The following is a 127071-nucleotide window of genomic DNA, read 5'->3' as shown; positions in this document are numbered from 1 at the left end:
CCCCGAAAAGGCCTAGCTGTCCTGAACCATTATCTATGATTTATACATTATGGATATTTAGTGTGTTATTCGTCTCAACTGCCATGTATACAGATACCAAAGATTTTGATGAGATTTTGCTTCTCCACAGACCCAAAACTAAAGACTATTTTGTCGTAGTTTCACAATTCTCATGCTTTTGTCAAACATTTATCAAAATAACAATTCTTCTGTATTCTCTTTTGTACAGACTTCTTGAAAATTAAGTAATGCAGATGTTTTCATCTTACGCTCTCAAGAGATAAAGATCTGTAAGGGTCCATTTGGTTACCACCTCTCCGTTATTTAGCCGGGGACCACCTGGAACCCCCTAAGGACCTCTGGTGGTCCCCGGAGTGGACCAATGGTTGAAAACCACTAGTCTAGTGGATAAGATGTTGGACTTTCACACGGGAGACCCGAGTTCGACCCGAGTTCGACTTTTTATCCGTCTACGTAAAAGCAGCAATTTTCTGATGTTATTATTTTATGTTTTGGGACACTTTTGTCGTGCACTGACCAATGTTGATGATGATCGCACACAAAAATACAACAGAGAAGATATAAAATGTACAAAATGGTCTCTCTGTGTTATGCTGTTGTTCAGATGTTACATAACGGTTATACGGTTTATTTGGTGAAGAGGAAAAAAAAGGAATAATAATATAATAATATATATATGAAGGTTATTTGGTTATTACTATCACAGACATGTTGTAATTTGTGGATGAAGACAAATAGGCTCTAGTCTATGCACATGTACGCCAATTTGAAAATAACTTTGTGCTTCCTGGCCCCTTCCATACTTCCTTCACAGGTGTTACCTTAGACTAGAGTATATATTAATAGAGACGGCACCGGGAGGAAACCCTGAGGCGAAATGGACATAGTGGTCGAATTTGGCATTGCAGCTCGAGCCAGCGCTGGTCCGTTGACTATCATTCCGCACGTTCATGTTATTGGGCTCATGACACGTGAACGCTATGTTTCATACGTGAACGCGTGAAAATGGCGCAATGATAGTCAACGGCACAGAGCGTTCACGATTTGGCCCAATCCATCCCAGAATGCACTCTGTTCCTACCCGGACGGAGGAGTGAAATCACCTCATGCGCTTTTGAGCAACTTAATGCAAGTGGATGGGAGGACAAATCTGGTGCCGTCTCTATTAATATATACTCTAATTGTGTTACGCATGCTACTAATGAATAGGCCATGTTCAGCCATATAGCCACTTGACCAAATGTGATGACCTCATCATATTTGTGATGACCTCATCACATTTGCGATGACGGCTGTGGACGTTTTTAGCCCAAGGAGTGATTTTCGTGCAAAACGAATGCTTGCAATTGATTCAGAATCATGAATAAACCCCTAGGTTGACATGTCACATGATACTTAAAGCACAATCTAAATTGTACCCCAATGGTACCCCAACGTTCAACCCCTGAATTTACACCATGATCCAAAATTAATATAATAATCAATTTTGAATATTATTAATATGTTATTTGTTATTAAGATCACAAAAAACCTTGAACGATTGTACTATTGACTGCATGGCCTAGAAGGCTCTGTTCCATTTAGTGTCCATGTGGTGCTCAAACTTTTTTAAATTTAATTTCATGGACCAACCATAACTCTCAGAGTTACACACCCGTACAGGGCCATTTGGAACCAGTGTTGTTTTCGTCGACTAATACTAAGACGAAAAATGTTCGCCGACTACCTTTTTTGACTGACAAAGATTAAATGGAAACTACATGAAAATTAAGCTATGAGGACTAGACTAAAATGTTAGGAAGGGACTAGTGGACAAGAGATCCAGTAATAAATAAAAGACAAGTCATTTTACACTTGGTTTCATGTTGAAAATTGCCGATCTACAAGCTCACAATCAGTCATTACGGCGGCATCAAGGCCCAGCAAAACACATTTTAGTCGACTAAATCAACTGTAGATTTCGTAACACTAAAACATTCCGGGTGACTAAAATGTTTCATTCCAAAGACTATGACTAAACTAAAATAAAATAATTGCTGCCAAAAACAACACTGTTATTATACTTATTATGGGCCAAAACCGCTGTGACAACCGTAGCCAATGTGTGTTCCTTAAAGCACAGGGTTTAGTTTTAAAAAAATGACAATAATTATGATATATAAATATTTATATAAATATATATATAGTGTGATGGTGCAGATATGCAAAAGATTGTAATGTTTTATATTAACCTTCATAAAATATTCAAAGTGAGTTTTTACTTTTCTAATAAAGTGGCACATGAAAAGCACAATATGCATTGTCTGCTTTATTGATAGCTATTCATTTTTTATTTATTTTTCCATTATCTTATCTTGAGCCAAGGCCAGTTTGGAGATATAGAGCGCCGAAGTCCTGACGTCACTCGCTCATCCCCTGGTTCTGCCTGGTTCACGGATGGCATTTCTCTATGGAGAATAACATCAGAAATCTTAAATCTTTTTTTTTTTTTTTTAAGATATTTTTTTGCGGCTTACGCCTTTTTATTGATTTTTTAAGGGATAGAAAGTAGGCTGACAGGAAACGGGAGAGAGATGGGGGGATGACATGCGGTAAAGGCCGTGTCGGGTCCGGGAGTCGAACCCGCGGCACACCGCGACTGGATTACCAGTCCGGTGCCCAGACCGTTACGGCCTGGGCCAGAAATCTTAAATCTTAAAATCCTTTCATAGCATTGTGGTCCAAAAATAATGGGAGCCCCCATGGGATTTTAAAGCAAGATCGATCTCCCTCTCTCTCTCTGGCCGATAGTCATTGTTCTCCTGTGGACAGGGCTTCTTTGGGACTGGAACTATAATATATTTTTTCCAGATTTCTGGCACAGTATAGGTGTCAGCCATTCATCAGCCAACACTCCATTCATCAGCCAACACTCCATTCATCAGCCAACACTCCATTCATCAGCCAACACTCCATTCATCAGCCAACACCATTCATCAGCCAACACTCCATTCATCAGCCAACACTCCATTCATCAGCCAACACTCCATTCATCAGCCAACACTCCATTCATCAGCCAACACTCCATTCATCAGCCAACACTCCATTCATCAGCCAACACCATTCATCAGCCAACACTCCATTCATCAGCCAACACTCCATTCATCAGCCAACACTCCATTCATCAGCCAACACTCCATTAATCAGCCAACACTCCATTCATCAGCCAACACTCCATTCATCAGTCAACACTCCATTCATCAGCCAACACTCCATTAATCAGCCAACACTCCATTCATCAGCCAACACTCCATTCATCAGCCAACACTCCATTCATCAGCCAACACTCCCCACTCACAGGTAGTACCCCTCCCCCCAGAGAGGACGTATAGGGCCTTAGTCCTACTCCTCCCAGCCCAAATCACACCTTGGAAAGCATGAGTGTCTATTTCAAACAAAGTGTTTTTTGAGGTGTCAAAATGTGTTGTTCCAGGAACCCTATCAGAAGGAAAGATTTGAGTTAAAAACGTTCGCTGTGAAAGAATATATATTTTAGAATATAGATTTGTGCCCCATTTTCACAATTTACAAAAAGAATATCAGACCTACAAGCTCCTATGAGCTTGTAGATCTGATATTTCTCAATAGCTAGTATAACATAATTGATTAAAACACCAAAGGGGTTCCTGCCCAGAATGGGTTAACATGGAAAAGGAATAATCTGAATTCTACGCACTTTTGACAGCCACTTTCTGCATTTAAAGCGCAAATAACATGCATTTTAAAACGGATTTTAATATTTAATATCATATTGTTTATGTCCATCAAAGTTATTTCTAATGGTACAATGGTGGACATTGTAAACAAAGTGGAAATGTAAATTTGAAACTGAAGACTGAAGAAGGAGGAAATATACAAAGTAGGGTGACATTGATGACATCACGATGAGACCAAAATCAGTTGAGCTGTTCCTGAGAGCAATTTCCATTAAAGCACCAATATGATATGAAAGCCTGATTGTTCAAAATTGGTTATTTGTGGGGAGAGAAAACACATATGGGAGCCCCAAAAACACAAAATAAATTGAAAAAGTTGAATTTTATGTTATAGGTCCTTTAAATGAGGGCATATATGCCGTTCATGCAATGCAACGTTTGGATTTGATGTGGTCAAAGTCACCACAGTGATGTTAGGTGTAAATAAGGTGGCCAAATGCCCAGTGTACTGCACACACAGTCAAACATTGGAGTGGCGTGCACTGCTTATACATGGCTTTAAGCAACTAGTCGACTATTCAACTAGTCGACTATTAAATCCACTAGTCGACCTTGTTGGTATATATATAGTTGACTAGTTTTTGTAGGCATCAAGATCATCTAGATTATAGTTATAGTCAACAAAATACACAGTTTTTAAATGTACAACTATTATTATTATAACGTTTTGTTTTTTATTTTTATCTTTACATAATAGGTATAGGCCTAAGGGCAACTACTCAACTAGTAAAATCACATCCGTGTGAACTGAGTGGTGCAACTCCCCTCTCCCCCCCCCCCCTCCCCCCCCCCCCCCCCTTCTCTCTCTCTCTCTCTCTCTCTCTCTCTCTCTCATTAGCAGGCAACAGTGCAGCACTATCTCTCTGTCTCTGTTTCTGGCACAACAGCGCCACTTTTGCCCCTACTGGTACTCATAGTAACATAGTCACACACATAGTCACATACTGTAGGTTAACACGGACATTGCTGTTCTTTGGAGTGGTTGAACCACTCAAAAATCACTAGAAGTGAAATCCCTAGCACTGCTCATATAGACTCCTCTCTCACACACATGTCTGTACTTGTCCACAAGTCAGGTGTTGGTTGATCAAACATGATTTCACCACCACTCTGCTCTAGTTCACTGTTAGTCACTGTTAATGTGGTGAGAGTGAAATGGACGGTATAGTACTTTTTGATTTTGGGGAAAACTATGCAGCTAATATAAAACAAAGTGAATTGCCTGTCCTGCAAACTGTCTACTATTATAGCTCCATAAAGCACTCATGCTTACTGCAGTGCAATGCCCTAGTCCTTTTAAATAGGAGTGTTTTCATAGTGATCTGTAGGCTCACAAAATAAACAGTGCAAGTGGTTGGTGAACTACATTCAATTATTAGGCTACTCTATTGTATATCTTTTTATTTAAGGTTCCCTGATTAATTGTACCACTGGTAGTTTATTGCTCTCCATGGGATTTTAAAGCAAGATCAATCTCTCTCTCTCTCTCTCTCTCTCTCTCTCTCTCTCTCTCTCTCTCGCACGCACGCACGTACGTACGTACGCACACACACACACACACACACACACACGCACGCAGCCGTAAGACATCTTCTCTTATGGGGGTCTCTGGCATATATTTTTCAAATCGGGGTCTGCAGGCTCATATAGTGTCAATTTATAGTGTCAATGAAACATTTTGTGAACCACTGTACAAAATACTATTAATTAAAATAGGCGTAATGTTGGCTGTAGCCATGGTGGTGAAGTGAAGTGGAGTGTGTTTTTCACTCACTTCTGTTCTGCACAGTGAAAACCAAGCCACAGTAGCGTTCAAATCACTGTTGCCAGACCTTGTGAGAGAAACAAGGTCTGGCATATATATATAATATAATATATATATATATATATATATATATATATATATATATATATATATATATATATATATATATAATAATATTTTTTTTATATATAGATGTGTATATTTGTAAGTGTCTCTAAATGTTCTGATGAATTGAAAATGGTGGACCCTGTAATAAACTTTATCAGAGTGTCGTCCACAGTACCAGTAAGTACACAGTAAGTTACCTACCTATACTCCTATAGGTTCCATCCTGGAGGCTGATCTTTCCGGTGATAAAATGGCCACCAACGTAATCAAAAAAAGTCAACCAAAGAACAAGATTCCTTTACAGGATCTCCTCACTGGTCAACAAAAATACCTGAAGACCAGGAGCCCTCGTACAAGGTTTCTTCAACTATGCATGCACCTTTTGGTATACCACAGCACCTCAAAGGCCCCTAAAAAAAGGGACATCCCAAAACAAACTGGTCAGGCTACTACTTGGCCTCACTCCCCGAACCCACCTCACACAGCATCTTGCAATGGGTCTGGTCCACAAGATTCGCTACAGAACCAAGATACCCTGTCTAAATACTTCATTAATGGCAACGAAGTTCACACCCACAGCACCAGAGGGAGTTCAACAAACCATGTGCAACCCCGATTCGGCACAAACAAGGGACTAAATAAAATTTGCTCATATGCCACCAAAATGTGGAGCGACCTACCAACAGGCATTAAGACATGCAAATCCCTTGACCCCTTCAAGTCGGGTGGTCCCCGGAAGTACAGGAACGCACCCAGGGTGCCGGCCCGGTTCCAGCCTCCAAAACGGTAGAGAAATGACAGTTATATGTGGGGGTCCCCGGAACATCCAGACCCCCAGGAACGTGCCCAGGGGGCCGGGCCAGTTCCAGCAAGCCGCGCCGCGTCCAGAACGGTAGATAAATGACAGAGTACGTGCGGGGGTCCCTCTGTACCCTCTACTGTAGCCACCCACCCACACACACACACACACACACACACACACACACACACACACACACACACACACACACACACACACACACACACACACACACACACACACACACACACACACACACACACACATAGCTCCGTAAGGGAGTGGTTGCTGGACTCTGTGATAGAACCAATTTCCCTCTATGGTTGCGAGATCAGGGGGCCATTAGCAAACCATGATCTTGAAAAATGGGATAAACACCAAACCGAGACCCTACACACAGAACTCTGCAAATCCATTCTCCGTACCCAGCGAAAAACACCAAATAATGCATGCAGGGCAGAATTAGGACGATACCCACTCATAATCAAAATAAAAAAGAGAGCACTTAAGTTCTACAACCACCTAAAAGAAAGTGACCTAGATGCACTCCATAACAAGGCATTCACACACAGTGAAACTCTAGAGAGATGCCCCCTCAGCCACCTTGTCCTGGAACTCCAGGCACAAACACAAACAGAGCCACGAGATAGAAAACCCATTGGACTAAACCAAATTATAAAACAGCAAAAGGAAAACTATCTGACACTTTGGAAAGAAGCAACACAAAAGCAGAGTAAACTAGAAAAAGTGCCCTTCTGGGCACAGGTCTCCACCAGGATAAGTATAAGCATTTCTTCCTCAGCCTAGTGGGAATATGCGTGCACAGTTTCATCGCAATCGGACGCTGCGTTGAGGAGTTGTGGCGATTTGTACAAAGCGGGCTACTCCTGAAAACTGTAGGAGCCAATCGTGGCCAATCAGGATGGAATATGAGAAATCAAACAAACCTGTCTTGATCACATGACTATGGAGATGATGTGTACCGATTTGCGTGAAATTTGGATAAAATCTGAAGGAGTAATAATAGAAAATGTGTTTTACATATGTCGGCCTCCTGGTGGCGCTATAAAGAGCAGATGTGAAAAATTCCAGGCAAAGGTTTTTCCTTGGCCTCTAGGGAGTTGGCATACAAAGTTATCCACAGATCCGTGCAGTTAGAGGTAAAAACACTTTTCGGCCAGTTATAGCGCCACCTTGAGGCTGAGTTGAAATTGTTCATGTGGCATTTCGTCCTCGGCCTAGTGGGAATGTGGGTGCACAATTTCACGGAAATCACGCGATGTGTTCATGATTTGCAGCATTTTGTTTGAAACTGAGCACTCCTGTGAACTTTGGAAGCCAATCTTAACCAATCAGGATGGAGTCTGAGAAATCTGAAAGACCGGTTTCGTTGAATGGCTCTAGAGAGACTGTGTACCAATTTGCGTGATGTTAACAGGCCGTTCTGGAAATTTTGGGGCAGAGGTTCATCGTTGGCATCCAGGGAGTGTGTGTGCAAAATGTGGCATCGACCAGGTTAACGGTGGCCGAGATTAGCTGCTCACGGACACACAGACGGACACACGGACGGACGGACGGACGGACGGACGGACGGACGGACGGACGGAGTGCAAAACATACTCTCCCCCCATGCCTTCGGCCTGGAGGAGACAACTAGAATGCTATCTGGCCCTAAACAGAGAATACACAGTGGCAGAATACCTGAGCACCGTGACCGACCCAAAACAAAGAAAAATCTTAACTAGGTACAGTCTACAGACTCAGTGAGCACAGTCTCGCAATCGAGAAAGGCCGTCATAGGCAGACCTGTATCCCGAGAGAAGACTATGCACCCACTGCACACAAAATGAAGTGGAAACCGAGCTACACTTCCTAAACCATCTGTCCATTGTACCAAGACATCAGAGACACATACTTCCCACAGATTACAACCACACACAGAGATTTTGAAAACATGACCAATGACAAAAAACTCCCATATCTGCTGGGCGAGGTACAACAATGTGCAAACACAGCAGCAAGATTTGTGAGTTGCTGTGATAGGAGAAGGATATCAAATGGAACACAACCACCCTAAAGATTAATCAATAATATTCCTGCACTATACCTGCATTGAGTGACCTTGGTACATAGAATTTGATCTATTGAAGATTCTGACCTTCAAATGTACATCATTTTTGTTTTGATTGTATTGCTGTATTGTTGTATTGTTCTTTCTGCTTTGGCAATGTAAACGTATGTTTTCTCATGCCAATAAAGCCCTTTGAATTGAATTGAATTGAATTGGTTGCAAAGCATATGTCTGCTTTGCTCATAACACTCAGACATGGCAACCGTGGCCCCAGCCACTTTTGGATTTCGCCCTATGCTGGAGGCGGGGAGGGGGGGAGTGGGGGACGGAGGGGTGCGCGGCTGGAGGCTCGTCAAGAGACAAACAGAACAAACACCGGCCGGTAAAAAAGAAAAAATAGACGGACACACCCCCCTTTATGCCCCCCTCCCCTCCTCCTCCCTGCCGGGGGGTGGGTGAAGCCGGGTTGTGTGACAGCTGCCGCCGTCCAATCAGGACTCCTTCTCAGCGTGGCCGCGTGCCAGAGTGGAATGTTTACGTAGCGAACCGACCAATGGGAGTGAATTGGAGGAGGGGCGTGGGGGTGTGACTCGTTTTTTATTTTTTGTATAATTTTTTTGGAAGAAGGAAAGAGGAAAAACAATCTTTTTTTTTCTCCTCCTCCTCCACCGTGGTGTGTTTGTGTCAGTTAGAGTAGAGAGCGGGGTGAAGCAGGAGGCTGTAGCCGAGGATATGGTGTCTGGAGGCGGCCTGGGACTGTCGCTGTGTCGGTGTCATGGTGCTGCTGGCGGAGCCGCGAACACAAACAACAAACTTTTATTATCTGTCTTTTTAGAATAGAGTAGAAACGGACTGACTGAGGCTTCGAGCGATGCTGACGAGACGAGACGTTTGTTTGTTTGTTGGGAAACATTTTTTTAAAACACCACATTTTCATCGAGACAATCCCCTTTTTTCATGCCTTTCTTTTTCTTTTAAAAATGTATTCTTCTAATTCCAGCACTAATTTGCACTAAAGTCTATCGAAAGCTGGTTCTCTTTCTTTAGTCTGCACTTGTTGTGTTGTTTTTCCTCCTTTTAAAATATCTTTATTTTGGGGAGGGGTTCAGTTTCTTGTTGTTTTGCTGGGTTTTTTTTTTTTTTGGGGGGGGGGGGGGTTCCTGAATGAACTAAAAAACATCCAAACCTTCCCAACAAACCCCGAAGACTAAAGAGAAAACAATTCCACTTCCAAGAGGATCTATACTTTAACTTCGGACAGCATGAATAAGTCCTCCTCGGTGGGGATCATCCGGATCCACCACCACGGCCTCCATCATGGTTCTGGTTCTTCTCCGTCCTCCTCCGGCTCTGGTGGTTCTAGTGGTGGTTCCTCCACATCCCCGCCGACCCGCGCCGATCTGTTCTGCCGGGCGGAGTGCTCCACGCTGCGGCCGCACGACACCGGTAGCACCGCTGGTGGTGGAGGTTCTGCAGGAGGAGGAGGTGTCATACAGGCGAATGGAGCCTCGGCAGGAGGTCGATCATCGGTCTCGGTTCTGTACGCGGAAGGTGGAGGAGGAGGAGGAGGAGGAGGAGGAGGAGGAGAAGGTACCGGTAGACGAGGAGGAGGAGGCGAGGAGAGCCTTTTCAAAGGGAAAGAACTGAGTTTTGGAGGAGGAGGAGAGATACTATTGCACGACATGGAGAACGTAAGTGCTATTATTGTTGTTGTAACTTGTTGTTATTGTTGTTTATTACAGTGGTTCCCAAACTTTTTCATGTCAAGGACCCCCAAATGGACATTAATTTTACGGCTCTAGCAGAAAGAAAAGTCCTACAGGGTCCATTTAATGGCATTCTATCTCTGGTTGGGACCCCCAATTTATATTGTAAAAATCAATGTTTATTTAACTCTGAGAGTGTACAAATGGAACACTCCCATTTGTACACTCTCAGAGTTACAGCCCCCATAAGGGTCCATTTGGTTCCATTTGTACACTTTCAGAGTTACAGACCCATAAGGGTCCATTGGTTCACTCCGAGTTACAGACCCATAAGGGTCCATTTGGATCCATTTGTACACTCTCAGAGTTACAGCCCCCATAAGGGTCCATTTGGTCCAACTCTCATTTAGCTGGGGACCCCCTGGAACTCCTCAAGGACACCTGGGGCCCGGCCCTGGACCCCACTTTGGGAACCACTGGTTTATTATTTTCCCTCTGTGCCAACCAAGAAAAAAAGTGCCACAACAATACAATTTCAATTCCAATTCAAATGAGCTTTATTGCCATGAGAAAACATACGTTTACATTGCCAAAGCGATTGTCAACATCGGCATTGTGTAAACAAGAGCTATACATAATAGGGTAGAAAGCTTTTGAAACTGTAGCACCAATCTGTTGCAGTCACTTTGGGACAAACGGCAGGAAAAGGCCTCAGATTTAAAAAGTGTTTAAAAGCTAGCAGCTCACACACACACACACACACACACACACACACACACACACACACACACACACACACACACACACACACACACACACACACACAAGCGTGTGCGCCACGCCCCCGAGCGTTTATGATGGACCTGTCATCGCTGGAATAATAATAACTAATCATGACAATAATAAAGACAAGCCTTTACTGTCTGTCTGTCTGTCTGTCTGTCTGTCTGTCTGTCTCAAATACGTGCTACTGTCTGACTGTCGACCTAATCAACGTTTCACGTTCAAAAGGCTCTTGTTTTGCGTGATATTATAAAAACTCAACCTCCGTTCCTTCACACTGCTCTCTCTCTCTCTGCCTCTGAGCAGCTCGTGAGTTCTGCAGGTCAAGAGGCTCTTTTAACGGTGACTCACTCCTATTGTGTTGAAAGTTGATTATCAGAGGGGGGGGGGGGGGGGGGGGGGGTCCCCCATAGAGAGCAGAGCAGTGTTGTTTTTGGCCAGCAGTTTTAGTCATAGTTTTCCTTTTAGTTTTAGTCACATTGATTTTAGTCACCGGGAATGTCTTAGTGCTAATCTAGTTTTAGTCGACTAAATATCCTAAGACTTTAGTCGACTAAATCTGCAAATCTGCAAGCTCACCGTTGTGCGCTTGTAGATCGGCTATTTTTAGCATGCAACCCTAAGTGTAAAATGATTTATACTGGATCTCTTGTCCACTAGTCCCTTCCTAACATTTTAGTCTAGTTTTTAATTTGTTGAGGAAATTGTCAGTATATTTAGTGTTAGTTTTAGTCGTCATAACTTAGTTTTAGTTTCCATTTAGTTTTCCTCAGTGAAAAAAGGTAGTCGACGGAACATTTTTTGTCATAGTATTAGTCGACGAAACCAACACTGATAGAGGGCAGAGACTAGGAGGAGAGTCCCAGAGCCATAGAGTTATACAGAGTTAGAGAGCAGAGACTAGGAGGAGAGTCCCAGAGCCATAGAGTTATACAGAGTTAGAGAGCAGAGACTAGGAGGAGAGTCCCAGAGCCATAGAGTTATACAGAGTTAGAGAGCAGAGACTAGGAGGAGAGTCCCAGAGCCATAGAGTTATACAGAGTTAGAGAGCAGAGACTAGGAGGAGAGTCCCAGAGCCATAGAGTTATACAGAGTTAGAGAGCAGAGACTAGGAGGAGAGTCCCAGAGCCATAGAGTTATACAGAGTTAGAGAGCAGAGACTAGGAGGAGAGTCCCAGAGCCATAGAGTTATACAGAGTTAGAGAGCAGAGACTAGGAGGAGAGTCCCAGAGCCATAGAGTTATACAGAGTTAGAGAGCAGAGACTAGGAGGAGAGTCCCAGAGCCATAGAGTTATACAGAGTTAGAGAGCAGAGACTAGGAGGAGAGTCCCAGAGCCATAGAGTTATACAGAGTTAGAGAGCAGAGACTAGGAGGAGAGTCCCAGAGCCATAGAGTTATACAGAGTTGCGCCATTGAGCAGTCAGAACACTGAGCGCTCGAGCGCTGCTGTTCATGCAGCCTGGAGTGGAGAGTGACAAGCTGGAGTTTGTAATGCATTGTTTTCAACAACGAGGGCGGCGCAAATATCTGCAATTTCAGGCATGTGTGCAACTGTATTAAAGTATTGCACAGTGACAACTAAAGTCTCTTTAATGTTTATTCTTTACTAAAAAAAAACTAAATAACAGGGCTTTAAAGGACAACTTTAGTTTTTTTCATCCAAGGTTCATGTTTTAGTTTGTTATTAGATAAAGTAAAAGATGAGTGTTAATCTTTTTTCATTTGCTGCTTCTTTCGTTTTAGGGATTTTAGCTGTTTTTGACAGGGGGGTGGGGGCATTTGAGCATGGGGCTAAATATGCATTTTTTAACACAATTTTATGGTGATTTATTTTTTTATGGTTTACTATAGACCGATTCCGTAGCGGGTCTCATGGTCGCAGCCTACGTATTTCCTGTAGGCGGACTCGACGTAGCTGCGGGGGTAAAACCCAAACCAGGCGCACCTCTTCCACTACAGTGAACGGCAGAGTGACTGATGTTAGTTTGCCTCAAACTTTACTCTTTTACCTGCTTTTTTACTAACACTAACATTACAAAGATGCCCAGAACATCGAGATGAACCTGTGTAGTTTATGGCTGCTCCAACAGTAGTGGCAACATAAAAAATAAATAAAAACGGAATGTCTAATATTCACCGCGTTGGCGGGGACCAGAGCCATTGAGTAATGGTTGAGACGAAGCAGTGAAAGATACATAACGCCAGTCTTACCCAATACCAAATATTTCTGTTTTATTAACACAAGGCTGCTGTACTTTATACCTCATACTTTAAATGCTTAGTATGATGTATAAAATACAGCAGCCTTGTGTTCATAAAACAGAAAGATTGGGTATTGGGTAAGACTGAAATTATGTATCTTTCAGGACCCTTCACTGCTTTGTCTCAACCATTACTCAATGGCTCTGGTCTCAGCCACCACGGTGGATATTTTGACATTCCATTTTTTTTTTTTTATGTTGCCACTACTGTTGGAGCAGCCATAAACTACACAGGTTCATCTCGATGTTCTGGGCATCTTTGTAATGTTAGTGTTAGTAAAAAAGCAGGTAAAGGAGTAAAGTTTGAGGCAAACTAACATCAGTCACTCTGCCGTTCACTGTAGTGGAAGAGGTGCGCCTGTTTGGGTTTTACTCCCGCAGCTATGTCGAGTCCGCCTACAGGAAATACGTAGGCTGCGACCATGAGACCCGCTACGGAATCGGTCTATAGTCCTAATAAACGCCAGGAAATTACATCTGGCCACAGAAGATCACAGGATCTACTGAATGTGAAGGTAGCCTACTGGGGGAAGGCTTATACTGTGTGTATAGGCTCAATATGTCAGTTTGTCACATTCAATAGATCCCGTGATCTTTTGTGGCCAGATGTAATTTCCTGGCGTTTATTAGGACTATAGTAAACCATAAAAAAATAATTAGCCCCATGCTCGAATGCCCCCGCCCCCCTGTCAAAAACTGCTAAAATCCCTAAAACGAAAGAAAGCAGCAAATGAAAGAAAATGAACACTCACCTTTTAGGTAAGTGTAATAACAACCTAAAACATGAACCTTGGTTGAAAAAAACTAAAGTTGTCCTTTAAGTGGTTAAATGCTGCTAATAGCCTGACATCAGTGTTTTGTGGGCGGAGCCATAGCTGAATGGATTTTCAGAGCATTGGTTCCCAACCCTTTTTATATTGATGTTACCACCTCAGAAAATATTCGGCCACCATAATAACTATTGTTCAAATACAGGAGCGTATACCTGTCCTATTTGTTCAATTCCTATAAGCCAATAATGCTGCTGCTCTGACAAAACTCTTGTCTAATCTGCTGTGTCAGCACAGCTGATGATATTTCTAATGTGATTAATCTGTTCTCAAATCTTCTATTAACGGCTAGGTGTGTCATCATGCCTCTGTCTGTGTGTTAGGCTGCACAACAGTGACACTTGGTGGTGACAATATGCTACTTCCGTGCTCGGACCATAGACTGTAAAAAATATGGACAAAGCGTTCCCCGGGTCTAACATGAACGTAAAATGAAGCCTGTAATAATATGCTAATTCCTGATGTAAGTCGCCATCTTTGGTACCAGCTGGCCATTGGCTGGCTCCGTTTTGTATACCAGCTGGTCATTGGCTGCCCAGACAACGAGGCGGGACTTCCCCCCTTCTTCTCCGTTGGTTTTTATTTTGACTCGAGTGGGAGGGGAATCCCGATCATAGACTGTAATGGTAGCCACGCCCCTCAGAACATACCCGATGTTTTTTTTTCTTTATGGTCATTTTTTTAATTAATGGGACCATAATTTTCCAAAAAGAATATTATGACATTAGAAATGAGACTTTAAACTAGTGACTGGAAGAAGAAAGTATTCATGACCATGTTTATTAAGGTAATACAGTCTAGGTGAAGTTGGGCCAAAATACATGGGCCTCTATGGAGCTATGGGGCTTTTTGGGTCCGGTCCAGCGCCACAACAGGCCATTATATGAACTACCGATTTCAAATGAGGCTTCACGAAATATCTGGCTGACTGCCCCCCTGGCTCGGACACAGGGACACACAAACATAGCTGTCTATAGGAGTGGTTGCACCACTCAAACATTTCTGCCAAAAACAACACTGAGTACCATCCAATGTGTCCAAGTATCCCTGACAGCCGCCGTCCAAAATTTGAGAGGACCTGCGATTTTTATTTGTATTCTTTCTATTTATTTGGAGATTTCTATTTCATTAACACAAAAAATGCTGGAAACGTATCCATACGCTTTATTAATATCGAACGCCGTACGCGCGAAGCGTATCTATACGTTTTATACGTTTTTTTATTGCTTACTGTACATCAACGTCCTATGCTCCAGGACACCGAAGAAACTAACAGCGATCCTCTCCAGGAAGCTCCAATATGTGATCCGGGAGTAAAAAGCCCCTCCCTCCTGAAAAGAGGTCTGTCTGTGGCGAAGACGCTCCCTCCTCCAATGCCTCCATTACACGTATGGGTCTGCACGGCAACGGCATAGACCAACGCAGATGTCAGGGCATCTAAAATGGAGTTACCCATACTCTAGTAGTAGTCTAGTGTCTGTGAATACACTCGATTCCCCCTCCCCTCCTGTTTCTACATGGTTTCTCCCGAGGAATCTTTGTGGGGGGAGTCTCTTCTGCCCGGATCGCATTGCAGTTTGAGTTCCCCCCCCACTGGCCCCAGGCCACACTGCGCCTTGCAATCGCCTTGCACCGCTCTCTCATTCTCGGAAAAAGATATAACGCAGTCGTGTCGATTTGCCCTCTGCCAGTATATAAACCAAGAATAATCTTCAACGATCGCCATTTCATAACGTTTTCAACACGCACACGGCACACGCCATGATCAACTAACTGCCTGGCTACGTCTTCAGTCTTCACCAGCCATCGCTATCCGTTGTGTGCATCGCCATCGCGTCTTCACTTTGTTTGTTTGGGCAAAGAAGCACGATCAGCGATGGAAAAGAGCTTTATATCCACGGCAGATAAGTAATGACGTATTATCGAAGGACCGCCATGATCAACTTACTGCCTACGTCTTCGTCAGCCAATGCAGCCATCATCGCTATCCGTTGTGTGATTGTGGATGTAGGCTATATCCACGGTATCGAGAGAGACGCCCGGCTGTGATATAGGTCTTATCACTGCAATTATAATGAATAAAAAGGCTACAATCACACAACGGATAGCGATGGCTGCATTGGCTGGTGACAACGTAGCCTCGGTCCCAGGCAGTTAGTTGATCATGGCGGTCCCTCGATAATACGTCATTACTTATCTGCCGTGGATAAAACTCTTTTCCATCGCTGATCTCTACTATACGTGCTTCTTTGCCCAAACAAAGTGAAGATGCGATAGCGTTGTCCAACAAAGCGGTCAGTTATTTGATCATCTCTCTCTCCTGTGCTTCTTTCCTCAAACATGTCCAGACATGTCAACCTCAACCACTAAACTCACCGATCCAGTAACGCATCTCACCGTTATACTATCGTTCTGAAGGCAGATATAAAAATAAACATAAATAAATTATTGTCATATACATACTACACACTGAATGAAAGCCCTAATTGTCTACTTTTAGGAGGAAAACAAATACATAATATTGATCCCATGTACAGTTTGTCAGTAGGCTATTGAATGCAGTTGTTCAGGTCCAACTATTATTCACAAAATAAGGCCTATAGCGACATGTACATATTATATACCGTATGAAACAGAAGACCCTCTGCTTTCATAAGAAAAAAACTAATACTGTAATAATAATAAAAATCACACCCCTGTGAAGTGAGCATTTCCTCATGAAGTTATCATAGCGAGTTATAAAGGTTTAAAGTCACAGAGATTGCAATGTTGCGCAACATTGCACTGCTCACTTCACAGGGGTGTGATTTTCATTATTATTACAGTAGAAGTATTTTTCTTATGAAAGCAGAGAGTCTTCTGTTTCATACGGTATATAGTATGTACATGTCGCTATAGGCCTTATTTTGTGAATAATAGTTCTTCTGGTCCATGCATTTTCTGAAATCCTCTCTGGTGGGCGCAAGCTGCATTCAATAGCCAATTACTGACAAACTATATTTGTATATATTTGTATATTTGTTTTCCTCCTAAAAGTAGACATTCAGGGCTTTCATTCAGTGTGTAGTATGTATATGATAATAATTTATTTATGTTCATTTTTATATCTGTCTGTCAATGTCTGTCAACTTCAACCTTCCATATCTCTGCTGTTTTTTCAAAAGAGCAGCGTGCTGCGAAAAGCAGGTGTTAGAAAAAGGTCAATATCTCCAGAATGGAAGATGGTAGAATCATAATTATTTTTTTAATTGAAGTGGACTAGTTTGGCTTCCTTTTGATTTATGCGGTGTGATTCTCGCTATAAGAGGCCCCTCGCTGTGGGCCCCGAAAAAGTTCAGAAGTCCCAATGTTAATCGCTCAGCACCACCAAGCCTGAGCAAATAGAAAACTCTAGCAATCAATGTGTTAAGGTCCACATAATGAGAGGTCTGCTCTGCCGGAAATATCACGAAAAAAAAAGAGTTATGGCTATTTTTGTATACCCCACCATAGAGCACCGAAGTCTGACGTCACTTTCAGTAGAGGGCGCCAGTACACAGGTTCATGTATTTTCTAGGCTGCATTGAAATCTGCATAGGGGGATTTTAGATCGCTTCATATAAGAACTGTGTTTGAAAAATAAACCGATCATCTCGGCCTTTCTGTCAGGGGGGTGGCTGTGTGTCGTTAATGACGCTTATTTTCTTACTTACTATTTCCACCTTCAGTCGATGCTTCATATCCATATGAGTGAAAAGGCCGGGATGATCGGTTTATTTTTCAAACGCAGTTCTTATATGAAGAGATCTAAAATCCCCCGATTTCAAAGCAAATAAAAAATACATGAACATGGGTACTGACGCCCTCTACCGACAGTGACGTCAGGACTTCGGTGCTCTATAGACAACCAATATAAGGCAACATTTCCTCATACTTTAAGTAACGTGTGACATGTCAAACTAGGGGTTTTTCATGATTCTGAATCCATTCCAAGCATTAGTTTCGCACGGAATACACTCCTTGGCCTAAAATCCACTTGCCCAAATGTGCTGACGGCTAAAGCCGTTTTTAGACCAAGGAGTGTTTTTCGTGCAAAACAAATGCTTGGAATGGATTCAGAATCATGAAAACCCCCCAGTAAAATCACACCTGTGTGAACTGAGCGGTGCAACTATACATTTATTGTTGTAGTTACTGTACTGTACTGTGCTCTGTACTGTATTGTAGTGTACATCACATTCCACATTCCACTCACAGTTAACAGTCTTTGTATTGAGTTGTGCTTAAAATGTACTGTAATTCTGCAAACTGTTATAAATATTTAAATCAATCAAACATACATACACGTACACATACATACGGACACACGTAGCGTAATGTGTAAAGTGTAATGGAGCGGACGCACCGCTCAAAAAAACACACAAGGAGTGGAGAACAAATTATTATCGATTTCTGAATCCATCTTCAACCGCTTATCCGTAGTCGGGTCCCCCGGGGGTAATCATGAATGACGATGTATTCTTCTTTCAAACCCCGCCTCCTACTCCTCCCTCTCACTCTCGTACCAATCACAGACTGGCGGTGGCCCTGTCGGTCAGGAGGACCAGCGAGACAGAGGGGTCCTGAAGAGGGCCAGTCCCACGCACTGCTTGTCCAAAACGACGACGACAACAACAACTAGCAACGGCGGTCCCACCACACACTGCCTGACCACAACAACCGCCTCCGACGGCGACGCCCTTAGCAACGGCGGCAACGCCATGCACTTGGACTTCAGGAAGCCTTCAGGGAAACAACGGACCGCCGAGCCGCTAGCCAATGGCTTCCACCACCACCACCACCTCCACCAGGGGCCGTCGTCACCTCAGCCCGCCCCGCCCGCCCGTGAGGAGAGGCAGCTGTCCCACCCGTCCTGCCACATCCCAGTCCCCAGGCACAGGTATGGACACGCCCACTGACCCCTGTGACCTTTTAACTCACCCACTGACCCCTATGACCATTTAACTCACCCACTGCCTACGTCGTCATTTCACATCTTTTGCTGGCGCTCGTCACAGAGATCGTCTTTTGAATTATTTTGAATTTAAAAAAATATATATTTAACACTTCAGTCAGCGGGCTTATGATGTCGACGGGAATGGATTTTTTATTTATTTTTTAATCCATTTCAAGGTATTAAAGTGATTTCACTAAATTCAAATATATATTTTTTGTTTTCCCTAAAAAGTGTGCTGACCATACAAGGAGTTCATCAACAAACCTTAGGTTTCGTTTTTGGTAGTGATCCACCGAATATTTTTCCCCAGAAAATATTCGGCATACAATGGCAAAAAAATCGGTTTCGGCCCGAATAGGCAGAAAATATATCACAGAATAGTGTATGCAATTAATGCATTCAAAAGAGCTGAATGAATGTTTTATGGACCCATAATAGTGATTATTATTTAAGTTAAGTTTTGCCATAACCATTTATTTTGCCATAAATTTGGCCATGACAGCAATGGTAGGAAAAAAGATATATAATATTAATCATATTCGGTTTTCGGCCAAATGTTTCCTATATTCAGTATTCGGTTTCGGCCAAGAATTTCCCTTTCGGTGCATCCCTAGTTTTTGGCTAGGTGGCCCAGCCTTCATCCAAAGGATAGAGAGGGGCCTTCCGCCAATCATGGTCGAGCGGGGGCGGGCCTTGGTGTGCGTGCTGTTGTCTTGTCGCGTGTCCCCCTCCCTCACTGTAGAGCGTGTACATGTGCACATCTTGTTACCGAGGCGGACCAGGGGGAGGGGGGGGTTCCAAATCACTAAAACAAACTTGATTTGCGGCTCATCACTAAAGCGCTTAGGCGCTTAGGTGAATTTAATAACATTCCGCCGCGGGACATGTAAATGTTACATAGCCCGATTTTACACTTCCTGTCTTCCAGTTCCTCTTCCTGCTCTTTGACTCTGTTCTATAATGCTTTCCATGATGGCTTCTGTTCCTCTTGTTGTTCCATGATGGCTTCTGTTCCTCCTTGTTGTTCTGTAACGCTCTCCATGATGGCTTCTGTTCCTCCTTGTTGTTCCATGATGGCTTCTGTTCCTCCTTGTTGTTCCATGATGGCTTCTGTTCCTCTTGTTGTTCCATGATGGCTTCTGTTCCTCTTGTTGTTCCATGATGGCTTCTGTTCCTCCTTGTTGTTCCATGATGGCTTCTGTTCCTCCTTGTTGTTCCATGATGGCTTCTGTTCCTCCTTGTTGTTCCATGATGGCTTATGTTCCTCTTGTTGTTCCATGATGGCTTCTGTTCCTCTTGTTGTTCCATGATGGCTTCTGTTCCTCCTTGTTGTTCCATGATGGCTTCTGTTCCTCTTGTTGTTCTGTAACGCACTCCATGATGGCTTCTGTTCCTCTTGTTGTTCTGTAACACTCTCCATGATGGCTTCTGTTCCTCTTGTTGTTCTGTAACACTCTCCATGGTGGCTTCTGTTCCTCTTGTTGTTCTGTAACGCTCTCCATGGTGGCTTCTGTTCCTCTTGTTGTTCTGTAACGCTCTCCATGATGGCTTCTGTTCCTCTTGTTGTTCTGTAATGCTCTCCATGGTGGCTTCTGTTCCTCTTGTTGTTCCATGGTGGCTTCTGTTCCTCCTTGTTCTGCTGTTTTTGTTTTGGCCAGAGATCACAGCTGCTGGGCTTTAACTGAGATTGTGCTATAGTTCTCCAGTACAACAGTGTGTGATTGATAGAGTGCTATAGTTCTGCAGTACAACAGTGTGTGTGACCAATAGAGTGCTATGGTTCTGCAGTACAACGGTGTGTGTAACCGATAGAGTGCTATAGTTCTGCAGTACAACAGTGTGTGGCCGATAGAGTGCTATAGTTCTGCAGTACAACAGTGTGTGACCGATAGAGTGCTATAGTTCTGCAGTACAACAGTGTGTGTAACCGATAGAGTGCTATATTTCTGCAGTACAATGGTGTGTGGCCGATAGAATGCTATAGTTCTGCAGTACAACGGTGTGTGGCCGATAGAGTGCTATAGTTCTGCAGTACAACGGTGTGTGGCCGAGGAACAACGGGGGGGCCCTGGAACAACATGATTTCAGATGGGGGAGGGGGGGGGGGCCCTGGAACAACATAATTTCAAATGGGGGAGGGGGGGGGTGTCTGCGGCCAAATACAGATGATTCTGGGGGTCCTTGACATGAAAAAGGTTGAGCACCAGTGCACCACTGACAGGCCCCTTTTCCACCAGTTGGTTCCCAATGTGAACCGGTTCAGTTCTTTTTGGTTTTTAGTCCATGAGCCAGAGCTCCAAAATTGGAACGTTAATTATGAATTGAGTAGGCAAAACCATACCTATATTAGATTGTTATCACCATGAAACTTCCCCAATTGAGTACTTACATGAAGGCAATGATTTATTATATTACAAATTTTACATTTTTAAATATGCAAATGAGGCATTATGTAGGAAAATATGCAAAATAATCAAAAATATGAAAAAGGTACTACTGTGGAAGGGTTATCATGCATTAATTTACTTGTATTGATCCTATAAACAATTTAATATAGGGTATAGTTTGCCCACCCATTTTGGAGCTCTGGCTCATGGACTAAAAACCAAAAAGAACTGAACCGGTTCCCATTGGGAACCAACTGGTGGAAAAGGGGTCACATAGAGACATAGGTTTTTTTTTTTGAAAACTTTTAGGATTTAGAAGACATCTTTTAAGAATCGTCCTGTCTAAATGGGTTTTGCTGGTTGACTTAAATCCCCCCCCTTCCCCCCCCTGTCCGCCATAACCCTCTCAATAAATGAGCCCTGGCCGGGCGGGCGATCGTCGGACCAGACCCCAAGCCAGACTTTACTTTCAGAACCGACTTAACCCATTTAGACCTGAGATCAGATTATACAAAATTAAAATGTGTTGTTCCAGGGACCCCCCCCCCCCCCCCTCAGAAGAAAGATTTGAGTTAAAAACGTTCGCTCTGAAAGAATATATATTCAAAGATTTGCGCCACATTATCACGATTTTTCCAAAAATAGCATGAGTGCCGCGCTATGAACTTATAGATCTGCTATTTTTCAATAGCTAAAATATAATAATGCTTTAAAACACCAAAGGGGGTTCCCGTCCAAAATGGGGTTGTGAAGTTTTTATTCACCTTTCCAGTCCAGTCCAGATTATGGTACAGTGCGGCCTCGACAAAGACAATGACGAAAAACAAGATTTGGCCAAAATAACAGATGTACAAACATAAACACACTTGAAGACAACACTACTGAACAACACCTAAAACAACGAGAAGCTGTAACAGGCCATACCCTTACTTTCCAAAGGGCCCTGGCAGCTCTCACTTAGGCTGTTAGCTGTGTGTCAACCAAGGTCAAACTAACACATCACCTGCAGGCTCCCTTTTATAGGAGTGAGACATACCAAACCACATCACAGCAATTGGCAATTCAATTAACTCACCATAAGCAAACAAAGTCCATTCATACACAAACTATATAGTTTCATTTAAATACCCCTCCTCCTCTGCAGCACTTGGCACCTTCCCAATCAACAGGAATGCTACTGCAGAGGGGAGAGGTGACTCACAATCACTTCAAATCAATAAATACATTGAAAACTATTAATAGTATACTTCAGCAATGCATTTCAGTTACAGTATCAATAAATAGAACATACACTTTACAACTTGACCCTCCACTTCCAAGCCTGCTAATTGATAATTAATTGGAAGCAGGTGTAGTAAAGTTAATGCAATGTCCCCATCATTGTCTGTGTATAGGGCACGGGCTGCCCCGTGACAGGGTTAATGTCCATTCCTGAGGAATGCTGGGATCCAACTTTCGGGTCCACTCCTCCCCGGATTTAAGGCGACGGAAATAGTGTCGGACACAGGCAGGCATTTTTTAGCCTCCAAAACCTAAACAAGCGTTGATTATTATTTTTTTGGATAGGAAATGGAATGCCCCTTCAGCTACAGACCATGCAGCGGTTTCGGTTGGGGCATGAGTTTGTGCGTGTGTGTGTGTGTGTGTGGTGTGGCGGGGGGTGGGGGTGGGGGGGGGGGGGTGGAGGGGTGGAGGGGGGCGTGGCCAAGTGACCACATGTTTGGTGTTCTGTCCCGAGAATGGTTTCTTGAAATATGCCTGAGCCAACCAGAAAGCCCGGAATAGAGCCAGGGTTGAGCCAATCTGGATTGTTTATTTGTATTGCCTGTTTATGAAAATTCAATGTATTTTTGAGGTTGGTTGCATTTACACACTGAAGCACACACACACGCACACGCACAAACAGTAAGCGAGTGCCCAGAGGCGAGGCCAGCTCTCTCTCTCTCTGCTGAGTGATTATGTATAGCCATAGACCTATTTCCAGTTGTCTCTATCAAAATAAAACGGGTATGTCAGAAAGGTAAAAAAAGAAAGTGGGTGAAATTTGTTTTGGTGCATAGTTCCTATCGTGTAAGAAAGGGAAGAAGAGGAGGTGGTGGTTGGGGGATCAAGGGCGGGATCAAGGAAGGAACGAAGAGAGTTTGAGCGAGTACAAATAAACGGTTTCAGGCAATTTAGAAGCTACGTCAAAATGCTGCTGTTCAAATCCACACTGACCAGGAGCTCTCAGTGGTGTCGAGAACCGCTGGACTGGCTGATGTATCGGTGTGTGTGTGTGTGTGTGTGTGTGTGTGTGACGAGCACGCATGCATGCACGCACGCACGCACAGGCTCTCTCTTGGAACATGAGCCGGGTCTGTCTTTTGTTTGCTGCTCTTGTTCTGTGGTTCCCTGTTGTTGTTTCCATGAGAGAGAGAGAGAGAGAGAGAGACTGCCATTGTTGCGTATCAACTTTGAGTCAAACAATGCACGCACACACGCACCACAAGTGGAAAAACAAAGAACGCAAAAAAAGTGTGTGTGTGGGATGGTCTTTGGTACACACACACACACACACACACACACACACACACACACACAGTAAGCGAGTGCCCAGAGGCGAGGCCTGCTCTCTCTCTCTCTCTCTCTCTCTCTCTCTCTCTCTCTCTCTCTCTCTCTCTCTCTCTCTGCTGAGTGATTATGTAACATCGTACATAGAGTTGAGGAGAGGAGATAGGCGGTGCCTCGGCCCTCGGTAATGCTACTTGCGATATAGAGCGAGCGGGGGAGAGTGAGTGAGAGAGAGCGTGGTTGAGGCATTATTGCGTCTGGTTGGTTATACATTAACAAACGGCCTGCTGCTCTACAAGAACAGGTCAGGTTCTCTGTGTGCTATCCGGAAGAACTCGCCAGTTTACCAAGTCTTAGTGCATTTTAGTTCACGTTCATTTAAATTGAATTGCAGAGAGAGTGTGTGAGAGAGAGAGAGAGAGAGAGGGAGAGGGGGAGAGGGGGAGAGTGAGTTTAGAGTTAGTTGTTTAGAGTTAACACCAGAGAAAGTAGGAATGGTAAAAGTTTAAACACCAAAGTACCGAAACAATGTAATTCATTAGTAAACGATATCCTGAAATGGTAGGTACTTATCATTGGTATTCACATAGGCTCAACATTTTTATCATAAAAATAATCTGGGATTTGGTGCCCAGTCTGCCCACCTTTTTGTTTTTTTCCACCCAGTGTCATTTATCTAATGTAATCCTGGGCGCTTAGACTTCCTCTGCCAACCTGGTGGGAGCAACGGACTGACCTCATGCTCCCTTCTATGCATGAGGAGTCCAAGCTGCTTCCTTTCCCCTCCATACCCTATAGGGGACATGTGAGGGTTCTCATTCTCAACGTCTCACGTTTCACTAGCCAAGGTGAAAGGTCGTCTGTGACAGACAGTAGCCCAGGTGAAAGGTTGTCGACTGTGACACAGTAATGCAGTTGAAAACGATATGTTAATGACCTTTAGAAGATTTAGAACTCTTTCCTGGGGTCTTTATGTGTGTAATATGTGGTTTTAGATATTTTAGATTTAGCTATTAGCATGATGTCACGGACACTGGGCTCATTTCATTCCTGGACTACATGTTGCCTCACTAAGTTTTAACTATTGCAAAATGCTCCCTATTTTAACCTCTGCTACTCTGCTATAACACAGCTGGAGTTGCTGCTTCACTCCACTTCCTGTACGGGTCACGTGACTGACGTGAGTCTCATGTGCTCGGTCATGTATGACGGCAGGCAGGGGAGCGTCTTACTCTTACAGGGAACACGCATGACTGGACAGGCTTTTAACACACTGACTGAGATCTTTGTTTGTGTGTATGCACAAACCATGTCCAACCCAGATTCGGCACAAACAAGGGACTAAATAATTTCCGCTCCTATGCCACCAAAATGTGCTATGCCCTACCAACAGTCATTAAGACATGCGAATCCCTTAACTCCTTCAAAACCGCTCTCAAAGGGCACCTACGGGTGGCTGCAATTCGAAACTGGCCCCCGTAAAATCTGAATCTCCCCCAACCACCCACCCACCCCCTTTTCCCCGGGCCCTCACTGTATATGTATATGTTTCCCTTTTTACCTCCACTATGATGATTTCCTGCTCTGTTCTTTGGCTATATAGAAGTGTCTATTTGTACGTCTCTAAATGTTTTGATGAATTGAACAAGGTGGGCCCTCTTGTAAACAAGTGTAATGCTTTATTGGGTCGTCCACTCAGTCAACAGTCTTTGTATTTAGTTGTGCTTGAAATGTACCGGAATTCTGCTGTTAACTGAACTGTTAATAAATATTTCAATCTGTATATATGTTGTATGTTGTCAATCTGCTGTATGTTTCTGAACCCCCTCGAAAACGAGATGATACATCTCAAGGGGATATCCTTTTCTCAATAAATGTTCATATATAATCAATCAATCAATCAATCAAACAAGCATAGTAGAATACGAGAAATAGACAAGAGAAACGGTGTGGTTTAAAAACAAGGATTTGGGGAGTTGTTTAGGATTACAGCTGTGAAAAACGATTCCGGCTTGGGGGACATATATAGTTTTTAATGTTTAGGGGTGATCACACTACATCAGGGTTGCCCACACCTTTTTGACTTGAGAGCTACTTTCAAAACGACCAGCTCAACAAGATCTACCGGTACCCCCCCCCCCCCCCCCCCCCCCCCCCCCAAAAAAAAAAATATCATCCCATTGCTGAAAATCGTTTAAAAATGTACTTGAGGGGGCTTTTATACATAAGACAAACGCACATGGAATGGGAAATAGAGGGGTAAAAATGGAAATAGTAGTTTTTTTGGTATTTGACTTTGTATTGCTGCCCAGCCGGTCCGCTGGGCAGCTGTCCTCCTCCCCTCAGGCCTTGTAACCGGATTGTAAACTTTTTATCTGTGTTCTGGCTGTGTACTCACATCCTCCGCTGCACCCGCCCACCCGCCCGTGCTGTGCTGCCCCCTGCAGCACACAGCCGGTACAACGGAACGGTTGCATAACTTAAACGTTGCATAACGACGTTCGCTCATGTTTGCCGTCGCCAGACAGACAGACCGCTTGCTTTGTGTCGCTTTTTTACACACTGACCTTTTAAGATTAGCTCACCCACCCCTCTCTCTGTCTGTGTCTCTCTGTCTCTCTCTCTCTGTCTGTCTCTCTCTCTCTCTCTGACACTAGGCCAGTCCCCCCCCCCCTCCTCTCTCTCTCTCGCCCCAGGCCAGCCCTCTGCTGCCTGCTCAAATCGGCTTTTGTCCGCCTTGCTGCTGACACTAGGCCAGTTCCCTTCTCTCTCTCTCTCTCTCTCTCTCTCTCTCTCCCTCTCTCTCTCTCTCAGCAGGAAGTCCTGGCTATCATTCATATTAATCCCTGTGTGTCACGCCAAAACCCTTCCCCACCACCACAGTCTCGATTTCGACAGTGCATTCTGATGTCGTGTTAGCTGTGGTGTTTTTTTGCGGCTTACGCCTTTTATTGGTTTCTTGAAAGGACAGACAGTAGGCTGACAGGAAACGGGAGAGAGATGGGGGAAGACATGCAGTAAAGGCTGTGTCGGGCTCGGGAGTCGAACCCGCGGTACACTGCGACTGGATTACCAGTCGGGTGCCCAGACGGTTACGCCACCGCCTGGGCCAGCTATGGTGTTTTGAATACAAATTAATTTGGGATGCATAGTCACATTTGAGTTAACTGAAATGTTTTAGTTTTAAGTCGTCTTAAATCTACAGTGGATTCTGTCGACTAAAACGTAGTCGTAGGCCTATGTTGGCGGACCTTGATGGTGTCGTAATGCCTCATTTTACACATGGTTGCATGCTGAAAATGGCAGATCTAATGGCTAATAGTCGTGAGCTTGTATCTGCTATTTTCAGAGCGCAACCAAACATTAACCCATTCTGGGACAGGAACCCCTTTTTGGTGTTTTAAGCATTATGTTGTACTTTAGCTGTTGAAAAATAGAAGATCTACGAGCTTGTAGGTCTGCTATTTTTGAAAAATCGTGAAAATGTGGTCAAAATGTGTGAATATACAGCATATATATATAACAACATATTTTAAGATGGGGCTCGGTGGGCCAATTACATATAGTTTTAGGGGTCCTTGACATGAAAATGTTTGAGAACCACTGACATAGAAACATGAGGTTTTTCAGAAAACTGTCAGGATTTAGAAGAATTGCCCTCATTGTCTAAATGGGGTTAAATGTCTTTCAGTTCTACTGGATCTCTAGTGGACCAGATCAACACGGCTCCGCTGTCAGCCCCTCCTCTCTGGTCCCGCTCCCAGATGTTAATATTGATCATGTTTCTCATATTATTCTGTAAACATCTCTGTCATCCAGATGTGTGTGTGTGTGTGTGTGTGTGTGTGTGTGTGTGTGTGTGTGTGTGTGTGTGTGTGTGTGTGTGTGTGTGTGTGTGTGTGTGTGTGTGTGTGTGTGTGTGTGTGTGTGTGTGTGTGTGTGTGTGTGTGTGTGTGTGTGTGTGTGTGTGTGTGTGTGTGTGTGTGTGTGTGTGTGCGCGCGTGTGTGTGTGTGCGCATGTGAGCCACATTTCATGCTCAAAAGATCCACAAGATAAAGTTTCAAAGTTTCAAAAAGCGATCAAGACTCGGCTGGCCTCCACCACTAATGCTAGCCAATCGCGTGTGTGCGTGTGTCCGTGCGTGCGGGTGTCTGTGCATGCTTGTGCGCGTGCGTGTGTGCGTCCTCATAACATCTTCAGAGATACTTTATGCCTACAGTAAACTAAGCCATGGTAGTTCTAATGTGCTGGTCCACTGAACTGATAATGCATTATTTATGAGTAGCTCTCATGATACTGACTCACAAACCTTGTTCTAGATTCTTATGCATGATTATAAACTATATAACTAGTTTTATAATGCCTGTGACGACCTTATATGAACTTATATAGCGTTTACAGCGGATAGAGGATAGGGCAAGCATATAATATGAGAGTCAGGGTGGCCAAGGCCAAAGCAACAAACAAAACCAACCCTACCTGGAAAGCTTGAACTACACCAACAATACATTACAATATATAAACTCCCTGACTAAACAAATACAACGGGCCAAAAAAGGGGGAATAAAAATAAATGGCAGTTCCCTTCCCAATATACACTTCCCTTTTATGAAAGACTACCCAGGAGAACTATTATAGCTTACTGTGGTCTGTAGCCTAAACTTTAAACACTTAGTAAATAAAGTTACGGCTTGACTACAAAATAAGATAGCCTACTGTGGTCTGTACTTTAAACACTTAGTAACTAAAGATATCTTAAGTAGGCTACTTAGCAGATATGGCACACAGCCTAGTACAGACACTACACTAACTACAAACAGGGATCAGCACAGGTGACGGATGGCAAAAAGACTGACGAGGAGCTTTTCTGCTGGCTGATTGAGAAATGAGGCCCAGGTGTCTCCAGGCACCAGGCCACTCCCCCCATGTCCACTCCACCCTCCAATCACCATGTATGGCACTGAAACACACCCTCCAATCACCATGTATGGCTCTGAAACACCCTCCAATCGCCATGTATGGCACTGAAACACACCCTCCAATCACCATGTATGGCACTGAAACACACCCTCCAATCGCCATGTATGGCACTGAAACACACCCTCCAATCACCATGTATGGCTCTGAAACACCCTCCAATCGCCATGTATGGCACTGAAACGCACCCTCCAAGCACCATGTATGGCTCTGAAACACCCTCCAATCACCATAAATATGGCTCTGAAACACCCTCCAATCACCATACATGGGTCTGAAACACCCTCCAATCACCATACATGGCTCTGAAACACCCTCCAATCGCCATATATGGCTCTGAAACACCCTCCAATCACCATATATGTCTCTGAAACACCCTCCAATCACCATATATGGCTCTGAAACACCCTCCAATCACCATATATGGCTCTGAAACACCCTCCAATCACCATATATGGCTCTGAACCACAGGGGCTGCCATCATGCAGCTTCCAGCTTTTCACCAGAGGAGAAAAACTGCATTTAAAAAAAGAAAAAATCCAAAATCAGTTAATAGCACAGGCAGACTCTTCGCATAATATTATAGCATGTATAGAGATTTCCCGATACTGTATTGGTATCGGAAACAGTATCGGTATATGGGCCCTTATTTGGTCATATCGGGTGATATCGGTATCGGCGAATATACCAGTCTAACCACCGATCCGATACAGGGGTAAGGAAGGGGTTGACACTATGGCAGGTAAATATAATGCTGGGGCATGTGGAGTTTGCTTTGGAGTTGCCCAAACTGCAACTGCACATTTGAGTGAGGAGTCTACTACAAACACAACACAAGTTATATAGCTAGATGGCTATAAACACAACACAAGATATATAGCTAGATAGCTATAAACACAACACGATATATATATATATATATATAGATAGATAGCTATAAACACAACACGAGATAGATAGCTATAAACTCAACACGAGATATATAGCTATAAACACAACACTAGATATATAGCTAGATAGCTATAAACACAACACAATATATATAGCTAGATAGCTATAAACACAACACGAGATATATAGCTATAAACACAACACAAGTTATATAGCTAGATGGCTATAAACACAACACGATATAGATATAGCTAGATAGCTATAAACACAACACAAGATATATAGCTATAAACACAACACAATATATATAGCTAGATAGCTATAAACACAACACGAGATATATAGCTATAAACACAACACTAGATATATACCTAGATGGCTATAAACACAACACGAGATATATATATATATATATATATATATATATATATATACAGTATATAGCTAGATAGCTATAAACACAACACGAGATATATAGCTATGGCTATAAACACAACATGATATATATATATATATATATATATATATATATATATATAGCTAGATGGCTATAAACACAACAGGACATATAGCTAGATGGCTAAACACAACACGAGATATATAGCTATAAACACAACACAAGTTATATAGCTAGATGGCTATAAACACAACACGATATAGATATAGCTAGATAGCTATAAACACAACACGAGATATATAGCTATAAACACAACACAATATATATAGCTAGATAGCTATAAACACAACACGAGATATATAGCTATAAACACAACACGATATATATATATATATACAGTATATAGCTAGATAGCTATAAACACAACACGATATATATAGCTAGATGGCTATAAACACAACACGAGATATATAGCTAGATGGCTAAACACAACACGATATATATAGCTAGATGGCTATAAACACAACACAAGATATATAGCGATAGCTATAAACACAACATGATATATATATATATATATATATAGCTAGATGGCTATAAACACAACAGGAGATATATATATAGCTATAAACACAACAGGAGATATATAGCTAGATAGCTATAAACACAACACGAGATATATAGCTAGATAGCTATGAACACAACACGAGTTACTGTATATAGCTGACAGCTATAGACACTACAGGAGAGCTAGATAGCTAAAAACACAACAGGAGGTCACTGGTATCGGGACATCCCAAATAGCATTTCTGACTCTCAAGGTGGCTCACATTAGCATATAGATGCACGCATGCACGCACACACACGCGCGCACATGCACACTAGGCGCACATGCACACACACGCTGGCACCTTGTCTGGTCAGGTTGTAAAGCAGGCTAGTGGGTCAGTGCAGGTCACAGCTGTAAACCCAGGCTGTGTTTACCCACCAGGACAGACAGACGGGCCTGGACAGGAGTCTAACAGCGCACACACACACACACACACACACACACACACAGAGACGCACACACAGACACAGACACACACAGACGCACGCACACACAGACGCACACACAGTATTTCCAATTTCCTTTTACTTCACTACAATTATTTGAAAACTTTAGTTACTAGTTACTTTGGAGATTTTAATTTTGATTAGAAAACATACATTAACCACTTCAACCCTATACATTTCGGCCATTTGAAAATAGCCGAGCTTGTAGATCTGCTATTTTCAATCGATTTGGATGCAGAATGGTACTTTTGTACTTTCACTCAAGTACATTTTCAATTCCCTACTTTTACTTTACTACAAAGTACTTCTAAATTGCAGTATTGGTACTTTAAGTAAAACAATTGAGTAATTTTTTTCACATGGTCCTAAATGGGTTAAGTTCTGTGTCATCATCCTTCCTCACAAAGACTCTCCATGCTGGTCGGTGTGGATGATTCCAGTGAACTCTTGATGACCTCGCAGTCAGATGCTTCCCTTATAGTTCCTGCTAACCTTCCTTCGCTGTGGGCGTCGAGCTAATCTCACTCCTTCTCTCTCTGGCGTAGAATCGCCACAGGGTGTGTGTGTGTGTGTGTGTGTGTGCGCGAGCGTGTGCGTGTGTGCGCACGACTGTACTCTACACACACGTGCACACGCACACATAGAGCTCTGTGTGTGCACGACTGTGTCCTGAGTTTACAGAAAGTTGCAGCATAATTACCCCACTTTGAGAAGCACTGCTCTGCGCTGCCTACTGTGTCAACAACTTTGCATCCCTCTGTTCGATAAGTCTCATGGAAATACTATGCAAATGGTCCTGCGGTGGCGTGTTGGCACAAAACACACAGCAGCTCAATAGCTGTATGTATGTATGTATGTATGTATGTATGTATGTATGTATGTATGTATGTATGTATGTATTGTATGTATGTATGTATGTATGTATGTATGTATTTGGTTAGAATGGGTAGGGTTTAAAAAAAGGCAAGAGTTTGCTCTGGTGCACTGGCCTAAAAGTGGGTCCTTAAAAACTGCTAAAACTTCTGAAATGTATTTATGTAGGTATGTATGTGTGTATGTATTTTAAAAGGGGGGGCTTTTTGGTAAAAATCCCTGCCCGCAATACCTTCATATATTTAAAATGAGGCCAAAATAGGGTTACCAGTGAAGGGCCAACTGCCTATTCACTGGGGACTATGCAAGGCAGAGGCGTCCACCCCCCTGAGTCCAAGTTTAAGCTAGACCGCATACCTATGTATGTATGTATGTATGTATGTATGTATGTATGTATGTATTTTATGCCCTTTTTAATGTTTAACTTTCATTATTGAAACATGATAAAACCCAGGGCTGTTTTGATAAACAAACTAAGAGAGAGTGCACTTGTAGCCAGCCCATAGAGCCCCATTGTGAACCCGGACATTTACCGAGTACCCTAAAGTTTATTTATGTTAAAATGTTGATTATGGGTCCCCAGCATTTAGAAACTAATGTTGAGTATGGGTCCCCAGCATTTAGAAACTAATGTTGAGTATGGGTCCCCAGCATTTAGAAACTAATGTTGAGTATGGGTCCCCAGCATTTAGAAACTAATGTTGAGTATGGGTCCGCATGTAAAAACTGCCGGATGCTACCTTGCATATGTTGAGCAATTTTCATAATTGCCGTCATCACAATTGTGATGATGTCAGCACATTTGTCAGCACAAGTGGCTGGCGTATTTAGTCCAATAAGTGTTTTTGTTTTTTTGCAAAACGAATGCTTGGAATGGATTCAGCATCATGAAAAATTGAAAACAAAAAATAGCAAATCTACAAGATCAAAACACGGGGCACAATGCTTTTGATGTTTTCGTGCGATGCTGCAGAGCAGTGTTGTAAATTTAGATTTTAGTTTTAGTCATAGTCTCTTCAATAGTTTTAATTTGGTTTCAGTCAAATTTTAGTCACCTGGAATGTTTTAGAGTTAGTCTAGTTTTTGTCTAGATTTTTGACTAAATATCATACGATTTTAGTAGACTAATCTACAGTTGATTTAGTCGACTAAAATGTATTTTGGCGGGCCTCGATGCCGTCGTAGTGTTTTTACACTTTCTGAAAATAGCCGATCTACAAGCGTCACAGTGCGACACGCTGTGATCTTGTAGATCTGCCATTTTCAGCATGCAACCAAGTGTAAAATGACTGGATCTCTTGTCCACTTTTAGTCTGGTCTTTATTTGTTGACGAAATTGTCGATATAGTCTTAGTTTTAGTCACCATAGCTTAGTTTTCATTTAGTTTCCATGTAGTCTTCGTCAGTGAAAAAAGACAGTCGATAGACTACTTCGGTGATCGGGCCGATATTCAGTCCGAACGACTTGTTCGGTGATCGGGCCGATATTCAGTCCGAACGACTTGTTCGGTGATCGGGCCGATATTTAGTCCGAACGACTTGTTCGGTGATCGGGCCGATATAAAGAGATTTCAACCTTGTAAAAATAAAAATAAAATAAAGCACAAGATCGGTATATCGGGAGCCGATCATGAGAAAAACAATCGGTGATCGGGATCCCCTCCCCCCAAAAAATAAATAATTAATAATAATAATAATAACCTGATCGGAGCTCCATCTCTGAAACGGGTATACTACAGTATAGTACAGTAGCACAGTATAGTACAGTTACAGTAGTACAGGGAGAAGGAATAAGTCACCAATTCAACAACACCGGACAGAACCAATTGCACTTCGCCCACACCAGGGTTTTCCATGTGTTATTTATGGGCTATTAACGGGTACAATTAGACATTGCATAAACACACGCACGCACGCACGCACACACGCGCACACACACACGCACACACACATGCCCAGAGCTGCTACCATGTCAATACCCGTCAGTGACAAAAGGTGCTTTTAGTGGTGCATTAAACACTTGGGGTTTATAGTCTTTAGTGGAGCATAGTGAGTCATCTGGCACTGTGCCGACACTTAGCCATACTGTCCTAGTTTGTCCTCACCGTGCCTGGTTTACTATACAGTATACTGTCTGTCTGTCTGTCTGTCACCAGTGTTGTTTTGGCAGCAAATTTAGTTTTTGGTTAAGTCATTATAGTTTTCATTTCGTTTTTTTAGTCAGATTTTGGTGGGCCTTGATGCCGTCGTAATGGCTGTTCTTTACACATGCTGAAAATAGCAGATCGTTGTGAGCTTGTAGATCTGCTAGTATTTTCAGCATGTCATTACGAAGGCATTGTCGGTATATTTAGTTTTAGTCATCATAGCGTAGTTTTTATTTATTTTCCATTTGATTTCGTCTTAGTTTTGGTCGGCGAAATCAACACTGTCTGTCACTGTGCATATACATAGCATATCATCATTATCACCTTTATTTATACTTGGAAATACAGTTGAGGGCAAGCCCTCATTTTCAACGTAGCCGAGGTTACAATACACAAAATACAGTAAAAAAAGTACATCAACACAACATTATGAATCAGGATAAATTACAAAGGAACTTTATACAAAACAACCATCAGTAAAATAAATCAATTGAAGCAGGAGCAATCACGGTGAAAAATGTTCTGGAGCATTCCTTTGAACTGACCGAAGGATGGCAGGGAGCTCAGTTTTAAGGAGTTTTGGAGTTCATTCCACGAGGTTGGGGCATTGACAGAAAAAGCTGTCTTGCCCAACTGAGCTTTAAGAAATCACTAGAGCGGGTCTGATAGGTGCTATTGTTCAGTTCCATCATGGAACAAATATAGTCAGGGAGCATCCCAGCAATGGCTTTATATAATAATAGGTGCCAATATGAACCGCCAACTGTCTGAGTCAGCCTGTCAGGATAGTCCTCCTCCCCCACTCCCACGTACCTCTGTACACCCATCCTCCACCCATCGAGGGTGGATGGATGGGTGTGTGTGTGTGTGTGTGTGGGGGGGGGGGGGGTGGAGGTGGAGGGGTGGTCCCAGGGGAGACATTTTACGGACGGTTATGTTGAAGGTCATAGTCAGACAAACAGGTCCCGCCCACGGCCTGTCCGCTCGCTCTGTCTGTCTGTCTGTCTGTCTGTCTGTCTAGGTTAGACTCTAACCTAATTGCCCCCCCCCCCCCCCTCTCTCTCTATATATATATATAGAGATAGCCGATGGCGTTGAGATTGTAGATCTGCTATTTCTGGCCAATGTTCACCCCGGAAAATAAGGTTAAAGTATGTTTTTTTTACATGTACTCCACACCTTCAGTTATACGAGATAATAAACAGCGTACAGTTTGGGGGAAAAGCTGAAAAGAATGTGAGCCATCGTAGACCCACACATGACAACAGTGGTGGAGGTTCATGCACTATACAAGCTCATAGTGCGGCATGAGCAAGGGTTCCTGCTTCATATCTCTCTCTCTCTCTCTCTCTCTCTCTCTCTCTCTCTCTCTCTCTCTCTCTCTCTGAGTCTGTGCTAAGGGGTCCCTGCTTCATCTCTCTCTCACCCCCCAGCCCAACGGTAAGGGGTTAATGCTACGGCACTGACACAGGGCCAAGGTCAAAGGTCACCGCTGGATGAATGGGAGTCATGGGAGGGGAGGGAGGGAGGGGGGGGGGTCAGAGCAGGACATGAGCAGCAAGGCATCTGGCATGTTGCTGCTCGGAGCCTCCTGGCCGAGATCACAGTGGTCTGGGCGTTGGGATGGGCTGCGCTATAGCACAGAGGAAACTTAACAAGCACACCAGTGCACCACTGTATGATGGACGGTGGTTCCCAAAGTGGGGTCCGGGGACCCCCTCAGGGGTCCTTCAGGGAGTTCCACGGGGTCCCCAGCTAAATGGACCAGACGGACCCTAACAGTTGATTTTACGATATAATTTGGGGGTCCCAGAGATAGCAATGCCATTAAATCACAGCTAGAGCCGTAAAAATCTTCTCTTATGGGGGTCCACATTGTGAATATGGTATCTAGTTCACACTACACCAGTATCCATCCAACCACCCATCCATCCATCCAAAACGTTCGCTCTGACAGAATATATATTCAAAGATTTGCTCCACATTTTCACGATTTTTCAAAAATAGCAGACCTACAAGTTCATAGCACGGCACGCTATGAGCTTGTAGATCTGCTATTTTTTCAACAGCTAAAGCATAACATAATGCTTAAAACACCAAAAGGCGTTCCCGCCCAGAATGGGTTTTAAATTATGATCAGTGATTAGTTTCTCTCGGGTTTCGCCCGGGTTTGAAATATGTGTGTCTGTGTGTGCTGTGTGCGTGTGCCTGTGCGTGTGCATGCTCTTATCATCCCCTAATGACATACATCATCTGCCGTTGGTCGCTCCAGAGGAGATGAGGCAGAGTTTCATAACCGAGGAGGTGTGTGTGTGTGTGTGTGTGTGTGTGTGTGTGTGTGTGTGTGTGTGTGTGTGTGTGTGTGTGTGTGTGTGTGTGTGTGTGTGTGTGTGTGTGTGTGTGTGTGTGTGTGTGTGTGTGTGTGTGTGTGTGTGTGTGTGTGTGTGTGTGTGAGTGAATTCCCTGTACTTGTTTGGTCTGTGTGGAGCTGGTTAACGTCAAGCCCTGGTATACTGTAATACTATAGATATTACAAGTTATTTAGAGATTATTTCAGAGTATTTGAATTGGCCCAAACCCCAGTTATGGAATCAGATATTTATATAATATAAAAAAGGTCTCGTTGAACAGGAGTATAATACCAGACTGTGTGTGTGTGTGTGTGTGTGTGTGTGTGTGTGTGTGTGTGTGTCGGAATAGGGCCTTGAGATTTTGTTTATATTACTGGTAGCACACTGGCACTCTACCAGAGAGAGAGAGAGAGCAGCAGTGTTGTGCAACCCCAGTAGCAGTGTGTGCGTGCGTGCGCGCAAATTAGCAAAATGCTTTTTAGCTAGCTCACCCACACTAATAGATCTTACATAAGGTCTCCCTTATGCCACCGACCCCCATCTGAAAATATATTGTTCCAGGGATAACCCCCCCCCCCCTCCCAGAAGCAAAGATGTTAGTTAAAAATGTTCGCTCTGAAAGAATATATATTCAAAGATTTGCACCACAAAAAAATAGCAGATCCACAAGCTTGTATGAGCTTGAGCTTGAGCTTGAGCTTGTAGATCCTCCTTGTGGATAGGGGGAGGGCTGTCTTACTGAGACAACATGTAGTCCAGGAAGTAAGTGAGCCCAGTGTCCCATGACATCAGAGACACTGGGCTCACTGCTAAAATCTAAAATATCTAAAACCACATATTACACACATAAAGACCCCCAGGAAAGTGTTCTAAATCTTCTAAACGTCATTGACATATATTATTTTGAAAAAAGGGTGTAGTGTCTCTTTTAATGGTAAATGGTAAATGGTGCATTTATATAGCACCTTTATCCAAGGCGCTTTACATACATTGTGCATTACATTCACCCATTCATACACCGATTGCGGCGGAAGCCATGCAAGGTACCAACCAGCACATCGGGAGCAATTTGGGGTTCAGTGTCTTGCCCAAGGACACTTCGACATGTAGACAGGAGGAGCCGGGATTCGAACCGCCGACCCATGGATCATTGGACGACCTGCTCTACCTCCTGAGCCACAGTCGCCCTGCGGATCCACTGATCCAGTTTGACAAGCTGATACATTTTTGACTTCCATTGGACTCCACCCCCTGTGGGCGGAGCTACGGCGACTATGTATGTCTGTCGTTGAGAAGACGACATCAACAGCTGCTGGATGTGTAGCATAACATAACTAACTGTTTTTGTTTTGTTTTTTTACCCAGAAAGTGGACGGAGCGATTCGTTTTTTGTAAACGGGTGCCGTTTGGCGCAGAGATTTCCAAAAAGAAAGAAACTAATAAAGTTCTGTTAACACAATCGGTGCCGGAAGTGCTTCAAAATAGTAGCTCTGGGTGGCCGGGGTTGTCTGAGCGCTTTTACTCTGAAAGCCATGACCCGGAAACAATCTGTTAATGAAAAATCAGACCCGTCTGAAGTAAGTGGTACTGTACTGTACTGTACTGTACTGTACTGTACTGTACTGTACTGTACTGTACTGTACTGTACTGTACTGTACTGTACTGTACTGTACTGTACTGTACTGTACTGTACTGTACTTACTGTACTGTACTGTACAAGCCCTGGCCTGTGTGTGTCTGTGTGTCAGGCTGTGCAACAGTGACACTTGGTGGACTGGTGACACTATACACAGGGACACAGGGACACAGAGACACACACAGCTGTCTATAGGAGTGGTTGCACCACTCAAAAAATCCCTGTGTACGTTTTGATGAACCCTGATTTTGCTGTGAAAATGGATGGATGGATGGATGAGTGAGTGAGTGAGTGAATGTTTATTTTGAACATTTTTTTTTTTTTAACATTAATGCAATAATAATGCATTAAAAACATTTACCAAAATGTTAAAACACATATTGCACAATTGTTGGAAAAGGAAGTAGGAACGAAGCCTGAGTTTATCTGGTCTTATTCTTAACCATTTAAAAGGACAACTTTTTTTTTTTTTTCAACCGATGGTTCATGTTTAAGGTTGTTGTTAGAGAAAGTATAAGATGAGATAATTTGCTGCTTTCTTTCGTTTTAGCGATTAGCTATTTTTGACAGGGGGGCGGGGGGAATCGAACATGGGGCTAAATAAGATTTTATAGCGTTTATTTATTTATTATTTACTATAGTCCTCTACCCCATAACATTACATCTGGCCACAAAATAAAACAGGATCTATTGAATGTCAAAGAGGTGACCAACTGACATATTGAGCCTACAACACACAGTAAGTACCCCCCTTCACATTCAGTAGATCCTGTGATCTTGTGTGGCCAGATGTAATTTCCTGGGGTCTAATAGGACTATAGTAAATAATATAAATGAATCACCGTGATATTCTGTAAAAAATAAATACATATTTAGCCCCATGTTCGAATGCCCCCGCCCCCCTGTCAAAAATAGCTAAAATATCTAAAACGAAAGAAAGCAGCAAATGAAAAAAATTAAATAAAATAACACTGATCTTTTACTTTCTCTAATAACAACCTAGAACATGAACCTTGGTTGAAAAAAAAAAAAAACTAAAGTTGTACTTTAAAGCAACACCCATGCTATTGTCATGCCCCCCATATCCTCCCCCTCCCCTCAGTCTCAAGGACTCGGTCATGTTTTAAATCCTGCTCAAATCCAACAGAAGTGACCCCCCCCCCCATCCAGTCATGTATAATGTGATGTTCCTGGTCTTGTGCTGAATAGACTATTAAGTGTGTGTCCATGGAAAAGGTCACGTCTCTCTCCTCCTCCTCTCTCTATCTGTTGGGCTGCAACGTCCCTCTCTCTCTTCCTGTTTCCCTCCCCCCGCGCTCGGGCTCTCTCTCTCTGTCTCTGTCTCTGTCTCTGTCTCTGTCTCTCTCTCTCTCTCTCTCTCATAACGTTGTTTAACAACGTTCACCCAAAAATGACCGTACATCATACTCTCTTCTAATTGAACAATATTCCTATAGAGATACAGGTAGGCAAACCACACTCGCAACTCCACACAATTGCACCTTTCTAGTTGTGTGTGAGTGTTTTAATTTGATTAGATTATATACGATAACATTTTAGAACCATAATGGTCTCATCGGTACCCAGCGCCTTAGTGTACGGTACATCCTCCGCCCTCCGGTATAGGACAGTTGTATAAAATGGGGATGCACGCACAGAGCTGACACACCAAAGGTCCGTCATGTGGAAATCACCCGTCGCTCCCGACATGGGTTGGTCCGACATGTGTTGGTCCTACATGTGTTGGTCCTACATGTGTTGGTCCTACATGTGTTGGTCCTACATGTGTTGGTCCTACATGTGTTGGTCCTACATGTGTTGGTCCGACATGTGTTGGTCCTACATGTGTTGGTCCTACATGTGTTGGTCTGACATGTGTTGGTCTGACATGTGTTGGTCCTACATGTGTTGGTCCTACATGTGTTGGTCCTACATGTGTTGGTCCTACATGTGTTGGTCCTACATTTGTTGGTCCGACATGTGTTGGTCCTACATGTGTTGGTCTGACATGTGTTGGTCCTACATGTGTTGGTCTGACATGTGTTGATCCTACATGTGTTGGTCTGACATGTGTTGGTCTGACATGTGTTGGTCTGACATGTGTTGGTCTGACATGTGTTGGTCCTACATGTGTTGGTCTGACATGTGTTGGTCTGACATGTGTTGATCCTACATGTGTTGGTCTGACATGTGTTGGTCTGACATGTGTTGGTCTGACATGTGTTGGTCCTACATGTGTTGGTCTGACATGTGTTGGTCCTACATGTGTTGAGCCGGAATGCGTTGTGTCGTGCTTGCAGTTAGGGTTATGGTTTTGTGGGGTAGGTTTCTGTTTTAAGGACTTAAGTGTTTTGTACCATACTATTGTATGAGTACAGAACAAAGAATGTTTGCTTTCGCCATCTTTGTTGAAGAAGAGTCTGTCTAGGTTAGGGTTCTGTGGGGTAGGGTTAGGGTCTAGGTTAGGGTTTTGTGGGGTAGGGTGTCGGTCAGCCGACAGTCGGACCAACAGTAATATCTCGGAACTAAAACGTTTGTTTCAAAGGGTCCAAAACGTGGTTTGAGTATTATTTATCTCTGGCTTTTTTCCGCCGAAGCAACACATTTCACAAGATGTTCAGGACAGATTCTTCTCCTCCTCCTCCTCAGAGGAATGTCCGCGCCGTGTTGTTGACGTTGGCTGCTTCACAGACATTGGACGACCAACAGCCTGTTAGGTTGGCAGAAGTGTTGATTTCGACGACTAAAACTAAGACGAAAAATGTTCGTCGACTACCTTTTTCCACTGACGAAAACTAAATGGAAACTAAATGAAAACTAAGCTATGAAGACTAAAACTGAGACTAAATGTATTGACAATTTCGTCATCAGATAAAAACTAGACTAAAATGTTAGGAAGGGACTAGTGGACAAGAGATCCAGTATAAGTCATTTTACACTGGTTGCATGCTGAAAATGGTGCGCTGTGAGCTTGTAGATCTGCTATTTTCAGCAAACTTAAAATCAGTCATTACCAAAACACATTTCAGTCGACTAAATCAACTGTAGATGAAGTCGACTAAAACTAGACCAACGACATTCCAGGTGACTAAAATGTGACTAAAACTAAATGAAAGCTATTCAAGAAACTGACTAAAACTAAAATCTAAATTTTTCTGCCAAAAACAACACTGGTTGGCAGCTTCACAGCCATGGACGACCAACAGCCCGTCAGGTTTGATAACAAAACCTCTGTTCTCTTCCTGATCTGCTCAGAGCTTCATGTCCTCCCCCCCAAGGACCCCCAAATTGACCCCCCATTTGAAAAAGTTATGCCAGGGACCCCCCATAAGAGATTATTTTTTCAGCTGTAGCAGTGATTCTCAACCCGTTTAATGTCAAGGACCCCCGGTTTGACATGCATTAGTCTACGGACCCCCCATTTAATGGCATTTCTATCTCTGGGACCCCCAATTTATATTGTAAAATCAATGTTAATTTAACTCTGAGAGTGTACAAAATGGAACCAAATGGACCCTAACGGGTCTATTTGGTTCCATTTGTACACTCAGAGTTACAGACCCATAAGGGTCCATTTGGTTCCAAACTATAATTTAGCTGGGGGACCCCCTAGAACTCCCTCATGGACCCCTGGGGGTCCCTGGACCCCACTTTGGGAACCACTACATTATCATTTGCCCGCGGACCTGAACATATTTTGTGCCATCGACCCCGATAAAAGGATTGGTGTTGTGAAAATGTTTGAGTTTGGAGGGGCTATGTCCAGCTTTTGGTGTGTGTGTGTGTGTGTGTGTGTGTGTGTGTGTGTGTGTGTGTGTGTGTGTGTAAACACAAACTTTGTCCTGACACAAACATTAAATGCCATTGCCTGACAATTTTAAGTGTTCGTGTAAACACAAACATTGCGTAACACAAACATTGAAGACGGAAGTGGGCACGCAACTTGTGAGGGGCATAGGGGGTTAAAGTGGTTAAACAAATGTTGATACTTCACTACAATCACACATCCACACACCGATGGCAGAGGAAACCATGCAAGGCACCACCTTCACATCGGGAGCAATTAGGGGTTCAGAGTCTTGCTCACTTCATCACTAACTCTGGGGGGATCCCACAGGGATTGAACCGGCCCGTCCGGCCACTCTACCCCCTGAGCCCTGCTTTTATGCACTCTGTCTGCACTGTGTGGGACCTTCAACGCATGTCCAAAATGCAACAAAAGAAAATACATCCCAGGAGGCGCGCGCATGTCTGCGCAGTCGGTAGTCTGCACGCACGCACGCACGCACACACACACACACACACACACACACACACACACACACACACCAAGCCAAAGTGTTGCGTAACCTGTCCATCATAATTCATTGGTCTCCGTTAATGACAGGCAGTGAAATTCAGTCCAGGCTGAGAAGAGAACCACCCCACTAGGAGGGCTGGAAAGTAACTAAGTACATTTTAGTACTGTAGGCTACTTAAGTACAATTTTGGGGTATCTGTACTTTACTCGAGTATTTCCATTTTCCAGTACTTTTACTTCTACTCCACTACTATCCACTATCCAAATATTATACTTTTACTCCTCTACATTTTGTTACTTAAAAACTGTAGCTACGTGTGTGTGTGTGTGTGCGTGTGTGCGTGTGTGCGTGCGTGCGTGCGTGCGTGCGTGCTGTTTTATTTATTAGGAGTGTCTCGCATATTCCGGTTCAACTGTTCTACAGTGGAATTGCTACAGTTGTGTGCGCTTTTGTGTGTGTGTGCGCGCACGCACGTGCGTGCATGTGTGTCCTAGGCCCAATCCTTTTCTGTCTGTAATCTGTATATGACCCCATTAGGGGGTCATCTTCAGAAAGTATGCCATAAATATCCACTGCTATGCAGACGACACTCAAATGTACATCCCTATTGCAGCAAATGATCCTCAAGGTTTAACTCGAGGTTAAGAATTGGATGAACATCAACTTCCTGCTCCTAAATGCTGCTAGTCTGGTCCAGCCAAACATACCGATCTGTTCAACAACACAACTATAAAACCTTGATGGAAAATGTAGGAGTCGCTTTTTATACCCCCGCATTAAAACCATCACAAAATCCGCCTTCTTCAAATCTGTGCAACCTAGCTATAGAATCCGTCCAAATCACTTCCCGATGCCCGAAACCCTGGTCCACGCTTTCATCACCTGCACCACTCATTTCACATGGGTGTGATTTTTTTTTAGAGTGAGAGAGAATGGTTTTGACTTGTGTCGCCTAAGAGAGAGAGAGAGAGAGAGAGAGAGAGAGAGAGAGAAAAGGAATCAAACCCTTGATGCATTAGAGCCTATGGGCTGTATTTTGCGTGTCTTAAGTACCAGGTCTTATTCCCTAACTTGAGTAAACTAAAGACCTGGAGGCGTGATCAATGCCATTTGGTTATTCTGAGTGGCCAAAGAGCATTGACCACGCACGCCTCCAGGTCTTTAGTTTACTCAAGTTAGGGAATAAGACCTGGTACTTAAGACACGCAAAATACAGCCCTATGTGCGGTATGTGCCTTGAGTGCTATAGGCCCAAAGGAGGCCTGTAGTTAATTTGTAGGCCATTAGTTTGCTGCATCTGTTGGCTTCGCAGGAGGCAGTAGACATGAGTCATGACCTAAAGTCAGCTTGTGTGGTACCTGGCCTTACTACAGTCATGACCTGAAGACAGCTTGTGTAGTAGGTGGCCTTACTACAGTCATGACCTGAAGTCAGCTTGTGTAGTAGGTGGCCTTACTACAGTCATGACCTGAAGTCAGCTTGTGTAGTAGGTGGCCTTACTACAGTCATGACCTGAAGACAGCTTGTGTAGTAGGTGGCCTTACTACAGTCATGACCTGAAGACAGCTTGTGTGGTAGGTGGCCTTACTACAGTCATGACCTGAAGACAGCTTGTGTGGTACCTGGCCTTACTACAGTCATGACTTGAAGTCAGCTTGTGTAGTAGGTGGCCTTACTACAGTCATGACCTGAAGACAGCTTGTGTGGTAGGTGGCCTTACTACAGTCATGACCTGAAGTCAGCTTGTGTAGTAGGTGGCCTTACTACAGTCATGACCTGAAGACAGCTTGTGTGGTACCTGGCCTTACTACAGTCATGCAAATGACAGAAGTGGAATTTATACTTTTACCTAATTACAATAACCTACTACTTCTACCTCTCTCTCTCGCTTTCTCTCTCTCTCTCTCTCACTCTCCGTCTTTCTCTCTCCCTCCCTCCCTGTCTCTGTCTCTCTATCATAGCCATCTATTTCTCATGTGTAATTATGGGGTTTTGTGTGTGTGTGTGTGTGTGGGTTCTGGTCCAAACCGGTTCTGGGCGGATTGGATTCCGGAGCAGATGGCAGGACACGAAACCATCAGAGCCTTTTCAACCGCTTCACTATGAGAGACACACACACACACACACACACACACACACACACACACACACACACACACACACACACACACACACACACACACACACACACACACACACACACACACACACACACACACAAACCACCGGGCCAGGGCCAAAAACCTCAAGAAACCTATGGTGGGCTTCAAGGCCCTACATTGTCTATTGTAACACACAAGAGAGTGAGAGAGAAAGAGAGAGAGAGAGAGAATGTTGTATGTCTAGGTGTTATTTCAACAACTCTATAACAAATTTTACTACTTTTTGTTCCACTATTTTCAGTCTTGGAGTGCCAGTGCAGTGCACACAGCATACACTTACAGTATAGTCAGAAGATATTAATTCAATCTGGGAATACATTTCTTACCAAGAATGTTCTTCACCGATGTGTTTGTAAAGGTGTCTACTAACATATCTGTAGTCACCAAACTAATGCTTGGAATGGATTCAGAATCATTAAAATACCCTAGTTTGACACGTCACATGCTACTTAAAGTACAATGACATTTAGAACATTTTGCCTTATAATGTTTGTTGCTGATGCCCCAACTTTCAGTTTAGTAGACACCTTTACAAACACATTGGTGAAAGAACATTCTTGGTCAGAGATGTAGTCCCAGATTTGACATTATTCTGACAATATTCTCTGACTAACTAGGCCATTGGTTCTCAACCTTTTTTATAAGTACTACCTCACCTTTAATGTAAAACAAATATATATACATTGCATGGATGCACCTGGGACATATCCTCAGTGATGTATCCCAAGGTCATCTGGGTTTCGGGTCTCCCAAGATCATACCCCTCACTCAGGTGACCCAGCCGGGGTGATCAAGTCCCGACTTATGTCCCATGCAGTAGCTACTAGCTACCCTCGATCAGTCCCATTAGGGAAAAACCAGGGCCACACAATCTGTTCCTCCTGAACTACTCTGCCGGGACTGGGAGGTACCATTCTGGCACGTGGAAGGACTAGGCTCTGTGGGTTGACTCCTGTCCGGGCCCCTCCTATGTCTCACCAGGTCCACTCCTGCTCTCACCAGGTCCAGCCCCTGTGCGTTGCACCAGAGTCCCAGCACCAGGCACTTTATTCAGGAATGGTGGATTCCAAAGCCGCAATGGTTCCGCAGGCTCCACCTTGTCCTTGGTGGTGCCGCAGGCTCCGCTTGAGGCTTGAATGGCCCTCCTAAAGGCCTGACCGTGGGTTGGTTGGGCTTCATGGTTTCGGGTCTCCCAACATCATACCCCTCACTCAGGTGACCCAGCCCGACTTACGTCCACGTGTGATTAAGCCGTTCTCTAAATCTTCTATTAACGCCGTGCGTACATGCGTACGTGCGTGCATGCGAGCGTTTGAGCGAGCGATCAGTTCAGCTGTTTGATCCATATGTTTCATCACTACTTCAGTCCGGTGTTTATCAAGGATTACAGTTCTCGGTCAGCTGATCTCCCAGTCATGTGGATTATGTGGACTCCACTGAACACAGCATGATGTCTTCTATGGAAGCAGCCAAAATAGACCACGCCACAGCCTTGTTGTTGATCTGCTATTTTTGGTTATTATTTTAAGGTTAGAGTAGTAGTGATGAAAGATGGAGCTCTAGATTGATGAAAGATGGAGATCTAGACACCTATATGGGATCTCAAATGTGAGCCAGAATGGTGTCCAGTTAATTTGAGTTACTCTTGTTCTTTTGCTATACAAGACAGATACTTTAAGAGAGGTTTATACCCATTCTGGTGTTTGAAGCATTAGCTAGATTGAAAAATAGCAGATCTACAAGCTCGAGCTTGTCTGCTATTTTAGAAAAATCGTGAAAATGTGGCGCATATCTTTTAATACATATTATCTCACAGCAAACGTTTTTAACTCAAATCTTTGCTTCTGGTTAGGGTCCTTGGAACAACATATTTTCAGATGGGGGTCGGCGGCCTATTACATATATTTTTGGGGTCCTTGACATGAAATATTGAGCACCACTGATATAGAAACATGAGGTTTTTCAGAAAACTGTCAGAATTTAGAAGACATTTTGTCATTTCAGGTCAGGTCTAAATGGGTTAAGATTAGAGTAGATTCAGACACCAGAATGGTGTCCAGTTCATTTTAGTTACTCTTGTGTTTTTGCTATACAAGAGAGATACTTTAAGGTTTAAGTCGAGCGCTTTGATGTTGTCCGTTTAAAGCCACAGTAGTTATGGCTCCATGGTGACACAATTTTAACGTAGTAATGTTTAGCAACTACATATGTGACCAGATTTGACTGAGAGCCTGCCATCATGCAAATTCCAGCTTTTCACCAGAGGAGAAAAACTTTTTTTCTTTCTTTTTTAGTTAAGAACACGTGCAGGCAGACTCTTCACATAGAGCATGTCTGAAATAATTGTCAGGGCTGAAATCGTCACATGAAATAAATGCTTAAACATGCAGCTAGGTGTAATGTTAGAGACCACAGAAGTGAACCTTTCAAGCCTGTTTTCTCAACTCACTGTTTCTCTGCAAGACATTATACTCTATAAGCCATAATCTCCCAAACTGGTGGGTCAAACTGAACAACCAATATGTCAATTTGAAGCTATGATTCCCTGCTTTCACATGACATGAAAGAAACGAAAAATTAAAAATAAAATCCAATGGCAGTCCCTCAGTCAAATTTGGCCACATATAATAAATATTTGTTTGTGGGGGAAAAAAAGAGAAAGGTGTGAGAATCATGATCTCATCCTCCGGAGGAAAATGGACATTCACGTTTCAGCAAGAATGGTGCAGCACTAGATTAGAGCGTTTGAAGTGGTCAGACTAGCAATGTGTTCAGAAGCATCTTCCATAAAATCTTAGTAGTCTGGAATGTTTCAAGTCTGTGGAGTCTACACACATGCATGCACGCGCGCATCACGCATGCACGCACAACTTATACGTTCTCACTCATTAGGCCCTGTGATGGTCTTGGCTTCGGATGAGGTGGACACACCCCTTTGGCGAGAGAGAGAGAGAGAGAGAGAGAGAGAGAGAGAGAGGGGAGAGAGAGGGGAGAGAGAGAGAGAGAGAGAGACTGCACAAGAGCATCAAAAGTAGCAGATCTACAAGCTGGAAATGTGACGGTGAGCAACGCGTTTTGAGCTTGTAGATCTGCTAATTTTGTTTAATTTGAATCCTTAACACATTTGGACATATGAGGTTTAACACGAAAGAGACGGTGTGCTTTCCTTTTTTGTCTCCACCAGGCCGAAGGCATGTGGGGAGAGTATGTTTTGCACTCCGTCCGTCCGTGTGTCCGTCCGTGTGTCCGTGTGTCCGTGTGTCCGTGTGTCCGTGTGTCCGTGAACAGCTAATCTCGGCCACCGTTAACCCGGTCGATGCCATATTTTGCACACACACTCCCTGGATGCCAACCATGAACCTCTGCCCCAAACTTTCCAGAACGGCCTGTTATAGCGCCACCAGGAGGCCGCTTTGTGCAAAACAAGTTTTTGCACAGTACACCTACAAATTTTGTCCAAACATCACGCAAATTGGTACACAGTCTCTCTAGAGCCATTCAACGAAACGGGTCTTTCAGATTTATCACACTCCATCCTGATTGGTTAAGATTGGCTTCCAAAGTTCACAGGAGTGCTCAGTTTCAAACAAAATGCTGCAAATCATGAACACATCGCGTGATTTCCGTGAAATTGTGCACCCACATTCCCACTAGGCCGAGGACAAAATGCCACATGAACAATTTCAACTCAGCCTCAAGGTGGCGCTATAACTGGCCGAAAAGTGTTTTTACCTCTAACTGCACGGATCTGTGGATAACCTGGTGGAGACCTGTGCCCAGAAGGGCACTTTTTCTAGTTTCTTTTTTTTTACCAATACTATCACTTCTATACACTTCATCTGCCAATCTGGGGAGAGCAACGGACTTGAACTCATTCTTCCTTCTATGCATGAGGAGTCCAAGCTGCTTCTTTTCTCACCTGACAGGGGGGGAAGTTTCCCCGGTTGGACGTAGTGCGTGGAAGGAACACGTTATTCCAAAGAAGTACTTATTTTCAATGCTCTCTCATGTGTCTCAGAGGAGGGCTGTGAAACCTGCCTACAAGTGACATCATCGATGGGGGGGGGATTCCAAAATGATAGAAACCGCGGCTTGTCTCTTCCTGGAAAGTTAGCACGCTGAAACTGCGTGCATGTGTGCGTGCGTGTACGTGCGCACGTGTGTGTGTGTGTGTGTGTGTGTGTGTGCGCGTGCGCCCGAGCACGCTGAAACAGAAAGCCATTGTTCTGAGCTGAGCATTGATGACTAACTGTGAAAAACAAGTTTAAAACATCCACTGCTGGCCTGCTAGTAGCCCTGTCCCTGACTGTGACAATTTATATAGTCGGAAAATACAGACTGATCACGTAACATGAATCGGATCATTCCATTTGGGCTGTGGGGGGTGCTTAATGTCTGATTGACATACTTGCTTGGTTTCCCTCAATACATCCTGATTATATCCTATTCTTGGCAAACTATTAGTTAATTATTATAACAAATTAAAAATGAACTATTTTGGCCAATCATGTCTCGATTAGTCGACTGTTTGACAAATAGTGGTCAGGACTACCTAAATCACAAGCCGGTTTCTGGACTGTCCACAGCTCTCCTCTGAGACACAGCCAGAGTGATTGGACATGAGACACAGGGCAAGTGGACAGGTTTCTGAACTGTCCACAGCTCTCCTCTGAGACACAGAGCGAGTGGACATGTTTCTGAACTGTCCACAGTCGTCTTCTGAGACACAGAGTGAGTAAACAGGTTTCTGAACTGTCCACAGCCCTCCTCTGAGACACAGTGCAGACTAGTATAGACAGAAATGGTGCTATCTTATAATTAAGCAATATTACACGAGAGGGTGTGCTTTACTGTTACTAGCCCTTACCTGTTGTGAGATATCCCCCCTGTATTGAGTTTGTGCTTGAAATGTACTGTAAATTCTGCAAACTGTTAATAAATATTTCAATCAATCAATCAATCCCTCCCCCTTGTGGCCGCGGGGGGTACTGCGCCCTGGGTGCGTTTTCGCATTTTTAATTCACTAATAAATTAATTATTAATCATTAATGTGTCAAATCGAAAAAAGGGCTTCATTAGACCTGCATATTATTATGGTCCATGCCTGTGTGAAAAGTGGGAGTGATTGGTGCTTTTGATTGATTGATTGAAATATTTATTAACAGTTTGTAGAATTTACAGTACATTTTAAGCACAAACTCAATACAAAGACTGTCAACTGTGAGTGGACGACCCAATTAAGCATTACACTTGTTTACAACAGGGTCCACATTGTTCAATTCATCAAAACATTTAAAGACATACAGACATTTAGAGACATACAAATAGACATTTCTATGTAGCTAAAGTACAGAACAGGAATTCATTATATGGGAAGCAAAAAAGGGAAAAGATACAATATACAGTGAGGGAAAATGGGGGGGGGATTCAGATTTTACAGAGGCCAGTTTCGAATTGCAGCCATCCGTAGGTGCCCTTTGAGAGCGGTTTTGAAGGAGTCAAGGGATTCACATGTCTTAATGACTGTTGGTAGGGCGTTCCACATTTTGGTGGCATAGGAGCGAAAATAATTTAGTCCCTTGTTTGTGCCGAATCTGGGTTGTACATGGTTTGTTGCACTCCCTCTGGTGTTGTGGGTGTGGACTTCGTTTACATTAAGGAAGTATTTAGACAGGTACATGGGTATCTTGGTGGTGTATCGAATCTTGTGGACCAGACCCATTGCAAGATGCTGTACTCTGTCGTCGACCCTAAGCCATCCCAGCCTGTCAAAGTGGGCAGGGGTGAGGTGGGTTCGGGGGGTGAGGCCAAGTAGGAGCCTGACCAGTTTGTTTTGGGAGGTCTGGAGCCTTGTTTTAAGGGCCTTTGAGGTGCTGTGGTACCAAGAGGTGGATGCATAGTCAAAGAAACTTTGTACGAGGGCTCCTGTTAAGGTCTTCAAGGTGTTTTTGCTGACCAGTGAGGAGATCCTGTAAAGAAATCTTGTTCTTTGATTGACTTTTTTTATTACGTTGGTGGCCATTTTATCACCGGAAAGATTGGCCTCCAGGATGGAACCTAGGTAGGTAATTTCATCTTTTCGTGTGATAATATTGTCACCCACTCTAACCAAGAAGCCATCTGCCTTGCTGAGTTTACTATTTGATCCGAAGAGGATGGATTCAGTTTTTTCCAGGTGTAAGGATAGTTTGTTATCAGCGAGCCAGGTGCAGATTCTACCGAGTTCAGAGCTGAGGGTCTTTTCAACCTGCAGTTTGTTCCTGTCCGAGACCAGCAGTGCCTTGTCATCTGCGAACAGGAACAAGTTGCAGTCACAAGCTGAAGTCATGTCGTTAACATAAATTAGGAACAGTAAAGGCCCTAGTATGCTTCCTTGTGGGACGCCACAGCTCACTGGGAGGGGAGGGGACAGTGTTCCGTTCACCTCCACCATCTGTTCTCTCCCCTCCAGGTAGGATTGCATCCAGCTCACTGATGTGCTATCAAAACCAATAGCTTTAAGCTTGTTAACCAGTATGGAGTGGTTCACGGTGTCAAAAGCCTTTTGGAGGTCCAGCATGACCATGCCGCAGTATTTTCCAGCATCCACCTCGTGTTTGATGTGATCGCTCAAATAGAGGAGGCATGTGTCAGTGGAGTGGGATGTTCTGAAACCAGATTGGAACTCGTACAGCAATTTATTAGAGGCAAGATACTTTTCAACCTGTTCATAGACTATTTTTTCCATCACTTTCGAGGTGGAGCTTAGAATAGAAATAGGGCGGTAGTTGCCGGGTTCTAATTTACTCCCTTTTTTGTACAAGGGGGTTACTTTGGCCAGTTTAAAATCTTGGGGGACCTGTCCCTGTTTGATGGAGAGGTTAACTATGTGGGTGATGACTGGAGCTATGGAAAAGGCTGAGTCTCTGAGAAATTTGGAGGGAATATTGTCATGGCCAGTGGCCTTGTGGGGTTGGAGGGCACTCAGTTTTTTAAGTACCTCCTCGGTTGTTACCATTGTCATTTAAAATCATCTTTACAAACACCAAGGTTTTTGTAGAAGGCTTTGATGTGCTCTACACCAAAACGCCCAGAGTGGGAGGGCAATTTGCTAACCAGCTTTGTTGCAATGTTTGTAAAGAAGATGTTCAAGTGGTTGGCTACATCGAGTTTGTCAGTGATGAGGGTGTTATTCGATTTGATGTTTATGTTAGTAAACCTGGTTTTTAGTTTCCGACCACAGCCTAGTTGATTGTTTAGTAACTTCCATAGCTCCCGAGGATTGTTTTTGATTTCCTCGGCTTTATCATTGATAAAGTTACATTTGGCTGATTTGGTCATGGCAATTACACTGTTTCTTAGCTTGTTACACTGGGCTTTTAGGTTGCACAGTTTGGTTTGGAGATCACTGTCGAAGCGCTTGCACTTGGCTAGTTTGGACTTGCATTTAAGAAGTTCAGAGCATTTGTTGTCTCTGGCTTTCATTGCAGTCAGTATGTCCGAATTCATCCATGGCTCCGAGCGGGTTTTGACCCTGACGGTTCTCAAAGGAGCCATGATGTTTAGTACTGATGTAAATTTGGTTTTAAAGCCAAGCCATGCTTCTTCGACTAGTGAGCTCCTGAGCACATCGGACCAATCCAGATTCTCCAGTTCAAGGTTAAAGGCCTCACTAGTGCAGGCAGTGAGAAGCTACGGCAGTCACAGTGACACACAGACAGACAGACACACACACACAGACATTGACTGAATTATAGTATGATTAAGCACGGCTAGATGGCTGTTTCAACCAATCAGATTGTTTCCTCGCAACGACCTCTTGTATGAATGAAGCTCGTTATGACAACGACTGAATCGGGCTACTTTTTAAGCCGAAAATAGGCCGTTGTTTTTATCTACATTAACCTGCCTTGTGAGCTTGTTGTAAGTTGGCTTATTTTGGGTCAGGAGGCCATCCGGCACACAAACAGTCATACAATGGCATATTTCTATATTTAGCACGAGATGTGTAACCGATACGTAACCGAGCAGGGTTCCCTCTCTGTGTCGCTGGGGAGATGTCTGGGGCACGGACCCTCCCCTCTATATTTAACACAGCCCTCCCCCCATCCCCCCCATGCCATAGCGCATTGACCTATCACCTGGATGCTATGTCATGTTCATGTGCAGCACATTGACAACTATTATTATTATTGTTGTTGTTGTTATTATAGTATTATTACGCTTGTGAGGACAGTGATTTTATGAACGCCATTTTTTGCCATTCTTAAGGATCGCTACACACACACACACACACACACACACACACACACACACACACACAGCATTGTGTAGTCCCGTCGACAACCCTGCTCCTACTGTGTGTGTGTGCGTGTGTGTGTGTGTGCACTGCACGTTTAGCCCACCTGTCTGGCAGACCCTCCAATCTGTTTAGCAGAATACTCCCCCTACATACACACAAACGTGCACACGCTGGCGCACTCGCAGCCACACACACACACACACACACACACACACACACACACACACACACACACACACACACACACACAGCTCCATTCTGGCACGCTGCTAGAGGTCTACTGTGGGTCTTCCTGGAAGCAGATATGTGTCACACTGCCTGTCGGGGGGGGGGGGTCATTGTGTCGAGGCAGAGGAGGATTGGGGACCAAAAGAAAAACAGTACATGTCATTGTCTTCCACACTCACTCCAGAGGGCCCTATATTTCCACACTCACTCCAGAGGGCCCTATAGTTCATCACTCACTCTAGAGGGCCACTATAGTTCCACACTCACTCCAGAGTGCCCTATAGTTCCACACTCACTCCAGAGGGCCACTATAGTTCCACACTCACTCCAGAGGGCCCTATAGTTCCACCCTCACTCCAGAGGGCCACTATAGTTCCACCCTCACTCCAGAGGGCCACTATATTTCCACCCTCACTCCAGAGGGCCCTATAGTTCCACACTCACTCCAGAGGGCCACTATAGTTCCACACTCACTCCAGAGGGCCCTATAGTTCCACACTCACTCCAGAGGGCCCTATAGTTCCACACTCACTCTAGAGGGCCACTATAGTTCACTTTGAGGGCCAGTTGACTGGAAGTGTGTGTGTGTCTCATGGAGGTTGTTATTTGACCTATGCAGGTGGGAGAGTTAAATTATGCACACACACGCACGCACACATGCACACACAAACACACACGCTGGCCAACAAATGTCATCTATCCTCATAAACTATCACGTTGTGTTGTACTAACCTAAATACATGCGTTTGTAAAAAAAATACTCTCTTTCTCTCTCCCACTCTTGTCTGGATGCCAGCATGCAGGCATGCACGCACGCACGCACACAGGCACACACAGACAGACAGACAGACACACTGAGCATTTCCAACAGAGACAGATAGCCCCTTGGGCGAGGCTTTTTCATCAGCACATTTCTAAAACACATGTTCCCTTCTCTGATGAGAGAGAGAGAGAGAAGCTTTGTTAGCCAGACATGATCTGTCTCACTGTGTGTGTGTGTGTGTGTGCAAGTGCGTGTGCATGTGCATGTGCATGTGCATGTGCGTGTGCGTGTGCGTGCGTGTGCGTGCATGCGATAAGGTACATGATGTACCAGTGTCGACCAAAACTATGACGCAAAAATGTTCGTCGACTATACGTTTTTTTTCACTGACGAAAAGCAAACAAATCTAAGCTATGACAACTAAGACTATAAGACTTGCATGAATAGATTTTCAATTCCGTCAACAAATAAAAAACAGTTAGAGAGGGAGAAGAAGAGATCCAGTAGGACTAAAAGACAAGTCCTTTTTGGTCAGTTTGGTTGCACTCTGAAAATAGAAGATCTACAAGCTCACATCGATGTGTCTTTTACCATGAAACACATGGGAACACATGAATAACATGTTTAATGATTTTCATGAGTTTGCCTTTTTAGGCTTCTTAATTTAAAGAAATCTCAATTTAATGTGATTAGGCAATTTTGATTTTTTTTTAACAGGACTATGAGTATGTGCGTGCGTTATGATGTACATACTGTTTTAACTGTACACATTCCTGTGTGTGTGTGTGTGTGTGTGTGTGTGTGTGTGTGTGAGTGCCCATGTTCTTGGGTGCGTCCGTGTGTGTGATATATAAAGTACATGGTGTACACATTCCCTCGCCTCTATTTCCTGCCCTGTTGCTGTCAGCTGTTTATAATGGCGTCCTACGGTTCAGATGCGCTGTCATCCTATTCATTCAGATGCCTGCAGGTCTAACCCATTTTAGACCTGAGTTTTCTGAAAAACCCTATGTTATATATGTCAGTGGTGCTCATCCGTTTTCATACCGAGTCACTCCACCCACCATTCACTCAAATTCATCATTCTAGGACCTAGAATGATGAATCTAGGTTCACCATATGATCTTGAACACAATTTATTTTCCAAGACAAATAATGAAAAATATATATTTTTACTCATTTTTTGACTTCCAGTCTATTTCGGTTTGATTCTCTTCTCCTCTTCAGTTCATTAGTGAATGACTGAAGGCTCTTGTTGTGTCGATTATCTTACAACCATCCTTCATGTTCTTCTTTTCTCTACACGCCCTGATTATCATGATTATCCCAATTTAATCAAGATTCAAATTGTCACCAGTTTGAATTGTGTGTGGGGGGGTGGGGTTATTTTCTTTTTTTGTTTGTAATGACGTCATATTGATGCACGGGGGAGTCATTCTTTTCTCTCAATCTCTGCCAACCCCATGTTGCACACGTGTGTGACAAATTAATGGCATTGTATCGGTGGTCGGAACACCATGCGTGCTCAGCCAGTGATATTATTATTAGCCTATTAACCCATTTAGACCTGAGGACGATTCTTAAAACAAGGCTTCTAAATCCTTTTTTTTTTTTCTGAAAAAAATGGATGCTGAGCGCCAAGCAGGGACTGACCCCCCCAATCCAACCCTTGATGCTGAGTGCCAAGCAGGGAGGCATTGGGTCCTATTTTTACAGTCTTTGGTATGACCCGGCCGGGGATCGAACCCTGGCCTCCCAGTTTCAGGGCGGACACTCTAACCTCAAGGCCGCTGAGCTTATCTCAACTTAAAAAATAAATCACAACACCCACAAACATAGATGTGAAAGTGCAGAAGTAACCGAGGTTACAGAAGAAGGAAGGAAGGAAGAAGCCGATACATTGTTCTCCGAATGACGAAGTGACATGATGTAGAAAAGAATATATATATGTTATTTAACCCATTCAGGACAGGAACTCCTTTTGGTGTTTTAAGCATCATTATACGTTATACTTTAGCTATTTTTTTTAAATCGTGAAAATGGAGGGGGGGTCCCTTGAAACAACATATTTTCAGATGCGGCCAATTTCTTTTCCTGGGGCTCCTTGACATGAAATTGTTTGAGAACCGCTGATACAGAAACATAGGTTTATCAGAAAACTGTTGTGATTTTAGAAGACATTTGTAGAATCGTCCTCAGGCCTAACCAGTATCAATACTGCAGTCTAGAACTACTCTGTTACAAGTAAAGGTTCGTATCGTTCAAAAATTCAAGAACGCAGACCTACTGTAGGTGAGCTAAAATATCTCGCCCAGTCGGTCAGCTGATTGCAAAGTCAGCAAAAGACACCCACATGGTAAAGTGTGTGTGCGTGCGTGCGTGTGCAAGTGTGTGTGCGCGCACGCTCGGTCGGCCCTGCAGCCGAGAAACAGTTCAATGTCAGGAAACCAGCAGCGGGGGGGAGTGAGGGGTCTTCAGGGACATGTATGACTAACATAATGAAAAATACACTGTACAAAGTTGATGGTGTGTGTGTGTGTGTGTGTGTGTGTGTGCGCGCGTGTGCGTGTGTGTGTGTGTGTGTGTGCACATGGTCGCTTGCATTTGTGTGGGATGTCTGGTGGTAGGCTTGGCAGTAGCAGGGCTAAGTGGGAAAAAATCACACTCATGTGAAGTGAGGGGCGCTATAATCATCATACATCATATCATCATATTCTGTGCTCGGCCAATCAAATCATCACATTTGTGGTACACACACAGACAAAGCCGTGCATAGGAGGGGCACAAACTTCACCTCACCATTCATTCATTCATTCATTCATTCATTCTTCCCCCATGTCTTTTCTGTGCATCCTCTTATTTTGAAGGCATACATTTTTAAACCACGATCATGAAAGAATGTTGGTCTCTTATTGGCCAAGGGTTTCCTCCGACTGACACACCGACAGCCGATTTGCTCAGACACATATGGACGTAAATTCTACATTCATTGTCAATGGCATGTAATGTGTGTGTTCAGACAGAATCTACACTATAGCGGTTTATAGGGGGGGCTAGCACCCCTCATCATCTACACTATAGCTGTTTATAGGAGGGGCTAGCACCCCTCACAATCTACACTATAGCTGTTTATAGGAGGGGCTAGCACCCCTCAAAACAAAAATATATACGTATTTTTGTCATTAGCAATCAATGAGTTTTAACATGGTCCAGCTGATAATGGCCCGGTGGTGCGTGTTCGGCAGGACATCCAAATCAATGATGAAACTAACGAGTGTAACAGTACAACATGAATAATAGAGATGCAGTTTACAGGACATGAATATTAATGAGCCGACTGGACACTGGACACCGCTAATCTGGTCATCTGTTGTCCTGTGTGTGTGTGTGTGTGTGTGTGTGTGTGTGTGTGTGTGTGTGTGTGTGTGTGTGTGTGTGTGTGTGTGTGTGTGTGTGTGTGTGCGCGCATGCGTTACTACGTGCAAGGACATATGTCTCCACAACTTACGTGTGCGTCCGTGTGTGTGTGTGTGTGTGTGTGTGCTTTGGCAATGTAAACGTATGTTTTCTCATGCCAATAAAGCCCTTTGAAATGAATTGAATTGTGTGCACATGGTCACTTGCATATGTCTCCACAACTTAAGTACAGTATAGCATTTGAGAAGTATTGTGAGGAAATACTTTTTTGTGGTGTTGTGCCGCGCTATGAGGTTGTAGATCTCATTTTTATTTTTTTTAAGGGGTCGGTGGCCAATTACATATCTTTTGGGGGTCTTTGACATAGAAAAGGTTTAGAACGACTGACATAGAAACATAGGTTTAGAACGACTGACCAAGAAACATAGGTTTAGAACGACTGACATATAAACATAGGTTTAGAACGACTGACATAGAAACATAGGTTTAGAACGACTGACATAGAAACATAGGTTTAGAACGACTGACATAGAAACATAGGTTTAGAACGACTGACATATAAACATAGGTTTAGAACGACTGACATAGAAACATAGGTTTAGAACGACTGACCAAGAAACATAGGTTTAGAACGACTGACATAGAAACATAGGTTTAGAACGACTGACATAGAAACATAGGTTTAGAATGACTGACATAGAAACATAGGTTTAGAACGACTGACATAGAAACATAGGTTTAGAAGACATTTTGTAGAATCTGGTCTCGGGGCTAAATGGGTTAAACTGACTGGACACAAGATGATTGGGCAGAACACACAAACATGTAGACACAAGAACACACACGCACGCACACGCTCTCTCTCACGCACGCGCATGCAGTGCACGCGCTCTCCCTCACGCACACAAGAACACGCATGCACACACTCTCTCTCTCACGCACACACAGTACCAGAGTGCATCTACGGTCAGGCCTCACATCAACACCAGTAATCTCTCACAGAAAACGAGGCGTGTCTGTCGAAGACGTGATGAGTGACTGCAGCGTGTTTCAGCGTGCGCTCATGTACATGCACGCGTTTGCACGCGCACGTGTGTGTGTGTGTGTGTGTGTGTGTGTGTGTGTGTGTGTGAGAGCGATCCAGCTGAAGTCTTGCGGTGCCGTGTGACTGATTGTTTCTGTCTGCCTGGCTACATTACCCCCCCCCCCCCCTGAAATATGGAGACGATAATTTCTCTTGTGGGTCTTGAGCTCTACAGTTTGTGATCCACTAGCCTAAGCTTTATAGAACGATCCATGCTCTAGACTAGAGACTCTTAACTCTTTGCCAGATCCAAGGCATTTCAATGTAGTTGATAGGATTCTCTACGGGATAATGCCGTTTTTGAATGATTTATTGAAAATTCTCTGTTGTGAATGTGCGACAACGAAAGATCTTCAGAGAAAGCTTGACTTGTCTGCTTCCGGGAACACTGGGTTCTAGGACAACAAAAAAAGTTATGTACATGAATGCGATTATCATGCAAGCTCATACGTCAATGAAACGTCATACAGATATTCTATAAATACTATATGCTTAGATGTTTTCTATTTATATTAGGATAAATGTGCGCGAGACGAAACGGAAGTGGCGAGGAGGCTCCACTTCCGTTTTATCGCTTAAGCCAAATTCCAATACCCAAAATCTCGGCCACTCGCTCACTCCCACTCGGACACTCCAGCATGGCAAATTATGGTGAAATTTGTGACCTGCCGAAATATGTTACCATCTTGTAGACTTCACACAACTATTGGAGGTCTTTAAATATGTGGCCTGAATACCGCTAGGTTGAACTCTGCTAATGAACAAACTGCAACGATTTTCATTCGGACACTGACATTATGTGATGTCTGCAAGATTTGCACATAGTTCAGCAGGTCACCAATTTCACCGTAACACCACCATGCTGGAGTGAGCGAGTGTGAGTGAGCGAGTGGCCGAGATTTGGGATATTGGAATTTGGCTTTACGCATGACAGCTCTTCCGTTGGCCCAGACTGTATGATGAAGCATTTGTAATTCGCGGAGGCAACAGTCTGGTAACGCGAGACTAGACAGGAAGCCCTCAGGTCATGTTGACAGGAAGTTGTGTTGTGTTTGACAGGAAGCCCTCAGGTCATGCCGATAAGGAGGTGATGGCTGCAACCGTCCTGACATCGCTGTCCACATCGCCTTTGGTGCTCCACCCTGCCTCAACAGGTAAACTACCGCCATTACACCCTCTGGTGCTCCACCCTGCCTCCACAGGTAAACTACCGCCACTACACCATCTGGTGCTCCACCCTGCCTCCACAGGTAAACTACCGCCACTACACCCTCTGGTGCTCCACCCTGTCCCCCAAGGGAAACTACCGCCACTACACCCTCTGGTGCTCCACCCTGCCCCCACAGGTAAACTCCACCCACTATAACCTGTCCACTAGGGCATCAACGAGTTGAGATTTTTCCAAGTCGACTTGTCAGACAGTAAAGTCAAAGTTGAGTCGATGCATCGTTTTATGATGTGGTGGGGGGGAGGACTTTAACAGGGGGCTCAAATACGGAGCATGTCAAACAGAGCACTGCGCACGCAGTGGCCTCTCCAATATGGCACAGTGTATGTATCTATTTGGCAAAGCGCTGATTATTGAACCATAAAAATGTAATAGTAAAATACTAAACAGTGCAGGCACACACGCAAGTGTGCGTCGCACTCTTGTACAGAGACCAGAAAAGAACAGGAGAGAGGGCATACTTGGCACACACAGCAGCCCGAGAACACTATTCAAAATATAACCTTAACATTAGTGGCAGTACAGCAGCCCGGCCTTCAGAACACAATATAGAAGACTTTTTTTTTTCCCTTTTTTTTTTTTACATTCTCCTAATCTGAATCGACTTGTGTTAATGAAATCGATGCATAATTTTTTTTAATGAATGCCCTACTGTCCACATCGCCTCTGGTGCTCCAACTTGACTCCATGCAGTCACTTTCAGTAGTCGAGGCCTGCAGAGGGGAGTTGTGTGTGTATGTGTGCCCAGGTGATGGTCGTTGATGCTCATTAATACATCAAGGAAGGCAATTACGGTATGTTTCTGCACTGTCCAATAGGTCTACATGCCTTAAAAAATGGCAACTAAAAAATACGGGGAAGCAGCTTTTTGCTTCTACGGGCCGTCTGCATGGAACAAGCTCCCACTGTACCTTCGTCAGGCAGCCTCTGTAGACAAGACCCACTTCTACAACATTGCTTTTAATTGATGTTTTATTTTTTTTGTTATTCATGTCCTCACTGTATTGCATTACTGCTTGTTTTTTGTCGTTGCCTTGCTTTTCTTTTATTCTCCATTGTTCTGTAAAACACTTTGAGCTGCATTTCATGTCATGAAAGGTGCTATACAAATAAAGTTTTATTATTATTATTATTATTATTATTATTACATCCATCCTAAGATGCCATCTGTAGCTGCCCCTCGATTGATGAAAGAATGACAAGTTTGGGTGCTCTCGACGGATGTGTTTATTTGTTCCAACAGCGTGAAAACTATAAGGATAGAATTAATACAGTTAAAATCGAATAATTTAATAGTTTCACTACTAAAATCTGTGAATTAAACTTGTCACTTCAGTAGTACAATCAACAATAAAAATGGTTAATTTATGGTCAATTATAAATACAGTGATACAAAACTCAAGTCATTTCAATTATAAGACAACAAAGGAAAATGCACAATAACCAAAAGTACCACAACCAAACGAAAACCAAACAAATACAATCATGAATGATACTCCAAATGGAAACTAGACAAATAAATAATCATGTATACCTCACTCCGCTTATCGAGGGTGCTAAAGGGCTGCATAACCAACTTGAACCTCAGGGCACATCAACAGTCACCGATGGTCACATTTACACATAGTGTGACGGACAGGCACTGTAGACAATAGACAACTTCAGTCACTAAAAGTTCACTACAACTGCAAATGTCACAGGCTTCAACACTGCTTAATCAATAAGTAGTACAAACATAAGAGTCACATAAACAGTCAAACATTTCATACCGTGTGGTCTGGTGCAAACACACACACACTGGTGCTCTCTCCCTCTGCTCACTCTGGAGTCTGGCGACTCTGGCTGTGTGAAATGAGTCTATGGGTCTGAGGTGAGTGAAGCTAACAGGCTTCAGCTATATATGGGTAGGTAACAGGAAGTGTCAAAGTAAAAGTATGCCAAATTACAGGAAGTATCCAAATAAACAACAAAATAAGACAAACAATAAATAAATAATCAACAAACTTCAAACTAAAGAAATGATTGCAACTGTCACCGGCAGTTACACCATCAAAGAAAGCTTTTTTTTTTTTTTTTTACATTTTTGTTAACTCAAGCTAGGTTCTAAACAAGAAAGCATGTTTATAGTTGTTGCACAGAATTTAGGTCATTTTACATGAAAAGTAACGCTACTTTTACAATGTAGCCTAATTAAATAAAATTTGTGAAAAAAGATATGGGGGAAGATAAATCATGAAAAAAAAATTGGTCATTTGTCTGGAAAATAAATTTGTGTTTAAAATATCTTGAAAAATATTACCGTGTGTCTCCCCCAGTGTCTCCCCAGTGTCTGCTCAGTGTCTCCCCAGTACCTCCTCAGTGCCTGCAGTGTCTCCCCAGTGTCTGCCCAGTGCCTCCCCAGTGCCTCCCCAGTGCCTCCCCAGTGTCTGCCCAGTACCTCCCCAGTGCCTTCCCAGTGTCTCCCCAGTGTCTCCCCAGTGCCTCCCCAGTGTCTCCCCAGTGCCTGCCCAGTGCCTCCCCAGTACCTCCCCAATGTCTCCAATAGCAATACAAGAGCAATAATACAAATTAATCTCATTAATTAATCAAATTAATTAATTCATTCATTATAAATGTTCGGTTCCCCCCGTGCCCAGAACCATGCCAAAGCTTTCTCCTGCAGGGAACACTGTACACACACTTTAACACTCCGGCTGGCGGAGATCTCCGTCCTATCAAATAATTACATCCGACGCCTATAGGACGGAGAATCACTGGCTTGATAACAGATAAGAGCGCACCACTCTATAGTCTGGGAGCGTCTATTGGGCAACATTCGATGCCATTTCCGGTTGGTCCGTCACCCAACTGGTCCCCCTCCATTTTTAATGGATGAGATTAAAAATCTTAAAACGGGAATAACTCTGAATCTAAATCAATGATTCCAATTCTAACCAAAGATTTGTCTTTTTGACGGCCCATCGCGGTCCCGTCGCTTGCCGCGTCAGCCCTGCCCACTATGACCACCACCCTTCCTCCACCACCCCCACAGCTGCTACACTATGACCACCCCACACAAGTCGCCTACTACTACTTGCTTTTTCTGCTTTTTGTCTCCACCAGACCGAAGGCATGGGGGGAGAGTATGTTTTGCACTCCGTCCGTGTGTCCGTCCGTGTGTCCGTCCGTCCGTCCGTCCGTGAGCAGCTAATCTCCGGCACCGTTAACCCGGTCGATGCCAAATTTTGCACACACACTCCCTGGATGCCAACGATGAACCTCTGCCCCAAAATTTCCAGAACGGCCTGTTATAGCGCCACCAGGAGGCCGCTTTGTGCAAAACAAGTTTTTGCACAGTACACCTACAGATTTTGTACACAAATTGGTACACAGTCTCTCTAGAGCCATTCAACGAAACGGGTCTTTCAGATTTCTCAGACTCCATCCTGATTGGTTAAGATTGGCTTCCAAAGTTCACAGGAGTGCTCAGTTTCAAACAAAATGCTGCAAATCATGAACACATCGCGTGATTTCCGTGAAATTGTGCACGCACATTCCCACTAGGCCGAGGAAGAAATGCCACATGAACAATTTCAACTCAGCCTCAAGGTGGCGCTATAACTGGCCGAAAAGTGTTTTTACCTCTAATTTACTTTTGTTGCCCTTTTATCCAACCACCAGATGAAGGCAAGCTGCAATGTCCTACATTCCTATCCTGGTGGAGACCTGTGCCCAGAAGGGCACTTTTTCTAGTTTATTTTATTTTCACACGATTATGACCAAATGATTGTGATTATGATGGGTTATATATGGGTTATGTAATGATTGTGATTATGATGGTTTAATATATGGGTTATGTAATGATTGTGACAACCATGTCCCTCAGCCTTGACCCCGTTGCCTTGGCAGCTGTAGACAGACGGACGGACGGACGGACGGATGGCGGGCGGGCGGTCAAAGTCCATGTTGTCTATTTCGGGCGCTAGCAGCATTAGCGTCATTGTGCCACTCCCTATCTCCCATTGTTGCCATGTTTCGCTTATTGACCTGTAAAGTCGCTGGTAAATATTCCCCTTGTCGGTTGCGTATTTTTGGGAGTTTGTTTCTAAAGTTTAGTTGCTTATTTTTGGGTTTGCTTTACGTACCACATGGCAAGGACCCCAAAAATAATTTGTAATTATATTTGTGTGACATTTGTTTTGCACCCCCATACAAGATTTGTCTTTAAACAATGTTCCACATTTTCCCCTTTTTCCCCCACATCGTTTGTTTCTGGAAATATACGAATCTACAAGCTTGCAACGCATCACAATGTGACGTGTTGTGAGCTTGTGCATCGTCTACTTTAGTTTTAGTCATCATAGCTTAGTTTTCATTTGGTTTCCATTTAGTTTTCGTCAGTGGAAAAAGGTAAAAAGGTAGTCAACGAAAGAATGTCCTAGTTTTAGTCGACGAAAACAACACTGCTATGGACTTTATAATGTTTGTTAGAGCACTGTAAACAAACGTTACCAGGGCCCTGGCACTTCACATGAGTGTGATTCATTATTATTTTTATACCGGGCTAAATCCAAAATGGCCCTTGTGGCGCCATTATGAATATCAATCATGAAATCACTTTTTCATACAGTATTGAGATTTGACGATTAGGATTCAGATTTACAATTTACAATTCAGGCATTTAGCAGAAATCCAGAGTGACAACTACATAGAAACAGTCATCAAGAATGAATCAGATTCTGACATCAGTCCTATATGTTTCAGTTTGACCAAATGGGACCGTATGGGTCCATTTGGTCATTGAACATTACTACTTTTGGTCTTTGAACATTACTACATTTCAAAATGTGTCACCTGGAGCCATAACTACTGTGACTTTAAACAGACAACATCAAAGTGCTTAAAGACTAAACCTCTCTTAAAGTCTCTCTCTTGTAGCAAAAACACAAGAGTGACTCAAATTAACAATAGTTGTCTGAATCTAGATCGCAATCTTTTATCACGATAAACCCATTTAGACCGTACGACGTGTGGGAACGTCATAACTAATCCAACCGACGGGGTCCTAGCGCATTTTCATTGATATCAAACGAGAGAAAAGGGCACCATACTCCTTGCTCTTCGCACTTGCGCGGTCCCGTTCACTTCCCTGTTCACCGCTGCAGAAAGAATCCCTCGTAACTCCTAATCTAGGGAGCTCTCCGTGGTTTTGATCAGATGGATATACTAAGCTCTTCATTTCTGACTTCTGACCTGCCTCTCCTTCAAAATATGAACGTGAGGGATTTTCGAGCGACTTTATGGTAACGATAGCAAGGTAAGCAAACAAAAATATGTCATGCGCTGATGATGATGTCATTGTTCTCCCCCTGCAGTTCCAGATCCGGCCAGCAGGGGCTGGAAGGAGGCGCTGTCGGCCAGCTATAGCAGCTCCACCAGCGGCAACTGGAGCTGGGATGCCTGCAGCGACCAATCGGTGCCCTCCACGCCATCCCCGCCCCTCAGCAACGACCACACCCTCGCCAAGGACAGCTTCCTGCTCTCGTCGTCCCACGGTGATGATGTCAGCGAGGACGGCGTCACGGACGGCACGCACTTCCTGTTCGAGGACCCCATACCGCGCAAGCGGAAGGTGAGCACTTCCTGCATTTATATTTTACTCATGATCAGAGCTTCCGTTGCCCCATACTGTATGACGGAAGCATTCATATATATATTTTTTTTAAGATATTTTTTTGTGGCTTACGCCTTTATTGATTTTTTTAAGGGATAGAAAGTAGGCTGACAGGAAACGGGAGAGAGATGGGGGGATGACATGCGGTAAAGGCCGTGTCGGGTCCGGGAGTCGAACCCGCGGCACACCGCAACTGGATCACCAGTCCGGTGCCCAGACCATTACGCTATGGCCTGGGCCAGCATTCATATTTTACTCATGATCAGAGCTTCCGTCGCTCCAGACTGTATGACGGAACAGAACTCTGGAGATATGTCAACACAACAAATCCAATGTGAATTGTTAATGTTAACTTCAGCTTCAGTCAGTTTTTTTGTTTGTACATGGAGGAGTAAGTGCGTTATTTCTGCTGTGCACAGCCAGGAGAACGACGTGTTTAATTATATCCATTGACCATGTCTTTTTCAGTCGCTTTCCATGTGTGACACAATACGTGTTTACAGTTTAAGTAGCAGCAGGCGCAGCCACGCTGTTCAACATAATCGTGTCGGACGAAACCAGCGGCAGCTGCTGGACCAACGGTAAAGCACGTAGTAGGACCGCCACATTTTAAAACTGTCCAGTCAGTGTCCACTCGGTATCGGTAGAGAACATTTTGTTCGTGGCGTCTGACCAGATACGTATAGCTACACACTAGTGCTGCACCGGGGCTAAATCACTGCTGAGTCTGTGTGCGTGTGTGCATGCGGAGGAGGAGGGAGGAGGATCGCGTGCGTGCGTGTGTGCGTGCGTGCGTGTGTGCGTGCGTGCGTGCGTGCGCGCAATGACGACTGCAAAGTGCAAACCAGGGGATAGTTAGTTAGGCAGACAAAGTAACGCAACAGAATCAAACCACTTGGTGGTTTGATTAGCAACCCAGCTTACAATTACAATACACAGATAGATCTCTGGTGTTGTTCATGTGCGCCGTCTCTGTGTCATGCTATTCTTTCTTAATTTTACAGAGTATATAGATTGACTACTATACAATCCAATAAATCTGTATACAAGATAATTTCAGAGAGGGAGGGAAATACAAGATTAACTGTTAACTACATGAAATTTTTTTGTGGGGGCGTGTTGGTAAAGGGGGAGTCGTTTGGTATTCATTATGAATAGTACTGTAATAGTTACGATACAATCTCCAGCTCTTTATAAACAGAAAATGTGTGTGTGTGTGTGTGTGTGTGTGTGTGTGTGTGTGTGTGTGTGTGTGTGTGTGTGTGTGTGTGTGTGTGTGTGTGTGTGTGTGCGTGTGCGTGAGCGTGCGTGTTTACCGTCAATGTAAAAGCACGGGCGTGCATTTATCGTCAATGTAAAATTTTCCCCGGACAGCGCTGGTTGGCAGGTGTCAATACACTTTTAGAACGGCATGTTTGTGCCAGGTATGGGTGATTAGATTTATTTCTTGATTGAGTACAGTAGTGCAGTTTAGGCCATGACACAAGGGTGTGTGTAAGTAAGCCCCCCTCCTCCCCCCCCCCCCCTTCTCCCCCGATAAACATGTGTGTGCATTCGTTTTCACAGCTATTATCGCCTGATAGCAATTAATTGAGATAATCACAACTATTTAACACAATCGTTTCCACGTTGTAAAATGTTTGTACATTTTCAAAAATAAATGAGGAAATAGCTGATCTACAAGCTCAAAACCCGTCACGTGGTGAGCTTGTAGATCAGCCATTTCCACTAATTCCAATTAAATGTTTTTGAACGTCTCTAACGTCATGAATTCGTCATGTAGTGTCTGCCGTTCCCATGTTCAACAGAAAGACACGATTAATTTAAGCGGTAATGGCAGCTATTTGCATGACAATGGGTCGTTGAGTGAAGTGGCATGATCATGACAGCCGCAGTGTGCGTACGTGCGTGCATGCGTCTTCTTAGCAGGAAGAGCTCAATGCACATAATTACTCTGTCAGTCAGTCTGTCAACACACATCAAAGTTCTGTAATAGTTGGGGCGAGCGAGGTGTAAGGTGTCTCTCTATCTCTGCCAGTGTAGTGTCAGATTTCTATTTGCGTTCTAATTACAGTGTGACGGCATGGCATGGGGGTGATGACGGGGGTGCAGAGCTCTGTGCCACCTTGCAGGCTGGCAGGCTGGCATTCAGTCTCCCATAGAAGAATGTTCATGAACTCCCCAGGCATAACCTATTTTGGGGGCGGGAACCCCTTTTGGTGTTTAAAGCATTATGTTATACTTTAGCTATTGGAAAATAGCAGATCTACAAGCTCATGATCAGATCTACAAGATCAGATCTACAAGCTCATAGTGCAGCACCGAGTGCCGCGCTATGAGCTTGTAGACCTGCTATTTATTTTTTTATCGCAAAAATGTGGCGCAAATCTTTGAATATATATTCTTTCAGAGTTTTTAACTCAACTATTTGCTTCTGGAGGGTCCCTGGAACAACATATTTTCAGATGGGGGTCGGCCGCATATTACATATAATATATTTGGGGTCCTTGACATGAAATATTGAGAACCACTGATATAGAAACATGAGGTTTTTCAGAAAAAAGGCATTTTAAAAAGACATTTTTTTAATTTCGACGTCAGGCCTAAATGGGATAATATGTGGTTATAAATCCAGAACACACACACACACACACACACACACACACACACACACACACACACACACACACACACATACACACAGTATGAGACTTATAATGTTGCTGTCGGGGGGCACAAAACAATAGTGTTCTATACATTGCTGTTCCTTGGAGTGGTTCCACTCAAAAATAAAACAGGCAAAATCAGGCCCTCAACAGTGACATCTGCTGGCAAATTCCTTTCGTCGTATATGTGATTTGTGGACTCTTACATCACAGTCCACAGTAACATTAGAGCACTTGTTTGAGCCAGAAAACCCCAGACCACAAAAAATATACTGAATGTTATAATTGCAGGGTTTCAAAATAAAATACGAAAAGTTTCAAAAACGTTTTATTTTATTTTATTTACTATGAAAGCCTGCATTGTGGCCCCCTGAGTTGTGTCGAGGTCCCCCCGAAGTCGTGTCGACTGAGAACTTTGATCCATAGTGTGTGTGTGTGTGTGTGTGTGTGTGTGTGTGTGTGTGTGTGTGTGTGTGTGTGTGTGTGTGTGTGTGTGTGTGTGTGTGTGTGTGTGTGTGTGTGTGTGTGTGTGTGTGTGTGTGTGTGTGTGTGTTTCAGAACTCCATGAAGGTCATGTTTAAGTGTTTGTGGAAGAACTGTGAAAAGGTCCTCAGTACCTCCTCAGGGATCCAGAGGCACGTGCGCACCGTGCACCTAGGGTGAGTACCGCGCATGCATGCACGCACACACGCACGCACACAAACACACACACACACACACACACACACACACACACAGCACCATGCACCTAGGGTGAGACACACGCACACACACATGCCTCATCATCATCATCATCATCATCATAACCTTTATTTCAATTCGGAGTACAATTGAGGGGCAGGCCCTCATTTTCAATGTAGCCGAATACAGAACACAAATCAACAATATACAAGTCAACAACAAACAGAAATCTTAAATATCCATCCATCCATCCATCCATCTTCAACCGCTTATCTCACGAGGGCAACAGCTCCACCAGATTGTTCCAGACTTCCCTCTCCAGAGCAACATTAGTGACTTCCTCCTGGGTGATTCCGAGACGTTCCAAGGCCAGTGAGTCGATGTGTTTCCTCCAACTGTGCCTTGGTCTGCCCCGGGGTCTCCTCCCAGTGGGACGTGCCTCGAGGACCTCCCTAGGGAGACGCCCGAGAGGCATCCTAACCAGATGCCCGAACCACTTAAGCTGGCTCCTTTCCAGGCTTAAATCTTAAATATATTAATCAGAAAACATAAGAACTATAAGAGATAATTCATGAAAACAATTACAATGTTGAGCTAAAAGTGCTGGAAATAACTTCCCTGAATTGTCCCAGGGAAGGCAGTGATGTGATTTAGAAGGACTTCTGGATCTCATTCCCGTCAAAAGGAGCACTAACAGTGAATGCTGCTTTACCTACTGTAGCTTTGTGTTAGCACATGGAACCTTGAGGATCAGGAAGTCAGACATAACAGGTTTTATAGGTACTTGGATTCTGATCCAACATAGAGCAAATGTGACCACATCTGACAAAATGGTCCTCATCTCGCCTAGAATGAAGAGGCACAAAATGACAAAATGAGAGAGAGAGAGAGAGAGAGAGAGAGAGAGAGATCGATCCATTGTACTGCCATGAAGAGCTGACCTCCACCCATTCATATTGTGGCCTCTCCTAGTTGGTCTGTTATATAGATTGGCTTTCACTGCCCCCTGCTGTTCAGAGGAGGAAACGAGTGCTTCTAAATCCTGGAAAAACAGATGGTGGTCCGCGGCCAAATACAGATAATTCTGGGGGTTCTTGACATGAAAGACATTTTGTAGAATCTGGTCTCGGGTCTAAATGGGTTAAGATGCACAGCTTAAGAATTTCACCCACCTTTCTTGTGATGTGACGTTAAAGATCGATTCTGGTTCTACGTCTCTGAATCAGTGTTGATTTCGTCGACTAAAAACCAAGACGAAAACGTTTTTTTGTCTTTGTCGACAGCCTTTTTTTCATTGACGAAAACTAAATGGAAACTAAGCTATGATGACTAAAACTAAGACTAAATATACTGACAATTTCGTCAACAAATAAAAAAAACTAGACTAAAATGTTAAGAAGGGACTAGTGGACAAGAGATCCAGTATAAGTCATTTTACAATTGGTTTGCATGCTGAAAATAGCCGACCTGCGACGCGTTGTGAGCTTGTAGATCGGCTATTTTCAGCAATGCTAAAATGCATTTTAGTCGACTAAAATCCTATGATAAAACTAAAACTAGAACTGACACTAAGACATTCCAGGTTGACTAACATGTGACTCAAACTAAACGAAAACTTTTCAAGAGACCAGGACTAAAAAACTAAAAATCCAAATTTGCACTGAACACTGAATGTACTGTGTGTCCTTGTGGTTTGGTTTGGGTCCAGGCGCAGCAGCGACTCGGACCTCAGCGACGGCGAGGAGGACTTCTACTACAGCGAGATCGAGGTCAACGTGGACTCGCTGACCGAGGGTCTGTCCAGCCTGACGCCCACCTCCCCCACCACGGTCGGACCGCCACCCTTCTTCCCCCACAGCGGCGGCCATCATGCGGTGGCCCCCTTCTTCCCAAGGTCAGAATAGTTTGGGGAGATTTAAAGTGAACATTTTAACTCAAATCTTTGCTTCTGGGGAGGTCCCTGGAACAACATATTTTCAGATGGGGGGGGGGGGGTGGAGGCATATTACATAATTATAATTGTTGGGGTCCTTGACGTGAAATATTGAGAACCACTGATGCAGAAAACATAAGGTTTTTCTGAAAACTGTCAGGATTTTGAAGAGATTTTTTTAATTTCGACGTCAGGCCTAAATGGGTTAAAACACCAAAAGGCGTTCCCGCCCAAAATGGTTTAAAGCAGGGGTGCCCAAACCTTTTTCACTGAGAGCCACATACAGAAAAATATAGGAAGGGCTGGGCCACTCACTAGAGATGAGGTATATCGCCTCACCTGTCGTGTATTAAAGCAGGGTTTACTGCACAATGTTGTTGGCATGGCGCTGCGCCATGCTTGAAATAAATCGTGCCATGCCGAGCTGCCCAAAAAAAAAAAAGGGGTGTGTGTGATATGAAATGTCCAGTACCTCCCCCAGTGTCACCCCAGTGTCTGCCCAGTACCTCCCCAGTGTCCCCTGAGTACCTCCCCAGTGTCCCCTGAGTACCTCCCCAGTGTGCCCTGAGTACCTCCCCAGTGTCCCCTGAGTACCTCCCCAGTGTGCCCTGAGTACCTCCCCAGTGTGCCCTGAGTACCTCCCCAGTGTCCCCTGAGTACCTCCCCAGTGTCCCCTGAATACCTCCCCAGTGTCCCCTGAGTACCTCCCCAGTGTCCCCTGAGTGCCTCCCCAGTGTCCCCTGAGTACCTCCGCAGTGTCCCCTGAGTACCTCCCCAGTGTCCCCTCAGTACCTCCGCAGTGTGCCCTGAGTACCTCCTCAGTGGCTGCAGTTTCTCCCCAGTGCCTCCCCAGTGTCCCTCCCCAGTGCCCCCCAGTGCCTCCCCAGTGTGCCCCTGAGTGCCTCCCCAGTGTCTTCCCAGTGCCTCCCCAGTGTCCCCCCAGTGCCTCCCCAGTGCCTCCTCTGAGTGCCTCCCCAGTGCCTCCCCAGTGTCCCCCCAGTGCCCCCCCAGTGCCTCCCCTGAGTGCCTCCCCAGTGTCTCCCCAGTGCCTCCCCAGTGCCTCCCCAGTGTCCCCCCAGTGCCCCCCCAGTGCCTCCCCTGAGTGCCTCCCCAGTGCCTCCCCATTGTCTCCCCAGTGCCTCCCCAGTGTCTCCCCTGTGCCTCCCCAGTGTCCCCCCAGTGCCTCCCCTGACTGCCTCCCCAGTGCCTCCCCAGTGTCTCCCCAGAGCCTCCCCAGTGTCCCCCCAGTGCCCCCCCAGTGTGCCCCTGAGTGCCTCCCCAGTGCCTCCCCAGTGTCTCCCCAGTGCCTCCCCAGTGTCTCCCCTCTTGCGTTTATTTTCCATTTTTGGTCACTCGAGTGGGAAAAAGTTTCTTAGGTATCGGTTTTGGTTTTGTGGAGAAGCTGCCTTGTTCAAGACATTAGCTCCACCTAGTGTTAAAACTAAGAAATACAATACAGTCAAGTGCAAATTTCATGTGCGGGCCATATTACATTATATTTTTAGAATTTGATACAGGCCAATTAAAAGGGGGGGGGGGGTTATTCTTCCACAAGGGGGCGCTCTGCGGGCCGCAGTTGGCCCGCGGGCCGTAGTTTGGACACCCCTGGGTTAAAGCATTATGTTGTACTTTCGCTGTTGAAAGAAATTGCAGATCTACAAGCGTGCCACGCTACAAGCTAATGAACATTAGTGAAGACCAATTATATGAAGATAAAATGTTTTATTTATTTATTTTAGTTTTACTTTTCTCGTTAGTTTTAGTTACCTTTAATAACCCCATTCCCCCCAACGCCTGCAGCGTCCCGCGCTCCGAGCACATCAGCGTGATTGGCCAGCCGCAGGCTCCGCCCCTCCTCCTCCAGCAGGATCATCACCCCGCCCCCATCCTGCTCAGCCAATCAGCTCCCTCCACCCTATGCCACATCCGGACTGATCACGCCTACCAGGTTAGATTTGATTTTATGTATTTATTTGTACCCATTAACCCATTTAGGCCTGACGTCAAAATTAAAAAAACGTTCGCTCTGAAAGAATATATATTCAAAGATTTGTGCCGCATTTATACGATTAAAAAAAAATAGTAGACCTACAAGCTCGTAGATCTGCTATTTTTCAATAGCTAAACTGTAACATAATGCTTAGTTAAAACACCAAAAGGGGTTCCCATCCAGAATGAAATTAAAAGTGTCAGGGGCAGGGCCGGATCTACCATATGGGCACTTTGGGCACGTGCCCAGGGGCCCTTGGGCACCAGGGGCCCCTCAAAGTTCTTTTTTTTTTTTTTTTTTTTACAGAAAATGTCCCTGCTAATCCGAATGAAATAAATGGTGTCTAAAAAGATTAGTGTTTTATTGTTGCATTTGTTGGTGAGAAGGGCAGCTGAAAAGTGCAAATTGTGTGTGTAAAGCAGCAACAATGCGCTAGATTGGCTGTCACTCTGGGGGGGGGGGGGGGGGGTAGGCGACCGGAAATAGGCCAATATAACGGCATAAAACCGCCCCAAAACGGCTAAAAAAAACAGCAAAAATGTTGCGCGCGGGTGAAGGGGGGGCCCTTCGAGCTTCAGTGCCCAGGGGCCCTCAGAGGTGTTAATCCGGCCCTGGTCAGGGGTGCGATCGTGTTGGAGATGAATATGCTGTGACTACTGAAAAGGTAAGAGAATGAAAAGTACAATAAATCAACGCAAATCAGTGTTTTTTTTGGCAGCACAGTTTAATTTTAGTTTTTTTTTATTTGTTGACAAAATTGTCAGTATATTTATTATTTTATTTCCATGTATTTTTGCGTCTGTGAGTCGACGAACATTTTTCGTCTTAGTTTTAGTTGACAAAATCAACACTGACACTGACTAATGACAACGGAACCAAAAGTAAGGTCCGCACACTGAGTAAGTAAGGAACGTTAACCCATTTAGACCGTCCCAGAGCCATCTAATAGAAGAGTTACAACATTGAGGGGCCAGAAACTCTGACCGCTGTTCATGCAGCCTGAACTGAGCCAAGCTGGAGTTGGAAATACATTGTTTTCAACGAGGGCGGCACCGATAAGAGCAATTTTAGGCATGTGTGCAACAAGACAACTGTTTTAAAGCATTGTACAGTAACAACTAAAGTCTCTGCAATGTTTATGTTGTACTATTACTACAAAACAATTTAAAATAAAGGGATGTAAGATCATTAAAGCTGGGGCTGTTGCCCGAGTCCAATGCGTTTCTGCCTACTTCCAGTCCAGGACTTGGCCCAGTTGGTTGGCCCCATTCTCAATAGAGCGTCGCAGTCCCGCCCCCTTTCAGAACGACGAGTGGCCCAGGAAATGATTCTCCATTCATTTTCTCCATAGGCTTTTCAAAAAGTATTTATATAAAGACGGTTACGCCGCTGACAAAGCCAACTGGGATCGTGACAAATCATGACGACAAACACAATATTCTGTGCCGATCAAATAATTTGAAAGAAGAAAGGCAGGATACAACACTATTTGTTTTGTTTTTCTTCTTACTAATTATTTGATCGGCCCAAAACATTGTAATTATTGTCACGATCTGAGTTGGCTTTGTCCGCGGCGTAACCGTCTTTATATAAATACTTTTTTTAAAGCCTATGGAGAAAATGAATGGAGAATAATTTCCTGGGCCACTCGTCGTTCTGAAAGGGGGCGGGACTGTGACGCTCTATAGATGTCTGGAGAGCCGCCATTGGACTGAAGCCCCATGAAGTGAACGCAGTTTGCATAACTCTGTCTATATCTAAGCCTCTGGACCGTACGGCGTGTGGGCACGTCATAACTAATCCAACCGACGTGTTGCTAGGACGCACATTTTCATTGATATCAAACGAGATAAGAATATTCTGAATTTGTTTGAGTTTGCCTCCAAGGCCACCATACTCTTCGGTCTTCGCACATCCGCAGTCCCTTTCACTTCCCTGTTTACCGCTGCAGAAAGAATCCCTCGTATCTTCTCCGTGGTTTTGACCAGATGGATATACTAAGCTCTTAATTTCTGACATGCCTCAAAATTTGAAGCGAGTGATCATCAGCGACTTATATCGTAATCTTAGCGAGGTAAGCAAGCAAAAATATGGCTCCCGGTTTGTGTCCGGAACGGGAGGGGGGGACGGGGGGCTTACAGAGTAAAAGCGGCCATATCTTCCCGGCACCCGAGCTTCTATTTTGAAAGAAATCCTGCTTATTGTGTTAATGGGTAATGTGACTATGTGCGTACATTACAGTAGGCTATATGCAACAACAGAATATAGTAAAAAGAGCACAAATAGTGCAAAATAGGCACAAAATAGCTCTTCAACAAGCTCAAAACACGCTGTCACGCAATTAACCAGACAAATTAATTAATTGGTTAAAGAAATTTATTTTATTTTATTTGTATTTATTTCCATTGATTCATTGATATAAAACACGCTTCTAGATTAGTCTGCAATTATCAACAAAGAATAAATGGAATAATGGCTAAGACAATAATCAATATAGTTGAGCTCTTGAGCGTTGAACGGGGAGAGATGAGAGATGTTCACAATCCCACAATGAATAGGGAGGGATTCATTGCTTATTGGGTCACATTAACTGATATGAAGACTCACACTTCTTATTCTCAAAACATTACAAAATTAAGATGTTTTATTGCTCTCAATAATAATGGCTCACAACAGCTTGTATGCTTGTAGATCTGCAATTTTCACTACTTAAAAGTATATGTATACATGGATTGTCTTTGATTCAAATGTTTGGACGAAAAAAAAGTTGATTATTAGTTTGAGTATTGTCTCCACAAGTCCGAAGGCTTGGGGGGAAACGATGTTTTGCACGCCATCCGTCCATCCATGTGTGTGTGTGTGTCCGTCCGTCTGTGCACAGCTAATCTCCGGCACTGTTGGCCCCGGTCGATGCCAAACTGTGAACACACACTCCCTGGATGCCAACGATGAACCTCTGCCCCAAATTGTCCAGAACGTCCTGTTATAACGCCACTATTGAGGTCGATTTTTTTACTCGTACACAGAGTGTAATTTGAGGGACATTTTTCACGCACATTCCTACTAGGCCGAGCAAATATTGACCTGTTATAGCACCAGCAGGTGGACATTTTTGGAACAAAATGCCTCAAATCATGACATTCAATGTAGACATACCATTGGTCCAATAACGACAACCTATCTCAAACCCTCACCCTATCCCTAACCTCCCACGGGGCAGCACACCTAAACCTAACCTTAAACCTCTCCCAACCCTTAACGCACCCCTCACCAACCTATATCCGGTCGTCTTAACGCACCCCTCACCAACCTTAATCCGGTCGTTTTAACGCACCCATCACCAACCTTAATCCGGTCGTTTTAACGCACCCCTCACCAACCTTAATCCGGTCGTTTTAACGCACCCCTCACCAACCTTAATCCGGTCGTTTTAACGCACCCCTCACCAACCTTAATCCGGTCGTTTTAACGCACCCCTCACCAACCTTAATCCGGTCGTTTTAACGCACCCCTCACCAACCTTAATCCGGTCGTTTTAACGCACCCATCACCAACCTTAATCCGGTCGTTTTAACGCACCCCTCACCAACCTTAATCCGGTCGTTTTAACGCACCCCTCACCAACCTTAATCCAGTCGGACCATTGCTATGTCTAACCAATGCTATGTCTAACCAAAGTATGCCTCCCAGAAGGGGTGGCACACTTTTCACATTGGCCTGTTATAGCGCCACCAGGACCCTGGCTAATTAGCCAAATAGGAACCAGCAAGCAGGCTTGTGGTTATTCCACATTTTCCCACTCTGACTTAACTCTGTCTCATCTTTCCATGCTGGGCTGTGTGTCCGTGCAGGCGTCACCAAGATGCCAAAAGCCGCGCAGTGGCAAGAGTCTCTTCCTGGTTTTTAGACAGCTGGTGGCAGTGTTGTTTTTGGCAGCAAGTTTTTATTTTAGTTTTAGTCATATTCTTTTGAATAGTTTACATTTACTTTTAGTCACATTTTTGTCACCTGGAATGTTTTAGTCAACTAAATCTACAGGGGATTTAGTCGACTACAATATATTTTGGTGGGCCTTAATGCCGTCGTAATGACAGATGACAGTAACTTGCTGAAAATAGCTGATCTACAAGCTCACAACGCGCCGCAGCGCAACACGTTGCGAGCTTGTAGATCAGCTATTTTCAGCATGCAACCAAGTGTAAAATTACTTATACTGGATCTCTTGTCCACTAGTCCCTTCCTAACATTTTAGTCTAGTTTGTATTTGTTGACGAAATTGTCAATATATTTAGTCTAGTTTTAGTCATCATAGCTTAGTTTTAATTTAGTTTCCATTTAGTTTTTGTCTGTAAAAAAAGGTAGTCGACAAACATTTTTCGTCTTCGTTTTGGCTGGTGGATGGAAAATGAAGCTGCATTGTGCCGCGTGGGCGGAGCTTCATTTCCATCCACCGGCTGTTTAAAAACCAGGAAGAGACTCCTGCCACAAGCGGATTCTTTGCCACGCCTTGACGCCCATATGTGCTTACACTTTGTGTGTGTGTGTGTGTGTGTGTGTGTGGGTGTTGTTCCAGGCCACTGCCCCAGTGAGTATCCCAGTATCTAGTGGTGGTGTGAACAGTGGAACAGCACCCTCTGGTGGGAACAGTGTGAATGGCAGCGCGGCACTCAGTGTCTCCTGGCACAACCCTCCTGTCTTTTTCAAAGGGCTCCCTCCGGTGGTGAGTCCACGTAACTGCTCTTCTCTTCATCTCTTGTAAAAAAGGTTATCTTTCGTTTGCTGTCGCCGGGCAGAACCCTTCTAGGTCCATTAGGGCTGTATATAGTCACATCTGATTGGCCAAAATGTTGCCTATAGTCAACATTATTATTATATATTTTTCCATCCCACAATTTCTGTTGTGTATGTTGTTTTTCTCACCGAGTTCCCAATTGTCTAATAATGTAATCCTGGGCTCTACACCAACCTGGGGAGAGAGCAACGGACTGACCTCATGCTTCATGAAACTAAAACTACATCAAAGGTTTGCTGTCAAAGCCAACATTGGGTCCAAAACGCTCTCTCCCCCTCTCTCTTTCCCCAGGGTCCGGTGTCTCACGTCCGGACGGTGAGCATTGGGGAGAAGAGACAGCCAGCGTCCAACAGCACCCCCCCTCACCCCCCCTCCACCAAGAACCACACTTTGACCAGCACTGTACCCAAACCCGCCCCTGGAACCAGGTAGCGTGTGTGTGTGTGTGTGTGTGTGTGTGCGTGCGTGCGTGCGTGCGCCAGGCCCAGGAAATGATTCCCAAAGCATTTTTCCCATAGACAATTCAAAAGGTATTTATTTAAAGACTGTTACGCCACGGAAAAAGCCAACTCGAGTCGTGACAACTCATGACAACAAACACAATATTTTGGACCAAACAAATAATTACAAAGAAGAAAAACAACAAAAAAAGTGTTGTAACCTGCCGTTGTTTATTCTTTCAAATTATTTGTTCGCCCCAAACAATTGTGTTTGTTGTCATGATTTGTCACGACAAGAGTTGGCTTTGTCCACGGCATAAACGTCTTTAAATAAATACTTTTTGAAATGTCTATGAGGAAAATGAACAAAGAATCATTTCCTGGGCCCTGGTAGGGGGCGGAACTGCGACGCTCTATAGTCCTAACAATTTACAATTGTAATTGAAAAAGACAGGAGGGTAGTGCCAGGAGACACTGAGTGTCGCATTGCCATTCACACTGTTCCCACCAGAGGGTGCTGTTTCACTGTTCACACCACCACTAGATACTGAGCGAATTACAGTAAGCAAGAATACCACATATAATACATCAAACACATATAAATAGTCATGGAGAATCATACGTAAGCTAATAACAGGGAATATCTATACCAGTAAGTCGCCTGAGGGTGAGAAGCCAACTGGGCGAGGTCGCGTCCACGCATACGCCTCGTTGACGGCAGACTGCTGGGCAAGCGCCGGCGCTTTGGCATTGGAGGGGTCACATGGAATGGTGATGTATGGTCGTTGAGGCTATTGGGCAAGTGCTATGGCAAGTGCTTAAGAGTTTAAGATGGAGTCTTGCCGCACCACGCCAGCCTAGACGACCTCACAGACGTTTATGCAAAAGGTCCTAAATATGGTGCTGTGGTTTCCTGTTCCCTGTATAGGAAGCCGCGCGGCGAGGCCAAGAAGTGCCGTAAGGTGTACGGCATGGAGAAGAGAGACATGTGGTGCACCGCCTGTCGCTGGAAGAAAGCCTGCCAGAGGTTCACAGATTAAATCTCTGACTTGGACTCTTCCTGCCATGGAGGTGCAGTAGTGAGGAACGGACGGGCCGTTCCACTGAGAAGAGAGAGAGAGGGGGGGTGTTGTTGTTCCTCCCCTCAGTCACCAGCACTGGGGGGGTTGTTGTTCCTCCCCTCAGCCACCAGCAGGGGGGGGTTGGTCGTCTTGCTTTGTCTGCTCTCACCGTTTATACGAATACAGTTGGTGTGTAAAAAAGATAGCCTCAACGCCCCCCGCCACACCCCACCGACCCAGAGCCACATAGAGTAAGACAGAGTTACGACATTGAGGGGGCAGAAAAATGAGCGCTCGAACGCTGTTTGTGCAGCCTGGAGTGACAAGCTGGAGTTTGAAATACATTGTTTTCAACGAGGGCGGCGCAAATATCAGCAATTCTAGGCATGTGTGCAACATGACAACTGTTTTAAAGTATTGTACAGTAACAACTAAAGTCTCTGTAATGTTTATGGTGTACTATTTACTAAAACAATGATCTAAAATAAAGGGATTTAAGATCATTAAAGCTGGGCTGTTGCCTGAGTCCAATGAATTCTGCCACCTTCAGGTCCAGGACTTGTCACTCTTTGCAATGCTCTTCGCCAAATAGAAGTCTAGAAGAGCCACCATTGGACTGAAGCCCCATGAAGTGAACGGAGTTGTCGTAATTCTGTCTTATTCTATGGCTCTGCCATCCCCCCTCCCTATATTTGCTAATAAGACTGAGGAGGATTTTTATCTGTCAAAGATTTAAGAAAGCAGAAACATTGAAAGCTGGTATACCTTTTTTTTTTTTTACTTACATATTTTTCATGGCCTGAATTCAAAGGCGAACTTTTTGAAGATTTCAGATAAGCTTTTTTTGGTATAAAAAAACTGAAAAAAAAGTGATTTCTCATACAGAGTTATTACAGTAAGCTATCAGGTGTGGTTCAGGAGTGTTTTATGATGAGTGACAGCCTAACGTTTTATTGAATTTTTTCGCTATAGAGGTATGCACATTGCATAAAGTGAATGGCAAATTGAGTGGCAAAGTGAGTTTAACACCATTAAACTTAATGCAATCAGATAGGACTTTACTGTGTGGATTTATGGGGCTGTCAAGCTTTTCTTTTTTGCCACTCAGTAGGCGTTCCCGCAAAACTTCCAGGTATGATGTCTCGCGCATACCCGCTATTGCAGAGTTAACCACTCAAACCCTTAACGTCGATATTCGCAGATAGTCGCGATAGTCACAATAATTAAAACATTCTGCAGAAATAACCGATATCACAACGCGCCGCTATGCGCCACCACCACGCGCCGTGAGTTTGTCGGTCGGCTATTTGACGCCTAAGAAGGGGGGAAATAGGAGTGGGCCATGTATGGTGCCCTTGGGAACACCCTCTGTCTTGTCGACGACGTATTTAAGGCTTAGAAGGGGTTAAAAGTCTTCGTTAAAAGTTAATGTTTTCGTTTCGTCACCGTTTAATGGACGACCAATCATGCTGTCACCTGATGATGTCGCCTTTTGTCATAATGACATAAGCTCCCCCCTTAGAACCAACATGTTGTATCATAAGGACATAAGCTCCGCCCCCCCTTAGAACAAGCAGCAGTTAGGAAAAAAATAAAAATGCCATGCCATCCATCATCTTGCGATGTCAATTCCTTAATCCCATCCATCCATCTTCAATCGCTTATCTGTAGTCGGGTCACAGGAGTCCATTTCAAGTCACTTTATATTTGTGAAGCAAATCTTACTAATAGCTAGCTAATATTTTCCCCCCAAAGATTTGCATAGCACAAAAATCATGGTGGTACAACACAAAAAAATTGATTTTCTTTCAACTTTCCCCAAATTATTTTCTATATTATTCTTATCTTAATTTCTATTTCTATATCTTTGAACCCTTGCTAGAGACCTTGCAGAAATAAGAAGCACTTTGAAGAAAACGAGGCGTCTCTCTTTCCGAGTATAAAACGCACGCATCTCATTGAAAATTAACTTCCAGAGAGAAAGAGAGACCTCTATTTCACACAGAGTTTTAACCCATTATGACCCAGGGGGAAAGCATCCATTTCATTTGAGATCGTAGCTATTGTATATATAATGCACCTTTTAGTTCTCAAAGTTTTATTTCATATGTTGGCTATCCAAAAATTGTGAAAAAAGTTGCACATCTTTGACTATGTGATTTATTTTTGCTTGTGGGGGGGGGGGGGGGGGGGTGTCCCTGGAACATTTTCTTTTAGATAGGGGGTACTCAGCCAAACACATATGATTTTGGGAGGTCCCTGACGTAGAAACATATGTTTTTTTTCTTCAGAAAACCGTTTTAGAAGACATTTGGAGAATCCGGTCCCTGGGTCTTAATGGGTTAATTTCAACAGTTATACTTTGCTGAGGCAAATCACCGTGCAATCAGCAGGATGACATCACGATGACATCACACACACACAGTCAAATCCTTTAGCGATAATTGAACTCCGGAGTGGGTCCAAAATGGAACCAAAACAGAAACCCGAAACCAGTTGGAACCCTGTCTGAGTTTAATGGACTCTTGTGAGTTAAATGAACATAAAAGATGTTGCTCTGCTGCCCCATGGCATTTGACATAAAGGATGTTGCTCTACCGCCCCATGGCGTTGAAAGAGTTTTAACATAAAGGATGTTGCTCTACCGCCCCATGGCGTTGAAAGAGTTTAAGGATGTTGCTCTACCGCCCCATGGCGTTGAAAGAAAGGATGTTGCTCTACCGCCCCATGGCGTTGAAAGAGTTTTAACATAAAGGATGTTGCTCTACCGCCCCCTGGCATTGAAAGAAAGGATGTTGTTCTACCGCCCCCTGGCTTGAAAGAGTTTAACATAAAGGATGTTGCTCTACCGCCCCATGGCGTTGAAAGAGTTTAACATAAAGGATGTTACTCTACCGCCCCATGGCGTTGAAAGAGTTTTAACATAAAGGATGTTGCTCTACCGCCCCATGGCGTTGAAAGAGTTTTAACATAAAGGATGTTGCTCTACCGCCCCATGGCGTTGAAAGAGTTTAACATAAAGGATGTTGCTCTACCGCCCCATGACGTTGAAAGAGTTTTAACATAAAGGATGTTGCTCTACCGCCCCATGGCGTTGAAAGAGTTTTAACATAAAGGATGTTGCTCTACCGCCCCATGGCGTTGAAAGAGTAGGATGTTGCTCTACCGCCCCATGGCGTTGAAAGAACGCCATGGGGCGGTAGAGCAACATCATACTCTTTCAACGCCATGGGGCGGTAGAGCAACATCCTTTATGTTAAAACTCTTTCAACGCCATGGGGCGGTAGAGCAACATCCTACTCTTTCAACGCCATGGGGCGGTAGAGCAACATCCTACTCTTTCAACACCATGGGGCGGTAGAGCAACATCCTACTCTTTCAACACCAGGGGGCGGTAGAGCAACATCCTTTATGTTAACTCTTTCAACACCAGGGGGCGGTAGAGCAACATCATTTATGTTAATTCAACGCCATGGGGCGGTAGAGCAACATCCTTTGTTAACATAAAGGATGTTGCTCTACCGCCCCATGGCGTTGAAAGAGTAGGATGTTGCTCTACCGCCCCATGGTGTTGAAAGAGTTTTAACATAAAGGATGTTGCTCTACCGCCCCATGGCGTTGAAAGAGTAAAGGATGTTGCTCTACCGCCCCATGGTGTTGAATTAACATAAAGGATGTTGCTCTACCGCCCCCTGGTGTTGAAAGAGTTAACATAAAGGATGTTGCTCTACCGCCCCATGGCGTTGAAAGAGTAGGATGCTGCTCTACTGCCCCATGGTGTTGAAAGAGTTTTAACATAAAGGATGTTGCTCTACCGCCCCATGGCGTTGAAAGAGTAGGATGTTGCTCTACCGCCCCATGGCGTTGAAAGAGTAGGATGCTGCTCTACCGCCCCATGGCGTTGAAAGAGTAGGATGTTGCTCTACCGCCCCATGGCGTTGAAAGAGTAGGATGCTGCTCTACCGCCCCCTGGTGTTGAAAGAGTTAACATAAAGGATGTTGCTCTACTGCCCCATGGCGTTGAAAGAGTAAAGGATGTTGCTCTACCGCCCCATGGTGTTGAAAGAGTTAACATAAAGGATGTTGCTCTACCGCCCCATGGCGTTGAAAGAAAGGATGTTGCTCTACCGCCCCATGGCGTTGAAAGAGTAAAGGATGTTGCTCTACCGCCCCATGGCGTTGAAATAGTTTTAACATAAAGGATGTTGCTCTACCGCCCCATGGCGTTGAAAGAGTTTTAACATAAAGGATGTTGCTCTACCGCCCCATGGCGTTGAAAGAAAGGATGTTGCTCTACCGCCCCATGGCGTTGAAAGAGTAAAGGATGTTGCTCTACCGCCCCATGGCGTTGAAATAGTTTTAACATAAAGGATGTTGCTCTACCGCCCCATGGCGTTGAAAGAGTTTTAACATAAAGGATGTTGCTCTACTGCCCCATGGCGTTGAAAGAGTTTTAACATAAATGATGTTGCTCTACCGCCCCCTGGTGTTGAAATAGTTAACATAAAGGATGTTGCTCTACCGCCCCCTGGTGTTGAAAGAGTTAACATAAAGGATGTTGCTCTACCGCCCCATGGCGTTGAAATAGTTAACATAGATGATGTTGCTCTACCGCCCCATGGCGTTGAAAGAAAGGATGTTGCTCTACATGGCGTTGAAAGTTAACATAAAGGATGTTGCTCTACCGCCCCATGGCGTTAAAAGTTAACATAAAGGGTGTTGCTCTACCGCCCCATGGCGTTGAAAGAATTTTAACATAAGGATGTTGCTCTACCGCCCCATGGTGTTGAAAGAAAGGATGTTGCTCTACCGCCCCCTGGTGTTGAAAGAGTAGGATAAAGGATGTTGCTGTGTGATATGTTGTCTTTCCTGCATTGAGATGGTCATTGATTATTTACAGGAGTTGAGCCAGAGACATTCTGTTTTTATTATTATTATTAATATTGTTTTTGCTGGCTGGCTTTGTTTTGGGTTTTTATTACAATATATTTATTGCATTTGTCTTTTTTGTACAAACAGACAATACAACAGAAGTTCAATACATAATACATCAGACAATACAATTGCTTAAAAAACAAACAAACTAAAAAACAACAAAAACATACATAAATATATAAATACAATATAATACAATAAGGGCACTTAGACTGGTAACAACAACAGAATCCTTATGGCCACAAGACCAAACAGTTGCAGATAATACAATTAGACATTTTCAGTTTCCACCATCAAATAAGATAAATCATTAACTGTAATATATTGGATAAACCGTCCCCATATTTTATCAAACATCTTTTGTTTATTCTTCAGAGTATAAGTGATTCTTTCCAGAGGAAGACACAATGCTAGCTCCCTAAACCACTGAGCAATACTGGGTTTGCCTATTATATCTTTTTCCACGATAAAGCTAGCCCTTTTGGCTTGTAGTAAACATAAATCCAAAAATCTTTGTTCGCTACTCTGAATCTTATGGCCAGGTGGGTAAAAGACCTGGCTGGCTTTGTTACATAAACAATAACCTGCCCGTATTTGGGTTTTTGGTAGGTAATCAGTGTTTTTATTGATTAGCCCATTTCGTATGATAATTAGATGATAAGAAAATAGCAATGTGTGTTAACAAGTGTTTAAGGAAATACTTTAAAGTGGCCCCAATTTGTGTTCCAGCCCATGCAGAGCAGATGAAATGGCAAACACAAACGTTGCAAAGACTTCACTAACCTAGTCAGCATTCAAACCTGGCTTTGTAGTCACCCACGACATTTGGGTGAGCGAAATGTAACACAAGCGCGTGTGCCAGGACCAATCTCCCCAGGGATTCCTTTCCCCTGTGGCAGATTAATCTGGCTTCCAGGCTAATTCAAATGTTGTTTGAAGTTTGTTCTGCACATTGATACCAAAATAGTACCAGTTTAAAGGATGGGTAGGCTACGGCATGTGAACATAACAATGTTCAGTTATTGTTATAATTGTCTTTTAATGTCAGGATCCCCCTCCCCCCCAATTTGATTTGATCGCGTGAAATGGAAAATAAATGTATTCTCGGAGGAGGGAGACTTTCTCGTGTGCCGTAATTAAAAATCTTCTTTTCTTTTAATTTAGAGGCTACAGTCATTCATCATGACAGTTAGATATTATTAGATGTATATTTTTGGAAGGAGGGAGAAAAAGGTTCATCTTTGTACAGTTTGATTGTTACCAGCTTTTTGAATGTAGTTTCTGCTGTCTCCTCTTTCCTCTCCATGTGCTCCTTCTTAGATGCCGCACGACTCTACCATGCACGCATGCACGCACACACACACACACACACACACACACACACACACACACAGTGCCTCTTTCTTCCGATTATATAAGCACACCAAATGAGCAGTCTGAGTTTGACCGGGCTCCTCTCAAACTCTTCCCAAACACAATTGGAGAAGGTATGAGGAATTGTAATTTTGATCAACAATTGCTGTTATCTCTTCTCATGGTACCAACATCAATGCAGCATGGAATTGTGGACAACATCTTATCCAACAATAACAAAATATTCTTTAGTTTTGGGTCTGAGAGGCTAAATGTCATCAAAATGGTGGTCCGTGGCTCAAATGCCAAATAAATAATGGACCTTGATATGAAAAAGGTTTAAGAGGATATTGCACCAGAGGAGTCCGAGTGCGGTGCTAACAAAACAACCACAATGGCAGACTTGCGCTTTTAAGATCACAATCATGATTTTTATTTGACTTTTATTTCATTTCTTTAACTGATTAATGAATCTGCCTGTAAAGACATTAAGTTTGGAAGGTTTGGGGCCGATAGATTTCTGGTCAGAAAAACTTCACAAAGTGCCAATGAAAAGAACATAAAAAAAGGAGAAACAAATAAATGGTATACTTTACTTCTATACCTAAATGTTAATTGCACTAATTTGCACTGCGCAAAGACATGTTTTTATACATCAACAGTTAGACAACTGAGGCGAGTCTCTTTGGTTCCCATGTCATTGTGTTCGTCCTCTTGAGGGAGGGGTTTTGTGTGGGGGGGAGCACTGCCTGATAGGCTCAATGCACTTATGCCATTTTGGAACTGACTCCTACCCCTACTGGCCAAATCTGGAACCGCAGGCGGGGCTGTTTTGCTAGTGCGTGTAGCAGGAGAGCGACTGGTGCTTAACACAGTGTGTTCATGAATCCATTCAGGCACATTAAAATGGTAAATTTAAATATATCCAAGGCGCTTTACATATATTGCGGAAGAAACCATGCAAGGCACCAAACCTGCACATCGGGAGCAATTAGGGGTTCAGAGTCTTGTTCAAGGACACTTCGAACTGGGTGGGAACATTGCGGTTGCCATCCGGCCACTCTACCAACGGTGAACGCCTGCGTTCAGGCAAGTTAGGACCTCTGCATTCGGGGGGGTCTACTGAGGGGCAGTACTTACTGTTCGGGGGTGGAGTCTCTATTGAGGGGAGGTGCTTGCCGTTCAGGGGTGGAGTCTCTAATGAGGGGCGGTACTTGCCGTTCAGGGGTGGAGTTTACTGAGAGGTGGTGCTTGCCGTTCGGGGGTGGAGTCTACTGAGGGGCGGTGCTTGCTGTTCGGGGGTGGAGTCTCTACTGAGGGGCGGTGCTTGCCGTTCGGGGGTGGAGTCTATACTGAGGGGCAGTGCTTGCCGTTTGGGGGTGGAGTCTACTGAGGTGTTTACTTTACTCGATGGTGTGGGCTCCACCTCATCGCGTTACAAGGCATCCAGACAGACAGAATAATTCATAGTTTGTCGTTCTTGGGGGGGGGGGGGGGCTTAACAGTGGTGATTAGTTAAACAAAAAACTGTGTGTGTGTGTATGCGCGTGTCCGTGCGCAGGGAATTTACACTCTGCGTGAATGGAGGGGGTGTGGCTTGAGACAAGCAGTGAGCATATATAGACAGACTTCGTTTTAGGGGCGTGGCCTTCCTGTACATAATGCATCATAAAAGACATCCGCGGCTTTTTCTAAATATATTGTCGTTTTGGCGTTTTGTTTTGTTTGTTTTTACGGTAGAGTTGCTCAGATATTTTTATTTTTGTTTGTGAATGACTTTTTTTAAAGGGATTGTGACATTTAAAAAAAGTTTTTTTGTAATATTTCTTAATTTTCTTACGTTTTCTGAGCTCAATTGCACCCCAAAAACCTGAACAAACATGATGTATATATTTTCTGTGGTCTGGGGTCTTCTGGCTCAAACAAGTGCTCTGACTTGCCTGTGGACTGTGATGTAAGAGTCCACAATTCCCATATATGACATAGGAATTTGCCAGCAGATGTCACTGTTTTCACTGTTTTGCCTGTTTTCATTGCAGCTCAAAAGGCCACAGAAAATCCACTGAATGTTCAAAGTTCAGGGTTTTTTGGGTGTAATTGAGGTCATAAAACCTAAAAGAAAAACGAGAAATATATATATTTTCAAATGTATGAAAATGAAAATCATGTCATGAAACCTTTGAGGCGATTGAGAAGCTCTAGTGAACATAACGTTGCGTAACAAAGAGACTCGATGTGTACCGTAGCTTTAGAGGCAAAAGGGGAGAAAAACATTAACGAAAAAAACAAAACATGCTGAATGTAAAACCTTCAAAACAAATCATTTTTATTTTTGTTAAAATATTATTTTGTGTTCGTTTGTACTGCCTGTAGTGAAACCAACTTCGTTATAAGTTCAGTATAAAAAACAAAAGTTCAAGCCACACGCAGACATCTATCGCCACACTTCTATAAATCACATGGAAATAGATCACGCTTCACTCACTGTGTCTGATCTTTGTGCAATGTGCATGCTTTAAAAATAGACAAAACAAAAAAACTAACAAGCTTTTATCGACGGTGCGGCGCAAGGTACCTGCCGCTCACTTCGCCCGCTTTTGAGCCCTGATTTTTTTACACCGAAAATTTGGCCTATAAGCTAGCTTATATAGGTCTGCTATTTTCAGTGCGTGACCACACTGCATCGGAGTATAAATCGTGTAGTACATTTTCTGAAAATGCGTTGTTTGTTGTCACTGTTTGCGTCGACATGATGTTAAGTTGTTCGGCAGGATCGCCTTTTCTTTTGACCATTCATGGTCTTTCATGATGTTTTAGTTGTTTTATTTTTAATCTCGTAGGAGTACTTTGTATATCCTGTCCTGCACATTCCACTAGATGGCGTAATGTTGTCTGTTCTTTTTATAGATCGTAACATTAAATCCAGCCCATTTCGTTCTTTCTCCCAACGATACGATTGGTCAGTGACCACCTTGTCGTTTAGAACTTTAATATCTCTCTGACACTCTTCCCCCTCTCGCACGCAATCCATCTTTATAGTCCTCCGTACCCGAGTCTATACCCAGTTATTAAGCTAAATGAAATGAAACCCTTAAAATGTGCATCATAAAAAAGCCTTCATTGTCCAAATGATTTTGACAACGAAACAAATGGCAATCTGCTCTTTTTTTGTTTCATTTGAATGTCAGTTTTTTGTGGCGTGCGTGCGCACGTATGTGTGTTACCCCGAGCAGCAGCGACACAGACCTCTTTCCAAATCTAACTGAACGCATTGCAAAGGCAGCTCCGCCCACTCACCTTCAGCTCCGCCCACTCACCTCAGCTCCGCCCACTCACCTCAGCTCTGCACACTCACCATAGTTCCGCCCACTCACCTCACCTCCGCTTCCTCCGCTGTCCTCTTACGCCGTTGTTTTTTTGTGTGCCTTGTATTCAACTTTTACCTGCTGTCGATTTAATTTTTATTTTCCGTTCTCCTGTGTTTGTCGTGTCTTTGAGCCTTACAGTGGCTGATGTGAAACAGACCTTTTAAGTCGCTTTATTTCTTTGATTTTGTCTTCTCATGAATCAATCGATTGATTGATGTTCTCTCATGATGTCTGGTGGTTCAGATTGTTGTTACACATGTCCAGCATCGCTCATGTCCCCCCCCCCCCCCCCCCCGCTCCTTTTAATCTAATTCTTTGTTTGTTTTGGGTTTAACTTTTCGTCAGCAGATACAACACTGAAGGGTTTTTAACGTGTTCGAATAATTGCCCCTTCGGTTCGGCTGATGACCCGAGGCTGTTTCTGTTTTATTTTATTTTTCCGGCTGTGTGTGTGCGTGTACCAGAGCGCCCCCCCCCCCCCCCCCCCCCCAGTACAGAGAAATAAGTTCATACAGCGACAGCCTTACGTCATCAGTGTATAATATATAGGGCAAGATTTCTTCTTTGTCTGTGGGGCTCGGGCCCCCCCACGTGTGGGCGGGACCACCATCAGCGGCCCCACACGCAGCGAGAAAGCACTTTGTGCGTGATGGCTCGATGCACTTATATGTGTGAATGTCAGGCCTGTGATGATGATGATGATGATGATGATGATGAAAATGTGATCCATGTTGATGTAATGTGATTGAGAGAGAAAATTAAACCTGAATGGAAGAAGAATTTCAGCGTGGTTGAGTTTGTTCGGCTTCCCGGTGTTAATGTCGGAGTGCAGTGCCCGGTGCATCACTAATTCATTCATGCAGAAGTTAAAAAAATAATCAAATCAGAGAGTGGAAAATGAAATAATAATAAGACAGACACATAAATAAAACGTTGCTGCTGTGAAGAAGTAAGCTTGTTTACCAGGGCTTGTTTACCAAATACCCGTTAGGGTCATTCGGGGCTATCTCTCCATGTGTCCGCCATGCATGTCTGTGGGATTTTTTTTTGACAGACATTTCCACCACAAGCCACCACATGGGATGAGCCCTGATATTTACAGTGTTTCTGTCTTTGTCCAGTTTGTTCAGTCACTGCTGTCTTGTGACTGAGTGCACGTTGATTTTCATGACACGTGCTGTCCACAAGGGGGCAGAAATGACAACATAAATAAAAGAGATCAGTGAGTCATTATAGTCACATCAAAAAATAAATACTGTATATTTATTTTAACGACTTGGTTAGTGTTTTATTTATTTTTTTGCTTTTTCGGCCTTTATTGATAGGATGAAAGTAGTCTCACAGGAAATGGGGAAAGAGATGGGGGAAAGATACGTACGGGATCGGGAATCGAACCCGCGGCACGCCGTCAGGCCTAGGTGCCCAGACAGTTGAGCTAACCGCCCGGACCTTGGTTAGTGTTTTATTTACAAAATAACTCATACATAAATGGATCATCATTAAGTTTAACTTATTAATGACACCTGAACTATGAATTACTAATAAATGTACAATAATACAATTAATTGTTTTTTGGTGACTTGGTGGTTTAATTGTTCCAGGTGTTATAAATAATAAAGTCCTCTTGATTCTCTTTCCCAGTTTATCACTGTCTATCACACTACACCCTATAGATGGGGGTCTGCAGACACGCAAATCACACCCGTGAGTGAAGGGCTCTACTAAAGTCTAACTCATGTTGATTAGGTGATGTAATGGTGATGTAAAACAAACGGTGCAAACACAAACATTAAACGCCATTAACAATAAAGAGACAATATGACGTAAATTACACGTTAATTATGACGTACATTTTCCCTGCATTGTCAATGGCGTTTAGCCCAAAACTATTTAAGTAACTACACTTTTTTAGAAAGAACTAAACAAGCCTACAATTATTAATCAACTACACTATTTAGAAACCTAAAAACAGCTACCACCAATAAATGTTTTAGGCAACTTCACAGGGAAAAAAGGGAAATAGCAGATCTACAAGCCCACAGCGACGCGGTGAGGTTAAAAGGTTCCCCACAACATAAGATCCCATAGTTCCAGAGAAGGAAGCTGCCGTGATCAAGAGTGTCGGAGAGAGGGGAGGAATTCACAGCAGAGTGCCGTGTCGCACAGAAACATTTACAAAAGTTTACAATAAAGATCTCTGCATGCGATATTATGCTTATATTATTAGAAGAAGGGTTTCTATCTACAGTCATGGATTGGACAGGAGTATTTTGTTGGGACTTTTCAGACGGAATATTCTTCTCCTGCTCCGAAAAAACAATGAGTTGTTTTTGCTCTCTCTCTCCCTTTTTAGCACTCAAACAGCGAGTGCAGATGCAGAAGCAGATCTGAACAAACTTAAAAAGATGCGTGCTTAGAAGCCTGTTGATTCGAGGTTACTCCGCTGTGTGTGTGTCTCTGTGTATGACGATCAATAATTATTCCACAGAGAGGTCTTTTCAAGAAGATGTTTAAAGACGAGGGCTGGATTGATTCTCCTCATCATGCCGTCTCTCTCTCTCTCTGTGTGTGTGTGTGTGTGTGTGTAGGGGGTGGGCCGACAGAGTGCTACACTTCTGTGACCGAAAGAGTGCTAGACTTCTAAGTAGGCCGGTGTGTGACCGAGAAATACATTATTCGCAGCTGTAAGAAATTAATTAATGCAAACCGAAATAGCGCGGTTCATTAGAGCGCATTGAACCATGCATGCCGTACCGAACGGTTCGGTTTTAAACCGAAAACCGTTGCACCCCGTGTGTGTGTGTGTGTGTGTGTGTGTGTGTGTGTGTGTGTGTGTGTGTGTGTGTGTGTGTGTGTGTGTGTGTGTGTGTGTGTGTGTGTGTGTGTGTGTGTGTGTGTGTGTGTGTGTGTGTGTGGAATGATGCAGTTGATGAGGATATAGTCACCTTTACAGTCAAAGCCAGATTACAGGTCCTTCCAACCAGACTCCATCTCTCTCTGTGGTACCCCAACACGTTTCCTCCTCATTGTCTGCACCATGACCACACTCCACTTACAGAAACACTGTCACTTATTCTTAATGGCTGCTATGTATATAAGGGAATGTACATTGCTAGGCAGTAGGCACGACAGAATTGTTGACCTATTAGATAAGGACATAAGTTCATATGTTTCATCATCTGCCAAAATGTATAAGCACTCACGTGTTTCAACTGCCATGTCCATGCACAATAATGAAAATGATGCTTTCTCAGATGTCACAGCTAATACACCAGATATTGTTGTTATTGATGAGGACAGTAGAGAAGTGACCATTTTGGAAGTGGCATCATGTACATTTGACCACAGTCTGGAAGAGGCAATTCCTTACCAAGGTGCTTAAGTATACGAGCGTCTTAAGGATGCTATTATACAGCTTGGCTACAGATGTAAACTACTTGTGTTCATATTTGGAAGCCTCAGTAATGTCCATAAATCAGTGGTGAGGGGCCTGCAGATTGCAGGCATGCCCAATAAGCCGAGAGCTGATCAGGCATCGGCAAAATTCTATTCAGTGTCTGCAATAATTGTCAGTCGCCATATATGGAGAAGGCGATGCTTTCTGTACCCGTGATCTGTATCTGAAGCAAGTTTTGTGCATCCACTATTGTTTGTGTTCAAGAAATTTCTTGTAAAATGTGAATACAAATAAAGATGTTAAGTGTGTGTGTGTGTGTGTGTGTGTGTGTGTGTGTGTGTGTGTGTGTGTGTGTGTGTGTGTGTGCGTGTGCACTGTCCAGGTGGGTCTGGCTGTAGTGAACGGTCAGCTGATGGCGGTGGGAGGCTTCGACGGGACCACGTATCTGAAAACCATAGAAGTGTACGACCCTGACGCCAACACATGGAGGTACGTATCTCAGAACCATAGAAGTGTACGACCCTGACGCCAACACATGGAGGTACGTATCTCAGAACCATAGAAGTGTACGACCCTGACGCCAACACATGGAGGTACGTATCTCAGAACCATAGAAGTGTACGACCCTGACGCCAACACATGGAGGTACGTATCTCAGAACCATAGAAGTATATACGACCCTGACGCCAACACATGGAGGTACGTATCTGAAAACCATAGAAGTGTACGACCCTGACGCCAACACATGGAGGTACGTATCTGAAAACCATAGAAGTGTACGACCCTGACGCCAACACATGGAGGTACGTATCTGAAAACCATAGAAGTGTACGACCCTGACGCCAACACATGGAGGTATGGAACACTAGAAACCAACAGGTGGTCCCCGGATAAATGATGGTGTGGTGTCACTATATTACTGTTTATTTCATTGGCCCGTTTGACTGTCAAGGGTTCAGCCTCCAGGAAGAAACCCTAAATACAAAGTCAATACACCATTGCACATAAAAACGACTCCAGGGTGTCTAATGAAGTACTGTCACCTCACAGACACATGCCAAACTGGAAAAATACAAAAAATGTGGCACTCCATCTTTAACTCTTGAGTGTAAAATGAAACCAAATGGACCCGTATCATTTTATGCTCTCAAGAGTTAAATTATTGTTACACACATCTGCATTACTTAATTTACACAATTAGAGAATGTACAGTAAAATAATTGTTATTTTGATCGTTTGCTTATCTCTCTCCTAATGGCACCACATCAATCAATACAGCATGGAATTGTGGACAAAATCATATCCAATCGATCATAATATATTCTTGACAATATAAGTCTGAGAGGCTAAATCTCATCAAATGGTGGTTCCGTGGCTCAAATGCCCAATAAATAATGGACCTTGATATGAAATGGGTGGAAGGACGAATAAATAGAACGAAAATGTTAAAGAATTCAATACAATGTCCAATTGGTTGGAGGAAGTGACCATTTGTTTATTTGTTTATTTGGATCCCCATTAGCTACTAAACTGTCAGGATGTAGAAGACATTTTTTAGAATCTGATCTCGGGTCAGAATGGGTTAATCAGACCAGTGTGTGTGTCCAGTGGAAACCTCGTATGAATCTGATCTCAGGTCAGAATGGGTTAACTACTACCTTAGTAGCAGCTACTCTTCCTGGGGTCCACACATAAAATACATTACAATTACATCATATTAAATACATTTTACAAGACTAAGAAAAACAGTTAAAAAAATAAAATACAACTAAATATAAAACAAGTGATTAATAAATATAACATCGCAACCATGAATACAATTTCAGTTTGAGTAGCCTACCGTTACAGTATGAAAGATTTTAAACAGTGTTCAGTGACCATCATCAAAAGCAAGTGACATGAGATATTTCTTTAACTCATTTTTAAAATCTGATTTACTTGTTGCCTGTCTGATTTGTGATGGAAGACTATGACCAAGCTTTGTTATATTGTTGTGATACCCTTCTAGATATCGCCACTATTGCCCTTTAGCCTTTATAGCGTGCTCATGCCATCTAGTTGTACAATTCTGCATTATTATATTAACCCATTTAGACCTGACTTCGAAATTAAAACAAATGTCTTCTAAATAAAATGACAGTTTTCTGAAATACCTCATGTTTCTGTATCAGTGGTTCTCAAACTATTTCATGTCAAGGACCCCAAAAATTATATGTAATATGCCGCCGATCCCCCCATCTGAAAATATGTTATTCCAGGAACCCCTCAGAAGCAAAGATTTGAGTTAAAAACATTCGCTCGGAAAGAATATATTATTCAAAGATTTGTGCCGCATTTTCACAATAAAAGATCTGCTATTTTTCAATATTTTTCAATAGCAATAGCTAATAAATTCAATTAAGTTGTCAAACATTCATATTATTCCTTTATTTCTGTGTCTCGTCCTTTCCGCAGGCTGTACGGAGGAATGAACTACCGTCGGCTAGGAGGAGGCGTGGGCGTCATCAAAATGACTCACTGTGAATCTCACATCTGGTGACCCCTGACCTCCCTCCACCTCCCCCCTCCCCCTCCTCCCTCCTCCTCCCCTTCACCAGAATGGATGCCTCCGCTCGCTCATTCACCCCTGTGCCTCCAACAGACACATGTAGTCATATCATGAAAGGGGGGGGGGGGGGGGGAGGGGGGGAAAGATGGACCGAGGAGGGGGGGGGGGGGGGAGAGACTTTGTATTGACTGTTTAACATCTCATAAATATACCTCCAGTATTAAGGTTACAATTCAATTTACTTAAAAAGTGAAGTTAAATACATTAAGGAATGGTGATGGTGATGGCAACAGAAATGGATTTTAAATGCAGGAATGGCCTCTTTACAGGGGGCTGAAGATGGAAGCTTTCTAGGGGACTGAAGATGGAAGCAAGGCCTCTTTGGATGCGAGACATTTTGAAAGGTTCTGTCACCGTTTCAAACAAGGCTGGTCATGGATGATGTTTTTTTTTTTTTAATCAGCAGAAATTTTTTGGTGAGCTGAACTAACATCGCTTTCTTGTGCTATGATGATGAATCTGCTTTAAGACATGCCTGTTGATTCTCTGGATAGATTTCTATTGTATAGAAGGAAAAAAAAAATCATCTTTAATTCTTTATCTAAAAGTGAATTCAATCAATTTGCCATAACTGCCACGTGTTAAGCTGCTCTGCACCAGGTCTGGCTGCCTTGACCAGACCATCCACCCACCCTACTAGGAGTCATGGCTCTGCTCTGCTCTGACCAGACATCCACCCACCCTACATGGAGACATGGCTCTGCTCTGACCAGACATTCACCCACCCTACCAGGAGTCATGGCTCTGCTCTGACCAGACCATCCACCCACCCTACTAGGAGTCATGGCTCTGCTCTGACCAGACCTCCACCCACCCTACTAGGAGTCATGGCTCTGCTCTGACCAGACCTCCTCCCACCCTACCAGGAGTCATGGCTCTGCTCTGACCAGACATTCACCCACCCTACCAGGAGTCATGGCTCTGCTCTGACCAGACATTCACCCACCCTACCAGGAGTCATGGCTCTGCTCTGCACCGGTCAGGCTGCCCTGACCAGACATCCACCAAGCAGACATTGTCGTTGCGGTGCTTCCAGCTACGAGTGCAACAAATGCATGGGTTTCCCCACTCGGTTGACGGTTCCCTTGTTGACGCTGTCCTCCCCTACCTGTCCTCTGCTGTCCTCCCCTACCTTCTACTGATGATCTAAGATTCGTGAACGGTTTCTGCTGTACTTTGGGGGGGATGTTTTTTTTTGTTTTGTTTTAAAGCTCCTATTCCATAGCATTTAAAGCCGCTCACCGAAGAAGCTGTGTGCCGAAAACAGCCCATCTAGGATCTCACAGCGTGTTGGGATGCGACGCTGCCATCGGCTCATAGATTGGTTATTTCCTTTGTGCGACATCGTTGTAAAACGTAGCATAAATCAGGCATTTAATTAATATACAGCAGCACGATTGATCACACACTTGTTGGAGAAGTCAGAGTAGCACCATGGCGACACCTGCTGGAGAACAACGGAACAGCCTGCAGCCACTACTACAGCAGTGGTTATTAGAGAAATGGAGGAGCATTTGGAGTTTGGCTTTTCTTTTTGAATACACAGGCTTCTCGTCTTTTTTTTATGGAAGCAGCAAGTCTCAGAGACGATGGAAGCGGTTTGTTGTCGAATGCACTGTGATTGGCATTGTGTTATATATATTTTTTAATTAATTACGTGGCCACTGAGCATTACTTTGGATGTTCAGCGTTTCGGACATTGTGGGTTCTTGGAGTGAGGGCGTGGGGGTGGCTGTAATGCGGATGACAAAAGATGCAGTGAAAAGTACTAAACATTTTTTTCATATTTTTTATTTTATTTTGCCCAGCATGTGGAAGAGTGGTTTAACAACGGTTCAGTCGTGTTATTATCATCATAGGAAATGTACCCACACGCCACTTCTAACTTCTTCTGTGTTTACGAACAAATGCGTTGTTTTAACAGTAGCTTGTGAAAGACAATACAACCAGCTCAGTGGGTTATGCTTTATTTTTTATTATTATACCTGGTATCTGCAATTTGCCAGCATGTCATATTGATCGTAATACTCGGTGGTAAATGAATGGGTTTGGGTTTATTTTACCGATTGACATCTTGCATAAAACTCTTAAGGTGGGGGGTGGGGGGGGGGATTCAAGATGCAGGATTGCCCAGTTTGATAGACTGAGGGTACAGTTTTTGTTGACCTGTTAATTGCGGTTGTCATGAATGATGCACGCATACGGTCATTTTCAAAGACTATTTAATGCAAATTCTGAAGAAGAACCTTGGCTCTTGGGAATGCCGTGACAGCATGAATATGACATATAGGGCTGTATTTTGCGTGTCTTAAGTACCAGGTCTTATTCCCTAACTTGAGTAACCTAAAGACCTGGAGGCGTGATCAATGCCATTTGGCATATTCTGAGTGGCCAAAGAGCATTGACCACGCCTCCAGGTCTTTAGTTTACTCAAGTTATAGGGAATAAGACCTGGTACTTAAGACACGCAAAATACAGCCCATAGTCTGTCGGGCGGAAACCTCATCTGTCTAAAAACTGGTCAGGCTTCACGTCCCAAAAAAAACGGCAAAAGTGGCAGATCTGATGCTTTTGTCATTCATGAAAAAGTAAAAAAAATATGAGCTTTCTGCCTGACAGCGATGATAACCTGCTCCTTAAAACCTCCCCCTTCTTAGAAGCCACGGAGTAGTAAAGGAGTGCCACTCAATTTAACATTCATTACCTGTCAGATTCTGGTCAAAGACAAAGACAGTTCAGTCACCATTTTGTTGAATATGTATAGTTTGTTGAATTTACATGTGATGTTATCAAATGTAAGTAAATAAAACGCCATGAAGGCAGAATGTTTTAATTTACCATCCCAAATGAGTTTATTTAAAATAATGTATGCTGTGGTAGTTTCACACTAAACCACCATGTTATGTATTCAATTATCTCTGCACCACCCCAACCTGTTATCTAACTCACTATAACCTTAAAGATTTGCGGCACAATTTTGCAAAAATAGATCTACAAGCTCAGCGCAGCACCGAGTTTGTAGAAAGTATAGAGCGTCGCAGTCCCGCCCCCTCGAGAGACCCGGAAAAGAAATCCCCGTTCATTTTCCTCATAGACTTTTCAGAAAGTATTTATTTAAAGATGTTTACGCCGCGGACAAAGCCAACTCTTGTCGTGACAACTCATGACAACAAACATAATTTTTCGGGCCAAACAAAGAATTAGAAAGTAGAAAAAAACGGCAGGTTACAACACTTTGTGTTGTTTTTCTTCTTTGTAATTATTTGTTTGGTCCAAAATATTGTGTGTGTTGTCATGATTTGTCACGACAAGAGTTGGCTTCGTACGAAATAAATACGTTTTGAAAAGCCTATGGAGAAAATGAATGGAGAATAATTTCCTGGGCCACTCGTCGTTCTGAAAGGGGGAGGGACTGCGACGCTCTATAGCAATGGTCAAAACACAAAGGGGTTCCCGTCCTGAATGGGTTTAATATTACAGGTTCTGCTAGTGGCCTCTAGGAGATCATGGAACCCATTCTGTGCGGGAACCCCTTTTGGTGTTTTAACTAAGCATCATGTTATACTTTAGCTATTGAAAAATAGCAGATCTACAAGCTCGTAGCGCGCCACTCGGTGGCATGCTACGAGAGCTTGTAGGTCTGCTATTTATTTTTAAGTGAAAATGCGGCACAAATCTTTGAATATATCTTCTTGCAGATGAGTATTTTTTTTTAATTGACGTCAGGCCAAAATGGGTTAATACCAGAAGAATGATGCATTGTTGTGATTATGAACCACAGTGGGAACTTTATTAATATTTATGTACATGCTGAATATCACACAAGGTTGTGCTTAATCAAATGGTGGTCCCGCTTAAACACCTTTCTTTCAGTTGTGACCTGAACAGATAATATTCGTTATGAATCAGGATGAAATACTAAAATCCCTGGAAACATTGTTCATCTTTATTAATTCTATTAAGAGACCATGTAGTATATACATACACACACACACACACTGAATTGAACATTAGTAGTTACGGATTTACATGGAATGCACTGGTTTTGGTCATTTCTCAATTGTCGCCTTTGATCTGTAGCATCAAAATATGAATGCAAATGTAAATGTTCCTTAAAAGTCAAGTGGTTCCTCCTTTTTGCATCTTCCTACAGAGATCGGGGTGCATACTTAGTTTAGACTAGTCATTGGTTAGACATGGGTTAGGTTTAGGTGTGCTGCCCTGTGGGAGCCGGTTTAGGGTGAGGGTTTGAGATGGGTTGTAGTTGTAGGACTAATGACTGGTCTAACCAATGACTAGTCTAAACCAAAAACTGTCTAAACTAAGTACTGCACCCCAGAGATCCTGTGATGCCACATGAACACATGTGGAACATCTTAAAGGACAACTTTAGTTTTTTTCAACCAAGGTTCATGTTTTAGGTTGTTATTAGAGAAACTAAAAGGTGAGTGTTAATTTTCTTTCATTTGCTGCTTTCTTTTGTTTTGGGGATTTTAGCAGTTTTTGACAGGGGGGAGGGGGCATTCGAGCATGGGGCTAAATATGTAATTCTTTACAAAATATTATGGTGATTTATTTTTTTATTATTTACTATAGTCCTAATAAACCCCAAGAAATTACATCTGACCACATTAGATAACAGGATCTATTGAATGTGACAAACTGACATTGAGCCTATACACAGTATAAGCCTTCCCCCAGTAGGTAGATCACATTCAGTAGATCCTGTGATCTTCTGTGGCCAGATGTAATTTCCTGGGGTTTATTAGGACTATAGTAAATAATAAATAAATAAATCACCATCAAATTTGGTAAAAAAAATACATATTTAGCCCCATGCTCGAATGCCCCCGCCCCCCTGTCAAAAAGAGCTAAAATCCCTAAAACGAAAGAAAGCAGCAAATGAAGAAAAATTAACACTCATCTTTTACTTTCTCTAATAACAACCTAAAACATGAACCTTGGTTGAAAAAAAAAACTAAAGTTGTCCTTTAAGAACGGAAGACGGAGCATATTCCACAGATTACAGGAGACCGCTCATGTCTTTGGAATTTAAAATGTCTTATGTGGCTAAAAGCTAAAATAGTGATCTGGAGACATCGCACGCTGCTTTTAGTTTATTATATACGTCCGGTAACCGCCCGGGGTCTGTGCTTAGTTAATCACCTCCTTTCCTCTGCACCCAATCACATTGCTCCATCTGTTTTCCTTCACCTATCATGACATGCCCTGCAGACTCTAAGGTTGTCTGTGGTGGTACTAACTACTAACCACTTCAACCCTATAGTTGACTAGAGACCCTCGCAGCACATGAATACATAATACACAAAGAGCCGATGTTCTAGCTACCAATTTCAGTCTTTATAAAAAAGGGATCTCACTTTCAAAACATGTTTGTGGTCAAAGTCTACTCGCACATAAAAGAGCTCCCCGGACAGATTTTTAAAAAACAAATTGAAAAACATATTAAGACCATAATTGTCTTTAAAAAGTATTTTCTTCTCAGATTGGCATTTTCAGCACAGCCATCTCTGTGAGCAGTGTCAGGGTGGTGAGCAGGTACTTCTTGTTCTTGATCTGTCAACAGAAAGACAGGAACACATGGATTAAAACTAAACTAAATATCACGTGAAAGGAATTGCTTTCAGTTATTTTACCTTATATCTTTTATGAACTATCCAAGAACATCTTTCTGAGGGGTTTTCTGGAAGATTGGACATGTGTTTTATAGCTAGTTTGACCAGTTCGAAACGCTTTAATCTTAAAATAACAAATAACCGGGTCTAGTTAATCTCTGTGGTGGTGGGCAGGGTCTTTACCACTGCGCCACACGTCTAAAAGTTTAATGAAATAAAAACGTAGTGGTTAACGATCTAAGGGCCGATTCATACTCATATTTTACCACTTTTTCGGCGCTGTAGTGCCGAAATGATTTCGGCTCGTCAGAAACTTTCAGTAGCACCGAAGAGCCCACTTTAGGACGGTACCCCCCCCCCCCCCCCCCGAACCTCAAATGACGTCACATTGTAGGCTCTACAGAGCCGAACCGACTCTAAAATCGGCTCTAAAATAGGAGCATGAATCGGCCCTTATACTGCAGTGCAGAGTCTGCAGACATGGTCATTTTTCACTTGTTAACCCATTATCTTATATCTTATATTATTTATTACCCTGATTCTGCCGCTGCACTTGGCCGTCCCCAGGGCGGTGGACACCTGGCTCAGTGTCCCCGCGGACAGGTGCGTCTTGAAGTGTCTGTAGAGGTGTCCCTCCAGCATCTCAAAGAACCTCTTCACCTCCTTGACGTCCACAGCATCGTCATCGTCAGCCCCTCCCCCTCCCCCTCTGTTCTCCTTCTCGCCCTCCTCCTCCTCCTGCTGCTGCTGCTGCTCGCGGGCGAGGCTCCACAGCCGCCAGGCGTCCTTGGCGAACAGCGCGTAGGTGACGTCGAGCGGCGGCGTGGCCGAGCGGAGGACGTACTGGAGGTGGAGCTGCAGGATGTCGGCCTCGGGCTGGCAGTTGGTCCACAGCGCGGCCAGCCACTGCAGCACCGTGGCGTTGAGCGGCAGCCGGCCGAAGCAGCAGTCGAAGGTCCTCTGGAACCAGGCCTTGACCAGCGCGGTGAGCGCCTGGCTGCCGCCGCTGTGCAGCAGCAGCGGCAGGCTCACAAAGTCCTCCGGGAGCGTGTGCAGGAAGTCGGGGTCGGCGTTGACGCACGTCAGCCACCCGCTCCACACCACCTTGTGGGCCTCGTCGGGCCTGGCGAACACCGGCTTGGACTGGATCTGTGTGGCGAGAGAGAGAGAGAGAGAGAGAGAGGTGAAGAGAATGAGAGGAAACACCAAAAGATCAGAGCATTTCTTACTTTAAAATAACACAAATCCTTCTGCTACAATCTATCTCTTAGATCTATACCAGTACCAGCAATGACATTTACACTGACTGTATTTGTTACTGTCCCCTTCTTTCCTCTGCTGCGTAGCAGCTGGTGGTTGCCAGGTTGGTGGGGTGGCTGGAAGAGGGTGAGCAAACTGTCTGTATATTTCTATCAGGGGATCCCCCTTGAAAATGAGATGCTGCATCTCAAGGGGTTGTCCCCTTCAATAAAACTGAAATATTCTGCGGCACAATGAGACTGAAATGGCTCTTTAAAAGGTGTGGCGTGTCTGGTTTCCTTCCTCGTTGTAGTGATGGCATTGTGTGTCTCTGAGACTAAAGAACTGTTCATCTCGTCACCAGGGTTACCGACCTGTATAAAGAACTGTTCATCGTCAACAGGGTGTGATGATATTACAGGTTATGCAGAGGGAGGCGGACAGTGTTTTCTCCTGTGTGTGACAGTCTGTGGGTGTGCGCGCGCGCGTGCGTGTCGTGGTGTGAGTGGGTGATTGTAACAGGGGGAGGACCAGGAAAAGACGCAGCCTCGCCGGATTGGTGCACAGAGGAAGACGCCAAGTTTAAAGGGCTGTCAGAGAGGCGGCGACAGCGAACCCGTGCCTTCCTGGCTCCCAACCCGTCCGATCCGCTGTTAGCTCTAGCCCTTTGTGTCTTGTGTAGCCTGAATAGAGAGGTAGCTAAATGTAACCTGTGCCGCTTGATTCAGAATGTAACTGACAGATCACAGCCCGACTTGAATGGCCTCCTGCCAAAGGCTACTGCGCTAGCGGGTTCTCAGCTAACGATAAGGGAGGGGGGCTGAGCTTTTGTTTTCTCGTTTGTATATGTTTTCTGACAGGGAGGTTAGCACTTGTATTTTGTTTGGGGTTCATGTTAGGCAAGTATTCACTTTTCCGTTCTAGTTTTGTTTTCTTGTTCAGTCCTCCACCCCTTGGAGATTTTGTACCCGATGGCCTGAAGTGAACAACAAATAAAAAGAAATTTTTTGAAAAGTCAACTGTTTGGACGGCGGTTTTCTTGGGAGCTGGGAGTCGGTTTTCCACACCTGATGTCTCGGTTCCCCCTAGGCCGAGACATCACAAGGGTTACCGACCTGTATGAAGACGGTCTCTAAAGAACTGTTCATCGTCACCAGGGTTACCGACCTGTATAAAGAACTGTTCATCTCGTCACCAGGGTTACCGACCTGTATGAAGAACTGTTCATCTCGTCACCAGGGTTACCGACCTGTATGAAGAACTGTTCATCGTCACCAGGGTTACCGACCTGTATAAAGAACTGTTCATCTCGTCACCAGGGTTAACGATCTGTATAAAGAACTGTTCATCGTCACCAGGGTTACCGACCTGTATAAAGAACTGTTCATCGTCACCAGGGTTACCGACCTGTATAAAGAACTGTTCATCTCGTCACCAGGGTTACCGACCTGTATAAAGAACTGTTCATCGTCACCAGGGTTACCGACCTGTATAAAGAACTGTTCATCTCGTCACCAGGGTTACCGACCTGTATGAAGAACTGTTCATCGTCACCAGGGTTACCGACCTGTATAAAGAACTGTTCATCTCGTCACCAGGGTTACCGACCTGTATAAAGAACTGTTCATCGTCACCAGGGTTACCGACCTGTATAAAGAACTGTTCATCTCGTCACCAGGGTTACCGACCTGTATGAAGAACTGTTCATCGTCACCAGGGTTACCGACCTGTATGAAGAACTGTTCATCTCGTCACCAGGGTTACCGACCTGTATAAAGAACTGTTCATCTCGTCACCAGGGTTACCGACCTGTATAAAGAACTGTTCATCGTCACCAGGGTTACCGACCTGTATAAAGAACTGTTCATCGTCACCAGGGTTACCGACCTGTATGAAGAACTGTTCATCGTCACCAGGGTTACCGACCTGTATGAAGAACTGTTCATCGTCACCAGGGTTACCGACCTGTATAAAGAACTGTTCCTCGTCACCAGGGTTACCGACCTGTATAAAGAACTGTTCATCGTCACCAGGGTTACCGACCTGTATAAAGAACTGTTCATCGTCACCAGGGTTACCGACCTGTATAAAGAACTGTTCATCTCGTCACCAGGGTTACCGACCTGTATAAAGAACTGTTCATCGTCACCAGGGTTACCGACCTGTATGAAGACGGTCTCTAAAGAACTGTTCATCGTCACCAGGGTTACCGACCTGTATGAAGACGGTCTCTGCGTCGCTGCCGCGCTCCGCCATCCCCTCCACCACGGAGAAGGTGACCTTGAAGCCGCTCCCCGCCGGGCCCCCCGCCTCCTCCACGAAGCCCTGCTGCTTCTTCTCGGACGCGATGAACGCACAGAGCATCCTGGAGTAGCTCTTCAGCTGGGCGTGTCTGAACCGGTAGAGCGGCGTGACGTACGACAGCTTCCATTCCCTCTGCACCAGCAGGGCCAGCTGCTCTGCGTCCACCTTCTCCTGTAGAAAACACAAAACAAAATCTAATCAAAACGTGGCCAAAGAGAACTTCCCCAACAATGAAAGGACGGGACTCCAGAAACGCTCAGGACAAGATTAGTTATGCCTAATTGTTGTATTGCACGACGCGTTTCGCCGTGCGAAGCGGTCCCTTCCTTTCACTGGGGAAGTTCTCTTTGGCCTGCATTATAAGCAAATGTGCTATATATATATATATAGCACATTTTTTTAAATAAACTCACGTCGTACCAAAGTGCACTGCTTTACAAATCAATATAAGCGTCAAAACGGAAGAATCGATAATAAGACAACACGCAATCATATTAGTCAGAGAGTAGAAAAACATTGAAAGCAGCAAAGCAGATTCTTTATTTTTATTTTTTTAACAAAGTTATCCCATGATTTTGTGACCCATTTTTTCCACCCGGTGCCAATTATCTAAGGTGCTACTCTGCCAGCCAACCTGGGGAGAGTCCCGAACTCATCGCTCATGCTTCCATTAATGCAGAAGGAGTGAGCAGAGGCCGCTTCAAACCATTCTTAACAGTTTTCAGCCTGGATTTAAATTTAAAAAATCACACCCGTGTGAACTGAGTGGTGCAATCTACAAGCTATCTACAATCTACAAGCCATCTACAATCTACAAGCTTGTAGATCTGCTATTTTTCAATAGCTAAAGCATAACATAATGCCAACACCAAAAGGGGTTCCCAGCCCAGAATAGGTTAACGTCACACGGGCACATAGGTGAACACGGACATTGCTGTTCCTTGGAGTGGTTGCACCACTCAAAAAGCAAAGTGACATGATGTTCTGTTGTCTTTTCGTCTGGGTTTCCACTCACTGTGATGTCGCGTGGTGTCGAAGCCCTCCTGCTGGTCGTCAGCCTCCTCGCCGCCCGTCCGGCCCCGAAGAAGGACGTAGCGTTGGCGCTGCGGCCGTACGACTGGCGGTACCTCTTACTCGCTCTGCGCGGCGACGCCGGCTCACTGACCACGTCGTCCAGCGGAGGTCGGGAAAAACCAAAGGGTGGGTCGGGGCAATGTGGTTAGATGGTGAATACAAATAGCAGATCCAGTGATGTAAGTAAATAGGTTTTCAATGTAATGAGTCCCGCGATGCAGGGATGGTCTTTTAGAAATGAGTCCCAGGGACATATTATGAGTCCCACTTCAACAACGTTAGGAGTTCTATTTTGCCATTTTTTACAAATTGCAGCATTTATTAACTCCCATTTCATTTTATATGGTTATAATGTGGTTATATTCATGTAGAAAAAAAAAGCTAAACTAAAGCTAGCAAATAAACTAGAATAAAAAATCAGCACAGTAGTGCATTCCGCGGATGCAGAGGTTGCTGTTTTTTATTAGTTATTCGTTATTCATTGTTTTATTAACTATAAACCTTAACCATAAACTGTGTTTTGGGATGCACAATGCATAATTTTAATCTCTGCATTAAGTAGAACATATAATGCAGAGAACACAATGTAATGCCTCATACAAATCAATAACAATCAAATTAATCCAGCACCCGCCTTAATGTTAGGAACCAAATGGACCCACACCAGTCCATTTGGATCAAGAACAAAAAACATGAGTGACCAAGATAGCTACTAGTACACTAGTATCTGGATTCAGGGAGAGAAATTTGGTCTCTCTGAAGATGGTGAGTCTTCAGCTAGATTTTTTTTAAGTGGGTACATTTCAAACGAAAGTCAATATAAAAACTGCTACGAGGATAAAAACCAGCACTTGTTTACATACATCAGTGTCCTCCATTTTCAATTCATCAGAACATAACATGATAACATGATGGCACCATGATTAGAAAAAGAGAACATGTTATAGACTAGTACTTTCATGGTGAGACAAATGTTCCTCGTTTCATATTGAGCAATAATTGCATCCCTTTTTCCAGCCCTATTTCAAGTATACCATACAGTAGTGTACACTACACACATATTGAACAAGGTGGACCCTCTTGTAAACAAGTGCAATGCTTAATTGGGTCGTCCACTCACAGTTAACAGTCTTTGTATTGAGTTTGTGCTTGAAATGTACTGTAATTCTGCAAACTGTTAATACATATTTCAATCAATCAATCAATCAATCAATCACAGCCATGGATCACTCCTAATGCTATGCCCTCCTCCTTTGAATGAGGCACACACGTGTGTGATTAATTACCCTTTAATTACCCATCACCAATCGCAGACCAAATAACGCACCTGTCAAAAATCGCAAAAGTCAAACTCGATCTGTGACAGTCTAAACTAAAGGCTAGTGGAATTAGTCTGCTAAAACACACCTTTTCTGCCACAACCTCAAATGGATATAATATGCATAATAATGCACCTATAACTTTGACACTAGAGGATTATTATCTGACTCCAAGTCGCAGAGAGAAAGTGCATTATATTGGGTGAGTTATAGCTCCACAACTGCAGTTTAAAGGACGAATCCATGAGATGTTTGTATATAATAATAATAATATCACAGCCATTCTAAGGACCAAACGACTATAGCTCTGTCTGGTCCATGTAGCGTTAGGATCCGAGTTCTCCTGTCGTGGTAATATTTAATAACAGTCATTCACTTATATATTGTTACAGTAGTGCTTGGTATAATGCATCGTAAAATAAACGTGTTGTTGATGCGAAAGTTCACCGTTTGCTAAATAACTGTCGTACAGTTGTGTTGTTGTAGGTTGTTGTCAACAGAGACTGTACCCATTCTGAACGGGAACCCATTTTGGTGTTAGCATCATGTTATGCTTTAGCTATTGAGAAATAGCAGATCTACAAGCTCATAGCGCTATGAGCTTGTAGGTCTGCTATTTTTGAAAAATCGAAGAACGACTGAAATTTTTTTTAGAATCTGATCTCAGGTCAGAATGGGTTCATCAGACCAGTGTGTGTCCAGTCAGTGGAAACCTCGTATGAATCTGATCTCAGGTCAGAATGGGTTTTAACTGAGTGGACGGACGACATTACACAAAACATTACACTTTAGGGTCCACCGTATTCAATTCATCAGATCATGTATTGTATTGTATTGTATTGTAATATAATATTGTATATTTATTGTTACCTATCCCGTGGTTCCATGTCCGCGGTGTTGTTAGCATGTAGCAGCAGATGTTATTGTCAGTCAGTGTTGTTGGTGCTCTGTGTTGTTGTTAGCATTAGCCTGTTCGCATCACCGACAAAACATTCAAAAGCAGCCAAGAGTGTCTGCAGCCAGACGCTTCTCGCCGTGATTGCCTAACTTGGGTTGTCCGCCTTGCCTCTAGTGTGATTGGCTAAGAGCTCGTTGCGTTGACAACTAACCCAACTCTATGCAAGTTTATGCAAGTAACCCATAGCTTATATGACGCCAGTCATTAGAGTATGATTGGCGACACCTGCGTAATGTGTTGGAAGGGAGAGACGTTACCCATGATACCAGTGCAGTCTGGACTTTTTCCAGTGACAACATTAGTAGTAGGCCTACTGTTGAAAGTAGGAATTGTAACTAACGGCCTACAGAAATAAGACACACCATCATCCACTGGTGAGTTCAGCCAATGATAATGTCCTCATTTGAAACAAAGCATATAGCCTGCTATGTGGTCTCCGAGTCTAATGTTATTCCTCATTGTACACACAACGTTTTTTTTCTTTCCCCTCCATATTATTATTATTAATAATAATAATGCATTTTATTTGTATTTCACTTTGAATAGTGATATATGTGATATATTGTAAAAAAGAAAAACACAAAGAATACTGGGCAACTCACCCTGGTGAGTTGCCTTCACTTTCTGACATGGCAGGGTGAGTTGTCTGTACTTTCTTCTGGGGCGAGTTACGCCGGGGCTCCACTGGACGTGTCAGTGTTGCGTCTCCGTCACCGTCAGGGAATGTTCCCTTTTTAATCGATGCAGGGTGGCTCCACTGCCTACGATGTCCAGTGGAGCCCCGCCGTTAGGCGAGTTGGTAAAGGGAAAAGATAGACAGCTCGCCCAACAGTATTTGGACAACTTACCCCGGTGAAAAACACACACACACACACACACACACACACACACACACACACACACACAGAAATCAAGATAAATAGCATAAAGAATTCATCATACTTATACAAGGAAATGAGTCACTCAACTCTCACCCCGAGACAACTCAACCCGAAAGTGAAGACAACTCACCCCGAAAGTGAAGACAGCTCACCGGCGTGAGATGTCTGGTGAGTTGTCCGGACTCAAGGCCTATTCATAGTCTGGATTTTCGGTGGTGAGGTAGCCACCGCTCTGGTGTAGCCCCTTTCGGGACCCTACATAAAGCTTTTCTGACATTTTGATGAGTTTTATGTTGGGTCCCTGGTCATGACTATATTTTCGTATGGGAATTCCGGAACGCGGAAGTAAACATGCTCTCTAAGATCCTATCTGCGGCGTGTGACGGCCTTTTTTTGCTTGAGTTATTCTGAATTCGGGAACTTTAAGTACCTATACATCCCGCTGCGAATATCTCCTGTGGCGCGGAAGCCGTTAAGTATTTTTAATCTTTGTTTGACCGATTTGGTCGCTTTATTTCTTCTTGTTTGTTTACCGTTTATTGTACCGCCTCCCGGTGTGCGGTTGGCTTGTGCGGCTACGTCCCTGCCTCTGATCTGCTCTGTCATAGCTATAGCGCCACTAGCTAGCCAGATAGGCGGTACAATGAGGTGTCAATAAACAAGGAAGGAAGAGAAGAATCAAAGCGACCAAATCGGTCAAACAAAGATTAAAAATACTTAACGGCTTCCGCGCCACAGGAGATATTCGCAGCGGCATGTATGGGTACTTCACATATTCAGAGACACTCACGCGAAAAAAAATCGTCAAAGAGCGCAGATAGGCCATAAACACGGTGTTTATGTTTTATGTAGTCTGCGTACCAGGTGGCATGGTACTGCTGCAACAGGACGCAATGCTCTGTGTCGTCAAAAAGTCAGAAACTTCAGTAGCATTTGGGTTCTGCTTGGAGGGCTAGCTCCGGTGGTGAGCTGACCACCGGAGCTGAAATAACGTTGAGCGGTGGTGAGTAAAAACAGAGAGAAGGGCTAGAGCGGTGGCGGTGGTTTGCTCTTCACCGCGGCTCGTGACGTCATGTTGTAGTTCGGTGGTCACCCCACCACCGTTAATCCAAACCGGGGTGAGATGTCCGGACAACTCACTTGGAGGAGGAATATGGGTGAGTTGTCTTGTTACCCATATGAATAATGAAGGTTAAAAAAAAACAGGTCACACAACATGCAGTTCAATACAGATTATTCTATATTTGAACACTATTTTAATACACTAGTATCCTATGCTAGTTATATTCCTGATACATGTTATGTCTAAGATGATTCATTGAATGATTTGACTTATTTGCAAAAAGGGTAGAAAATAGTGCATTTTCCCAATTGAAACTAGTTTTTACAGTCAGACCCAAACGTCATAACTACAGTTAGACCCACTCTGTTGAACCTTCATAACTACAGTTTGACCTACTCTGTTGAACCTTCATAACTACAGTTTTAGTTTTATAGACTAATCAGTGACACCATCCACTACCACATATAGCTCAGTCAATGCTAGTTTTTAATTGGAATACTACAGTATTTATTGCTAGTTTTGAATTGGAATCCTGAAAAGAAAAAGTTTGATTACATTTCAAATGTAATCAAATACCTATACTTTACTTATACTTTATGAACTAAAACAAAAAGTAACTTTTTAATATAGGCATTAATCTACTAATCAATATCTCAGTATTCAGATTCTCACTTTTTATTTTTTATTCCTGCGGGCCACTGCCAGTGCCACATTAAGGCATGGTGGGGCCCGCATGGGGCCCCAGAGCCACATTAAGTGATGGTGGGGGCCAGTCCTGTGGCCCTCTGCTCTCCTGTCCAGACCTGTGGCCCTCTGCTCTTGTAATGGAATCTGCGGACATATGCTCAAAAGACCAAAAGACAAAAACACAATAATGAATAATGAGGCAACACAAGAATTCTGGGTTATAGAATATAGAGATTTTACTCGAGTAAGGAGACGAGACTTACATGAACCCTCATGTATGAAAACCCAGTCTGACTCCCAGAGTGACAACAAACGACAGCCTTTTATAGCTCTCTCTCACACAGACAACCCCCAACATAGCCACAAGGCATTCACCACATGGGACAGTGACGTCATAAAGCAACAGGCCACGGCATCAAACCGTAACATGGAGTATTATTACATGTTTATCTATAGATTTCCACGACATTACCCCACTTTTAAACATTTAAAAACTCATAAACACCATTTATCAGTACATTGCAGATGCAGGCAAAAAACCTGGAACACAAAATCTCAATCATCCAGGGAAATTCCTACATGGCCCCCATTTTTCACAGAGCGACCGCTTATAGCCTACAATATACAGTGACACAATGGTTTTATAACGACAAACAAATAAGGCAACGCCAAATTAAACATACAATAACCGTTGCCGACATTGGACCCAAGAAGACATCTCAGCACCATAGAGTGTCCATTCAGAATTGTCCACCAGCACACTTTGAGGAGCAAGCCAAACCGAAAGTCTTTTTTTTAGTTCCTTCACGCAATGTGCAGGGCCCAGACATGTTGCGAGTTTGCAGATTGGCCATTTTCAACAGAACAGCACACGTCACGGCCTCCCAAAAGACCAGAAGTTGTCACCGACAGGTGACGTTCCCGGAGCACATGCCGCACATGATCGCCGGGTTCAGAGTCCAGAGTGCTAACAGCACTCTCATTTAGGAACATCAGTGTCATAGTAGCAGACATGATCGCACATCATCATCATCATCATCATCATTCATCATAATCATCATTCATGTTGTCGTCTTCATAGGATCATATGGAGCTGGAAAAAACATACTACAAACCAATTTTTTAAAAGGCCCTACTCTATCTAGTCTATCTAGAGTGTTGACGGTGGACTCAACACTTTGTAATATGACGGGAATATGATAATACTTTTAACATGGACACATAATATATACCAGTCAGCTGTTACTTTATAGACTGTTGATTCCTTACTTACAGAAGGTGTAGTGGCACCTTTACTTATTCAGCCTGTGGAAACGGAGCTCTTGCGTCACCTACAGCTGTCTACCATCTGACATTCTGACCATCTCCTAAAATACATTCTCCCGTCTCTTTAGTACACACAGCATTTGTTATGTCCATGTACTGCTTTAGTTTCTTTGTATAGGCCTATCATTTAATACACACATATTGTTCACCTTTCTGCTCCTAATTTTGTCATAACAAGAGCCAGCCATGACAATATAACTACAATATAACATACAGCAGGTATCAAGGAAATCTCTTCAGAACATCAAAATGTTGCATTTAATACTCACAGATCTGATTTCCACAATCCAATGATACTTTTCCCTGTAATTACAGCAATATATACACTTTCGACGCGCATGCACAATTTCAATTCCCGTTAGCGATTAGTCATTTCATTAGTAAATCATTCCACAAACATATGAATCTGGACCGCCTCCACCTTGAACCTAAAAAGAAAACCGGGATCAGAACATTCATACATTTATACAGGAAACACATTGTATTTAAATACTTTGTCTATTTCAGGGCGTCCCCTGAAACAGAACTGCGGACTCACTCACATTAGTCTGTGTGACTCCTATGAATAATATCTTGTAATACATCATATAGTACTTCTATTCTAGAATGTACAACAAAGCTGTCATATAATTCCACTAATGATACTTAAATCAATAGTTTAATTAAAACTACACAGAAACGTCTAACTTTTAAAACTACCATGCGTTTGCGAGTGCACTTGTGCATCTCAGAGCTCAATTTAGGACCACATTTAAACAAAATCACTAGTCGTCGGCAGCATAGTTACTCAACGTTACTCTATAAATGACATCTATGTTGCAAGAATTCTGGGTTATAGAATATAGAGATTTTACTCGAGTAAGGAGACGAGACTTACATGAACCCTCATGTATGAAAACCCAGTCTGACTCCCAGAGTGACAACAAACGACAGCCTTTTATAGCTCTCTCTCACACAGACAACCCCCAACATAGCCACAAGGCATTCACCACATGGGACAGTGACGTCATAAAGCAACAGGCCACGGCATCAAACCGTAACATGGAGTATTATTACATGTTTATCTATAGATTTCCACGACACTCTCCTGTCCAGAGCTGTGGCCCTCTGCTCTCCTGTCCAGACCTGTGGCCCTCTGCTCTCCTGTCACAGACCTGTGGCCCTCTGCTCTCCTGTCACAGTCCTGTGGCCCTCTGCTCTCCTGTCACAGTCCTGTGGCCCTCTGCTCTCCTGTCCAGAGCTGTGGTCCATCATGGCCTCGATCAGCGGCGTCCTGTCCTCTTCCTTCCACTGCTCCATCTGTCTGGAAGTTTTCAGACACTTCAGCCTGAAAAGCGCGATTAAAACCGTGACCATTCCATGTGGGCACAGTTTCGCAAGGTAGGGGTGTGGGCGATATCGGCATACATATCGTCGAGACGATACAATGTTTCCACGATTTCAGAGATATCGTATATATATTGTGATGCAGTGAATGCACATTCTATGATTTGCAATTCTATACCCGTTCAGGACGGGAACCCCTTTTGGTGTTTTAAAGCATAATCTTATACTTTAGCTGTTGAAAAATAGCAGATCTACAAGCTCGTAGCATCTTGTAGATCTGCTATTTTTTTAAGATCTTGAAAATGTGGCGCAAATCTTTGAATATTCTATATATATATATAAAGAGCGATTGTTTCAAACTAAAATCTTTGCTTCTGGGGGGTCCCTGCATGGAACAACATATTTTCAGATGGGGGTCGGCGGCCAAATACAAAATACATTTTTGCGGTCCTTGACATAAATAGTTTGAGAACCACTGATATAGAAACAATCTGGTCTCATGTCTAAATGGGTTCATTTATACTTTTGTAGAACGACGGTTTCACAAAGAATAGAGTATTTTGTTGTAAATGGTCTCTTACTCCTTTTTCTTGTAGTTTTTGTTACATTGCAGGTGGCTGTACTTAAGTAACTTGAAAATTAACAATACAAACCGCATGAAAACATATTATATTTGCCCAAATTGCCCAACTCTAGCGCAAGGCCCGCAAGGCCCAGAAGCGTGTGGCCCCTGGGGCCCCCTCACCTGGGGGCCTCCCGGAGAGCAGGACGTGTCAGAGCCACGGCGAGCCTCTGAACATCTTCTGCCGCAGCGACCTGGAGGTCATCTGTCTGGAGTGTCTGAAGACGGAGCACAAGGTGATGTGAAATAATGTGTATTTAACCAATCAGCGTAAAGGACAACTTTAGTTTTTTTCAACCAAGGTTCATGTTGGGCAGGGGCATTCGAACATGATCCTAAATATGTATTTTTTTGTACCAAAAAATATGGTGATTTTATTTTTTGTATTATTTACTATAGTCCTACTAGACCCCAAGAAATTATATCTGGCCACAAAAGAGCACGGGATCTATTGAATGTGACAACCTGACATATTGAGCCTACGACACACATTATGGGAGCCCCCTAGTACCTCTACCGTCACATTCAGTAGATCCTGTGATCTTTTGTGGACAGATGTAATTTATTGGTCTAGTAGTAGGACTATAGTAAATATTAATAAATAAATCGCCATCAAATTTCGTAAAGAAATACATATTTAGCCCCATGTTCGAATGCCCCCGCCCCCCCTGTCAAAAATAGCTAAAATCGCTAAAACGAAAGCAGCAAATGAAAAAACACTCACCTTTTACTTTCTCTAATAACAACATAAAACATGAACCTTGGTTGAAAAAAACTGAAGTACCGGTACATGTTATTAGACACCTTTAGAAACACTTTGGTGGGCCCAGGCCGTAGCGTAACAGTCTGGGCACCGGACTGGTAATCCAGTCGCAGTGTGCCGCGGGTTCGACTCCCGGACCCGACACGGCCTTTACTGCATGTCATCCCCCATCTCTCTCCCGTTTCCTGTCAGCCTACTGTCTGTCCCTTCAAAAATCAATAAAAGGCGTAAGCCGCAAAAAAATATCTTAAAAAAAAAAAAAAAACACTTTGGTGAAGCAATTTCTTGGTAACGATTTAGTTCCCAGATTGGTCAAATACCTGATAAAATGCCCTTACTAAGGAGAGAATCGACGAGATGGAGCGGTCGTTGGACACCAAGGAGCACCACCGTCTCCTCCAGACGTTCCAGGCGCTGTGCGGCGTTCCGGAAGTCCTCGCTTTGAGCGAGGTGAAGAAGGCTCAGCGACTGCGGAGTGTTCTGACGGCCGTCGCCGAGCTGGAGGAGACGCTGCATTACAAGATGGAGGCGGTTCCCCGAGCCAAGCTGGCGTGGGCGCGTGGAACCCGACACGGCCTCCGTGTCCGCCCTCGTGCTCTCCGAAGGTGGGAAACGAGTGCGGGCCAGGAGGGTGACCTGGCCGTCCTGACGACATGCCGACGACCTGTTCGTCCTGGCCAGAGATTACGTCTACTCGTCTAAGCTCTACTACGAGGTTCAGGTCAGTTGTTTTCGTCGACTAAAAACTGACGAAAACTACATTGAAACTAAGACTAAATTACAATTTCTTCAACAAATAAAAACGATACAAAAATGTTAGGAAGGGACCAGTGGACAAGAGATCCAGTATAAGTCATTTTACACTTGGTTGCATGCTGAAAATATCTGCTCTACAAGCTCTTGTGACGCATTGTGAGCTTGTAGATCGGCTATTTTCAGCAAGTGCAAAAGTAGTCATTACGACGGCATCAAGGCCCGCCAAAATACATTTTAGTCGACTAAATCACCTGTAGATTTAGTCGACTAAAATACCATGACATTTAGTCGACTAAAACTAAACCAACACGTAACACATTCACACATGTGAAAACTATTCAAGAGACTATGACAAAAAACTAAAATTGAAATTTGCTACCAAAAAAGGTCAGAGGAAACACGGACTGGGAGCTGTCGAGAAGTCCTTCAAACACGACAGGAAGCGGCAGGTGGGGAGCTGGTCGCTGCAACTGGATAAGAACGGAAATTATTCGTCCCGCAGAACCCAAAGGCCACCGGTTGGGACCACCACGACCCCTCTCTTCCCGAGCACGAGGCCAGAGAGGATCGGGGTGTTGGTGGACTACACACGACGCGAGGTTTGTTTTTACGACGTCGACGCCAAGGCTCTGCTGCAATGTTTCACACAGTGCGAATTTGTGGAGCCGCTCTACCCCATGCTGTGGAGCGACTGTGACAACGCTCCTCTCGTTATTCTCTCACCTGGGGCCGTCGCGATTACACGTTTAGGTTGACGATTTGATCGTTGTCACAAATAATAATAAGGGCCTTTCTCGGCCCCACCCCTCTCCCACTGTTTATATTGTGTTTAGTTTCCATGATGGCCGCAGCACCAGGAGGGGGTGGGGCAGAGGTGAGTGGGCGGCAGTGGCGGAACAACATTGGGCCGGGCCGGGGTGTGAGACAGCACGACCGGGCCTCACCGAACATGACTCCCAACAGCACCCCCCCCCCATCGGGGAAAAGAAAACTAGGGGTTACGTATGTAACCTAGGTTCTATAACGGCGAGCAAGACCGCTCGCTTTGGGAGTTGACGCCCCCTGGCGAAAACACAGCATTTCAATATAAACTCACAGACTTTAGGCTGGGACTTTAGACGTGATGACGTTGCCGACCCCGCCCGCCGGGTGCACCTTATAACCGTGCCTCAACGTCCACGTCTCCATTCGATAACAATTGTTCTCTTCTCAAGCAATCAAGAAGGGAATCATGGCGAGCGGTCTTGCTCGCCGTTATAGAACCTAGGTTACATACGTAACCCCTAGTTCTAATAATGGCTTCGCAAGACCGCTCGCTTTGGGAGACTTCATTAACTCCCTTATTGTCATCACGAAGTCTGGACCCCTAGGGCCCGTACCTTTATCTGTGAGCAAAGGACCACAGTACGTCCCTCAACAGGACTACTGTACCCCAACGGGAAGGCCAATCAGACCTAAGTCTGCCAATGTGCCTAAGAGGGGCCGACAGAACAACCGTCTTAACGCCTTGGAGAAGACCAACGTCCCCCGCGGGGAACTAAGTCTCTCCACTTAACTGGAGGCCACGCCCAGGACCGCATGCGCCACTGGCGCCGCTGTCACATCCAGTCTATAGAAGGTGGCAAAGGTGGAAGACGACGCCCAACTTGCAGCGGAACAAACATCCTGAACAGAGACCCTCCACCTCTCGTGGAATGTGCTCTCAACCCTACGGGAGGCACCATATCCCTACCAGAGTAGGCCCGCTCTATAGCCTCCACGATCCACTGGGAAAGCCTAACCTTTGAGATAGGCAGCCCCACAGTCTTGGGATCCCAGGAGACAAACAGTTGTGTAGTCTTCCTCGTCACCTTAGTCCTGTCCAAATACAACCTCAATGCCCTTAACGGACAGAGGTTATGCCTCCTCCTATCCTCCTCAGAGGCAAAGGGGGGGGCGGACAGAACGCCGCCAAGTCCACCGGAACCGGGGCAGCTAGGCGGTTCTTAGGTAAAAATGCCGGATTGGTCTTAATGACCACCCTTGCATCCCCATTGAACCTCATGCATTCCGCACTTGTGGACAAAGCATGGATGTCACTGACCCTTTTAGCGGCTCACAACTGCCTGGCCACTGTTCGTGCAGTGACCAAGCTGCATAGAGGTATCGGCCCCCGGACAACAGATCCGTCCCCGTGTTCCGGAGTCCCGGAGCGTGGGAGGCACTGACCGAAAGAAAGTGCTCGCCGCACCATAACATCAGTCTGCGTGCTAGCGCATGCAGTTTGGTGGACCCTAGGTCCCCTGCTTGTTGATATAGCACATCGTCGTTGTGTTGTCCGTCCTGACCAGGACATGGAAACCGCTGATGAAACGTACGAAACGCTGTAACGCCAGCAGTATCGCCATCAGCCCCAGGCAATCTATGTGGGCAGACTTGATGCTGCCACCCATCGAAACGTTCACAAGATGATGAAAACGGTGTTGTCTTACACCTGGTGACTGCATCCATATATCCGAACGTCCCGCCGACGCAGCGGGGCGACGACTGCCTGTGTACACCTCACAAAAGTCCTTGGACTTAGTGACCGTCCGATCGGAAGGACCAGATATCCGTATATCTGTCCCTTGAAGACGAACCGCAGGAATTTCCTGTGCGGTGGGTAGGTGGGAACGTGGAAATACGCGTCCCTGAGATCGAGAGCTGCAACCAGTCTCCTCGGCGCATACGCGTAGCAGAGCCTTGCTCGTGAGCATTTGGAGCTTTCAACAGCCGCTTTCAACAGCCGTTCAGAGCACGTAGGCCTAGAATGGGCCGCATGCCCCCCCCCTTCCTTCACGAGAAAGTAGCGGGAGTAAGAACCCCGTGTCGCTCTGCTCCATGGACACCCTACGTATAGCCTCCTCCCCAAGGAGATAGGCGTGTAGAAGCATCCCTTGCTGTAGTAACAGAGGCATTCAATTTCTTCAGTAACAAAAAAATAATTGTGCGTGACCTACCAGGCCTGGGACAGCTTCTTTAAGTAAAGAACTGTCCAGATGTGGGGTATAACCCCACATAATTGGCTTACGCCCTCCAAGTAGTTTCAGGTCGTATCCGTGTCCTTGTTCCATTGTATATATATTTTTTTTAATAATAAAAAAGACATACAGGAATGAAACACCACACAGTACAACATTATGAAGAAAAATGTACAGAGGCACATGGCATAGACATTTCCAACAAACGTTCGTCTCTGTTTGCGGTCCGAGGGTGGGGTCCGAGACCACTACCCTCTGCGCCGAGACCCCTGAAGTGGAGGGAAGGGAGGTGGGGTACGTCCTGACCCCCCTCCGAGTCTTTAAGTCCCTGGCCCGAGGGTGAGGTCCGCGACCAGTACCCTCTCCGCTGGGGACCCTGGAGCGAAGGGATGAAAGAGGTCTGCGGTCCGAGGGTGAGGTCCGAGACTACTACCCCTTACGCTGAGATCCCTGGAGTGGAGGGAAGAGAGGCAGGGTACGTCCTGACCCCCTCTGAGTCTCAAGTCCGCGTTCCGAGGGTGAGGTCCGGGACCACTCCCCTCTACGCTGGGGACCATAGAGCGGAGGGAAAAAGAGGTGGGGTACGTCCTGACCCCCTCTAAGTCCGACCCGGCCCTTTACATCCGCTTTCCACGCCCGCGTCCCTTCGGAGCGTAGGTCCTGTAGGGTGGGGGGGGGGCAGCGGCCCTCGGCCCCGGGACGTCCCTGCTGGGTCGGTCTCACCATGGCTGGGTGAGCCGCTCCGTCCTCCTCGTGGACCTTTCTGGGTGGGCCACCAGCCCTCTCGTCGTGGCCTGAGGGGGGGGGGTCGTGGGGACCCCTCTCAGCCTGCCCTGTCGGAGGACAGGGATGACCCCTGTCTGCCCTGCTGACTCACGCCACAGCGAGGCCATTCCGCTGCCGAGGTGGTGGAACCTGGACGGGTCCGGCGAGGGCTTGCTCGGGGGAGTTGTCGGGCCGACCGGGCAGGCCGCCATGGCCCCGTGCGGTAGGGGTGAGTCCCCTTGGTGCGCGTCGTCCTCGCCCGTCCTCTCCGCGACGCCGGCCTCGTCCATGGTGACGGGATCCTCGTCGCACGGCTCGTAGTGACCCGGAGAGACTCTCTTATCCTCCTCGCCCCAGGGCCGTGGGGGGAGAGACTGCGTGTCTCGGGCCCTAGTCCGTGGGGCCGGGACAGGCCGCTCCCGGGCGGCAGTAGCTCTTGGTGTGACCAGAGGCAGTCCTCCGACGAACCTCGTAGTGGGTGTCGGGGTTCCGGCAAGCTGCCGGTTTCCAAGCTCGGCGAAGTACGCTCTCACCTTGCAGAGGCGCAACTCTTTGAGGCCAGGAAACTTCATGTTGTCGCACGGAGTGCACGAGGGGCCCCTCCCTGTGATGGCATCCTCGGCGTGAGAGATCCCCATGCAGTACAGACAAACCCTATGTTCGTCCTGTCTGAACATGACGTTCCCACAGGTCGCCAAGGCGCAGATCTTCTGTGGCGGGCCCTTGCAGGCCCTCTGTACAGCAGATGTTTGACGCAGGGCCTCGTCGTCCCTCTCCCGTGCGTGGGAGTCCCGCTGGGCCTGATATGCCCTGTGGGCGCGCTTCAACCTGCTGCGCCTTAGCAGGCCGGAGAGGGCCAGGCAGTGTGGGCACCGCCCTGGTTTCTCCACCGCCTCTAAGGCATGGCCATAGCCCAGGCAGTAGATACACTCCTCGTGTTTGTCGGCACGGGCGATCAGGCCCCCACACAATTTGCAGGCCCCCTGTAGGCCCTGGCCGTCAGTGTCCTCAAGGGCGCGGCGGTGTCGACGACGGGCCTTGGTTGCCTCAGACATCTCAACGCTAGGATGCATGGAGACAGTAAACAAGGCAAGAGGGGCCGGGTTAGTAGGTGGCCATGTTTAAGTGGGAGCTAGGACAGAGCTATCACTAGCTGCTGCGACAGACCGTCACTTTCCCTTGTACTGCCAAGATACATGTGGACAGACCAGCCACCAACAAGGCTCGCCGGTTATAGAACTCGGGTTACAACGTAACATCCCATCCTAATAACCATTTAACAAGGCTACATGCCTGTAGGTAGTCGAGTTGGTAGGCAGTCATGCCAAGTGAGGGCCAGGACAGAGCCATTGCTGGCTGTCGTGAAAACCGTCACCGCATGTGGGGACTTAAAACAGGACTGTCGCCAGCTACTGTAGAAGACGCCACTGGCGTGTGGAAGCTGAGAATAGGGCTATAACAAGCCGTTATCAAATACCGTCACACAGCGTGGAAACCAAACAGTATTATTACTAAGTGCTGTTCAGGTTAGTAGGCGGCCACGTAAGTGGAAGCTAGGACCGGGCTATCTCTAGCTGCTGCGAATAGACCGTCACTTTTTTCTTGTAAGCCAAGAAATACGTGGACAAAACAAGCTACTAGCAAGGCTCGCTGGTTTAAGAGCTCGGGTTACGTATGTAACCTCCAGTTCTAATAACCAGTCCTACAGGGCTGAGTGCCTGCAGGCGCCGAGTTGGTAGGCCGTCCCGTTAAAATGAGGGCTAGGACAGAGCTTGCCCCTGTGAGAGGCCGTCACTTTATATGGAGACTTAGACAGGGCTGTCGCCATCCACTGTATAAGACGCCACGTGCGTGTGGAAGCTGAGAATAGGGCTATAACAAGCAGTTATCAAAGACCGTCACACAGCGTGGAAACCAAACAGCATTATTACTAAGTGCTGTTCAGGTTAGTAGGCAGCCACGTATTAGTAGCCGCTGCTCGAGTCACCTTCGCGGGCTTGGAAGAGCCGCGGGACGTAGTGTGTGGCTGGAGCGGGCTGTTAGTAGCCACCGCTAACGCAGCCACACGTGTGGAAGCCAAGGAAGGGTTGCGTACCGCTCCTGGCTCTTCACACGTTCGAGACCTTTAGGTCCGCGAAGGTTTGTGTGGAAGCAGAAACCTGGCTGTTGCTAGCCAGGTTACAGACCGTCACACAGGTAATAAAGAAACCTTGGTCGGAGACTCAGACATCTTAGAAGCTAAGATGCACGTGGAAGCAAAAAACAAGGCAAGAGGGGCCGAGTTAGCAGGCAGCCACGAAATTCGTGAACAAAACAAGCTACAAACAAGGCTTGCCGGTTTAAGAACCCGGGTTACGTACGTAACCTCAAATTCTAATAACCAGTCCTACAAGGCTGCGTGCCTGTAGGCGCCGAGTTGGTAGGTTGTCACGTTACAGTGATGCAGTGGGTGTTGCCACCCACTGCATAAGACGCCACGTGCGTGTGGAAGCTGAGAATAGAGCTATTGTTAGCTTCTATCAGAGACGTCACACATCAGAGACGTCACACAAAGTGGTAGCCAAACAGAAATATTACTATATCCTGCCTAGGTTACCACTCCGTCGCGGGCTTGAAAAGCCGCGAGACGTGCGTGTGTCGGCAAGGGCGTGCTATTAATAGCCGCCGCTAACGCCGCGGCACGTGTGGAGGCTAACAAAGGGTTGCACCGCTCCTAGCTCTTCACACGCACACACATTCGAGAGCCACGCGGTCGCGGGCTTGTGAAAGCCACGGGACGTATGTGTGGAAGCTGAAAGAAAGCTAAGATAGCTTTATCAGACCGTCACACAGCGTGGAAGCTTAAACAGAATAAAATTATGCTGCTCAAATCACCGTCGCGGGCTTGGAAGAGCCGCGGGACGTAGTGTGTGGCTGGAGCGGGCTGTTAGTAACCACCGCTAAAGCCGCCACACGTGTGGAAGCCAAGGAAGGGTTGAGTACCGCTCCTGGCTCTTCACACGTTCGAGACAGAATAACTTATGCTGCTCAAGTCACCGTCGCGGGCTTGGAAGAGCCGCGGGACGTAGTGTGTGGCTGGAGCGGGCTGTAGTAGTCACCGCTAAAGCCGCCACACGTGTGGAAGCCAAGGAAGGGTTGCGTACCGCTCCTGGCTCTTCACACGTTCGAGACCTTTAGGTCCGCGAAGGTTTGTGTGGAAGCAGAAACCTGGCTGTTGCTAGCCACGGTACAGACCGTCACACAGGTAATAAAGAAACCAGCTAGGGCCGCGAGCCACTAACGGACTGAATTACCTCCAAGTTAGTGTTAACTTAGTTAAAGAAAGCAGACTTACCGACTTTCTTCCTCTTGAAGCCTCTGGGACAAGTAGTTTCCGCGGTACCGAGAAGGCTTCTCGTCCTTGTGGAAATAAATCAGATAATCATCCGTGAGGGAGACTTCGTAGCGCTGTGTGTTACACATGAGAAGAGAAAAACGAATGGAGACGTGGACGTTGAGGCACGGTTATAAGGTGCACCCGGCGGGCGGGGTCGGCAACGTCATCACGTCTAAAGTCCCAGCCTAAAGTCTGTGAGTTTATATTGAAATGCTTCTGTGTTTACGCCAGGGGGCGTCAACTCCCAAAGCGAGCGGTCTTGCGAAGCCATTATTAGAACCATTTACGCTAACAGTTGCTGCTAATTTGAGCAGGCGTGCATGAACGAGAGAGGAGTTGTGTGTGTGAGGAGATGATCACAGTCACAGATAGAGGGAAAGTGTTATATTTTGTCTGTTATTTATGCTATATATTATTGATCGCGTCTGTGTCTGTGACATTGCGCAGCAGTGCACACACACGAGAGAGAGAGAGACGTAGAGAGAGACGTAGAGAGAGAGAGGTGCTGCGTGTTAAAAAAATAAATAGGCTACTACTCATCTTTGTGTTCTGTTTCACCTTTGCTGAGTGATCGCACACAGGGAAAAGCAACAAGAAGGGGTTTAGAATCGAAACAGTCCGTTGTGGAATCACACAGAGTGATTAGCCTACTAATGAGTGACAGGTCTTGCCACTTTTGTAGCCCTGGCTGGACCTCTTACAGCGACTCTCTCTCGGCAGCGCAGTAAATTAAATTCTCATCAGACAGACATGATATTTTGTTAAAGTGTAGGCTATTATAGGCTATATAGGCTCTGTATCTGGTTAATTCAAGATTCAAGATTGCTTTATTTGTCATTCTTTAATTCCAACTGCAGCAGCAGAACAAAACGAAATTGCGATGTGCTGAGTGCACGGGCCGCAGCAGCATGGGTCACGCAGCTCGCGCTGCCACAAACTTCTCTTTACATCAGAGAAAAAAAGAAAAAGAAGAAAGCGACCGGCGACTTCTTCAGAAGCAAGAGGAGTTAGTTAGTTAATTGCGGGAGCCTATGCAGGATTCGCGGGGGCCCGCTGGTTTTATCAGTCGTGAGTGACTGTGTAAAAAAATCGTCCAAAATCGTCCATCGATCATCTGGGGTGGGGCCGAGAAAGTCCGTTATTGCGCCTAACGATTTGATTGTGTTCTTTTGCGTCACTGAACATTGCCACATTACAATTAGTATTTCTGTTTGCCTTTTAGTCTTCGTGATCACAAACGGCACAGGTCAGATAATGACGAATAACTTAAATATACAAAGGAATTATTTCCCCAAAATGTACAAAATAGTTGGATCTACAAGCTTACTGTGTTGTTGTAAGCCTGTAGATCTGCTATGGGCTGTGTCTGCTATTTTTGAAAAATGTTTGAAAATGTGTGGTCATTTTTTCCTAATGTGACTTTTGTGTTACTGCACAAATTACTGTATGATGATTGAGCCTAGGCCTGTACAATATTATTGTACTTATTTTGGGAACAAGCTGACATGCATGCATGTTTGGATTATTATTTTATGAAAGGTAATTGCTTTCTATAGCCTGTAAAAAATGTCATATGTTATGGTATAATATGAAAATTTGCCATGGTGTTTTTTTTCCTTTTGTTTCCCAAGTCGGTTCCAATTTGGTCGATTCAAATTGCTTTACTTGAGGTGTAGTGGTCCTGTATTAACATATAGCTCCAAGATATGATAAACGTATGATAATACAAATAAAGATAAACTTGTTTAAGTTAAGTTTAAGTGTATTGCAGTGTCTGTTTTGCCAAAACACAAAGTCATATTTTGAATTGTGGGTAGTGTAGTTTGTTGGGGAACATTCCCTCCACTGTTACTGAACAACAAGAAACTTATTTAACCAAAAATGATCACATACCCTAGCTACCTTTAAGCCACTGTAGGCCTATAGGCACATCATAAAGGTCAGAAAACGTTAAACTTAACAAAATAAAAAAGGCAGAGACAACAGTCTTGAAACCGCCGGTAGTTGCTGCTGAGTCCCAGACAAATAATGCACTTCCGGAAAATTTGTCTGGCTGTCGCCAGCTGTTAAAATGCACTGTTAGATCTTTAACTCTTGTGTGCAACATGGAACCACATGGGAGTTAAATTATCGTTAAACATCTACATTACTTGATTTACAAGCAGACTACACAATATTAGAGCATGTCTACAGATTAAATGTTAGTTTGATCGTTTGCCTCCAGCATTAAATTGTGGACAAATATCAACGAACGATAACAAAATATTCTTTAGTTTTGGGTCTGAGAGCTGGCTAAATGTCATCAAATGGCGTGGCTCAAATGGGTCTCTAGGCTAAATCTAGCCCTGGTCCAAGGCTTACAGCGAGCCTCTCTCTGACGCCTTGTGGAAGTACTTTCCACAGCCCTCTGGTCATATTTCCACTCCCGTGCGCTGTTTTTCTAATACCAGCAAATAAACAAAACGACGAAACCACTCACCGAAACAAAGCCTGCTAGACCTTGGTAAAAGTCTATTCTCGAACCTGGGAAGCGTCTGAGGTCCCCAGTTTCTCTCTAAAATGCACTTTGTGCCATTTTAATAACGCAATGTACCCTGAATTTAACTGGGTCACGCTATCCTACACTCGCGAACCGCCAGTAATGTGATCCTGGCGGTTCGCGAGTGTAGGATAGCGTTACCGTCCTTAAATTCAGGGTAGGCCTACATTGCGTTATTAAAATGGCACAAAGTGCATTTTAGAGAGAAACTGGGGACCTGAGACGCTTCCCAGGTTCGAGAATAGACTTTTACCAAGGTCTAGCAGGCTTTGTTTCGGTGAGTGGTTTCGTCGTTTTGTTTATTTGCTGGTATTAGAAAAACAGCGCACGGGAGTGGAAATATGACCAGAGGGCTGTGGAAGGTACTTCCACAAGGCGTCAGAGAGAGGCTCGCTGTAAGCCTTGGACCAGGGCTAGGCTAAATCATCAAATGGTGGTCCGTGGCTCAAATGCAGAATACATAATGGACCTTGATATGAAATGGGTTGAAAACCGCTGGTCTGATTCAAGAGAAGGCCTTGATTTGTCATGCTATGACAGAACACCTGGAAAAAGCCAAATGTATAGGCCTACCGTATTGTGCCGAGTATAAGACGACTAAAAGAACATTGAATGTCAATTAGTTTAGTCCTCGATTATAATACCACCCATTTTATAAGACTTTTGAGACCATCAGGCAGAGGCTCTGAGCCACACTCACCTCCCTTTTGACCTCCCACTGGGAAACCCGATCCGGGTCACGGCACCAATGTAACGCCCAGGATTCGAACTCTGGCCTCCCGCATGGAAGTCCAACATCTTAACCACTAGACCATGTGGTCTAGTAGGTCTACATGACATTGTTCTATTGTTAACAGCAGAATCAATCTGTGTTTGTGATGACAATTTTGTGTCCATATTCATTACTACAGTGTGTTCGCTGTTCAATGTTTTTTTAAGGCTGGTTTCAGTGCTATTTGGCATGACCCGGCCTCTACCATACTGTAAAAGTTGCAAAAGCATATGACGCTGCATGTATGTATTTGGGCCGATTCATACTCCTATTTTACCGCTGTTTTGGCGCTGTAGTGACGAAATTATTTCGGCTCTGCAGACATTTTCAGTAGCACCGAAGAGACGACTTTAGGACTGTACCCCCCCCCCCCCCGAACCTCAAATGACGTCGCATTGTATGACATTGTAGGCTCTACAGAGCCGAACCGACTTGTATTCGGCTCTAAAATAGGAGTAGCCTATGAATTGGCCCTTAGGGACAAAAGAAGAATTTTCACAAAACGTTTCATTGGCTCATAAAACCTTTATTTTTTCACGTGCTATACTTTCCATGTCCGTATAGGTCCAAAGTTCACGTGTAAAACTTTTCGTGCATTTTGATCAAAGATCCTGGAAGAAGATGCATTTTAATAGATTTTCATATAATTCAAAATGGCGGTTGATCTAGAGGTCAGATGTCAAAATTAAGAGCACGATACTTGTTCGGCATGAAGAGACGCATATGTGTATCGAAGTTTCATTGCCGACGGTGAAACGGTTCATGAGCTATGCGTGGTCAAAGTTTGCATTTTCAATTGAGTGCTATAGCGCCACCCTTTGGACAATTGTTGTGGGCTTCGCATTCTCACCGTTTGGCATGGCCCTCTACCATGTTGCCAAGTTTCGCGAAAACCGACTGCACGGTTCAGCAAGAACTGCTATTTTTGGCGGGAGAATAAAAAAGTGCCCTTCTGGGCACAGGTCTCCACCAGGAGGATAGGATTGTGTAAGATGTTTGGCAAAATGTTTATTAATAAACCTGTTTTCTTTTTTAATTGTTAATTTTTTGCAACAATTTTCTTCATTTTGTTGAGGAAATGCAGAGCCAGATCACTAATAGCATGAGGATAGAATTCTGGATGAGCAGGACATGTGCAGCATTTTGTACAAAATGGGCCACTCCTGAAAACTTGCATGTTACAATGTTATGCCAATCAGTGTAGAATCTGAGAAATCCAACAGACTCGTCTTGATCACATGACTACAGAGATCATGTGTACTGATTTGCGTGACATTTGGATGAAATCTGTGTGACTAACATAAGCAATATGTTTTGCAGAAATCGGCCTCATGGTGGCGCTATAACTGGCAGATGTGGAGGGATGCAGGGACAATGTTTTTCCATGGCCTCTAGGGAGTGCGCATACATAAGTTGTATACAGATCGATGCAGTTATAGCTAAAAACAGGATTTGGCCATAGCGCCACCGTGAGGCTGATTTGGGGAAATAAATGTCGTCCTCGGCCTAGTGGAAATGTGCGTGTATAATTTCACGGAAATTGCACACTGTGTTTGCCATTTGTGGCATTTTGTTCGAAACGGACCAATCATGTGAGCTTTGGAAGCCAATCTTAGCCAATCAGGATGGAATATGGGAAATGGTGCAGATCGTGTTGATCACATGACTATGGAGATAGTGTATAATGAATTGTGTGGTGACATGGTGTATGGATAAAATGTGTACGAGTAATCTACACAAATGTGTTTTGCCTAATTCGGCCTCATGGTGGCGCTATAACAGGCCGTTGAGGAATATTTGGGCAGAGGTTCCGTCGTTGGCATCCAGGGAGTGTGTGTGCAAGCCTTCGGCCTGGTGGAGACAAAAAAGACCAATTCCTTTCAGGACTGCTTGGACCTTTCTGGTCCATAGTAGCTCTAATGCCTTTCCGGTCCATATCCCTAATGCCCTTTCTGGTCCATAGTATCTCTAATGCCCTTCTGA

General features: G+C 44.3%; 2 protein-coding genes and 1 long non-coding RNA gene across 5 annotated transcripts; 2 read left to right on the top strand and 1 right to left on the bottom strand.

The window, feature by feature from the left end:
* Positions 1–9206: 9206 nt before the first annotated feature.
* Positions 9207–79800, top strand: slc2a4rg (SLC2A4 regulator). 2 transcript variants are annotated; one of them, XM_083768537.1, is made up of 10 exons: positions 9207–10210; positions 18655–19019; positions 59638–59732; positions 65161–65417; positions 68684–68784; positions 70515–70700; positions 72540–72687; positions 77303–77449; positions 77813–77949; positions 78890–79800. In XM_083768537.1, exons 1-10 carry the CDS (start codon positions 9782–9784, stop codon positions 78999–79001), a joined length of 1977 nt encoding a protein of 658 aa, XP_083624663.1. In that variant the 5' UTR covers positions 9207–9781; the 3' UTR covers positions 79002–79800. The 2 variants fall into 2 exon arrangements, with proteins under 2 accessions (XP_083624663.1, XP_083624664.1); XM_083768538.1 differs by lacking the exon at positions 77303–77449.
* A 3254-nt stretch (positions 79801–83054) lies between these two features.
* LOC310861192 lies at positions 83055–89159 on the top strand. Of its 2 annotated transcripts, none has more exons than XR_014569473.1 (2): positions 83055–83089; positions 83852–89159. It is a non-coding gene; the product is annotated as an uncharacterized lncRNA (long non-coding RNA). The 2 variants fall into 2 exon arrangements; XR_014569474.1 differs by lacking the exon at positions 83055–83089 and adding an exon at positions 83424–83564.
* An 11026-nt stretch (positions 89160–100185) lies between these two features.
* On the bottom strand, positions 100186–107245 carry LOC310861272 (centromere protein L-like; the record flags this gene model as incomplete). The annotated part of the gene is made up of 5 exons (XM_083768670.1): positions 107126–107245; positions 104878–105022; positions 103773–104033; positions 100854–101468; positions 100186–100260 (listed from the first exon to the last, which is right to left on the bottom strand). The coding sequence occupies exons 1-5, from the start codon at positions 107140–107142 to the stop codon at positions 100186–100188; spliced, it is 1113 nt and encodes a 370-aa protein (XP_083624796.1). The 5' UTR covers positions 107143–107245.
* Between the last annotated feature and the right edge of the window lie 19826 nt (positions 107246–127071).

This window comes from Protomyctophum parallelum, assembly GCF_964188405.1.
Source record: "Protomyctophum parallelum genome assembly, chromosome: 7".
NCBI classification, from domain to species: Eukaryota; Metazoa; Chordata; class Actinopteri; order Myctophiformes; family Myctophidae; genus Protomyctophum; species Protomyctophum parallelum.
This window is presented reverse-complemented; position numbering and strand designations above follow the sequence as displayed.

Bases quoted from the DNA above. Each gene is read 5' to 3' on its own strand.
- slc2a4rg (XM_083768537.1), top strand. From the start codon at position 9,782: ATGAATAAGTCCTCCTCGGTGGGGATCATCCGGATCCACCACCACGGC. The intron at 10,211-18,654 runs GTAAGTGCTATT...TACCAATCACAG, and splicing joins TATTGCACGACATGGAGAAC to ACTGGCGGTGGCCCTGTCGG. The intron at 65,418-68,683 runs GTGAGCACTTCC...TGTGTGTTTCAG, and splicing joins CCATACCGCGCAAGCGGAAG to AACTCCATGAAGGTCATGTT.